The sequence below is a fragment of the Salarias fasciatus genome, chromosome 20 (genome assembly GCF_902148845.1).
Source record: "Salarias fasciatus chromosome 20, fSalaFa1.1, whole genome shotgun sequence".
NCBI classification, from domain to species: domain Eukaryota; kingdom Metazoa; phylum Chordata; class Actinopteri; order Blenniiformes; family Blenniidae; genus Salarias; species Salarias fasciatus.
Window position 1 is genome coordinate 25,538,409 of NC_043764.1, and position 140,425 is coordinate 25,678,833.

General features: G+C 43.6%; 2 protein-coding genes across 2 annotated transcripts; one reads left to right on the forward strand and one right to left on the reverse strand.

The window, feature by feature from the left end:
- The first annotated feature begins 10,180 nt into the window (after window positions 1-10,180).
- Window positions 10,181-88,055, forward strand: cpne5a (copine Va). Its single transcript, XM_030118134.1, has 21 exons — window positions 10,181-10,453; window positions 21,675-21,715; window positions 22,519-22,565; window positions 29,617-29,720; window positions 30,891-30,930; window positions 31,890-31,904; window positions 32,064-32,140; window positions 46,174-46,237; window positions 50,750-50,853; window positions 51,087-51,191; window positions 53,255-53,296; window positions 53,491-53,566; window positions 55,794-55,847; window positions 56,397-56,458; window positions 72,296-72,342; window positions 73,138-73,319; window positions 75,518-75,645; window positions 77,923-78,025; window positions 85,208-85,265; window positions 85,478-85,551; window positions 87,867-88,055. The coding sequence occupies exons 1-21, from the start codon at window positions 10,344-10,346 to the stop codon at window positions 88,053-88,055; spliced, it is 1,722 nt and encodes a 573-aa protein (XP_029973994.1). The 5' UTR covers window positions 10,181-10,343.
- A 21,228-nt stretch (window positions 88,056-109,283) lies between these two features.
- dclre1b (DNA cross-link repair 1B) lies at window positions 109,284-114,509 on the reverse strand. The gene is made up of 4 exons (XM_030118642.1): window positions 114,171-114,509; window positions 113,472-113,637; window positions 113,195-113,377; window positions 109,284-111,796 (listed from the first exon to the last, which is right to left on the reverse strand). Exons 1-4 carry the CDS (start codon window positions 114,363-114,365, stop codon window positions 110,658-110,660), a joined length of 1,683 nt encoding a protein of 560 aa, XP_029974502.1. The 5' UTR covers window positions 114,366-114,509; the 3' UTR covers window positions 109,284-110,657.
- Window positions 114,510-140,425: the final 25,916 nt, after the last annotated feature.

Consider the following 140,425-nt stretch of genomic DNA (forward strand, 5'->3'; position numbering starts at 1 on the left):
TGCTGGTGGAGTCAATTGCTTTTGTGTTGAGGGTCTATCAAAATAAAAAAAAGTGTTCAAGGCTTTTCTCTAATGTCTGTTGTGTATATTTAACAAACAACCACAGAAACATTTGCCACATTTTGGTTGATCTCACATCATGTGAGAGACTGAGCTGTGTTTGACAGGACTATTTACCTATATTTTTTGGATGATTATAACTGTTGTGATGTAGGTTTTTCAGTTTTCTCCCAGTGATTCAAAGAAGTGACCATAAGTGTTGAACCACTTCAGAAGGGTTTGAGCTGGTTTTCTAATAAACTATTTTCATCAGGACCTGTGTCAGTTTTAATACTGTTTGTAGTAACTTGAAGATGAAGGTAACTGGTATGAAGCTTCAGATCTCCACACTTTACAAAAAGGTGCTGCACAGAACATCTCACTGCACATACCGACTGGCTTCAACTTCCTGCAGCCTGCTCTAACTCCAGGACCCCACTGGAATATATGTGTGCTGCCCCCTGACATGCCTGGCTAAAACATGACATCCACATTGCAATGCCAGTCATGTTCTGAAAGCTGTAATAGCTGTAACATAACTTTTTTATTTATTTTATTTAACCTTTATTTAACCAGGAAGGTCCCGATGAGATTGAAAACCTCTTTTTCAAGGGAGTCCTGAGGGTTACAAAGTTTAACATCCAAAGTTTAAAATTCTAAATGCTGTGATGTGAAAATGTAGCTTCTGTAAGACTTCATCTGTGTTTAAAATTATAGAAATTGTATTGACATTACTCAAATTTAATATAATTAAGTTCACTTCTTCTCCACAGATCTTCAATAATTCACTCGGCATTTGGGGTTAAAAATGACAGATTGTGTTGAATTAACAGGAGGATTATGAAGAGTCCTTGAGAATGTTCTCTCGTGTAAGAGATTCCTGGGTCCAGAACTTTGAGAATCCTGGTCTGTAATGTTAAAGCCACGTTTTATTTGTCAGACAAGCAGCATTTGGTTTGATTATGTGGGACTTTCTGCTGGCACTAATAACTTAGTGCCTTCAATGATACACATGTGCCGGACCATCCCACCCGCTGCTTCAGAGAAAACGCCCATCAAACGCCAGGAGCGAGCCTGAGCCCATGCTGCTTACCTGCGCGTGCATGTGGCCGCTTACAGCACTCAGCATCGCTCAAGCTTTCTGTCGCAGACCGGCACAACTCTGAATGGTTGAAATGCGCAGCCAGCTGAGCCAGCCAGGTGCGAGCAGCTGAAGGTCTTTACTTAAGCGCCTTCACCAGATTGATTGATGTGATGTGAGCCAATAGTTGAGATGATCTACCCAGAAAGCCACAGAAAGAAGAATCGTCCATACCACCTTTAAAATCCCACTCCAGCTCCCTTTGAGTACCACCATTGTATTTTTGTTTGTTGATGTGATTTTGATTTGTTTATATTTTATCATGTTACTCAAAAAAAAAAAAAAAAAAAAAACGTTCTCAGGAATGTTTAAATTGTGATTATTGAGTTTGTAACCAAAATCACTAACCCTGTGCCATTTTAAAGTCCTCTGTATTTGCAGAGTTCCAGAGCTCATTAGCAATTTGCCTCAGGGCAATAGGTGGAGTCAGCACCTCCCCCTCCTCGTCATCGTCATCCTTTTGGCATTTGCATGTTCTCCCTGTGCTTCAATGTTATCAAGTGAGGATTTAAGATGGATGAAAAAAAAACACGACATATTTCAGTTGCTCTCCAGTAGATTTAGAATATTTGAAATTTTTATGGTTTGGATTAAATTCCTGAAAACAATCTTTTCCACGATATTCTGATGTTCTGAGGAACTCTTGCAGTCGACTCATTTTCAATCAGAATCCTGCTTTACAAAATGGACACGACTTAAAAGATGTTTACTTGGGTTTGTCAGAAAAGACACCATTAAGATGCATGATGGGATACGAAGGATCAAGCATTGTTTGGAGCCTGATCCATAGTGTGAATTAAAGCCACCGCTTCTTTGTCTTGGTTAAATCTGTTGTGCTTTGAATCCATCTGTTTTCTCTCCGGAAAGTCGAACAACTTTAGAAAAAAAAAAAACATTAACGGCAGGGTAATGCAACCGAGAGCGTGTTCCCGCAGTAATTGTGTTTTCTTCCATGGTAATTTTGTTTGTTGCGGAGTTGCGTTTACAGCGAGATCATGATCTGTTAATAGGCTTTCAGGACCGACACAAACTGCGGCTGCAAATTTTTTATGCAGGCTCTGAGGCAATCCACCGCATCTGCTGGATTATATTTATGAGTTTCCAATATGAACCTTATTATAATTGCAAGTGACACAACCATCACTCACGTTGATCTATCTTTACACAATGTGCAGGTTTCTGAGCTGAGAGGCGTTGCAAAGCGCTCTTTAAAGAAAGTAATATTCATTGCTCTTATGCCTCTGAGCTTTGACAACATTCAGCCGGTCTGTCGGCTTGACGAACACGCTATAAAGAGTCTGTTTCCACCATGTTTCGTGGGCTCACTTTACCAAACGTAATGGAAGAGGGATGAGTGTCGCAGCATCTCGCCATCACCTCTATTGAACAAGTGACCACAGACATGACAGCTGACAGAGAGCCTGGAACCAGCAGGGAAACCACAGCAACAGGAGACAATGGGAGAACGTGCGACGGGGAAGGCGAACGCAGCCCAATGAGCTGCCATCCAGCGAGAGCAACTAATTAGAGAGTTTTCTCTTCCACTCAAGGGGCTGTCTCCTGATTAAGAGAGCTCAATGAATATGTATATGATTTGAGAACAGGGATGGCTGGATCTAGGTCATGCTGCTGGTGGAGGATGATTTGCCTGTGAAGTGAAGCAAGGAGGCGTGCGGCAACATCACGCTTTTCAGAGAAAGCCTCGAGAGGCGCTCAGATGTGAGGAACCTTAACTTTTCCAGATTATGACTCTAACAAGTTTATGGGCTCTTGGCATTCAGAGGGAGGCAGCGCATTCAGCTGAGCAGCCCTAAATGACTTCTCCGGGGATCATTTCTGACGGTTACAGCTTGGCATTTAAATACAGCAACTGGATGCATCGATTGGACCATCCACTCATTCTGCAGACGGCATGAGAACGACGCAGCGCTGCAAAGACGAGGAAGGGATGTTACTTGCTGCCGGTTGCAAAAAATAGTTGCCAATTAGATGTGGTTTGTAAAGAAAGACAAATTCATGGGAAAAAAAAAATGGATCAAAATGACCTGTATCTCATATTCTGTGGTGTTCCTGTGACTGATCGCTGAAATCCAGAATGATTACAGAATGATTCTTTTTGAGCTTTTTTTTTTTTTTTTTTACAAAAAAATGCCCCCAAAAAGGAACTCTGATGTGTTTTCCCTTGAAATGTCAACGGGGCCATCCTCTAAAAACGAACTCGCGTGGCTGAACCTGCTTGAACCGAGAGGTGAGGGATCTCTGGGTGTGAAGTGGAGGAGGAAAGTCCTGTTTGCCACAGCCGAGCCCTCCCGGCTGTCACAGTCGCCTCACCCACAGATCTGTCAGAGGATATGAGAAATGCCCCCAGTATTATTTCCTTTTATTAGAAATGTGCATTTTTTTTCTCTCTACCACTTGCAAATCACGCTTGGAAATTATGAAAGGCTTTATGACTTCTGCATGCATGACAGTCCTCAATAAACCTGCTGATTTCCTTCTCTTCTGTCTTTATTTTTTTTTTTTGGGGGGTGGGGGGTTTGAACAAATTGCCCCGTGCTATTCCTGTTGCATTTCTAAGCCACCGAACGACAAACCTGTGATCCCGAGCTTTGGAAATCACGCTTACATAACCGTGATTGTACCTGTGACTGCTATTCTCAAGCTATTATCACGGAAGAATTTCTGAGAATCACGCCGAAAAGGAGGATTTCTGACGTGAATTGTGCTTCGGGACTGAGGCAGAAGGAGGCAGTTCAGGTGAGATCAATTGACTTCACTCTATAATAAGGAATGCCTCGACTTTTATGGGGTTGTGCGTTTCTGTCTGGCTGTAACGAAGTCCCTGACAGGGACGTGGCAGAGCATCGCTGCAGTAAAACAAGGCAGCTTCCCGTAGCTGCCACTGAGAGAAAACCCACGCCCCGGCGGTGGTGGGGGGGGGGGGGGGGGCTGCAGCCGCCGTCACACACTTCACGGTGCTCAATCAATGTAATGGATGAATCTGTGCTGTGGAGATGCACAGGCATGCACACGTCACCCGTGTCTTACAGAGTGAAGACGCTGGCCTGTAAAGGCCTCTGTAGGTGGTCACATCTCACCTTCTCCCTGTCATGTGGAAGACAAACGACACACACACTCGCTCTCCCGCCGTGCGTGCTGAGTAAAGCCACATCAGTGCAGCTCAATTGAACAGTGCAGTGGAGCAGCGATCAAAAAAACATCTTTTCTCAGCTGAATTGCACGGTTATTATCCTGCTCTTATTTATGGCTCCGTATTCAGCACGGAGCTCTAATTGCGGCGGCATCTATCAGAGAGATCTGACGCTCGTTCTCTGAGACGAGGTGATCGGATCGTCTGTGACTGAGAACGACGGACGAGTTTCCAGCTCCGCACAGACGTGACGTGACGTGATGCACGCAGCCGAGGAACCACAAAGAAACCCTGTTAGTGCTGCAGTGAAAGGTTCAGTGAAAACGTGCTGAAGATTTCTTCTGGGTTGTCACGTATTTTAAGAAACTTCCAATTTGGAACTTTCTCTGCAGCTATATATGATCTTCAGTTCTCACATGATGTTATGGTCTATATTATTTATTATGTAGTATCTGCTGGCTTGAAGTTAGAAAAATCAGCCAAACTCATAAGAATACTTAAATAGCTTTCAACTTATTGTTTAAAATAATCAGCTGAAGATACACTTTTCAACAAAAACTGTGTAAAAAGAAGTATTTATTTTTGGATACTTAATTGCAATATTTTTCCTACAGAGAACACAACATGCCTCAAGTCATCACTTGTACATTCATAACTTTTTTTTGTTCATTCAAGTAATTCTAATCATAGTTAAGTACAATTTAAATGTATTCAATTAAATCATAAGTTGCTACTGAGTATGATCAACGCAAATATTATGAACTTTTGATCTTCCAACACATTTATTCCTTCAAAAGAGAAAATGAGGAAAGTTGCTGCTTTACATTTGTTCAGCATTGTGTCATTTTATCGTCTCCCTGTGCTTTGACTGTCGTTGTCTCATACATATAAATTGCACTGAACGCCTTCCATCGACAACACAATCAATAAGGAAGTCCTGCCGCCGTGGCACTATTCTCCCAGTCACCGTCGCATACGGGCAAAATCATCTGATGTTTTATTTTATCAGCACTAACCTCCAGTGAGCTTTCTGCCTTCACATCCACAGCCAGTCATCATCTGCTCCATTTGCTTCAGCATTGATTATGTGTTATTATTCCAGAACCTCAGACCCAGAATCCACCTCCTCCCCAGAAAGAAGGGCTGGTTATTCCATCCTACAGACATTCTCTATTCCAGTCCACCACCAGCCTGTCTGCCTCATTATTCCTCTGAGCCATCTCCACCATCCCGCCACCACAGTCACAAGTCAATAAATGTTGTTTTTTTTTTTGAGGGGGAGAAACAAATAAACGAGAAACTATCAAACCAACAATGAGAGAATATGTCTTCTCGACGCACTGGAGGGAATTTGGTTGGAAGAATTGCGGACGCTTCTTTGTCATCCCAAAAAATGAAAAGCTATTGAGCTGCAGTGAATCATCATGCTGGAGAGGGAAACCAGCACATGTTCTCTGGAGTCGGAAATATTTTGAAAAAAGTGCTGGAAGATACTACTGATGCTTCAATCACTTCTTTTATGTGACAAACAGATGGAATGAGAGAAAATGACACCTCCGGGAAATATTATCAATGGCAGAAATTAATTGTAAATAGCTACAAGCAAACAGTTCTTCAGATGAAATCGCCAGTGAGATGATGAACCGTCATCGTAATTTGGAGAAAATGGAAAAAATATGTTAGAATAAGAAAGTGGATCCTTCTGACCTGTATTCCTTTATCTGCTGCTGGATATAACTTTGTTTTCTTATGTATTTATTTGCTGCAACCCGGTGTGACTGTAACACACCCACTGATTCTATTTGGGGAATGACAGAAGTTTCAGCTTTAACTTTAGTGATATGAGGATTGTGAATCTCTAAACTGATCAAATGCATCTTTTTTTTTTGTTTTTCTTTAGCTCAAACTATCCAATGCAAATATAATGTGGTGAAAAGCAGCTGTACAGTCAGTATTTTTTGGGTGATCTCGGTCTGATGTGTATCTTCAGTTGCTGAAACTCGCCTCTGTCTTACTTGCAGATGGAAAGAAAAAAAAGAACTGATATTAAATTAATTCATTCAGTCGTGAAAAGAGTTTGTGTTCGTAATGTGACAGAGAAACTTTCTCCACAGATGGTCGACTCGTCCTTGACAAGCTTTTTCAGCTGAGACGTTTTAACATGACAATAAAAACGAGCAGAAACTCCAGGTTTAGCGGCGGTCGCCCTGGGAAATGCTGCCGATATGTCTTCCATGCTACATTTACAGTATGTCGACTTCGCAGATGTTCATTTTCATAGCATGGAATATTTTCCGCACGCACATCAACAACAATAACAACAACGAAAGTACGGGGATGTCGTTATTCCCTCTGAAGTCCTCATTCCAAACACTTTCACTGAAACATCCGGCAGCAGAAAAGTTTTTTCCTCTCTCCAGGTAAACACAGGACCACCTCACCGGAGAGGGGCTCGATAGCGAGGAGAAGCCAATGCATTTACAATCATGCTTGAAGCTGCATTCATTATCATTTTAATTAATCAAATGACTTTGTGCCACGTGGAGAGGGTCTCTTAATGATAAATCTATACAGGAGTATCTTCTAGCTGCAGCTGCATGGAGTCTCTAGTCTCTCTCCGCTCGCTGTTTTGGTTTATTCACCACAAGGGTGAGAGTCACTGAGGTTCAGCTGTGGAGAAAACCCACTGGACACATTTAGCTTTAGAAGCTGCTGGGAACCAGACTGAATATTGGACTTTCATTTGCGTTGTAGCCAGAAGCTAAAAAAACCCTGAGTGAATGTTAAAGTGTCTGTGAAAGCGTGCTTCACCGACAGCAGCTTCACCAGCAGACTGAACACGTCTCTCGCTTCTGCAGACATTTTGGATACTGATCAGCGGTTTGGTGGTTTAAAATGCCAGTCAAAAGTTTTCATTCTGTCAGTTTGATTATGAGGCTAGTTTGATAGCAGCAAGGCAGCTGTGATGGCAGCATCGCCCATATCTCAGACTATGTCTGCCTTTTATTATCTGCTACTCTTAAAAAACGAACAAAACAACAACAACAAAAATATCTTCTTTGAAATTTTTCCATTTGTTTGGTGGTTTGGCCAGATTGACTCCTCATACAGGCCAGTTTTTGCCCACGAGCCTTATGTTTGACAAACCTGTTCTAACTCAGTTTTACAAATCTTATGAAATAACAGATTCTACCTGAAGGGGGCAGCAGCACAGCTGCAAAAGCTTAAAAAAGAGTTTATTAGCTTATTAGTTGTAACTTGTTGGTAGATCAAAATATTCCATATCAACAAAGAAGAGTTATTTGATATTGTATTTATCACCTCTCCAGTAATTTTTATGGTTTACTGTATGCCATACTTTTACAATCTTTTCCAAATTAGTTTTAAAAATGTTGTAGAAAAGACCAGTTGCTTATTTTTTTTAATATAACTTTATTATTGTTTTTAGTTCTTTTGCTTGTATTTACAGTGCATGCATTTCCTTCTGGGTGTGTGCTTCTATGTCTCTGATTTTTTTTATATATATTGACATGTTTAGAACAAATTAATAATGAGAATCAATATGTTTAAAGTGCATTTCAACATATATATGCATTTATTGTTTAGTTCTAGTTGTAAATACACCTATTTTGAATTATATTTGTGATTTTCACTGTTACAAGAAGGGCTATCTATCTATCTATCTATCTATCTATCTATCTATCTATCTAATTTTCCGGTCAAGTGTCATCATGTATGGTGAATATCTTTCTGCTCTGAATGTGTCCCATCACTGATGTTCACTTTCAGTCACATGGCTCCAGGTTCTCCTTCTTCACGTTCAAAAAGCTCTTTTCTCTGAGTGCAACACTCCCTCTTATGTCCATACTTGTACTTCTGGTCAGGTCTCTTAGGTCAGTTTCATCTTTTCGCTGTGATCCATCATGCATGAAATGCACTGATGGATACTCTCAAGGATCCTCCTTTCCGTCTCCATCCCATCTATTTAGCCTGGATAGTGACATGAAATGTATGCTGTGCAAGTTGACAAATATTTGTATGTTACTCTGCAGCTTTCTGGGATGAATCTAATTGTTCACCAAATGTCAGCTGGGTTATAGATTAAAAATAGACTGTATACTGTATTCTTTACTGTTTCTGGCCACAGTCAGATACTACAGCCAATAAAACATTTGAAATTATGCTGAAACTTCAAGTTTATTGTCATCGGAAACATGTTTCTCTGTACAATGAAATTCTTTCTCTGCTGTCGACACAACAGTAAAACAGCATATAGAAAAGAAGCAGTGTAATTTCTAAATTAAAAAAAATGGCATTACTGGAACATAATTCTTGAGTAATTGCACAATTAGCCTTTGTTATTGTGTCTGCAGGCTCAAACAGTGATGGTGAACTTTGTCCTTATATTTCTGTAGTATGTTGATGTGGAGCCGGTGTGGGTGGTAACACACACACACACACACCCCTGCTGAGAGGGTTTGAAGGTCCTTGCCGCCATAATTACACTCATCCATATAGGAAGCGCTTCAGCTGAGGGTGTGAACAGAAGAAAAACCTCTCAGCGGGAGGAGAAAACACTGAAAGGGATCAAAATCAGCCAGCCAAAGGGCCAGAGCAGGGCCTAATTACAGAGTAACTAACCACAAATCTGAGCTCTGGTGGCGCTATGTGTTCAGAATGTGCAGCACTTGCCCTCCAATCAGTCCATGTCTGACTCTCAGGTGTGTGAGAGCAGCTCTGTGCTTTGCATAAGACGTCCCTCATAACTGACAGAGTGATGGACTGCCTGCAGCATGGAGCACACACCGATCATATGAGCGGTGTATGATTTTAGAAAGTGTGTGTTTCAGGAGTTAGTGACGACTGATTGATGCTGTTTTTTTTTTTTTTTCTTCCAAAGGACAATGCAGTGATTCTCTCCAGCTGGCCAGTGATGAGTTATCTCTCTTTCTTTCTTCCTGTCTCACATATGCAGGTGCTCACACACCCCATCCGAAGCGGTTTATACCTTTTCTCTTCTGACAGGTTGAATTCCTTCACAGTTACCCGAGAGTTGTTGAATCGGGGAAATGATGAAACGGAAATGGAGCTCCCCTGGGAGGAGTGCAGCCTCTCATGCAGACTCCAAAAGATGAATATACAGTAGGTGTGTGGGGGAGGAAAGAAGAAAAAAAAAAAAAGAAAGACGAAGAAACCCTTGCTTTTTATTTCATTGGCAAGGTAAATGAGAAGAGAGGCTGTGACTGAAGCTGCAGGAGTTTGAGGAGCTGTCCAGGTGCTGAAAGAGCACCCAGCAGCCTCAGTGAATAACAAGAGCTGGTGGCTCAGGAGGAACTGATGTAATTTTAGAACTAGGTGGAAAATAAACTATTAATCCGCTTCCTGAGAGAAGGGCTCTTTTTGAACATTAAACTCAGTCAGACTGTCTTTTTTTTTTATATTCCAAAAGGCATCCCCTGCAATTTTTTTTCAGGCAAAACAAGAAAATGAATTTGCTCTTTTTATTCACGGCACTCACATTTGTTAGACGAAGGGAAACGGAGAGACGAGACAACCCAAACATATTTATCTTCTGTTAGAGCTTCTTACGGCCAATTTGGAGCAGAATAACGATCCGTCTGCTGAGGATCAATACCGAGGATCTGCAACGGGTGTCAGTCGCAGCCCCGCATGTAGGAGAATGCAGACGGAGACAGGAGGGGTGGAGTTCACAGCTTTGACTTTTCAAAGCTCCTCTGGCACAACAGCTCCGTCTTTGCTTGGGAAAACAGCGGAGTTGGCGCTCGCGCGTCCTGGCGTGTGATCCCCCCCCCCCTCCCCACCCTCAGTCAGATAAAGCCAGCCTCCAGATTGAACTTTCCATGCTGGTGCCCCCCTGTCGGACGGCACTCGGGGGGTTTGTGTGGACCGTGCTCGCCCCTGCTCGCTCGCCCGCTGCGCTCCGGCTCTCCGCGCTCCGCTCCCCGGGTCCCGCGCGTCCAGACGGGGAGCTGGCCCCGGTCCCTCGCGCCCATGGAGGGAGACGTAATGGACAAGGTGGAGGCCACGGCCACGGTCCGTGACTTGGACCCGATCAGCGGGAGCATCCCGGCCACCAAAGTGGAGATCACCGTGTCCTGCAGGTGAGTCCCCCCCCCACCTCCCCCGGTTCCGCGGTGCCGGTGCCGTGGACTGCGTCAGGAGCGCGCGTCCCGGGGAGCGCACACTTCATCCGCGAGTTGTGAGAATTTGAATTTTTGGGGGATTTTTTTTCCAACACCTAAACAGCGCTCTTGCCACTCTATGTGAAAAGACGAGCTTTGAATAATGTGAAATAAACTTTGGGAAAGGTTTTTCGATGCGATCCGCCCGCTGCCTCAGAGACGTCAAGAGACGTCACCGGAAAATTTGGGCGGATAACAGAGTCTCCCTCTGAATTTCTGCATAAAACAATGTCAGACACACTCCGATTAGTCTTAAAGCGATGTTCGAAACTCTTGATTATCACGAGCGAGTCAGTCTCTTGTAATTTAATCCGCCCGTCAGTTAATTTGCGCTCGCGCGTTGTTGTGATTTCTGTCCAGATGAACTAAAATCTCCATCCGTCTGCGGCTCTGCAGAGCTCAGTTAACGTTAGGAAATCGACAGAGGTGGAGTTTATTGGTGTGCCCAGCAGGTTTCCCCAGAGCCGTGTGTGTGTGTGTGCGTGTGCGCGCGCGCGCGCGTGTGCGTGCTCAGTTTGTCAGGGAAAGGTGAAGACTGACAGTGAACATTTGTTTCCATTCAGCCTTGTGAGAGGGGAGGACTGAAGCGATGCGGGCTGTGTTGCAGGGTGGGGCAGCCGGCTGCAGGTATCACTGTGTACAGTACAGCCGGAGCAGCGCGGCCGTGTGGCTGCATGATGATGCAGTTTTAATGAGTGTTCATGTCATATCGGTTGGTTTGCATGACTCTTCCAGCCGCGCATCGTTTTGCTCTGATCCGCACTGTGTTCAGCTCTTTGTACCTCCTGCTTACATGCGGTGTTGCACGCATGTAAATGAAGTAAGCAAAGCCACAAGGGAGAGATTTATCAAACAAACTCTCTGCTGCCGTGACTTTATTCTCTCATCTGCATTATTCAACCGGTCGATGAACAATGCCATGAAGTAACCGTGACAGATTTAATATTTTAATCATATAATTTACACTGAAGTCAATAAAACAAGCGCCCCCACCCTCGGGAGGGGTGCAGGTGAGAGGCCGATGCAGCAGTGAGGTGGAACTCTTGTCTGGGGAGGATGAACAGCGTCACCTTGTGTAGTAAATACATTCAGATGTGTGAAAAAACTTGGAGTGAGACTTGTGGGAGCTTGAGTGTATTGCTCACATGTCGAGCTCTCAGTGTGTGTGTGTATACACGAGTGTGTTTTTTGTCCACTGTGGGCCATTTGTTATGAGCAGCAGCAGCTGGATCTGTGCTGCTTCCCTCCTGATACACACTGTTGTTCTCTTTATTCTCAGACCTTCACGCTTTAAAGCCGAGATCTGTGCCGATGCCCCCGGGCTGTGTTGATCCGCCGCTCCCCTGTCTGTCATTAATTTCTCCCCAAACAAAGACTTGCTTCAGGACTCAGTTTGATAGAGGAGAAAAATTAATTCCTGCTTTCTCAGGGCCTTGAAAAGCCATCTGCTTTCCATGCAGGGACCTGGCTGCTCTTCTTTATGATTCGGAGAGATTGGCTCGGTAGCCTGACCCCTGACGACCGCTTCAAAGCTCTCGAGTCGTCCGTCTCCAAAGTGATATATATTCGAAGGATCCAGCCATGCATGCTGCTATTCCTTCCACTTATCAGGCGGTGTCTATTTGGTCTTCATGATAGAAGCAAACAGAAACAATTGGTGTTGTATGGGGAGAGGAGAAGGCTCCACAACTCTGTGTAATTGATTTAGTAAGCCTGAGAGCTCTGAGATTGCAGCACATGTGGAATTGAGCGACACCGCAGCCCTACGGGCGTTCTCATAACCCTCCGCCAATATTGTAGCGAGCCCCCTGCCAAACTCGGGAGACTGGAGCAGACAGCCGCTTATCAAAACAAGTGCATATCGCCGCGATGGCACATTGTTCCTCCTCCACGGCGCTGATTGGTTTTGCTCACAGGTCAGCCAGTCAGCCGCACCCGGAGCATCTGCTCCTGTAGCAGCGAGGGCTACCCTCCAGCTCGGTGATAAGATGGCTCTTCAGACTCAAGTGGCCCCTTTTCCTGCCTCTGCTTCGCCACATACAGTGAATCCAGTCAAGGATGAGGCGGCCCCCCCCGGTGTTCTCACAGGTTTAACCCCACCACCTCTTCTGTGGCTTTAATGAATGTGATCATACTATTAATTTTTCAGCAGCTGCGTTGCATGTTTCATCGGTTGTCTGTGCGGTTTGCTGCATCATGCCTTAATTATGAGCAAAGTAGTAAATGTGGATCGTGGTGGATTGTAAAATTGTGCCCTTTCTATATCTCGGCTTTCCAGGCCGTCTCAGAGTTCCCATGTACAATGACTTTAGGGAGGCTGGGGCTTTTTGCTCTGCCGTTCCACTGTGAAGAACACTTTTAGTAATGAATGTTGGAGAAAATGTGCACACAGACAAAACCACAGAGCCCCTCAAGGCTTGACATACAGAGCTTCATTTATGGAAGATAGTTACTCTTTTTTTTTTCTCTGCTGCTGTTCGCCTCTGTTTAAATCCATGCACACTGTGTTAGTAATGATTTGTAAATGTGGTTTGTGCTGTTATGTGCCTCTGATAAGCTTGACGGCTCTGACAGAGGTTCACAACCCTTATCAGGGGCGAAGGGGACAAAGAAAGAAGAAAAAAACCCATGTCCCTGAAAGAAAAATAACAGAATTATTTGATAAAAAGCCGAGGGACATATCATCGTCCTGAGTACATGATATGTGCTTCGGTGCGATAAGCGCGTCGAGCACACCGCGTACAATGCATTTTTATTTCCCTTCCACTGAACAATAGAGTGCATGCGATAAAAATTGATTGGCCTTCGTTGTCATGTCCGCACAGAGCACAGGTACGCTGTTAAAAGTCAGACTGGCTGACAGAGCCGTCCTCCCTCCCGCCCGACACCCTGAACACTGAGCTTTATGAGCCTCTGGAGATGCTACATCTTCTCCATCCTCTCCCGCTCCGGAGCCCCCCAGGAACCATCCATTGGCCGTGATAGATTGGTTAAAGTTGCATTGCATCCAATCAATGTATTCCATTGCCGGCGGTGGTGGTGGTGGTGGTGGTGGTGGGGGTGGGGGGGTGGGGGGGGGGGTTAACTCAACCAGGCCACTCCGCTCCCCAGGGATTCATTACCTGGTGAAACTCACCAGGTCACGTGGCAGGACTTCCCCGGCGCACAAGGCCGCTGATTGCAGGTCGCTGTGAAAACTTGTGGCGTGCTTCTGGATGGAGTCTCTTCCTGCCTGAGGCAATCATGGTGAGGGGAGGGGAGGAGGGGGAGGGGGGAGGGCTGGTTAATGAAATCATCAGGACGATTAGGATGTGTGGCGTCGCCGCTCAATCCGACAGAAACGATTGCCTGAGCAGAGCAGTCGGGATTCAAGCTGTGCAACCAACCTATTGTTTCTGTGAATGCCTTGTTGTGGCTTGTAACTCCGCTGTTGTCGTGTTAATAGCTGCTGGAGCCGCTGCTCTCATTCCGTCTCGGTTGTCTGTGCAGTCAATTCCTCTGACCTGCTTTTCCTCTGGTTTGAACAACCTTTTGTTTTACCCAGGCGGGCCGCGAGTTCGAATTGAACTAGTTTGTGTTGTGTAAGAACATAAATTATTAATAAAAGATCTCTGGGAGTGAGAGAGGAATTTCAATTTACAGCGTTTTACTGCGCTGCTCTTTTGATATTGTGTTCTGGGTTAAGACTAACCCGAGGCGAGCTCGCAGCTTTTATCTTACAGATTGGCTTGTGTTTGCGATGGTGTGTCGCATCTGTTTTGGGGATCTCGATCGTTGCTGAGAGACATGGAGGCGCTGAAAGAAGGCGTGCTTGTTTTTTTTCCCCCTTAATTTTGGGGTTTTCAGCAAGCGAGCCTCGCAGGTCAACGGAGCGGATAATTATGCATGAACCCCTGACACAGTGAAAATGAGTTTGGATCCCAGACACCCGGCTTTGGCGGTGTCAGTGTTATTAATATATTCTCATCTGGGATGTTTGACAGCAGAGGGGGGATCCCAACGAAGCACGGTCGTGGCGCGGAGCCAGAGGTTCCTAACAGTGTGTGTAAAGCCCGCGTCATGTGAAAGTGTTGATTGGAGTGACAGGAAAAGTCACAAGTGTGGCGTCGCAACGAGAGATCGGAGGAGTCCCTGGCGGCTCGGGTGGAAGAAGCTGCTTCTGTCGCTATTTTCAGAGAAGAAACTCAGGGGTCAGCGCAGCGTGCTGGCGGAGCTGCGCTGGGGGGCGTTGGACCTGACGTCGCGGCTCGTGGTGGATTTCTACAGAGAGTGACAGGTTGCTCAGTGAAGATTTCACCACACGATGTTGCATATGTTGACGATCGTTCACTTGTTGACAGTCTATAGCTGAAGGGCTAAACAAACGACTCCTTAAGCTGTCACTCCTGTAGACGTGTCTGCGTCAGGACCTCCGCTCTTAAAGGCTCATCGACTGGCATATTTTTGTAATCTGAAACAGGGATTATGGGAATTGATTCCTTTTTTTTTTTTTTTTAAATATATGTAACTTTCAAAATCAGATAAACTACAAGCTTCTATTCCGAAAAATTGATAAAACGTTCTGAGGGGAAGCTGTAGACTCGACTTTCGTTCATTCCTCCATCTGTTTCCTGGAACTTGATGCCAGCTGACTGTGGGCGGAGGCGGGAAACACCTGCACAGGTCAGCCGCTCCTCGCAGCTCAAACAGAGAGTTGATCTCACATCCTCACAACTGAAAACTTTAGAGCTGAAGTTCATGAAGCACTGTGAGAAACCCACACAGGCACAGGGAGAACATGCAAATCCTGGATTCAAACTGTGAGTATTTTCACTGTGAGGACAGACTGCTAACCACTACAACACAGTGCAGGAGGTTCTTTTTATTTAACCTGAACACATTTAAATTTACAGGCTTATTTTGAAAATCTCACAGACATTGTTCGAGTTGAGGGAAACAGTGCACGTTGCAGCACGTCAGTAAGATGCATGGAATCATAAAGCAGCTCTACAAGCCTTCTTAAACTGTCACCACATCTGAATGATGTGAAAGTTTCCATTTACAGTCTTGAACACCTTGAAAAATGAGTTTTATTCAGCCACTCAGGTCTTTGGTTTTGTTAAGCAATTCAAATAAACAGTGTTTATTGACTTCTTCGGTTAGAAAAGCAGCTTAATCAGAGCTAATAGTGCTCCAGGCCAGCCTCAGTTTGAATCCAATCAGTTGTTTTTCATTGAATTTTAGAACTTATTTTTTTCTGTTTTCATAATATTCACCACTTGGCGGGAATGAGCTCTTTCCAGGTACTCTGGCTTCCTTCCACAGTCCGAGCGTTGAGCTAAACGGTGAAACCACCTCATACGAGTGTCTCCTGCCTTCATCCATTACAAACTGGCATCGCCGTCAGTCCTCATAACCAGACGACGGGCTCAGAGTGTGTGGAAGATGGGTGAATGGATAGAAATTTACAATGGCTGTAAACGTAGTTTAATGTGTGTTCGTCTCGATGACAAGACGCCCGCCGGCTCCGCAGCGTCATTTAGCTGCTCATGAGAAAACACACATCATTTTTGTTGCAGCATAAATCATTAAAATGTAAATTTAGGCAGACATCGAAACAAAGACCGTTTGAAAACGCAGACTTTGGGATGAAGGAGCTGGAAGGTGCTGACATAAACTTAAATCTGTCTCCCGTTATCAAAATCTGCGTATTATTTCAGAAGAAGACACTGAAATTTAATTCAAGCACGGATTACATATGTTATCAAGTGTTTTCAAATCACCTGCTCGCTCTATTTTCAGGACGATGGGATTGTTGTTGTTCAACTGAATGACAGAGACATCATCGAGATGAGGAATGAGGGTGTTAATTAACTTCATAGCCAGCTGGCGTGGAGCATGATAGCGAAGATATCTTCCTTCGAAGCGTCTCGCAAACCGAGTGTCGGAAAAAATAAGCATCGAATGTGGATTAGCTGGAAATAGCCGCACAAATTGTTTTAATTGACTCAAAGTAAATTGCTCCTTGTAATCACTTTTCTCGTGTTTCTTTTGTAAAATCAAATAAAACGGATTTAGTTTAAGCCTCAACTATTTGCTGAGGAGCTAAACGGGATGTCTATCCGTGTGTGTGTGTGTGTGTGTGGTGACGTGGTCCCACCGCTGAACACGTGCACAGCTAGTTAGTGTTTGTCAGTTCATGCTCATTATGGTTTAACACCACTTACCTGTTGAGTGCTGCTCTCACCTGCCGAGGCTCAACATGAGTCCGGCACCAATTAGAAACAGCTCTGTTCCTTTATTTCTGCGCCATAAGCTGCACTCACAGCTACCTCAACCTTCACTAACATCAATTAACGCGACAATATCTTCGTGTCCTTTGTTATTTCCGTCTCCGTCGAGCTTGACCCGGCCGCTCGGCTTCACACTTCACTGAATCCATCTAGAGTTATTTCTCGCTCTCTTTTTAATGACCGGCTTCCATCATTTTCACAACCAAAATATGTATGAGCTTAGGAATGCGTTACTGTGCCTGATTTGGCTCCTAGTGTACAATATCAAGCCTTTTATGTTTCCAGCCTGTGAAGCACATGGGAAACGGCTTCCTGCGAAGATATTTGGCGCTCGGGTTTTCTCAGTTGGAACAGAGAGATGAAGGGAAATTGATGTGAATTCACAGCAGAATAAGTGCAAAGTGTCCTGCCAGGGGTTATACCAGCCATATAATATCAGTGTGGGCATTTCCCCAGCTCCTCACAGAAGAACAGCCTTTTGTCTGCACAAACCTCTGGATGTCACAGCGTGCAATTAGCAGTGGTATTATTCCCAAGACGGACATGAGTTCCACACCAGAGCCGGTCCGAAACAGGGAGCCAGAGCACGTGTGCGCTTCCATTTATTCTCCCATGCAGCAGAAGAGCCGGACTGACATTGCATCGGTGCCCGGGGAGCGCTCCCACTGCAGGTATCACGGCCCTGCACAGATCCCAGGTTGAAACTGAATAATTAAGCAGATGGACGAGAGAAAGACACCTGGCGCCGTCGCTGTGAGAGTCAGCAGATGGGTCTGTCACTAATAACGGGACCAGATTGTCCATTCAATATCACGTATGGGTGAGTATTCGCAGATCTCCACAAAAGAAACACTGCTACACATTGTTATTTATCCCCATCCAGGGAATCAGTTATGCAATGCTGGCAGATTTTTTTTTTTCTCCCCCAGTGATTATTTCCAGTAAAGAAACGACATTTCTTTATAGCATACTGGAGATGACTCCCTAAGGAGAGGGCTGATTATTAGTGGGATGGCTAACCTCTGCAGCAACGTCGACCTTCCCTGTTTGGGTCCTTGAATATTTAACCCCCGAGGGCTGCTTAAGGGGGCATTAGACAGAAAGCAGACCCAGTGACCCCGTAATGCAGGAGAGGAAATCAACGTCTGCCCTCAGTCAAAGGAGAGCGGGGCCATAGGGCAGCCGAGAAAGTGAAGCGACAGAGTGGACCTGAAAATGCAAACCATATTTCACTTTCCCCTCCGAGCCATCTCCATTGTCTCTGATGTAATATGGAGACGCTTCCCCTCCGATCCAGACGGCGAGCTGACTTTCATCTTCGCATTTGTCGTTTCCTTTTAAGAGGCAATGGAGCTGCAGCTCATCGGCCGGCCCGATCCAGCACTGTTTAAAAGCACTTTCCACTGAATTAGATGCGATTTCTCCAAGGTGCCAATTATGATTTCAACAATGCTAAGAAAGTGAAGGAGAATTAAGGAACTGCACACAATAGCGCGCTGTGGGTGCAGGAATTAATTCCTACATTTCTTAGTTTAATGATCAGACACGTTGACCTTGAGGTGCTAAAATATCTCCGGGGATCCGGCTGAGAGAGGAAGAATGACTCCTATGTATTCTTTTAAATTGGACGTCAGCAGCCAGACAAGCTTTAGAGGTCAAACCTCCGTCACGGTTTCAATTATAAGGCTAAGGAATTTAGTTTTTTTGGAAGAATTATACAGCCGGTGTGGGTTTCCTGTTGAGATCTCTCATAATTTCATGGTATTACTCTATTGTATTTATTAATTCAAGTGTGAAGAATCAATAAGTGGGAGCTTAATTCACAACTGAATGAATCGTTCTTGGTTGAGGCTGATTAAACTCTATTAAATTTACTTTTTGGCAAGTGAGATTAAATTAAATTTTCAGTAGTTTTGTTCGTTAACCATCTAATAATGCACTTCAGATTAATGTCTCACTCGCAGTACAATGTTGAATGTTCCTCTGAAAGCTGCCCTCAGACTTTTAATGAAGGTGGCGAGATCAAGAGGAATACGTGACGTTCTCCATTTTCATTAACGTATATCAAATGAGACCATCGTGGAAATGCTGTGGTCTGAAACAGGGCTGATTCATGAAAAAAATGAAAAAAAGTGGCGCTGTATCTAATTACTTTTGTCCTACTTTCAATGAACTTCATCAACAAACTTTTCCTACATCAGCTTTGGGTTTAATGATCCTCTCTTATCCCACTGAGATTTGTAGTTAGAAGGAGTTAACTTGTGGAACAGGCAGCGTTAGTTCAGTGAAGGCATCCGGATTATCCCAGACGTTAATACCCATCCTGCCGTAGCCGTGTGTGTGTGTGTGTGTACGCTCGCCATGTGCACACTGAGATGTGGTGGATTAATTTGTATTGGTGTATAAGTCTGTACACTAATCATTTCTACTCCTGCTTTAACAAATTGAGGCTCAGCGATTTAAATGGGAACTGGCTCTGGACGGCAACGTGAAACAGGACGTGGTGTTTGACTGCTTTCTTGTTATTCTCCATTTGACACGCTCTCCGCCGCGCTGCGAGATGGGATCAGGTGATGGACAAGCTAATTGTCGCGGGGTAATGGATGCCAGACAGAAACAGGTGGATACAAAGAGGCAGTTAGTCATGGAGGGCTTTGTTATCTCCAGTGATAATTACACTGACAATTTTGCAACTGTAGCCGGGTCGGCCCCGAGGCTAGCGCCAAATGAAGCCGCATCTGTCGTCTACCCTCCGATCGGGGGGGCGCGTGTGCAGGAATGTAGAGTTACGCGCACGCCAGCGACGTCCCGCTTTCCCGGACCCGGGCTGGAAGTCTCATCTATATTCATTGGAAGGCGGCCGTCCCCCAGAGGGACGGGGATTACACTGAAATGTTATTGACGATGCTCACGATCAAGATCCGGAAACAGGTCGTATTTACAGGGCTGTGCGACACACCGATATGTTAATGAGTTCACTGCAGCCATCAAGGAAATGTCTCTCATCTCAAATGTTGGATAAAGTGATCTCTGATAGCGCTGTGATAGATATTGGAAATGGAAGGTCTGCTTCATTAGATCGGGTGCAGTGACGGGATTGGCTCCAGCCGCTGGGGGAATTTTCCCTCTCCCTAAAAATAAAGGTGGCGTGAATAATTTTAATGCTGATTGCACCCGTTTCCTTGAACGAGCCGGCGGGCCAATCAGAGAATCAGACTGCTGCGAAGGATCTGTACAGTAATCAACGTCAAAGGTGCTGAGTGGTGTTTTCACAGTGAGAGAGGAAGAGCGAGTTCCGGATGAGCTGCGCTGCTACTGATCAATGAGTGACTGCAAACACACACCATTCAGATGTAAAGGAGATATCTGACCTGCCGTGGATCTGTGAGGTGCTAAATGAGATTTTGCTCAAGGAGTGGGTCATCTTTAAATCAGAAGGTTGCAGGTTCGATTCCCTATCTGGGAATCATTGGGAACTGTTCAAAGCCATGGAAAAGAATTTTATATTCAGATATACGGTGTACTCAAAAGCACGACTCTGAACCCAATGTACTTCATCCAAAAGTCTGTTGTTTGGCACAGTGTTCAAAAACAAAAAGTGCTGACAAGGAGGGTCAAGAGTGGAACGTTTCGGTGCAATCTTTGACAGAACAGGACGAACTGGCAGGAAGACAAAGGGAGACGAGGACTTTTTCTACACGAGGGAGGGGAGAACAGGTGAAACTAATCAGGGGTGGAAGCCGGAATGAACTGAGCTAACTTCATTTTCACAATTGTTGAAGCTTCTTCTCTGTTTTCCAGCTGGATTAGGAAAAAAAAACTGATGTTCTGTTTAGATCTGACTTTCTGTTTCGGTAATATTTGATCAGTTCTACCTGAAAATCATCATAATTCTTCATTCATCAGCTAATTATCCGCTGACTCAGTCGTTTAACTGTATCGTCCAAGTCCCAGGCTACATTTTGATTATCATTTTGGGCAAAGCAAAGCAGAAAAACACAGAACATTTGCTGTATTTCTTTGTCCAAATCCATGATAATCAGTTTATTTTTCTTCATAATTAGTTTTTTGGAGCTCTAATTTGGGTCCTTTGGGTGAGGTGACTGATTATTATGACAGAAATTGTGTTCCTCGCCAGCTCTGCCTACTTGGAAAATTTGGTTTGTGTGTAATGGCTCGAATTAAAGAGAGCTTTCTCAATCTTCATCACGCTCTTACTTTTTATCCTCGTGGCTTTTTCAGTGACTCTATAAGAACATGTATTTAAGCCCTATGACCTGCAGTTTTTCTGTGACCGTTACTCCAGCACAGCCTGGATCTCATCTTGTTTGGTTTTATAAAGACGCAGATGAACTGGCTTCAGCAACCGCGAGCAGACCTCACTTGACTCATTTTTCTTTTTTTTTGACACTCCATTTTCAGATTTTTGCCTTCTCTGTTCTGACCTGCTTCACTTATATGAATTAAATCAAGCCGGCTCGCGGTTTTTAATCTTTTTAAATGAAAACTGTGAAAACGGTGAATGGTTTGCCCTTGGTAAAGGTACTGGCTGTCTGAATGCTTTGTAGTGTCAAACATCTTTTGTGAGTTGTTTCCACTGGCCCGCTCTGCTTCTGCGTCCTCTTCGTCCTTTTACTGGGCTTTAATGCTGTTATTGTTCTTCTCACTTGAAAATGAAATTATTTGAAGGGCAGTGTGAAGCTGAGTGTGTTTGTGAATAACCATGGAAGTGTTTCCCGTCTCTTTCCACATTAAAACGGAGACGATGGGAAGCACTTTACGCTGCTATGACCTGAGACGGACATTTATCTGATGAAAATGAAAACCTGCCGACCTGATGAGGCTTTCTTGTGTTGCTTCTCTTGCAGAAACCTCTTGGACCGGGACACTTTCTCCAAATCTGACCCATGTAAGTTCGGCCGCTCGGTGTTTCCTGCAGCGCGCCCCACTGGCTCCTCTGCTTTTACAAAGCTTTCTTTTCTTGCTTTTGCTGAGCTCAACTTTGATTCAGTTTACTCTGCCATTTCAAAGTGTTCCCTCAATAACTGCATATCATTTGCACAGTAATGTGACAACCTTTCCTCCCTGAGAGCTAAAGTACCTTAATGCATGCAGCGTGCAAACACCAGCCTCTGAATACAAATGGCCGTCTTTTGGTGAGACACATGGGGAAATGCCATGAAGACATTTTCTTTGATACTCCCAGTGGGCAAAAAAATGGAGGAGACATTTACCATGATATGGAGAGGGTTCAAGCCCTTTGTGTAAAAGCGCCACTGGGAAAATATCACATTCAGCCTGTTTTGTATTCACACGGAGATGAACCCCGGGATATATGACGGGGCGCGATGTGTTTGCACGCCTCGGCTTCGTTTGAGGTTGAAGAATCAAATAGAAATCAGGAGAAACCCACGGATACTGTGATATTGTGTTCCGATCGCTTAAATTGCATTCCAGAAGCTTTCCATCTTTATCCCCCCCCCCCCCGCCACCCCATATCTGAGCTTTCCTCTTCACGCGTGGACGTCATCCCCGCAATCATCACGCCTGCCACTTCATTACGCCGTCAAGGATTCTGAGGATAATTAATGGTGAACGGCGGTTAAAGAGGGAGAAAAACAAACATCGTCTGAAGAAGCGTTTGCCGCTGAATGAGATTGTTTAATGACGGCGTTTGCTCTCCTTTTCTTCTCCACCCTCTGCCTGTTTCAGTGGTGGTGCTGTACACCCAGGGCGTCGAGTGTAAACAGTGGAGAGAGGTAAGAGATCACAGTCCGTCAACATGTCTCAATCGGCTTGTTTCCTCTCTGCAGACAAACCCCCCCACCCACACACACACACACACCTCCTATTTCTCAAGGTAAATGCAGTGAGTGCCAATCATTTGCTATTGATTGGCCCTGTGAGCGCCGGGCTGCTGGTCAGCACTGTGTTAGCTGTGACTGATTGACTGATTAAGGTGGCAGTTACAGGTATCGATACAGGCCTGTCCCCTCTGGACGCCGGCCACCGGGCCGTGATCAGACCAGAGAGGCAGATAAAGCGGGGAGAAGCTGCGGCCAGGCAAAAGGCCGTTCTGGGATTATTATGTGTCTCCGTAACTTTATTGGTTGGAATATTATATATTCTTCCATAATTTCCCCATCGTGGATGCGACGCTGCACAGTGGCTCATATTGAGCAACTGTTGGCTGTGAGTTGTTTTAGGATCAGCATCGGTCGTCACAGTAGAGACAGTTATTCTTCATGTGGTCCAGAAAAGTCATGCATCCACGACTCAATACTCAGAGATCACACAGAATATGCAAAATCGTTTAAAACACACTTTCATAACAAGGTTCCAGTACAGAGAGAATCACAACCAGAGCGATAACAAAAAACAAACAAACCCGTAGCTTAAAACAAAATAGATGCAGCATAATTGCAAATTATTTTTGACAACTGCACTCCCACTTTCCAATATTATTATTGTTAGACTATTCCAGTGTGCAACAGCTCTTTAGAGAACTGCTTTTTTTTAATCAGTTTGCAACAGCGGTAGGCTAAAACTACAGCTTGAAGCGTGACTGGGATCATAATCACGTGTTGCTCTTGTGGCTCTATTGGGAAAACAGGAAGTTCAATACTATAAACCAAAGATGTGTGTGTGTTTTAACCTGTGATGGACCGTCAGGGTGTGTGCTAGACCTGTCTGGATGGATCAGTATAGAGGATTTATGGATGGATGGATGCATGGATGGATGGATGGAAGGCAGCATCTCTGCAAACAGCTGGATGATTAATAAAACATGAAGATGTGAGATATTGCAAATCTGCTAATCAGAAAGGCTGCGATTAAAGTTGCCATTAATCATCGATGTAAAAGTCTCATCTTTGATTGATGAGGCATTTTGATCAATGGAGCGAGCCGAGGCTCTCTCTGTGCTGCAAACCGACAACAAACAAGCTGATGAAGATCGGTACAATTCATAACCACCAGAAAGTGGATTTCATCAGGTTTGCTGTGTAATGTTTTCAGACCTCTGTGTTCCTTTAATTTATGGAATATTTAATGCAGCTTTTGAGTGTTGTTTATTTGCTAAATGTGACTTAATTCAAATTCTGAGTGCTTACTTGAAGGTGAAGCCTTTTACCGCTTCTCCCTCGATTGACTTCTTGGCACTGATATTTGCAGAGAATGTTATGAAGGAATTTGTATCTTTTCAGGTCTTATTTTTTACTTAGTGAGATTATCTTAGCAACAATAATATTATGATTTAGTGGAAAAAAGGGACTACGTATTTTATGTCTTCCCATAAAGAAAAACACACTGAAATGCTTTTTAACTGTATTTTGACTCCACAGTGTGTGACACCTTCATCATCATCTGTGTTTGGGGTAAAGTGCATTTTAACAAGATTTGGGCATTTATATAAAAAGTATTAACTCCACAGCAGCAGTTTATATCATGGATTTTAACATTGAGTGGCTCCAAATTGTGTTTAAACCATTCAAAGTGCGGTTTATCCCGATAATTTACCACCATTTGTAGTAATCAGTAACTTCTGATTGCTAACAATAAAAACAGAGAACATTTCTAAACTAGAATTTGGCACTCAGAGAGCGCAGACCTCCGCCACAGCTCAAATCAGTCACCAACAACAATACTCTACCTCTTCCGGGGCAGGGTTATAGATTTCATACAGACGTACATGACCTTGGAAATGTGTAACTGAAAGAAACTACAGAAAACTGGATGTGAAATGAGCTCAGAGAAAAGGTCAAACCTGGTGCCTTTGCTTCTGTATTCAAGGGGTCAGAAAAAGGCAGCCATTCAAACTCCACAGTTTTACAGTGTTATGGAAAGTAAAGTAGTTTTGGCTGAAGACAGAGGAAGCACAGCGGCAAGTTACACAGAGTGGACGACACACTGTGAACACAATCAGGAAAATAGCAGCAAAAATCACAGCTGAGATCGACGGGAATCCCAGATACAGCAGAGTTCAGAAACCAGTGGAAGCAGAGGGGGAGAGGCCATTCATAAACCCAGATAACAATCCGAGGTACCAGCTGCCTGTCAGGTGCAAGACCGAAAATCCACCGAGCACCTCTGGGTGTTACGGAGAAAAATCATCACTGGTAACGGCGCTGTGCTTTTGATAAAGTGAAAACTTTTCTGGTGCAAATGTGGAGAAAACTTTCATCACAGCTGTTGAGAAGAGATTTCCAAACAGCTCTGCAAAGCTAACGGACGACAGACTCCAAACATTTTCCTGACAAGTGTGCTTCCACTGACATTTTTAAATGCCGAGTAATGGCTTCTCAGAAGTTGTGGAAATAAAGTGATTTGCTTTGCTGGAGTGACGAGCCGGTCGTCACAGCAGGCGAAGGAACGGGGAATTGTTCCAGAGGCTCCAGGTACGAGCTGGAACGCTTTGAAGTGAATGTCAATAGAAAAGATCACAATGAAAACGGTGCTCTGAAAACTTTTTAAAAACAGCTTCTAAGATGGAACTTTTCAAACACTGATTTCCTCTGTCTGTGTGACTTGATTACAAAAACAGCCAACAGCTCCCACTTGTGGCCCCTTTCTAGACTACATCGTTCACAGCGTTAAGTCCATTGCTGTTAAAACGTGCAACTTTTCTGAAACGAACACTTGAAGAGTTGTCGTGTAAACGCGGTGTAAATATTTGATGTGATTTCTTCTGAGAACCCGATCGATGATTTATTTTTAATTTTGTTGAGACTATAATTTACAACAACAAAACCCTTCCATCTATGGGAAAACAGAAGCCTGTTTCGACGAAAAGCAATTACACACCACCTTATTACAACTCAAAACAGCCATGCTGAAGAGCTGTGGGACGGAATCTCTAATCATGGTTTTAAATTTGCTGCTAAGTCGTCATTTGCATGCAGACCTTCAGCCAATCTTCTGAAGAAATCAAACAAGGGGCCGGTTATATATGTGATCACAGGTTTCCTTGAAGCAATAGTAATAAAATGGGAACGGCCGAACATAAAGCGGTGTGTGTCTCATCATCCTGGCCGGTTGTGATCCAGCCTCTTCATTCAACCTACAACAAAGACTGCAAAAGCTGTCACATGTAATAAATCTGAGGACAGAGTGATAAACGGAAACTAGACAGATAAGAGTGCGGGCAGAGGCGTGTCCATACATAACATCGCTATAATCCAGAACAGACAAGAAGAAAGCCTCAATTATCCGTTCCCTGCTGAGCATAGAAAATTAGCTTTGTCTCCGTATAAATATCACTTTTTTTTTTTTTGGTTTTAAGCTTTCTGATATGTCTTTCAGCATAAAATTTAAAAGTAGCATTTGGATTCAGCCAAATACGAAGATATTCGTTCTCCAACATCAGCTACAGAGTTGATATGCAAACAATTATTGAGAAACTCCCATGTTCAGTCCCACTTTAATTCCTGTTTGAGTGCAACTTAAGTGTGGAAATAAGTTATGTAACCATGACAAGAGAAACATTAATCCCCCCACCCCCCCCCCCCCACCCCACACACACACACTGCTGTCTTTGTTGTGTCTCTTCATTGATCTCCCAAATTGCCCCATTCATTGTGTTTTGGGTGTCTGTTTACACAACAACAGAGAGCAAAAGAAAACGCAGCTTCCAAGGTGCAACTTTTCTGAAACACTGCTACTGAGCATGCACACCACGGCCCTAGCAAATAGTTCTTCTGCACATATGTGATAAAAACAACCTTTTACCTTCAGAGCGTCGTGACTCCCAGTTGACTTGGTGGTTTTAGAGTTGAGGGTCACCTGAATTAGAAATCCATCCAGCTTGTCTGTTCATATGAATGTCCCTGCACTCACATTGTTAATGTTTATAGCATAATGTTCTCTGCATGTGTGGTTTCATCACTAAAACAAACTACAGCACCCACTAGTGGCCCAGCATGCTCACTACATTGTTTTCAATGATTCTGCCATTTTTGTGGGGTTTTCACTAATGGGGCCTCAAGCTTAATGCAGATGAAAACATGCTCAAAAAAGATATTGTTTAGAAGCTGATCTACAACAGTACACACAGAGGATCGCATTTGAATAAGGTGCAATGTAAACACTTTTTATTTAAGTAATGTCTTGAATATATAATGTTGAGATTATCTCCCAAATGTACCAAGTCATGCACAGTGCGACTTATCATCTCTGAAGTGGTTTGTATTCTTTAAGATTGAATCTGTTTTAGCAGCATTTGATCCTTGGTTTCAAATCTGCTTATCCTCCAGCAGAGACACTGCAGTGTCTGTGGTCAGAAACATTTCCTCAGCCGGCCCTCCTCGACTTCTGTCAGCAGACTTTATGATAAGAAATTTGACCTTGCAATGGATCATCTCCTGGATTCTTATTTGTCTTATTTTTTCAAATGTATTTCCTGTAATGCTTCAGTACGTTTGATAAATCAGTCATTCCATGGTAAGAAACACAAACAAATGAACATAGAATTAATTCAATTTTCAGCAGATTGTCCTCATGTAGCAGTTTCTGATGCATGCATGAAGCCCTCATTTGAATACTCCTGCACGTGATCTGAATTATAAAGCTATTCTGAGCAAAGGTTTGCATGAGCGTGCACTTTAGTACTCTCTATGTTGAATCTTCGAACACCAGGCCCGTAGTCAGTCATACCTCTTACTCTAGCATTAACCCTGTTTGTTTTATAACTATATCCCTACAGGTCCTGGGTCATTTCTTCTTTCGTCAGCTTTTCTGTAAGCCAAAAATCGAATGTAAATACTTTTTTTTTAAGAAGACAGTCTTTCCTTCAACTATGACAGTTGAAAGAATTAAAAATGTACTTGAGCCAATAATTTTTCTCTCACATCTTGCGAGGATCTTCGGCTGGCCTCCGCTCCCAGAAAAGCGAGCCTTGATACAGATAGCATCCTCAGAGGAGTTATTAACATGCAAATGTAGATGTGCATCAAGTGCAGTGTTGAGGCGAGAAGAGCCTCCCACACCTGTCACCTCTGGTTATAGCGTCTCACCTCCAGCTTACAAACTGTGGGTGCTTCCTGAAAGAGATACGGCCCCGTGTCTCAGCGCCAGTGGCAGCTGGCTTTGTAAGCAGCACAGTCAAGCTGTGCAGTATTGATAAAGCTAAAGCGCTCTTTTGCCCTTCTGTCAAGTAACGTGTTCTTGTTCTTCGGGGAGAAGATATGGTCTGTAGGAGCAAGTTTCACTGTGCCACCGACCGGCTGTAATCCAATTACTCTTCCGTGGCACAGAAGTCCCCCATCAACTGTTCCTCATCAGCACTAGACTTTAGAGACAAATGTTAGGGGTTCGTTGTGTCTTGATGGCAGTCGAGTGTATTCATCAGGTCTCTCTGACTTTGGTCAGTGTATAAAATTGCAGCTTCAGCCTATCACTCTGTCAGCACATGTCTTTACAGTCTTAATCTCCGGCTCCCTTGTCTGTAATTACTCCTGGTGCATGACAGGTTTCCCCCCCTGTCTCTCCTCACTCAGCTGAGTAGTTGGCACAATATAACCTTCCTAAATTCAAGCAAAGCCTGGCCTTTCCGCTTCCAATCAAACTCCCCGGCGTTAATCTCTCCACCAGGATGAATTTTCTCATGTTCTGGCACACAATATTTTCTCTTTATGGTTTAAAAAAGAGGACGGGCAAACTGCTAGCGCCCAGATATCTCTGTTGGGAGGTCCTTTTACTTTACGCTGACAGTTAATTGTCATGCTTTGAACCCTGGGCTGTGCGGACTGACCGTGTACCTGCCAGGGTAGAGATAATGTGTTGAGTGGGAGATCCTCGGGTGGCTGTACACTGATCCAGAGCTGATTCTTCCTCCGTTGTTAAGCTTGGCCCCAGACCATATGCTATTTCCCCTTCTGCCGCTACATTCAGCTCCTGTCAGCTCAAACAGACTCTCGAAGCTCGTGAAGTTTCCACCTTTTTAACATCTCTTCAAACCGAACCCTCACACTTTTTACGAGGAGAAACACGGGGGAAGGCACTGATACTTTCATAGGCTTAGACGCACTTTCATGCCGGATGGCAGGTAACACTTTGGCAAACCCTCGCTCCTCTCAGACTGTCATGCGCTGCACACAATCCCGCTCAGCTGTCTTTCAATTAGCATCGACATCGATCCCTCTTAAGTATTCTGTCACCGCAGTGATATACGTCTGCTCCCACATCAGGTCCCACTTTAGGTTGTACCCCTGCTGGATGTAATCACAGTGGTGTGAGCCTGTAATCCTGCTGTTTCATCTTCTAATTAAACCCCAACACTGCTATTATTAATTCACTGTGTCAGTTTATGGCAACACTTTTTACGGAGGATGTTTTATTTATGCAGCTCAACATCAGCTCTCTGACTTTGAATTATTCATTCTGGATACAATTAGAGTGTGTGTGTGTGTGTGTGTGTCTGCTGATTTGTTTGCGGCACAGCAGGTTTTTCCTCTGTAACATCTGTGCTTTGCTCTCTGTATTAACGAATGGAATTTGCCGTATTTTATCAGGTGTGTTTGCTCCAGGTGTGTTTTTCTCTACCCTTGTCTCTCCATTTGCAAATCCTCCGCCCCTTTGGTTTGAGCGACAGTGTTGTGAGTGTGGTATCAATCATGCGTGCCTGGTGGAGGCGGAGAAGTCGAGTTGATGCTGTGCGATCATTGACTTCTAATCAGATTGGATCACATCTGAAGTCACGTGTTCGCACAGCGGTCGGGCAGCAGATGTAATTTCTGCATGGTGCATCGTTTCAATGCTGTTTGCTCACTGCCTTTAACTTTTTCCCCACTTTTTCTCTGTTTGTTTTTGATCTAGTTTGGGAGAACGGAGGTGATAGACAACACGTTAAACCCAGACTTTGTCAGGAAGTACATCCTGGACTACTTCTTTGAGGAGAAACAGAACCTGCGCTTTGACGTGTGAGTTATTCTGTTGGATTTCGTTTCTCTGAGGACACAAACCCCGGTGTTTGTGTTTCACATGAGCCGGCCTCTTTTAACCCAGTCCTGCAGTTCCTCCCTCTTCTCTCCACCGCAGGCTTAACATCTTCTCTACTCTAGTCATCAATCTCCATCTTCTCCCATCCATCTCTCTCTCTCTCTCTCTTTCTCCTGTCTCTCATCTCCTCTCTCTGACTCACTCTCTTCCTTCCTCCTCCTCCTCTTCCTCGTCACAGCTCGGCTCTCTCCTGAGGAATTATTCATTGGTGCGGTCTCTCAGTAGTCATTCGTTGAGGGAGGATTGGTATAAGGGTGATAAATATTTCATATAAAGTTTTATCCTTAATCTTCCTGCTGCTAAGCAAAGCAAATGTCTGAAACCAAGTTCCATAAAACTCGCAGGGACCTCTGTCCTCTCTCTCTCTTCCAGCTCTTCCCTGTAGAAAAGGCCAGACGAGTGAGTGGGTCAGGAAGGTGCTGCTTCATTTTCAGGCCACCCGCAACAGACTCTGATCAATTCCTTCATTCCTTCTTTCCTCCCCATTTTCATTTCTCAAGAAAAGGAGATGTGCTTCCAAAAATCCACCATCCTCTTCATGTGTGAAATCCCCTGCGGTCCTCCAGGACGTACCTGGGACCGAGCTGGGGCTCCCCGAGGATTTTCACACGCTTAATGAATTCATCTGGTGTGTTATCATGATACAACAGTAGTACAGGAAAGAAGGGAGAACGTCCCCTCACAATTAGTGTTGCTCATTTACATCTCTCTTTTATCACAGAGGTGGGAACAGGGGCACTCTCAGGTTTAATTACTTCCACATTAAGTTTGACTGGCAGATGCTCCAAACTTTCCCTGCATCGGTAGATTGTTTCGGTATCTCCCCCCTGGTACGAGGCAGAAATTACATTCATAAACTGTGAAATGACTCCCTTAATTAACTGTCACTTTATTGCTTACGTGTTTTTTTTTCTTCCCGGCCAGTGCTGTGTTACTCTCGCCCCCGACCCGGGCGTGTGATTGACAGGCAGTAAATATCCACACTGCAGCAGCCAGAATCTGTTAATCAGAGTCACTGGTAATTTGTCAGGTCTTCTGTTGTGTGAGCAACACCCAAACCTCTGTGATTTGTGGTTCCCTTGTCATTTCAGGTATGATATTGACTCTAAAAGTCCAGATCTGGCAAAGCATGTAAGTGAAGAGCCTTATTCATGGCTTATTGACCCGACTTTGCATCTCAGTGCATGTGTGATATTTTGGTACTATGCAAACCAAAGTTTATAGCATCTAAATGCTCAAATATATTTTGAAATAATGAGTGCTTCCTCTGCCAGATTGTTTTTTTTTATGATTGTCTTTACCTCCCATCTGCTTCCAAAATGATTTATTTTATTCCTCTAGAGCAATGATCACCAAAGTTTCATTTGCAACTGGCATAACCTCATTACCCGTCTTTTTAAAACGAGAAGTGAAGCATTGCACATCATTATCAAAGCTATTCAAAGCATTTCCCTGTGTGCTCCGTGGTGCTTTTTTGTGATTTAGCATTTTAAGGCATCTCAGAGTTTTTGCAGGACAGATTACACCCATTTAAAAACAGCAGCGATGCTTAATTGGAGAACATACATTCACAGGAACAGCTCATTAACTTGAATGTATGTTGCCGTCATTTTTTAATGCTGAAAGCTTTGATGAATCAGCTCCTGTAATGCAGACAGCAAACAATATATTTGCAGCGCTGGGTGGTTTGCATACTGCTGAAATAGTCATCCTCAGATATGCTTCTGTCATGTGGTGCTCTCAGTGTTTTTGTGTTGTGTGCCATTCTCTGCAGACAAATCGTTCCCTGTGTGAAGCTCCTTCTGCTCCCACCGCTGTCCTTTTCTCTCTCTCCCGCCTTCTTTTTCCTCTTCCTCTCTGACTCCTCGCCCTCTGTCACTCGCTCTCTGCCTCTCTGCTCTTTCACATACTCTCGCTCTTCTTTCTTTGCACTTGGTTGATGACAGTCTGGTATTTGAGTCGTGTGCCTTCTGTTCCATGATATGCTCTGTTGTGTCACTGCTGCTGCCTGGTGTCTCTCTCTTCCTCCTCCTCCTCCTCCTCCCTCTCCTCCTCCTCCTCCTACTCCTCCTTCTTCTTCACCCCGGAAGCCAACCGACTTTAACGTACGTGTCTGCCTCAGATGTCCTAATTTTTACCTGTACAATCCTTACAAACATGCTAAACTCCTCACCGAATCTCCCTGTTGCCCCCGTGATCCACTTGAATGCCCCCCCGTCCTGTGTCTGTCTCCATCCCACTTTATGCCCTCCTCCCTATGGCAGGACTTCCTCGGACAGGTGCACTGCACGCTGGGAGAGATTGTGGGTTCACCTGCCAGCCGCTTGGAGAAACCTCTGGGGTGAGTGAGCATGTTACGTCCTGTTTTTGCGTGACGACAATGCAACAGCACCCACCAGCGGGTCACGAAAACCACATCGTTTTCAAGACATTGCCATGTAAACACAAAACCTTTCTGAAACAAAAAAATTTCACTTAAAGCGTTGTCATGTAAACTGGGCCTCAGCGCCGCCCTCAGCCCAGCTCCCCTCTCAGACAGGGCCGGATTTCACATGTTCCGGCAAAGATGAGGAAAGATGAGGTGCCGATAAATATGTCATCCTTCCAGAGCCGTCAGTGTAGTACATTATAGAGCAAGATTAAACCTGTGTGCTTGGATGGAAATGGGTAATTGAACATGACCGGGGGCTTTCTTGATACAATTATTGTCATTAGGGAGGTGATCTTGCACAAAAAAAAAAAAAAAAAGCGGATTGAAGTTGGTGCGAGACGCATGGTGCTGTCATCTGTTCTTCAGTGTGAATTAGGATTTATGAAGCCCTGAAGCTGCTGCAAGCCACAGACCTTGGTGTGTGTGTGTGTGTGTGTGTGTGTGTGTGGTGACAGTGAGGAGGAGGCTTTGACACACTGTGAAGTTTGTGATTTTGTATAACATCATTAAGGCCTCCTTGAGACGACAACATTTCAAGAGGAAATGCATCATTTTTGCGTTTTCATTCCAGAAAGGTTTCTCGTTTGTGTGAAAAATGAGGTGGTGCTGGCCCCAGACTGTCGGGGTGGCGGGGTGGTGTTGTGAGAAAAGAGGGGCTTCGGCGTTGACCGTGAACTCTGCCCGGGACCGGTGGTGGAGGATTACAGAGCTCGGTGCCCTTCGGCGCTGAATGAGAGTGTGAGCAGGAAGAGGAGGCTGTTGACCAGAAGGCTGTAAACCAGACTTCACGCCCCACATCACAGCCGGGCAGCAGGATCAGCGGCAACAAGAGGAATATTGATTCCTCAGGTTCAGCGGGCACCTTGATCACCGCTGAGAGGAAGATGATGATGATGATATGTTGCTCTTACAAAGAAATTAGCCCTTCTGAAAACCTTCACTGATATTTCTATCAACTTTTTCCTCTTTTAAAAAGAGGGGAGCAGTTGTTCAGAAGCCCAAGAACAGCATATGTTTCCTTTGATTTTCCCTTGATGGTGACATTTATTGAAGTGCACAGTTTTATTGGTCCCTGTCGTCTCTGTACACCCCGGGGCGGTGGAGTTTTCCTTCCCCTCTGCAGGAGGTGTTAGTCCAGGAGTTGCTTAATGGCTCTGTGCTCCATTTCCCTGTCATGCATCCTGAAGTGACAGTGCCTCTCTGGACCGTAGCTTCCAGGCTTTGAGGAGCGACTCCTGCAGGGACTGAGGGAATCTGTTAGTCATGCTTAAAGGAGCCCCCCCTCCGAGGCACGCTGCATCCAATGACCTGCTTAGGAAGCACATCAGCACCTCTCCCCCTATTTTCCACACTTCATCTTTCATTTATCCCTTTTCCTTTCATTTACCAAATTGTGCTTCTTCGTCTAGCTTGACCTCCTTTTCAATCATGTTTTTTCCCTTTTCATCTGACGAAAAACTTTCCCTCTCTTTACTCTTGCCTTCATGTCCTCGATCCGGCACGCAAAAACTGCACTGAATTACCCCAGTCGATCCAGATCGTTAGCTTTAGATTCAACTCACCTCAACCTGACCCCCGCTGCTCAAAATAATCTTCAATTCTTAACCAACAATTGTTTTTTTCACCTCAGCTGGACCGAATCTTTGACTCCGAAACACTGGTGAGTTCCCACTCGAGTCGTAACTGATTCACAATCAGCTGGAGTGAGATAGATCTGGCTCCGGTGAAATACGATTACACAATATACCAGCAAGCGATATGTGTCTCTGAGAGAGTGCATTGACAGACAGGAGACTGAAGAGAACCTTGGACGGACTTGAACTTTTATTCTCATGTTAATCATGCATTTTGATATAAATATGAAAAAAATATCTTTTAAAAGAATAACAGCTAAGGTTTCAGACTGCTTGAAGCACTCTATGGAGTTTAAAATGAGTGAAAATCAGTCATGGATTTCATTCTTCTTCACCAGACTGGATGCTGAGGCTGGTGTCAAATTACAAGCAAATTAAAAGCACTGATTGAAACAATGAGAGTTTCAGGCCTCATTCACACAACAATGTTGTCAAGTGAAAATGCAAAACTTTTTTTTTGCTTTTTTTGGGGCCCGCTCACATGATATGACTTTTTGAAAACTATTTGCACTGCTGTGCATGCACATTATTGTCACAGTAAATGAGTAGATGGACAAATGGACAATAGCAACAACCTCCAGTCCCGATTCTCCTGTAACTTTTGAGTTTCAGAGTTTACAGTCACCTGCAATAACAATCCAACGTCCTCATCCGTCGGCATGAATGTCCGAGAACCCGCGATTGTTCATGTTGTTCAAGAGTGTATTGTTCTTTGCGCTGAACTCATGGCCTGACACGCTAAAGACTTCATTTCTGTAGAAACGGACATTGTTTTCGAAGCATTTCTGAAAAGAAAATGCAAAAACGATGCATTTTCACTTGAAATATTGTCGCGTAAACGAGGTCTGAATGATGATAAAAGAAAAGTTTGAAGGGAAAGAAGGGATACTTACAGGAAGAGCGGCCTTGAATAGAAGCAAATGGAAATAAATGATGGAGGCAGAAACGCAGCTGAGCGTCCCGCCTGAGAATCAAAAGTCCAGTTTAGATTTTGTTGCTGCACATTCAAGGCTCATCGCTACACAGAGACAAGCTGATCTCACCATCAATCCTATTTCAAAAATAATAAATTGGGATTAGCAAAACCAAGAATATCTGACCCCGTTTATTATTATAATGTGGTGTGAAGGCATGGCCTCGTAGAGAGGGAGAGTTAACCTGGACTGAAATGCTCTGATACTTCAGAAGTTTGTCTTATTTGGTGACTGAGACAATTTTAATGATTCATACATTCATGATCCCAGTGTTTTTGCTGAACGTTAGTCTAGGGCTGCTCTTGAGCTCACTCTTGCTCGCAGTTTTCATCATTTCTGGGGATTCCTGTCATTCACATTGTCTCCAGAAGATGTACAAATGTAAACTGAAAAGTAACCTGCGACTCACACTTCATGCGGGAATTTCCCTTCATTTGAATTCATGAGACAAATACAACGGTGTGATATTCACTTCAAAGGAAACAACTCCGATACTGAATGGATGTGAGCGACGAGGCGCTGAACTGACAGCGGTACAAATCCTTGTGTTTATAATCCATTTTTAATGAAAGGCATGCATCACCGTTGCTGGTAAAGGAGGAAATGCACAGCTTAAAGATTGACGCAGGTGAATGGCATATCTTAGAGAAAAAAAAACATGTCGGCTGAGACGCGGCGCTCACGGCTGTGATCGTGTGTTCAGGGGATCCTAATAGTATAGCAAACATGATGATAGCGCTCATTAAACAAATGGCAGTAACCTTTTCTGTTCGTATGGTGAATCACACCACACACCGGAGTGGATGAATGATGCTGCACAACATTAGCATGTTAAACCCATTAGCCTGCTGTGACTGTTTCCTCCTGCTGCACGCTTGAAGCTGGAAATGAACCATATGCATGAAGTGGCTGGTGTGGGTGTGCTGGCTGCGCCCACGGGAGCCCGAGGAGGGAAGGGATTTGTGGAAATATATAAAATAATATATGAAGAGCATAAGATTGCATGCTGAAGCCAGAGCTGTAGCTCACATCAAAGGCTCACCTTAACGGTTTCTCACCTGTGGTGCAAAATACCCACCATCAAAAGGAATCACCTTGTCTCTCACTTGTTCCTACAACAGAGTCCGTGGAGCTCTAAATGAGGAGGAGGCTCAGAAACATGTTTACACAGTTGTTTGATCCATAAAGAACCTGCTGGTGCAGTTTGGCTCTGGCTCGGCCAGTGTCTCTCATGAAGTTACTTAATAAATAGGATGCACAGATACCACAAGTAAGAGGACAAACCTTTAGGCATTTACCGATGCCGAGTACCGATAGCATGTACATGCTTCCCATTACTGTTACATATTAATTCTACTGTTAAACTAAATCTCAAAGGTGGCTTAGATTATACCTCTAAATGTACTTTCTTGAACTAAAATGTTTATTACAAGTAAATCGCTATGCCAAAAAATATATTTGCAGCAGACTTGAAAGTGTAGTTTTAGACACAAAAAGTTGACTAGAAGTGTATTAGTCATAAACTATCAGTATCTCCTACACTGAAAGAATATCTACAGTTTACTTTTGATAAGCTAAAAATTGGCCACTTTAGTCCAAAACATCAAAATAGCATGCTTATACCGCCAGCATATTGACATTAATATACTTGTACATTACAGTATACTTGGAAATGCATTGAAGTATACTTGATAAAATGAACTTGAGGTATACTTCTTGTTGTCATGGTGATTCATGTGATTCTTGATGAGCAGTTAAAGTAACGAGCGTCGTCGGGCTAACTCTGCTGATCGACTGGCTTCTGTTGTACAAACTTGCTTGATATTTTTGCAGACCGTAGTTCACAGTCTGCCCTATTTTTGTTGCTGTCATTGATATTAAAGACTCTCCAAACCACTGACATTGCTCCTGCTCTCTTGCGAACCTGTGGACGGCCTTGCTGACGCACAGCGTCACGCAGTCCGAGCTGGGTTGTATTTTTACGAGTACGAGTCTACCCGACTCTCGATTCTGGTATTGGTGCATCTCTGTAGTAAGAAAATATCGTGTCTCCGCTCATGCAACACAAATGTAACCCCAGCAGCACGGCACCTAATGGCTCCATATACAACACGACAGCGGTGCAGTTAATGTCACACACAGCTTCTGTGCTACTTGAATGCAGAGATAATATGAAAATTTAATATAACATTGATTTTATGCCTTTGGTTGCATTCCCACTGTGAGAGTATGTGTAAAGCCTTTTCTCTAAATGTAGTTGAAAGTAGTCTGAAAGGAATCAGTCTTTCTGGCCCGATGGAGTCGGCACCGCAGCGCTAATTTGAATGCAAAACTTCAAAGTCAAAGTCCAGGCAGAGACTACATTAAATAAACCCAGGGGTGGAGCCGAGAAATAAATAATGAAATCTTAAGAGATGAAAGATGAGTTAAACTGACTGATTTTCGCTTGGATTTTTTTTTTTTTTTTTTTTTTTTTTTTACTCGTTTTTGATAAAGGAATGATTTGATTAAAATGTGCCAGATTTCCAAATGTGATAAAAATCACATGATGGTTTATTTGATAAATATCAGCATCAGTGGGGATTTATGCAAAGTTTCCTGCGCTGCAACACACCACATCAGTGTCCAGCCTGCTGTCAGACGAAAATAACTGGCTCTCGTTTAAATAATCTCCGCTGAGACACGTTTGCTTCGCAAGCTTTTTCTGGTTTTGCTGTTTACTTTAGCGTTAACAAAGAAAAACAGACACAATCCAAAGAGAAAGGCTGAAACAAAAGAAAGAAAGAACTCAAATTGCAGCTGCAGACTGAATCCGGCGTGTGGAAAAAGGCACAAACAACAATACCATCAACATGATTCGAGCAAACTTTGCTTGAACTTGCAGGAATTTAGAGAAAATAGTACAAATAAAACAAAATATATGGATAATATGATATTTGACTTGCCTCGTAGCCTCTTGGAGCCAAAAAGGAAAAATATGCACTTTTACACAGACTTCTAGTCAGTGAGAGAAAATCTGAAGTCTAGAATAATTTCAATTATTATGGGAATGTGCGAGCAAGTAAAGGCAAAAGCCGGTGTTGGTTTGCTCACCTTCTTCACCTCATTGCCGACTGTTCACTTCTCAAGAGTCTGCAACTGTGAGCATTTTGATCGTTGTGTATTTATTTTCCTCACTGATAAAGGAACGCCACATTGCTTTTCCAAAGCTAACATCACAGCAGTGCAGATCTGCTGAGCTCACTCTGCATGGTGACTCTCATGTGATGAACACGGAAACAGGAAGCCCAGCACGCCGAAGGAGACGAGCGCTGAAACGAGTCGACCTGAAGAGGGCCTGTGATGTCGGGGTGAAGATGCTGCTGTTAAGAATCATCCTTTTATGTTAATAACGGTTCATCTGGACACCAGGACCGCAACGGCTGTGGAAAAAAATGTGCATAATACGTGACCTTTATGCACATCGTAAATGATGTGCGCACGCAGCGGTGTAAATACTGAACGGCGATCACAACAGAGTCGTAACAATGACAATAAATATAAATGAACGTCTCATATAATAATTATCAAATTAGCAGCACTTAAATTTAGCAATCCATCTCTGTTTAAACTGTCACTTCTATAATTGCTTTTCAGATTAAGCATTTAATACAGCAACCCCGAGCTCAGTCTGATGCAATAGTACGTAAATGATAAACAAGTTATCTTTGAGATCTGAAGTGTTTTATTCTGTGTTGAGGCTGATTTGAAGGGGTCCAGGTGTCAGCCTTGCTCTTTTTCATGTAGCGTGCTTCAGCATGGGGATAAATCCAGAACTGGACACGCCTGCAGGAGGAGATTCTTATAACGAAAGGTCGATTTGAGCCCAGAGGCACCAACAGGGGGAAAAAAAAGCAGTTTGCACCACGAATCCTTTCACCTAACTCTGTTAATACGCATCACTCATTAAACAGAGCTACTACTAAAATTGAATCTCAAATACATGACATGCTTACAATATTTTAAACTACTGCGTCGACGAGCAGCGCGTCATAACACAACCGAAAGAAAGCGAGGCAAAGATCTGCACTCGTCTTATCTCGCCTTCAGAGACTCGCAGTTCTCTTCAAGCAGCTGGTAAATGTGGCTGTCTGACTGACTCGGGGCTACACGGCGGATCTTCCTCTGAGATGAAATAAACTGCAGATTTAAATAGCGAGTGGGAGTGAAAGGAGGTCATTTGGTGGTGAAACTGAGAATCTCTAATCCAACTGCTCTCGCCGCTATAAACGGGAAGACGGATGCAGGTACGGTCTTTCCCTAACTTTTACTCCCAGTTTCACTTAACTGGGAGGTGAAGTGTTTTAGGCGGCTTACAGTAATCAGCATCTTCTGCCTCGGGACATCACACACAATTAGAGCATTCTGCTGCCTCGCTAAATGCCAATTTGGGCTCCAAGGCTGAGCGCTAACAAGGGCCCCACTCTAATAATGTGTATTCCTGCTTAGATGTGGAAAACCCCAGCCGTGCTGAGTGCACAAGAACCCTTTTTGTCCAGTGAAATAAGGGTTTATTAGCTGCAAATTTGGCTCCGTGAGATGCAAAAAGCTCCCTCTCTCAGCAGTGCAGCACAGTTTGCTTACCTGGCCTTCCCACACATTCAGCTAAATTGCTCTGTTTACGACACTTCAAGGATTTTGGCGTTACGTGAAATATGAAGATTTGTGTTTCCTTCTGCCACGAAGAAAAGCCATTGCTTTAATTCATACCACTGTTGTCCAAGGTATTTGCTTTTGGAGTCATGACGATAATGAAACAGAAGAGTTTTCTCTCTGCACTGATGGAGGCCCCCGGTGTGAGATCAGGGACGGAGTGTTTTCTCCTGCAGATGCACAAGTGATGCGTTTCACGCTCAGAGCAGACGCCATTCATTTCCGTCATGACCACAGCTGTACCTGCCGCGGACGGGCGAGAACAGCTCCAGAGCTCCGCCTCCCCATTATAACACTCCTGTGTTCCTGATCTTGGCAGCAGCTGAAAACAATCTGTCAGCAACGCAGATTGCAATCTGTAGTCAGCAGTAAGAACCACGGAGGAGGTCAGGTCGACCCAGCACAACATGATATGAATTCCATTACGCCAGGTGAGGGGGCTAAAGGTGGCTCAGCCTCCAGACTCAGCAGGGGAGAGTCAGCTGTGATTTGATGTCCTACACCTGCACTGGGGGAAAACGGATGCAGCTTACATTACAAATAGGGATGCACTGATACCGAGACCATGACCGGGTATCAGGCACGGAGTACTCTACTCATTAGAGATCCCAGATCGCTAACAGGTAACTCCGAGCCATGCTACATGCTACATGCTGCAAGCTAAAGAGTGTCGGGGTTCACACACCTGCAGCTGTAAGGCTGATGGTTCTGCTCTTAGCACTGATGGCGGTTCATGGTATAACGTACAGCCTTCACACATCATGTGCACTTTAGTAAGGTTGGTGCTCGACCCTTTAAAAAAAGGTGGCGTCGGTGCATCCCTAATTACCAGTGAATACGGACATCTACAGTTCTGCCAGCGGGGGATGAGAAGTGAGCTTGTTAGGTTCACCAATGCTTTCTCTTGTCAGCAGCTGCAAACACAAACCTGAGCTTGAATTTTTGCAGTGTATGCTTTTAGATGCGGACGGAAAGTTTCTTTTAGATTGACAGTTTTTCCTTCACAGTCAAAACAAGCAATTTTGAGCTTGCAGGTGGTTGATGAAAGCCTAATTTATTTAAAATCAAACATTGTGATTAATTGAAGCCCGTGCTGTATTTCATGTAATCAAGACGTCAAATCAGCCTCATTACATCGGGGCGCACTTGGATGTCATATATGGCTTTCATAATTACCGACAGGATTAGTGTAATTCATCGAGTCGTGCTAATGGTCATTCCCCATCAGAGCGATCGCTGATAATGTTTTTCCTCTTTTCTTTTGTTAAAAAAAACGATGAAGGAGCGGCACACGCTGTCTCTCTTCGCGGCTGTTTTGTATATTCATCTGACATTTTTGTGCATCATATTTTTTCTCCCTATTTACTCCTTTGTGCTCGTTCTAACAAGGCTTGAAAGGGCTCGGCTCGGGTTGCCTGTAGCTACCTTCTCCAAACACAAACAGCAGCTCCTCATGCTGCAGCGGCAGGACGCCGCTCTCCTCCTCTCTGCCGGCTACAGTAGGCATTCTGGGCTGTTTTTGAATTAGCTGGTGCAGTTTTCATTCTCCCTCTCTCTCGTTCTTTTTTAAATCCTGGTGAGGTGAGGGATTATGGATGCTTATCGGTGTATGAAGATCAAGGGGATTAGTGGCATAATCCCATTCGGGCCCACATAGAGTTTTGGCAACCTTGTCTAATTCTGTTCAACTGTGATCTGCTCACTGCCCCAAACGTTTACGGTGGCACGGAGCCAGACGGCCTGTCTGCCCTCCCGTCTCGGTCGCTTCTCAACTCAACCCAAACCAGTTGGATTGGTTAATTCATCCCAGTCCCCCTGTCAGGACGAATCCACTGGATGGACGTTTTATCCATCCCAGGGTTGCGGGGAGCCGATCTCAGCTGACCGCGGATGGAGGCAGAGTGCATCATGAACAGGTCGCCTGTCAATCACAAGGAAAACACAGAGAGACACACAGTCACACAAGCTTACAATCACATTCAGAGCTACAACATTTCCTTATGTCTTCAGATGCAGAAGTAAAGTGGAAGTGAAAAAGTTTCATCTGTGGAGCAGAAGCAGTCTCTTCATCTCATTACTTGCTGTGCTTGCACATCACGGTTAAAAAAACAACCAAAACCCCCCTATATTTTTTTAATTTGCTCGTCCCCAATTATGGGTAAAATTGCAAAACAGTGCTCTTTTATTTTTTTTAAGCATGATAAGGGTGCAGCTATTTTGCTTTGGGAAGATACGTAGAGCCACCCTGCAACAACTGCAGTGAGAAAAAAAAAAATGGTTTTCTTCTTCTTGGCTCTCACTCATGTTGTTGAGAAGATAACCTTCCCCCACTCTCATATGCACGACACGTCGCAGCGTTGTTAAATATCAAGACCATTCCTCATCCTAATGACCTAATGTGAACGGCATCAACAATTGCTTCCTTCTCCTTGTTCGGACTTTAATCTCGCCAGCCTCCATCCAGCCCGACTCCACGCTGATAGGTAATGGAAGGTGCAGGCATTGTGAATCACCGTCTCATGACAGCAACTGCTTCTAGATGGGAAATTACGGGAGGCCACACATTGAGCCGGGATATCTGTAATGTAATATGTCATGCACAATAATCTTAGATGCTTGTTTTTCGGATGAATAAATGACTGTCGGGCTCTCTCCGATGGCACATCCAGGGAGCCATCTCATTGATATTCTGCTGAACGGCAGTATCAAAAACTTTGGCCAAGTAATTGTACTGATGCTGAAATATGCCGCTTGATCTCTTTCCATTCAGTTGATCAAACAGGGGATCTGTCAAGGCAGCTGTGGCCAGCGCTCGGTTTCTGTGAGAGCAAAGAGCATGGCGGCACGTTTTCCTTTCCACCTCTTTCCGTGGTGAAGGCAGCCACTGTGCTACAAGGCCCCCCCCTCTTCTCGTCTGTCTCGGCGTGTTTGTTTTCCTCCTGAAGCTTTGTTTGATCTCTGGCGTTGCCGCTGAAACAGAAACATCAGACATGATGCTAATCTGACTGTAAATATGAGGCCTGCTGAGGTTTGCAGGCAATATCAATACACATCGAGGCTGGCGCGGGATTGGTTCATGAGCATATGGCACGACGTTTGCCGAGCGTCGTGGGAAACCTGTACCTGACTGCGTGCATTAAGGAGAACGTGGCTGCTGTGGAGTGTTACAGCTACTTAGCATCTGGTTAGCGCAGTCACTACTCACCTGCATTGCTGAGATGAAGGAAGACTTCGGTCGGCCTCGTTAATCACTCACTGGAAGCGCAGAAGTTGTGGATGATAGCAAGCTGTCATCAGTCTTCTCTGACTGAGTCAAAACTTTCCTCAGCTTCCTGGTTGCTCTTGAATGCTAATTTGGATGCTGGTGCCGCAGCTGCAAAGTCACTCTGTCTGCTGTTGCTCTTTTAAATGTATAATTAAACTGGGCCATTTCCAAAGCCCTTCCCTCTGTTTGCTAAAAACTGATGATGATGATGATTCATTTCCCGATGTGATAAGGACATTGTAACATCAGAGCGACACATTATTTGACTTTTCCATTTGGGATGATGTAACTCGTCCCATCGACCTCTGGGATGCGCCGTGAAACTGTGTGACGAAACCCAATCAATCTTGATGATGTAAAGTGAAGCGCTCAAGCTGGCTCGATGTTAAATTCAGGGGCCGTTCTCCCACTTCTGCAAGGCATCACAACACGCCCTCCTGCTTTCGACTGGAGTTCGACGTCCGACAGATGTAGGACGCATTCCCATGAACAGCTGATCCTCACAGCAGTCGGCCGGGGAGCTTGTTCGTTGCGGATAGTACAGAAAGGAGGGCCACAGCGGCACATTTCACATAATTTCATCATCAAAGCGAAGAACCGTCAGTTCAGAATGAGTGCTGAGAGAATAAGGCCTCTTGATGCGGGACGCTTCGTATCGCCAGCAGTCACATTGCAGCAAAGGAACTGCTGGAGCTCCCAGAAAATAACAAGGAAGTCATGTGCCACAGATAACTGGCAGGAACTGTATTTATCCCGTCAGTGCCTGCTTGCTCTTCACTATAACTCGTCATTGTTGAAGGAAATGTCGCACTCAATAATGCATGCCTAATTTAAAAGGACCATTGGCCTTTTTGCTCCCTGCTCTTTTCTCAGCTGCAGAGATTAGAGTACTGTGCCGCATCTTGACGTGCCCGGAGCTGATTCTTTATCAATCACCGGATCTCATTTCCTAGTTTGAGAGAGCATCAGCCATTATGATGACCTCAGGGAGATAATTTGACCCGTGGAGTGTGCGAGGTTTACCGGCCTCGTCGGCGAGGGCTTTACTAGCTCTTTGAGCCGTCATCAAACTGCAGGGTGGCGACTTGGAGTAAAGCATCAATAATTCAAGGACAGTTAATTCACCTTGAGACTGGCCTTCGCGGGTCTTGAAGATAGAGCTCGGGAATGAAGTGCGGCTGCCCTTTGAGAGTGCAATGACTTCATTTACCTCATTAAAGACTACAGCGGCAGGATACTCTGGTCAGTCCGGTTGTATTGAGCTATCGATCAAACTTGGTCCACGATGGGCTACAGTAGCTGTGATGGATCGTTGTCCGGTATGTGTAATGGGTTCGGGAAACCTGAGAGAGGTTAATGGAAACACCTTGTACCATATGTCTTAAGAATACAATACAAACACTTCCTGCACAGGCAGATAAGAAAGAGGAAACCTCTGACTCTCTTTGAATAGCCCCTTTGGCATAATCTGCCAGCTCAGTCACTGCAGGTTCGTTCTCTACATTGTCTTTATGAATAATGTGAGCCGCTGCAGCGAAAGAAAGCCTCTCATTTGGCCGTATGCAGTCTGATATTACCGACAGTCAGATCAGCTGTCGCAGCTTGAGGAGGATCTCCAGCGAGTTTGACCTTCTAATGATCGGCCTCCGGCGGAGGCCACAGCAGGACGCTCGTGTAATAACTTCCTGCATATATTGGAAAGATTACAGGAGTGTCGGCAGCCGGCGTGCCTCTGAATGATCGGAAAGAAAACGGACCTCAGCTCTGTGCTGCGTGGAAATTAATCTTTGCTCTTACAGCTTCAGTGGATGTGGGACGTTGCTGCTATAGGTTGAAGACAAAGAAATGAGCCCAAATGACATGGACTGGTATTTTACGGCCCATTCACGCGGCAACGTTTTCATGTTGAAGTGCAGAAACTCCTGTTACATTTTGGGTCACCGTTTAAATCTGACTTTTGGAAAATGAAACTTTTTGAAAAAGCTCAGGATTTGTCTCCGCCTCTATGGAAACGAGGGAGAACGCTACCTTTTTGTTAGTATTTGTAGCGTATTGTTCTTTGCACTCAATGGAAGCTACATCATTTTCAGTATTTCTGTCAGCAAGCATCATGTAAGCAAACTTCATTTTTAGAACGTTGTCCTTGTAAACGCGAAACTTTTCTCAAAAGGAAATGCGAAAACGATGCATTTCCACTTGAAACGTTGATGTAAAGAAGCAGAAACACGTCGGACATCTCTTGTGCTCGTTACGTCTTGATCGTGTGCCGCTGTGGGAATCAGTGGTAAACAGCTGCAGACCTGCAGAGCTTCAAAGTCTCACTGTGGAGCTGGAGAGGAGGACTTCTGTATCACAGCAGTTTTATTCCCCATTGTACTCCAGCTCGCCGTATTTATAGCTTGCGTTTGATTCACCTGAGGTGTTCTGGAACAACGTTGTGCTCATTAGAGCTGTCAAACTGTCACTCTCCGGTACCTTTATAATCACGCATGTCCTTACTGGATGAAAGGTATATTTCCGTGTGAAAAATACTCGTGTCTCCGGTGCATGTGATGAAATGTTAAACGCCTCTCAGAGTTCTGTCTGGTATACAGTACTCTCCGATGAAGATGTTTCTCGGCTGTGTCAATAAACTGTGCTGAATGAAAACAAGATGCTTCTCAGCTGCAGTTAGACACTTTAACGCTCTGTTCGTGGAAAATGTGCTTTCTATTATTATTATTATTATTGTTGCAGGACATTTTTTTAAATATCCATCCATCCATTCTAGCTGTTTTTGCAATTCTGAGAAGGAGAAAGCACGAAATCACCAAACACAACGTTTTCAAGTGAAAACACCAAACTTTTTTGTGGCGCTAACTTTTTGAAAATGGCTCTCAAGGTGGAACTTTTAGAGTCAGCTCGGAATTCCGTCAGTGGAAACGCAACTTTCTGAGAAGTTCGTGAAAAACACACATTGTTCTCAAAATGTCGTTGTGTAAATGCAAAACTTTTCTGAAATGAAAACACAAAAGATGTGTTTTCACTTGAGACGTTGTGCTGATAATGGAGTTTGAGTTTGAGATGTGTTTTAATGTTTGTGTAGTTTTGTCTTTTCACCGTTTTTTGATTGCTTTTATTCTCTGCACTTGTGTGAAGCACTTTGTCACGGCTATGCCGCTCGTAAATGTGCTATATAAATAAACTTTGACTTGACTTGAATGGAGCCTAAATATGCTGTGAGATGATACCCGACAACATCCACATTTTCTAAGGTAGAACATGTAGACTCCACACAAAAATAAATCCACTGTCTGATGTTATGATCACCAGTGACCAAGTGAATTGTTTATAAGTGTTTATTTTTTATAAAAAAATATCATTTGTTTTCTTCCACAGCGGCATCCCTGGAAAGAAATGTGGAACCATCATCTTATCTGCCGAGGAGCTGGGAAACTGCAGGGTACGTACAAACGCTTTTAACCAGTCATTTGTCTCACTTATCTGCATTGAACTGGACCCTTTTAAAAGAATTTTAATTGAAGATATAGGAAGATTCCAGTTGTCAGTGTGTGACGGCGTGTGTGTGTGGTGGGGAGCCGGTGCGTAATGCCTGTTTAACAGCGTTCACGAGCGTGCTGGAGTGAAGTGGGATGTTTTATGGCTCCGACTTCACTGAGATATATTGTATCATAAACGTCGTCATTAAGCGAGCAGGACACGCCGCGTTACTATGCAATTGCGTTTTTCATGGGGAATTTGTGTACATAGTGAGTCGGCTTTGAGTTTGAATGGCTCCTTAATGAGAGCGCCTTCTTCCAATCACTAAAACAGGCATTTGCTGCTATGTGTGGTGTGTTAATCCATGAGTCTGCGTTAATAGCCTCTGTCCACTGATGCCCATTGGCTTTCTCTCCACACTGCTAAATGAAGATTGTAAATAATCGCATTATTGCCGGTGGAGCGGGAGAAAGTAGCAAGACTTATTGGGCAGAACAACTGGCCGCCCTCGGAGACTGTACAGTAAGCCACTGGGCTTCAGGGCGCTTGTTTTATGATGTCCTAATGAATGCAAGCATCTAATGATTCAGCCCTTTGTAACTTTCTGTCAGGTTTGCTTTATAGTGGCGTTCAGTATCCAGAATTGTTGAACTCTGCCGTCATTATCTGGTGAAACTTCGAAAGTCATAATTTCAGGGTCTGTTACTGTTAAAGGTTACAGACGAAGCAGCTGTGTGAGCGGAGTTTATCTGAATGTGGCTAATGATGACCGTCCAGCAGAGGTCCATGAGTGGGTGGTCAAAGTTACACCAATGGGTGATTGCTGTGATTCACTATAATAGTTTTGAGCCAAAGGATTGGAACGACATTGAGATGAAGTGTTTTGCACAAAGTTCCATTCGGGCTTTGAGCTTTCCTAGTTATTTAATCCACTAAACTCATCTGAAAAATACGATTTTCGCGCCACTCGTGGTGCCTAATGGAGCTAACACGCCTCTCCCTGGCATTTGTTTCCTTCTTCCTTCTCAGATAAGGTCACATTTTCCCAGTTTTACTTGAGGCATCGCTGTGCATCTCAAAGAGAGGCAGATAATCATAAAACCAGGATGACAACCGTTACTGATTGGGTCCTGCTGAATGTACATAAGTGCCGGTGCTTACAGTCATTGAAAGGTTGATGTGAGTCATCAGGTGCTTTGAATCTGCGACGATGGGAGTTAGCGCCGTCGCTGCGAAGCACCACTTCAAGAAGCGATTGAGTAATATAAATGCAAATGATTGTTACTGGTACAAATGGTCATTTCTTTTCTTGGAGACTCACTTAGAGTGTGAGAGAGATGCAGGCCCGGAGTGTCACTCTGGACCTGCCCTGTTTACTCAGAACTTAACCTTGAACAGAAGTGCTGCGGGTTTTGAGCCGAGAACAGTAAAATGTGAGAAACGACAGCTTATAAATGATGACTCTGAAGACACTGCTGTCAGCACAAGTCCCACACCTATGAATTATAGCGGTTTGGTATTGCTTCCATCCATCTGGACTGTGTTTATTCTATAATCCACCTGTGACCAATAAAAAGAGGCAGCCAAGCTTCTGTTTCGCCTGAGGTAAACACCACAACTCTTGCTTGGGAGAAACCGAGACCTGCAGAGTGGGAATAAAGCGGGGAAGTTCTGTGGGGACGGTTAACTCAGACGCAGGCTGGCACTCACCTTGGCGGTGGATTTGCCGGGTGTCATTAGACAGAGCAACAGCCTCTCCATGGATCAAAGGCTTCCTCTTGGCTGTCGTTATCCGCGGCGCCGCCGAGCAGCGGCTGGCTCGCTTTCAGATCGTCTTCATGGTCCAGCTGTATCTCTGGCTGATTTGAATCCCGCTAAAGGACAGCACGTTTTACATGTGACAGCTGTAAACCACCGGCTCCTGCCTGCCCGGGGACGGAGGAGCAAACATTGTTTTGTGATGCAACCTGAACACCGTCGAGTCAAATGAAGGCAGTTTTATTTAAATAGGCCAAAACCACAAATCTGCCACAGACGCCTCTACACTCGGGCTATAAAACACTAATTACTGTTGATGTTCGGGACAAAATGTTTTTTTTCTCAAGTAAAGTACTACTAAATGACTGTTATAGTCAGGAAACAGACTTTAATTTTATTGTTTTTTTAATCAGTATTTTTACTATAGAATTAATAGACCTCTCTTTTTGTATTTAAACGTTTCTCCAAACCTTTACTGTAAGTTCGACCGCAAAGTCACCTCAGGAGGTTTTCACCACAGAGAAATGACAGACAGACTAGAGGAACAGTTACGAAGGTCAAACAAGAAGAGACATTAGAGAACATTTTAAAATACACCTCCTATAACCATTAACTCCAGCTATATTACATATGAGTGTTTTATTTCAGTTCTCTTTCTTGTTCTGTGCAGTTATCTGACTAATCGTCACATTGAGAAAAATCCTTCACCTTGCACCGACAGTCACAATGAGCAGACGCCCGCATGAATAAAGCGATGCAGTAAAGGCTCTGTGTTAATTTCGGGTTTCTACGAGCCTCCGGTTCATGATTCATGTGGTGATTCACTGCAGCCTGCAGTACTCCAGGATGTCAGCAGCTCCAGCAACATAAATTCAAGCATTGTCTGCATTGCTTTGTATTCCTTTGACAGGCCGGCTTCACTGTCTGGAGGTGACAGGATGTGTTATTTTTCCACTCGCCGCATGCAGCGGGGTATGGATGGAGCAGCGGAAGAGAAAAAAGGAGGCTCGCTGCGCTTTCTATTCCCCTGCTGCTCCTAAACCTGGGTGGTTGAAATGAATGTTCTGTCTTTACCCCACTTAATGAGAGAACAGCGCTTTCCACCGAAGTGGGGATGTGTCATGTGAGCCTAATGAAGGCTGAAGGCACGGCGTTGCCGTTGGAGTGTAATTGCACGGGGTGTGTCAGGGTTAAGGAGGACACTCTCCAGTGTCACGGCTGTGGTTTTTAGGGGGCGGAGCCAGCTGATCTGAAAAAAAAAAAAGGCTCTTCTCATATGATTTGTTTTTGTTGTGTTTTGTTTTTGGGGGAATTTGTGAAATTAGATTCTCTCATGAAAAGCCACCTGGAGAGAGATTGACACACCGCAGGAGTAATTTACACAGTGGATGGCTCCATAAGTTGGCTGATTCATATCCAACTACACAAATTGGAAAAAGACAATTTTCCCGTAATGTCCTCTTTGCTGATATCACGGACTGGGTAGAAACCCTGAAAACGACAGCGGGAAATGAAAATAGACATACAGGCGGTCGTTTAGCTGCCACCTCCGACTGTTTTAATCAGACCTTTGCTTTTGGTGGGTTTCAACATTGCGGCGGGGTCGGCGGGAAACGAGTCATGAAGAAACAGTGATAATTAAATTAGCTCGTTTTCGAGGGAATACTGTAAACGATCGAATCAGCGTTACGGCGTCCGTCTCTCGCTCGGCAGTTGGCTCTCGTGCCAGAGCGGGGTGTGTCTGCGATGCGTCTGGTGTCCGAGGCTTGAAGCGGCGTGATGAGGGTTGGGTCAGCCTGGAGCACGCCACACTGATGTGGGTCACGGAAATCGATGGGGGCCCTGCCCGGCGCCGGCCTGATTCAGATCTAATAGTGGCACTTTCAACCCCGGGAGCCCCGGGAGACCAGAAAACGACTCTTCTTCTTCTTCTGCTCAAGACTGCGAGTGTCTGCTGGTCACACTGACTCAGTTCACTCGACAGCTGACGTACATCTGCCGTCCATTTCAGGTTGTCCTTCAAGGAAGCCTCACACAGCGTGGCGATCGACAACATTATGCAGAGTTTATTCTGACGCAGGCCAACCAGCCCACCATGCAGCCTCATTACTCCATCATGCAGAGTAATACCTTGACCACCGGGAGACTGTTTGGAATCCAGAGCATTATGGGCATGCTCATTGTCCTCGATATAGCCGTCCGCATTGAAATGCTGCCGAAATGAGTATAATTATGATAATACCAGCCTTTCTAATGTATCATTAGCTGCACTCATACCCTCCGCATCCTCTTTGTACACAGCTCCCCTTGTTCATGTGCAGAGGTTTAGAGTCCATTTCTCTGTCTTCGCATGCTGCCTCGTGCTGCGACTATATGCACAATAAGATATTTTCAATTCCACATCCCTTATCTTACCCACATTGCGAGCGTAAGAGTTGCATAATAACGGGCCGGTAATGAATGTGTGTTCGGTTTTTGGAAACGAGAGGCCACTGGTTGTTTTCGCTCTTCCTCTTTTCAGGATTCAGTTAGTGTCCAGCTTTTATGCGGTGCTTCGCTGCTTTTATATTTTGGCACCCAGCATGTATAAACAAACAGCAGGAGGTAAACAGCAGAGCGTGGATTTACTATGTCCTCTACTTCTCTGTCTTCCCATTTGTCTGACCCTGGACTCTGGTGCTTGTTTTATTTTGTTTTTTTTTTCCTTTGACTGCAGGATTATGCCACCATGCAATTCTGTGCCAACAAACTGGATAAAAAGGACTTCTTTGGAAAGTCAGACCCCTTCATGGTTTTCTACAGGAGCAATGAGGATGGCACGTAAGTTTGTTTCTCGCTTCTGCTTCTCAGTGGGCTTTCAGCTCCTGTATATCAAAGCCGGGTTGGAGGGTGTGAAGATCAGGGAGGAAAGGGAACCAAGGTCGAGAGAATTAGACTGAGACCCGGAAACTCGGCTGCATACAGATCAGGTTGTGAAAGTATTCTGTTTGGAGGAGATGCCATCTTTGGGGTTTTTTGAGGGGTTTTGAATCTCCTTTGTTCTCTATCTCCAGGTTCACTATCTGTCACAAAACCGAGGTGGTGAAGAGCACGCTGAACCCCGTCTGGCAGCCGTTCTCCATCCCCGTCAGAGCGCTCTGCAACGGAGACTATGAGAGGCAGGTTTAAGGATGACTTGTAACTAATTACACACACACACACAGTGATTTTCCACAGAGGAATAGACTCAAAGTTTAAATACCAGGTTTCTTTTCCCCTCAAATGACGGCCAATCAGATTTGGAAGCCTTTGATTTTTTTTTTCAGTGTCGTTACATCAGATATGTGATCATTACAGGCCTGTCCCTGACGACTCGCCGCGTCGGCCCCGCTGTTCATTGATTTGCCCTCCACCAGCGAGAGAGCTTTTCAGAGCATTTCCAGTTTGTGATTGGCCGTTGCCGCGGCGTCTCCTATCTTATCTGAATCTCCTCAGAGCAAAGGGCTTTGCAGGACACCTGAGCAGCAGGAACAGTTTTGGCAGGAAGAAGAAATAAGAAGGGAAAAGAAAGTGGGGTGAGAGGCTGACGGGGGCCTGGAACAACAAAGGAGTGTTGGTGTGTGTGTGTGTGTGTGTGTGTGTGCACATGAACATTAAAGTGTGTAGCCTGTAGAAAACGTACAAGTCGTCAAGCGGCATGTCAAAGCGCGACCTCCCCGCCGCACTCGGTGTCAACAGAGATTCCTTGCTTCCGTTCGTCTGCGCTCACCTGCTCACAGAAGCTAATTGGGTCAGAGTGATGGAGAAGGAGCATGAAAGACACTCGAATCCCTTTGAGGATTATGATGGCAGGAGAAATCTACAGCAATTTAGGGTCGCTTGACTTTTTTTTTTATTGTAGGATGTCAAGAGTTTGCTGTGCTGTTATTTTCGACATGCCCTATTTTAGAGATCTATGCAGCAGAGCCGCATTAATTTTGACTCTTTTGATTCATCATTTTTCAATCAAACGGATTCCAAGTTCTGTGTAAAACATAATAGCTTTATGTTAATTACAACTGGCCTCATTTTGCAAGTGAATCAGAAGCAGTAAAAACGTGAGAAAAATTTAACGGTAGTGTTTTCACTGCGTCTGCAGTCTTTCGCTTCATCTGAACCTGATAAATCTCTCGAAATTACCGGGATTTAATACTAATCAGAAAGTGAAGTCTCTCATTTTCAGAGATGCAGTGGATGTCAGAGCCAAAATGAAACTGATCTGCAGGGTAAAGACGTGCCATCGTACCAAACCGACCCCGATCATCATTTTGATGTCGGCTTGTCACTGGAGATTCACCCGCCGCCAGAGTGTCAAAACACATCAGGGCTTTTGTTCTGTCAGTCATGACCGGAGGGGAAGATTTCATCGTACTCAGACTGCGAATATCTGCTTGTGTTTCCTGTTGTTTCAGTGCTCCAAGCGAGACGTCGGCTCATTTTAGCACCGGCGCACAAAATAATTATAGTGTTTTTTGCACCTTTGTTGTGGGGCAAGCGGTGCAGACAGAATGAGTTCAGGTCAGGGGAACGGGGCAGCCCTCCATCACCGCGCCCTCTAATGGAGGCGCTGACACCAGATTGACAGCCGCTGATGAGAGAATTGGGAGAGAAGAAAAAAAAAAAAAAACCTGCTTGTTTTCCATCAGATTCAGAAGAGAAAAAAAAAAAAGAGGAAGCACTTGTCTGGTTTTTAGTGAATTCTCTCAGGCTTGCACATTTGTTTTTCCACCTTCCAACATACTTTAGGAACTCGCACCAAAAGGGTTTTCTTTTCTCTCAGGTGGATTAAAAAAAAGAACAGTTTGCAAAAACTTTGGGAAATTCAGTGCTAAACAATTACAGCAGATATCGTTGTGCTATCATACGACAACGTGCTGCGTTGGATCTTGACTGCATTTATTTGGTTAATCAACTGTTGCCCAAAAACTGACCAGCCCCGGTGTGCAGCTTTGAAAAGGTTAAAAAGAAAAGTCGTTAAATCTTCAGAGAGATGTTTGGATCTTTAGCATGCAAAACACAGACCCAGCTCCCCTCCATTGATTTAATTTAGCCTACACTAACAATTAATGAGCTTTAATAGCTTGTTTTGTGCTGAGTCATTTTAAAACTGCTCTTTGTGAAGTTTGTGCTCAAGGGCAAAGCAGGAGCAGTTCATATACCGAATTAATTTGAGCCCACAGTCACATTTTCTTGTGTTCCACAGGACGATTAAGGTGGAGATATACGATTGGGACAGAGATGGAAGGTAAAGTGTTGCACATATGCAAAATGATTTTCATGAAAATGTTGTCATGTCTTTCTCATGAAGAGTCACACTTTTTTTTAAACTGTTTTGCATTTGTTCAAAGATCACATTCACATGTTTTAGTAATATTTTCAAACACTATCTGTGTACATTTCCAAAGTAAATACTTACAGTTTTCTGTCTGTTTCCTTCAGCCACGATTTCATCGGTGAATTCACCACAAGCTATAAAGAACTATGTCGGGGTCAGAGCCAATTAAACGTGTACGAGGTAAGTGGCGATAAAGAGCGTCGATAGCGTTATTGGCCTGTTTGTCTCCGTCGGAGAGGTGGTCCCGTACGGAGAGGAGGCGAACCTTGCTGCACGTTTCGATTTCATTGTTGTGCATTTCACGGCTATTCCTTTGCTCTAAGGCCCCATTTACGCCACAGCGGTTCAAGTTATCGTCCATCTAGTTGAGCAAGTGCAGAAAAACTGTTTACTACACACAGTGGCAGCGGCTCGGCCGTCTCCCGGGAGACGGAGCCCGACTGTTGTCAGAAAGCTGACTTTTCACTCGTTTACATGGAGATGGAGGGTTTTCAACAAATTCCTCCTTGGGATCTGTTTTTCTAAAGTTGCTTTTCCAGTGGCTTTGAGTGCCGCTGCCACGTAAAAAGACCCACAAAATTCAATGAAAGATTTGCTTTTTCACTTGAAAAACATTGTCGGGTCAACGGGGGCTTAAAAGAACAATCCAGATGACAAAGTGAATCTAGACTGTATTTATATCCACTTCAGATCGTTTATCTACTCTGGATACTAAATGTGTCTCAAATGAAACGAGACACTTTAAACACACAGACTGTTAATGAACAACTGTGGAAGCGCCTCTGTCAAGAGTTACTCTGCTGGACACAAAAGAGACCCGAGCTCTATTTCTGGGCGCCGCTGTGAGGAACCCACTTCAATTTAGGAGCAAATCAGCGTGGCCTTCGGCTTCAGCGGGGTCTTCTCTAATGGCTGGAGACTCTTCGGGTCCTGCTCGTTTGAGGCCGGCTGTGCCTGCTTCAAATTAATAGCTCTTCTCGTCAGTCTGTCCGGGGCCCAACTCGGAGAGGTTAAGTGCTGCGGCGGACCCGCTGAGAAATGCTGCGTCTGCGGTCCGAATACAAATTAATGTGGAAAACAGAATAATGCAGTTTTTGTTTTGTTTTTTTTTTCTCCTGGATTGGGTATTATTGTTAGGCACTGACTCATTAAAACACTTGCCATATTACATTAGCTTCTGAATTCATCATGGTGGTAGGAAAAGAAGCGGACCAAGAGGGAGAGGCAGTACAGGAGAGGTTAGCAGAGTCTGGGTGAAAAATTTCAGTGGCTTCAACCAGCACTGTTGTTTAAACAGACACCTAAAACGCAACGGAAGTTTTGCACTTTCACTTGACAAGGTGGTGCAAACGGGACCTTGGAGTCAGAGTGGAGGGGCGAGGGCCATGCAGATCCGGCCTTTCACACTGCTGACACGGCAGATGGAAGTGCAGCCATTACCCTTCACCCAAACTTTCCGTGTTTTAATTAGAAAGTGCAGCTCGGCAGTTTCTCCGTGCCCTCCTGGCCAGGTCTTGACCTCGGTTCAAGAGTCAGGATGTGGCCAAAAAAATGACAAGACTCCATCTTTTCTGTTCAGGTCACCGACCGCAGTGTTTGGCTCTGTGCTGAGTCAACCTGACACACACACAGCTCAGACATCAACCCTGTGCGCTAACACCAGGCTAATGCTCGTCGAAAGTGCTGTCTTTGTGACGTGACGTGAACCCGGCGGTGGCGGGACAGTTTCCTCGGTGCTGTGAGGCACCGTCTCTGTTGGACGAGTTGAGAAGTAGCTTTAGAAACCGTGGAAGCAGAACGGAGAAGTATGGAGGAGGGAAGAAAAGCGGAGAGTGGGACAGCTTTTAGTTTATTATACAGCGCGGCTTCCCCCGGGCCGCGGCTCTCTGTTTGTGTGTGGACCGCCGGAATGAGCGGCAGGGAGATGTTTGACCTCGCTTCCCGTTGCATTCATGTTCAGGGCCGCATACCTTTAAACGCACAGGGGAATGTTGTAGTTGCTCATTGCAAACTATTACCTCCCCAATTTGTGTGTAATTTCTCTGTCTACATTACACATTATTGTGCACCTGTGAATTTGCACACCGTGTGGCTCGCCCTGTATGTGGTTATCATTTTGTTTATAATATAGGTGAGACATGGTACATATGTTTCTCTCTCCCTGGGGCTGGGTAGGTGCTTATAAAAGTCCCTCTGTATAATTTGTGATTTGCTGCAAGGTATGATCAATGATATCTCATTCTCGCCTACTGCAGTTATTGGATTCACTCCCATGCTCCATTACCCTCACAGACATGGAGTAGGAGGACAAAGATGTTTTTATTACTTGCCCAAGGGTGGATGAAAGGAATTGTGCAGCAAGTTTACATTATCATTATCCTTCCTTTCTATTCTGCCTTCCTTCCAGGTGGTGAACGCCAAGAAGAAAATAAAGAAGAAGAGATACATCAACTCTGGGACGGTGAGTCTGAGATGAGAGATAGGGGCAGATCTCCCACTGCACTCACACTCCTCCCCTCCATGCTTGTATATTCACTGAGAAGGTTCCTCTAAATGGATCGCACGGGGCAGTTCAGCTCCAGTGTTCCTGCACCGTTTCCCAGTCTCTGAGCTGACGATCCGGACAGTGACGCTAAGTAGATGGGAAAACATTCCGGTGACAGGATATCCAAATGCATGAAGGATGCACTCACATTTGTCCTTTCAGAGAAGAGTTGTGACGGCTATGAATGAGCCGGAGCTCTGTTAGCTCCCGCTGCTGCTGCTGCTGCTGCTGCGCGACATGAATAGATAATTAAAATGTGTGACCGGGTATCCATCATGCAGATCATCGGTCAGTCCGGAGCCTCGATGATGTTCACTGATTGTAACACTAATATGCTGCTTAGGCGGCGGAGTCGGTCTGCATGGATCAGCCATGATGTGGGTGGTTAGCTCAGGGGTCAGAGTTCATGTCTGGATTGCTTAACAGTTGTCGGGACCTTTGTTGTTTTTTTGTGGTCTTCCTCAGGTGTCCTTGCTGTCATTCAATGTGGAGTCAGAGCACACCTTCCTGGATTACATCAAAGGAGGGTGAGTCCAGCAGTTTCTTTATTCAGCCTTCGTGTGAACAGTGTTTTAACTCCCTGTCAGGCTCATCTTCCATCTAAACACCTTCTGCATGAAAAGTGCTATAAAATTAGAATTCATTGATGATTGAGGAGACTGCGGACGAAGGCAGGTTCGCCTCGGACACGCTCATGAAAGACGTCTTGTGCCTTTTAATAAATGAACCCCTGATCGATGTCAAATTGTAATTAATTAGAGTGCAGATGGTTAATCAAAGAAGAAGTGAATGCATAGAAAACTTTTACTTAGAAGAAAAACATATCAGTCATATATTTTCGCTCTGAGCAGCGGATTTCCTCCTAAAACTGCCTGATCGAGATCTTTAATAGCTCATTTAGGATCCATTTGTCAGCTGCATAAACAGCCAGCTGCGACTTTGTGTGCGTGAACGGTTTGAAAATGTGATAAAAATTGGTCATAAGAAACGATGCAGAAGCAGTAACCTGTTGTTCATTGTGAGGCATAAAAATTTAGTGACACTCGGGTACAGTGAACAACGTGCATCTAGTTTCTGCAACGTCTTCAAGTGAAAATGTAAACTTTTCCTGTGTTTTGGTCGTCCGTTCACATGACTATGGTTGTCAAAGTCACTGAAAATGCAACTTTTTCAAAACGGCTCAGAGGGTGGAACTTTTTGATGAAGCTCCCACTCCGTCGTCACGGAAACGTGTCTTTGTCTCTTGGAAAATTAATTCCACCTCTGAGCTGACGGTGACGTTAATGTCAACATACCAGCTGGAACGGAGACGGGGAAACTCTGACATATTCGTCCTGGCATTCATCATGGAGGCTACCTGATAAAGGCTGCAAAAGAGCGTCATTACCTGCGATAAAGCCTCACTTTTATGGATGTGGTGTTTAATGCGTTGAATTGTAATAGTTATCCTCCGCGAACGTTTGCCTAATGTATATTATTCCTTCTTATCTACAGTATGAGAGGGTAACGAATCCTCACCGTCAGCATAAAGTCTGCTCGACAACAGCCATCCAGGAAAAAAAAAAAAAAAAAAAGTCACATTTCTGTCTGTCTGACAAACCCAGCAGGAGCTCCGCCTGCAACCCTTTAGCAGCTATGTAATAACTATAGTAGCCGCGAGCCCTCTTTTCCCTGTTGGCGCTGGCTGTTTATCTTTAAAAAGGTTTCAAGCTCCCTGTTGTCACGAACACGCAGCAGCCATTCATCAGCACTGCTGTCTGCAGTAAAATTCAAGAAAAACAGCCGACTTAAAAACTCATTGCCATGTATTTTATGGCCTGCTGACTGGAGAATAGCCATCTTTGGGGCTTCTTGCTTGTTTTGGCTTTATTTGCTGCCAGTGGCTTTATGCTGGCAGGTTTCTGTGATGATAGTCAGGCAGAGCGAGGAGTCGTGGCCTCAAACAAACACCGACTACAGCACAGAGTCTGCTCTGCATTTTGGACATGTCACGTTACAGCAGGGGTTTTCAAACATAAGACCGTAACCTTTCAGCTGTAGGACATTTCTTGGACATTTCAATGCGTTTTGCACCACGAGGTTTCATTAAAATTGGCTTTATGTCGAGATTTTAGTCATTTTTGATTGTAATTGTTTGGCTTTGTGAAAATACAGACAGTGTCAGCGTGTATATTCTGCACCACAATAAAGAAACATTTTAAAGTCTGAATTTAGAGGTAATTCTGGCAGCACTTTACAGATCCGACCCACTCAAGATGAAATTGGTGTGTGTGTGTGGCTGCTACTAAAATTACTTTTACAGTCTTCCTGCATTCCGCCATCACAGGAAATATATATATAAATACATAAAAAAGGTGTTTCTCAAACAGGGCTGCTCATATCCCTGGGGATCTGGACCACTGCAGGGGGTAAATAGGTAAAATAACATAATGTTCCTGAAATGCATTCTGGGATTGCATTTTGAAAGGTGTTATATCAGGTTTGACCTGCAGTCAGATTCATCTGTTAATAATGACGATTCATCTGTTAGAATATGTTTCTCTATTTCTATATTTTTGGTTTGTCAGTATTTTTTTAAGATACTTTGCTGTGCTAAAGGATAAAAAAAAAAGGCTTTGAATATTTTGTTTTCAAGTGCAGCTTGACCCTGGTTTCTTCATGGAGAAGAGCAGGAGAAGTGCAAGACTGACACATCAGCAAGGGCATGCAAAACACACAGCCTTGGCCTTGTGAGTGGTCCTATCAATGAATATAACAAACCATTTTATTTTTAGAGAGCAGCTGGCCTTCACAGTGTCTGCGGGTGTGGTGGGTTGGAGTAATAACAGAAAATATCGTCATATTGTGAGGAGAAAAAAGCTGCTGTGTCTCTTAGTACGACTGTGCACCTGTTGGAGGTACTTTATATTTCCAAAAGTTTGTTCGGCTCTCCAAATCGTCGGATTCAGGTGTTTCAATCAATTCCTCGGCCACAGATGTGCAACAACAAGCACCTCTGCATGCAGGCTATTTCTACAGAGATGAGTGGGCGAATGGGTCTCTCTCAGGACCTCGGTGAATTCCAGCGTGGCGCGGCGATCAGACGCCACCTGTGCGAAAATTTCTCACAATCAACTGTCAGAAGTGCAAAAACAAAGTGGAAGCGATCGGGAACGACGGCAGTTCAGCCAGTGATGGCCACGAAAACTCCCAGAGCGGGGTCAGCAGATGCTGACCTCCAAGCTTCATGTGGTCATCAGATGAGCTCCAGGACAGAGCGTAGGGAGCGTCATGGAGGGGTTCCATGGCCAAGCAGCTGGGTACGAGCCTCACGTCATCGGATGGCTCCACATCCTCGGCCCACATCAGTGTCTGAACTCACAAACGCTCTTCTGGAATAATGGCCAAAGATTTCCATAAACACACTCCGAAACCGACTTCATGTTAAATCCTCTGCTTTAGGAATGAGATATTCCTCAAGTTCATATTGGTGTGAAGGCAGGCGAGCAAATACTTTTGGCAATCCAGTGTTTATTGCTTTAAAAATAAACTCCTATTCAGAGTGCTGTATTTCAGGGAGACGGCTGAGTTGAACAAACTCCCCACCAGCAGCGTTGGTATTGAGCGTTTTCTTAAAGTCGTGGTTTTAGCATATCAGCCAATAGTGGGAGTTAAAGCCTTTTGCAGCGACGCACAGAATCCTGTCTGAGTGTCGTGGGGATTGTCGACATGTGGCGGCTGTGACTAATACCTGGAAATGTGGTAGAAAATCAGTTCTATGAGATTAAATGCAAAAGTTTTAAATGCATTACTTGTGCTGCCTTCACTCGACTCCAGCTCCCGTCCACATTTTCCTCGCTGCTCTCGGCTGCGGTCACTCAGTGGCCCCCAATTTTCCAATTTTCCATATATATATAGATATGTATGTGCAAAAAGCGGTCTCGAAAAAGACAGGTCGTGTCAGCGGCCACAACTACACTGTGAAGGAATATGACTGATTATGATAAAATATGGAGAGGATCTGAGAGCTTAATTAAGGACAGACAACCTGCCACACATGGAAATATGTCTCTGTGGATCAGTGGCTGCCCTGGTTTCAGCTCCTGATGGCTGAGCGTCCCAGATCTGTCCAGCAGGACACTCCTACACACACACACACACACACACACACACTCACACTCACACTCACACACACACACACACACACACACACACACACACACACACACACACACACACACACACACACACACACAATCAACCGTCATATCGGAATCGGCCAATTTGAGTCATTTAAAGAAAAACAACATTGTTATCTGTCTGATAAAGAAAAATGTGCGCCACGCTTGTGTGTGCGCTCTCGGCTTGACGCACGCAGTATGCAGAAGGCAATGGAAGAGTGCGGTGGATGGATGACACATGAATATTGTCAAGAAATAGCTAACTTTACATATAGTTGTATCAAAAACGTGTTTTGCACGGAAAAAAATGGAGAAAGATGAAATCCACTACTTCTATCTTATCTATGATCACTAAGCAGAATGCTTTTAAATGGATCATACATATCAATATCGGTCATTGGTAAGGGCCAAATTTTACTCCAAAAAAAAAGCATTCATCCTTAAGGTTAAACACAACCTTCTTCACCTTTGGTCTAATTCATTTTTGAGCGACTGGAAAGTATGGAGAAGCTGTGGAAAACGACCTCCACCCTCCGCTAAGACTCAGACACGTTTGTCCCCACCTGGACATCGCTCTGCACTCCACTCGTCCTTAACTTACTTTTAAAGTTTAAAAGTTTAATTCCCCCATCAGACCCGGTCTATATGTCAAAGTGTCCTTGAGCAAGACACTGAACCTCAAACTGGCCCCAGTGGATGGAAAAGCAGCGGAGAAGTACTAGATAAGTGAAACCCAGCATCCAGATGGTGCATGTAAAAATTTCTTCACAGAAGAGGTTTCAGGTCAGGTTGAGTATTTTAACGTCATCACAATGTTTCCTCATAGAACCTCCTCACAGATTCAACGCTGCCACCCGGTACGACCCTGTGACTGCATGGACTCACAAGAATCCCAAATTGAGCCGTTAAAACCCCCGTTAGCACACCGAGGAGAGGAAACTGACACCAGCGCACGCCGTTCTTCACTTCCACTCCACCGCTGCTCTCACTGACTCCCTGGGTAGGAATTAACAACATCCTCTGGCGAGAAAACGATGATACAGCATCGCTCATTCCCACAAACCAGCACCGTCACTGCTTTTCAACGCCACTGTGTATTACAAGTGATTTATCAGCTCATGTTTGCTTTCTCCAACTACTTATTCACTTTTTTGTGCAGGGGTGTCAAACATAAGGGAAGTGGGACAAAACCATATACACTATAATATCACTAAAACGGGCTTTATGTTGAGGTTGGACTGATATACAATACGAATTGTGAAACATTTTGAGAGGAAAATACACTTTTTTTGAAATTAATTCAAAAGGCAAAACAGTTTCTGTTAGTAGATTTTTTTCTTTTCTTTAGATGTTTTTATGTTGCTGCAACTGGATATCCACAGAAACCCAGATAAACAATTATCCAAAGCTTGCAGTAACCTCAATAGGACTGCTGGGATTTGTTGATTCTGGGGCATCTTCACATCAGGTCCCACAACTGCTGCTGCTTTTAATCAGCGCACAAAAGAAGTTTGTAATTCATGGAAGATAAATACACTCAAGTTTCAGGAGCAAGGATAAAGTGTGTTATAAGACACACTAGATAAAATAATTCAAAAACCTACTATTTTCTTAGTTTCTAGTCCAAACATGAAGTTACTTCTCATGAAAGACATTGATGAAGGAAAGTCTTAGAGAGACAAAAAATAGACTTGTTTTCTGACTTTTTAGGTTTTATGTTTTACATATATATATTTCATTCCTGTCTTACTTTGAGACTTTCACTGTATCTAGTACAAGCAGACTGAAAAATTCCATGACCAGAAGTTATTTTAGCAGAAAAAAAAGTAGCAGTCAGCTAACAGAGAGTGTTTCTTTAAATATTGACATGCTTAAAGCAGAACGGCTCTTTCTGGCTTCTGTTTCCCCCCCGAGGCTCTATCAGGAGCAGGAGGTGTGCCCTCTTTTCATAAATAAACCTCATGTTTTTATTGATGGTTTTCTTGTGAAAGACTCATAATACTTAACCCAAATAGTTGAGGAACATGAATTATGATCCATTAGAGTTTATTATGTATTCGTGCTTTAAGATGAATTAGATCGAGGAGTTATATTATTTTCACTTTCATTAGTAAGAGGCTGAAAAAAGATGTAGTTTTTCACTTACAATGGGAAAAAAAATTCATGTTTTTATAAAAGAAAAGAAAAGGAAAAAGGAACAATATGTTGATTTTACTTCGTGGGTTGTGACCATCTTATGTCTAATCTGTGTAGAGGTTAAAATAAGATGTAAAGTGAAAACTTGTAAAGATTTTTACACAGATGTTAACCATCACACTACTTTTACTTACTGTTCAGTAAACCTGCTGGTGGAGGGTTAATCAAAGTTATTTTCCAGTATTATCTCTCATCTTACTGAGCTTCTATTATAGCTATCAGCTCGAAATAAAAAAAAAACAACCTTTTTCCTTCACTTTATCCATCATGTTAAGTGAAGAGTAATAATCTTCACTTGAAAGGTTCTCACAGTGGAACCAGACAGACGATCCCATTAATGAATGCGACCCGGTGAGAGGAGCGAAGCATTGTGGAAGGCGCTGTTTCATCTCCGAGTTACAGACGTTTAGAGATGTTAAACGCTCATCACTTCTTTTGTGGGCTTCCTGAGAAAGGCTGGTGGGAAAGACTTACTTTAAAAGCATGCGGCAGTCTTAAATTATATGAATCTTTGTGAAAAACTCTCTTCCTGGAACAGTGGACTGTTTTTTTTTCTTCCTCTGGAGGTATTTTACATCCTCCTGAAAGCCTCTCTGTTGTCATTGTCTCCCTCATGTTTTCTTCGAGAGGTGCTCTCAACAATGAAAGTCTGCGTGTATTAAAATCTTCCCAAAGAGATCAAACCTGTCAGGGGGATACCGTCAAGAGAGGTTCAGTATTTCTGAGCGCAGGACTGCCTCTCACCCTTGCTGTTGGAGCCGTTTCTCCGTGGCCTCCTGTTCCGTCTCTCTGGGGGCAGAAAACACAAACCAACACGAGCGATTCTCCAGAAGAATGAGCCGTCAAAATTAATTTGATTAATTTCCCCACAAACCCGACTCTCCACTCTAAAAGAACCAAGAGAAGTTTACGTCATTTCAAGAGAAGTGATCACAACAATCACAAGAGGAAACCTGAAAGAACTGACATGAGACATGGAATACAAACAGTAGAAATAACAAAACTCGACCAAGGACTTAAACAACAAAGGACAAGAAAAGAGAAAAATAACAGGATAAGACATGTTGACAGGACATGAGGCTAAACAAGGGAATCAGAAGCTGAGGAAACATTGGAAAAGATGCAAAATAAGTGCCAAAAAAAAAAAAACAGTCACTCTGTTGTTTTTGGTTTTTATAACAATTATCGCCGACATTTAAATTTGAGGTGTCAACACACTAAAATGTGGTGAATTCCTCAGAAGAAAGGTGGTGGGAGTGTTTCAGGGCCACTGCAGTGTGAAATTAATCACCACGATGAAAAGCAATGATCACATCAAATTATATAGATTTGGCCCAAAAAAAAAGACTTTGTTGACTAAAAACACAAGAGCCAGGCTGCAGCTTGCCAGTGAACAGGCTTCTGGATTATTGTGGTCCGGGCAGACAAATCAAAGATGGAGTTGTTTGGCCACAGTAACATTTGGAAAGGCTTGATGCGGACCATGAACAGCTTGTGAGGAGAGAAACTCATACTGTCTCTGAACCACGGCGGATGAAATGTTCTCCTGCAGAAACTTGGCTGATCGCGGTCGTTATATCAGCCGTGAACTCAGCATTATATCAAACCGTGTTTGAAGATGATAGCGCGGGCGTCGTCGATCTGAGACGTGGCGTTCGGACGGATGCTGCTCGTCGGCACACTCACAAACACACCGGGCTGGAACGAGGGAGTGGAGGGAGTGGTGGACGTCCCCTTTGAAATATCTGACTTTTGGGAGGAAATTCATGTAAAACAAGCCTCAATTTAAGGATATTTTCACAAGAAGTCATCAAGCTGATGGACAGGAGGGATGCTTCTGTCTGTTACTGCGAGGGCTGCTGTAGTAAATACTTCTTCTGCACATTAACAGTTGGACAAAAACAACGTCCCAGTCCTTAACTCTGGTTTTATTGTCCATATTGGTAGTTTCATAGTTGCCTCTGTCAGCATCCAGAAACCATCGTTTCATTAAAATTGTGAAATCAGCTTTGATATGTATTTCTAACAGTTTCAGCCTGTAGAAACACTTTGAAGATATTTCAAATGTCCTATCTGTAGGCATCCGTTCAACCACAATCAAGTATTTACAGCTCCACAATCTTTCAGAAATACCAAAAGTTACCGTGGGATGTTTTACTGATCCACCCTGTGAAATCAGTACTCTCATTAAATAGCCAAATCCATCAAATAAAGCAAAATTTGTCATATTAAATTTAATAGATTGTCAGTTTGAGGCAGGTTGTGAGTCAGACTGATGAAGAAAATAAACACGATTACCAGCGCTGGCAGAGGGAGGATGAAACAGAGAGCGTGCGGCTTATCCCTGATAGAATAGATTAACTGTATCCCTGAGAAATGACACACTAGACTCACGGTGTTTGTAAGGAGACTTGAGGAAAATTAGCGTCTGATTTAGCCAATTAAAGCAGGAAACCTTGAGGCAAGCAACAAAGTCTTATCGCTTTAAAGTTTCTCCACTTAGCATTCATCAAGCTGGCTTCGGGTTTAATAACTCTCACTCTGTCAGCAGGCTTCGCCCATACAGTAGAGAGCCCGCAGTTTTATTCATGACTTCACTCCAAACAGGAAAACAGTGACAGTGGAAAATAATAAGAGTTGGGGCAGTATAAACAAAAAAATGCCAATCACTGGAGCCAAAAAATATTCAATTACAAGCTATTTTGATTTACTGTGCACATCTAAGTGAAAAAAGCAACACGTCCAAGTTACAGAAAACACTTTTTAGAGTCCAGCAAGGCTTGGGACGGCGTTCTCCAGGACAGCCTGGTAGATTCCAGATGCAAATCCAATCCCCTCTCAGCTGGTGAATGAGTGAGTGAGTGAGTGAGTGAGTGAGTGAGTGAGTGAAACAGAAAACAGTCTTTTCTATGTGAGCGAACAGCAACACCGACGCTTTACCTGCCAAGATATCATTGCCTGTCTTCATCTCATTTGACGGTTTCATCCCACTGACAGATGTTTCTGCTCAGAAAGCATAGTTTTTGAAGCACATCCAGGTTTAAATCTGCTTATTTTATTTTTATTTTTTTTCAATGCAGGCATTTTGTTTTTCTTCTGAAACAAACGAGGCGGTTTATGTGCCGCGGTGCAGAATGCAGCCAGCGTTTGTCCCGTGGATGGCTGCGTTTTCATCTGGCATCTGTACTCGCTGGGTGGAAGAGAACACTTTTCTTTTACTCATGCACACGTAAAAAATAGCAGCTTAAATAAAAAAAAGAAACTCCAGATGCCTGCCGATGCTGTCATTCAGACAGACGATGAGAAAAATGAGTGGGAGTCTGAGCAGCAGGCTTTATAAAACTGATGTAAAACCCAAAATATGATATTTTAGATCCCTGCTATTGATTTTTTCTGCTTTCATGTTGGGTTAGCTTCACTGCTGCCTCTTTAGCAGGTGATAACTATTGCGATGCATTTCAGATGATTTCTAAAGCACAGGGAGAAAAGCAATTTCTCCTCCAGACCCACAATTGCATCCTGGCTGGTTGCTCAGTGAATCCATTTTTTTTTTTTTTAATTAATTTCCATTAACCTTCAGTGGAACCAGAGATATAGTCAAATAGAGGTAATTAAAGTCCAAAAAGCCACACACTGGTCTCATTCAGAAAGGGTAATGAAAGATTTATATTCTTTTCATCAAATGTTAAAATGTTTCTTTTTTTAAATTAAATCTGCTGTGAGATCAGTCGTGTAATAGATTGTGTGGGGCCCCTATTGTGCAAAGATCTTATTAAGCTTTAATATTTTCATCCCCAAAAATGCTGTTGTCCTGAAATGGGATGGCGTGATGTATTCATATATTTTTAGCTTGACTCACCGGTCGGTCAGCTTTGTGGTCAGACTGCAGAATGGCAGAGGAAGCGATCCCTTTCCTTTCTTTGTCTTATTCAGCCATCTTTTGATTATTACTGAGTATTGAATGTGAGGATCTGCTTCTCAGCTACAGTCATGGTTGCATTCTGCATGATGTTAGATTCAGCATGTTTGGTAGCACTGAGGTCGCTAACTTTCATGGCAGCATCATGGCCTTATGTTTGACACCACTTACATAAAGACTGAAATAAAAGCATCCATGATCGTTAGTCATGCAACAGAGACATTAATGTTTTTAAAAACGATCACTTTGTCTGCCTGGTTTTGGCGTTTCCTCCCTCCGTCGCTCCGCCGCCGCTCCTGCTCAGGGAAGCAGAGCTCGCCGCTTCGCCTTCCTCTGTGACGCCGTTTGAGGAGGGAACAGCTGCAGCTGCTTGTAGAAGCTGTCAGGACAGTTTACTGCACTGCGACTCTTGGCTTGTGCCACCTCTTCGTCTCCGTGCGTTCATAGGTGGCACTTTGGAGGATGACGTCTTATCGCTATTGCTTACACTTCTGCCACGTCGCTTTTCTCCGTGTCTGGTTTTTCAACCACTGGGATTAAGAATGGATCTGAGTTTCTCAGAGTGTTGACATTTTCTGTGCCTTAGGACTTACAAGTCCCACATCCGGAGTTTTTCTGGGTGGAAGTGTTTTGCCATCATTCCACCTCACTGTTCAGGACAAAAGGTCACTGTCGTTCTGCCCTGAAGCTGGCAGGAAAGGTGGTAACAGAGCTGAGTGGCGTCTCCTGAAACACTTGTCATCCATTCACTTTTGGAAAGCCTTCATATGATCTAACATCCAACCATTACTGGGCTCAGTGTGAAGCAGAGAAGCTTGTTTTTTTGTCTTTCAACACACCTTCAGGGTAACATTTCATTAGTGAAAGTCGTTGCGGCTGTATACAGCTTTAACAGTTTGTGCAGCCAATAAAGCATTTTAATCGGTATTGTTATTGGCAATAAAGCATGAATCTGACTGCCTCCGTATCGCCAAGTGAGTTTTCTTTTTTAACTTCATGATCATTGGAAGGGTGTAGTTTGTGTAAATCTCAGTCATACTGCACTGATTTTACTGAGGCAGACTAATAAAGCAGCAGAGAATATAATGTCTTCACTCCTGCAGGTAAACCTGCAGCACTGCTTGCATTTCATCACACAGGAGAGAGACATCATGTAAATCAGTGAGCTGCACCATGTTGGCCACTTTCCAACATATGCTGATGAGATTGCTAATACATCGTATGTGCATTCTCACTGTTTTACATTACACACAATATCCCATTCAGCCCAGATTGCCAAGCCTGCAGGCACTTCACATTACAGAGACTCCTGCCATATGGTGTTTGTCTGACTGGAAAGGGGAAAGTCAACACGACTCTGCTACAGTCGTACCTATTTTAAACTAATGCAGTAACTCAAGGTGATGTGCAAACTGGTTGGTGGGCTGTCAGTGCAGCTGACAACAAGACCGAAGGAAGAGGGGAAGCAGAGCCGCTGCGTGAGAGGACGCCGTAAAGCCCAGGGGAAACTGCTGCTGTGCCACTTCTGAAGGATTTGTCCTGAATCACATTGGATGAGACTGGAGTCAGATTTATTAAATGTGAGAAATGACGGGCGTTGCTGTATATTAATTTGTCCGCTGAGTAATGTGTCACTCAGAGAAGAGTTTGAGAAATTAAAAATAACTGGAGAAAGAAATAACTACCTGCTGTCAAGGACTGTAGTTTGGAGGATAACGATGGTAGAGGGAGAGCCTGGAGCAGCTGTTTGCAGCATCAGTCAGCATTAATCCATATTGATTAGTTCAGCTTTTTATCATACTCATGCTGTGCATTACAATTGAAAACATGCAAAAGTCCCCAAAAAGTTTCAGGAACTTCTTCTTCCAATATTTGCTTCCTTATTCGTGTAAGACTTTGATGGATTGGTAATTTATGCAGAGCAAACAAGCGGCTCCCGTCCCCTGTCAGACTAATCTGAGTATATAAAATAGATCAATTAATTCATCACACAGAGCCACGGAGAGCTGAGTATCATCAGAACTGGAAATGCATACAGAAAGACAGACTGATAATTGCTACATCTCATGTCCACATTATGCAGATGACACACTGCTCTATAGATCAGCGTCAGTGAACGACCACAGTGTCTCATACCTGCTGGGTGAGTGCAGAAATGAAATGAATGAGTGGATGTGTCAGAACATTTTATGACTTGACCCAGGAAACACACAGGTAATTGTTTTTGGTGTTTAAAGGTCATCTCGACTCCGTGTCACTGAAGACAACAAATCAAATTTCTATATAGCTAAAGTTACCTTACAGCACTGGCAAAAAAAATGCTGCCTTGACTACAATAAAACTGTAGTTTACAAGCAGCAGATGTTTTATATTGAGGCTCATTGACTGAGTGACATCAAGAGCAAATTTAGTGGGAGCAATCAATCAAACTTTATTTGTTTAACACCTTACAGACAGGTGAGCATAGTTCATCTGCTTCACAAGAAACAAGAAATGAGAACAAGAAAACACTTGAATGGAACAAATTTTAATGTGAATATATGAAAGTTTCTCCAAAATATTGTGAAACTTTCACAGAAGTTCACATTTGAGTCACAGGCTTCTGCACAGGTTTTAAAAAAGGCAAAAATATTTGCATGATTGTCACTGATGTCTCAAATTTCCCTTGAAAATGGAAAACGATCCATCAGCATGTTAGACTAGATCACAGGAAATATTTAAATGTTTCTAATTAACAAAAATCCCATTTCTATTAAATGAATTGGTTCATGCCAATGTTTTTGAAAGTTTTCTCACTTTACTTTCAGAGCCTAAAGCGTTTTCTTTTTTTTTTTGCCCAGTAGGTTGTGTGTGTTGTGATATGTAAAGCAGTAAGCCACTGCAGCAAATCCAGATCCCCGGAGAGCCGTGTGTGTCCATGCTCTGCTGGTTTGTTTGTTTCAATTCTTTTCCTCTAATAGAAAGTGGCATCAGTGAGGATGCTCTGACTTTTCTTTCTGTTCAGTCAGTGAACCCTCATGGAAAAACGCTGTGCACGGTGAGACGGAGGGAGAGAGCGTAAATAGCTCTGAACCTTGAGCAAATGTAAATCCCAAACCCAAATCCCACTGAGTGATGAAAGGTTGAACAGTCACTGACTTACTGAGGTTTGATGTTTTTTTCTTTATCGAGGGCTTACCGCACAGGTCTATATATAAAAAGTAATTATGTGTAATCATGCAGTGCAAAACTCTGACAGAAAGGTGAATTTGCCACTGACACATTTCTGAGAATTAATAAGCCCCAGATATTCTCAGTGATAATGTTTTGTATTATTCTGCACATACAGCGGCAGTGTGTTTAATAGAAAGAAGAGGTGTTACTCTAGGATTAATTTGATCATGGGATTAGAGGCAGCATGGTGTGATGGCGCTTCCTCACATCAAGAATATCTATGATCTGAGTCTGGTTCAGGGTCTTTCTGTGTGGGTTTTCAGTGGTGATTTCATTCCACAGTTCAAAAACATGTGTTTCAGACATTGTTTGCCCATCATTTCCAGTGAAGACACGTTACTTGATTCAGAACAATTTTGCGACATTTTGAAAACAAAGCAGATTTTCATGTTGCTGAAAATCATTTCCTCACCTGACTCTCCACAGCTTTCACACACACGCACACACGCTCACACATACACACACACACACACACACACACACACACACACACACACACACACACAAAATGCACATCCAGCTCCGTTTTGAGCTTGTTTGGGGATTCAAAACTTCATTTAATCACTCCAAGCTGAACAGAAGCAGTAATGCACTCAAAACCCTCTTTTATGTGCTCCTGTACTATTCTTAGTTTATCACCCTCAAAATGCAGGCAAACTTGAAGAATCGTGTGTCCAGGAGCTGTGAACCAGGATAGATTATCTACTGCTGTTAAAAGAAACTTTTCAAATATGTGGAGTAGCACATGCTGTCAGTTTTATGCTTTTAGGAACAGAATAGTTGTTGAGCTTATCAAAACCGTTTTGGGGACTTTATCATGTAATCATAAATATTTGCCATGTCAGCCATTACACTCCTACATTTGGGCAATTGATTGCTCATGTGCGAACACTTAATAGATCAGAATCGCAATGAAATCCCAGTAAAATCCAGCCAGTGTCTAATAGCCGGTTTCCACCCCCGCTGGTATTCGGTTGTACGGTGAACTGCGCACGATTACAGACAGAAAAGCAGTTTTCCAGAAAACAATTTACTAAAGAACACAGAATACATTTCCCTGCAGTTATAGAGTCATTAGTCTAGATTTTCCAGGTCATCAGCTGCTTATAAATCTTCATTTTATGGATTGTCATTGGTATATTTAATGGTGGAAAAATCAACAAATGTTTGAAAACTTAATTTTGACCAATTTCACCTTGTTGTCATGGAATAACGGTCATGATTTATGATTCTGCACGGAGCCATTTGTATGCGTTGCCACAGTTTGGATGGAAATTAAAGGCTGTAGAGGCTGAACTGGGTCATGCAGCACATCTATCTCTGATATTGGGAAAGCAGATTTTGAGCCTTGTTGCAGGCTTGAGAGCGGGATGTTTTCTCGCTCTTTTCAGCTGAATGTTTCAGATCCTATTTGCCATCTCTACGACCCTGTGGAGTGTTTCCAAATGCTACAAAGCAGGCTTCACCCCTGAATTTGTGGCGGGAATCCTGCAGTACATGGAGACAATTTGGATGAGCACAGAGGGAAAATGCAAACAGGCAGAAATGCTGAATTTGAACCCAAGTCTTCATCTTATAAAACAAGGATACTTTCGTGTAAAACTACATCTTCGATCTTCTAGTAGATAAGGCATCAAATGATAATAATGTGACTCAGTAAACAGGTAAACCATTCAGGTACAAGTCCAGCTGAATCATGTGAAAGGTTAAACCGGCAGCAGGAATCTGTTTGAAGGTAAACCATTGGCTAATCATCTAATTAGCAGTGTGATTGATAACGCCCGTGTGTCCGCTCTGCCTAACTCTGACTCTACACCTTGCTCCACTGGCCAAATGATCTAAACTAACCACAGAAATCAGCAGAGACTTTCAAATTGAGGCAGCATGCCACTGTAACAACTCCCCATTGTGTGGCGAGCGGTCCGGCTCAATGCTGATTAATGAGCTGAGGTCAGAGTCTCCCCGGGAGGAGGCCGCCATTATCTGCCATACTGCGCTTGTGGGAATTTTCTGAATGGAGGTAAAGTCAGGAAGAGGCAATCAGTGTTAATCACAATGAAAGAGCACACACTTTGATCCTCGCTCTGCATCCCTTCACTTTCCATTTGCCCCCCGCGGGAAACAGGCGAATTCAGCAGAGACTAGTTAGCCCGTGTTTAGCTCCCTTTTCAAGGTTTTGGCCATCATTACAGGCTCATGAATAAAATAAATGCATCCTGTGTTTCGGGAAATTTTGTGACGCTTCTTTTCCAGCCTTGATGCAGTGATTGGAGGACATCAAATTTACCACTGATCGTAGATCAATTAGAATTAAAGGACTGATGGGAGACGGCGCATGACACGATGGCCACTGTAGGCACATCATAAAAACAAGATGATAAAGAGTGAAACCAACCCTGGTCCTAACACTGGAGCCACACTCTTCTCCTTCCTCAGTGTGATGTTAATCATTAAGCCAGCTGCAGCATCTCATTTTATGTTTGTGGAAGCCGTTTGGGAAATTACTGTGCCTTTATTGGAGCTGCTCGATTCTTCTGTTTGTGCTGTTGCCACTGTTCTGTTAAATCTTTAAGTAGGAGACCAAAAGCAGAGCACTGAATGCCGCGCGACCAGGAATGGTGTATGTACCGTCCTCCACGTCTCTGTTTTATAAATTGGATAATGAAAGCCTGGTTAGCAGCCCGGTTGGATAAGTGAGGAAGCATCTGGGAGCGGAGACAGTCAAGGTGTGTTCGGGGTTCGGTTTTGTGGCGCCTGTTCTCGGATCAGAGCAGCCAGCGTACTGAGACTCGGTGAGAGCTTCATTAAGCTGCAGCTCTGAGTTTTCCTGCCTCTCGCTTGTTAACAGCATCCCATCTCCTTTTCATCTCTTTCAGGACTCAGATTCACTTCACAGTGGCCATTGATTTCACTGCATCAAATGGTGAGTATTCTGAATACCGTCACCCTGCTCTGCTTCCAGATGTCACGTGACGCATAACTGAGACATTTTTTATGAATCAGAGAGGGATTGGAGTTTTCTCCTGGCTTCTGAGCTCCTTTCTTCAATTGTTTATATGTTTTTTTTTTCTTTAAATCTTAGCGTATCAGTTAGTATTATGTGATTTAGAGCAGACAGAGGACACAGTACATATGCTGAAAAGCACAAAAAGTACAATTTTGAAAATACAGCACAAGCAACACGATAACTGTATGCAGATGACACTGTGTTTAAATGTTAATAAAATATAAAGTAGTTCTTCAGACCCTATTTACATGACAATGTTTTAACATGAAAACACAAAACTATGTCTTGTTTTGAGTGTCCGTTTACAAGACAACAGTGCCTGGAGCCTTAGAAAATGTAACTTCTTGTTTTCTTTGTCCATCAAAATCTGCTCAGCCTTGTTACATACGATCTGTTTTATCAGAAATCACTGACTCTGATCATTTTGAAGTGTAAAAACAGTTCAAAACATCACTAGAGCTTGAAAACATAAAATAATCACTCTCTCTCTCTCTCGTGCAGCATCGATTATAACATTTGCTGTGTGCAGAGTTGTTAACAAGGCTCTTGATTAGTGTGAGCCGATGGCCTTTTCTCGATTCAAAACATCCAATTTGGTTTTGGTTCCCTTGTTTCCTTTTTGTTTTTTTTTTCCCCCCCCTGTTGCAGCTGTCACGTCGCTTTCAGTCTGTCGCTTTGCTTCACTGACTCTGACTTCTTTTGTCTTGAAAGGAAATCCATCACAGTCCACTTCACTGCACTACATGAACCCATACCAGATGAATGCGTACGCCATGGCCCTCAAGGCCGTTGGAGAGATCATCCAGGACTATGACAGCGATAAGATGTTCCCAGCTCTGGGGTTTGGTGCTAAGCTACCCCCTGATGGGAGAGTCTCCCATGAGTTCCCACTGGTGAGTAAACCGTGTCACTAAATTAGACAGCGAGGTTGTAATTCATCATCAGGATGGTTCATAAAATTAATGTGAATCCACATGAGAAGACGACTCGGGCCCTCCCAGCGGAGCGAGGACCCATTTGTGTATTTATATCCTCTCTTCATGTATGGGCGAGCATATTTTCCACGTACAGTATGGATGTGTGTTTTCTGCGATAAATGCAGCTACACCTTTGACATACATAATTCAGAAGGAATTTCATTTACCTTTTATAGTGCAAATTAGGTTCTCTAAGGCTGAGGGATTCTTAAATCAATTTAGCTTCTCTGAGCCAGCTAATGTGCTGCGGCTGCTGCGTAGTGCAGCCTAATGAGGAGTGTGTCTACAGGGGGACGTCTGCATCACTCTATGTTTCCATTAAAATTTGCAAATTAAGATTCATCTCACCATATAATTGAAGTCTCATTCTTTCATGCTGTAGCCATGTAAGTAGGTTCAAAAGTAAAGTTAGTCTTGAGTGACACATTTGCTACACTGTGTGTTTGGTTAGAAACTTGTAGCCGAGAAATATAACCTTTGAAGAGTGGTTTGACAAGCACATCTCCAGGGGGTAAAAAGAGTTATTTTATTTTTTATTTTTTTTCTTCAAAATGTCACTCTGCCCTGAAATCCACACTGTATTTTTCTAAGGGGGGGGAGACGTCTGTGAACACACTGTGAACACGTCTGCAGCAAACTGCTGGTGTGAGAGAAGCCACTCCTCATCTCTACTTGGACTCTCAGAAAACAGGCTGGTGTGATGGGTTCATTGATGTGGTGTGGTACGAGCATACCAGCTACAAATATCTGTTATATGAAAACAATCGCTAGTTTTACCCTCCATTATTACTGGTGTTTGTAGAAGCTGTGTGTGTGTGTGTGTGTGTGTGTGTGTGTGTGTGTGTGTGTGTGTGTGTGCGCGTGTGCGCATACTTATTCACATTATTATTCTTCAATTTCAAATGTAATAATGCTGTTTATTTTACGATTACTATTTGAATCAATCTGAATTCCAGCTATTTTTTCCAACCTTGTTGCACCTCGCTAGTTTTCATTCCTCCCCTAGAAAAAAAGGCTTTTTGAATCAGACCCCGTATTTGCAATGTTTCAAGTGAAAGTGCATTTTTTTGCATTTTCGCTTCAGAAAACTTTCACATTTACAAAACAAAGTTTTGAAAAAGATGTAAGTTTACACGGAGGGGGATTCATCTTGGGAGCCGTTTTGAAAAAGTTGCATTTTCAGTATGTCTGAGCACCGTTGTTGAATGAACAAACTCCCAACATGCAACACAATTTTTTGCCTTTTCACGTGAGAATGCTGTTGTATAGTTTGGATTCCAAACCTCGACCAGCTGCAATATTAACAACAACACTCTGTATATCTATTTCAAAACACAGAGTCCAAGGAGAAAAGCGCCAAGCCGTACCCAACAACTTTCTCAACAACTTACATAAAATTATGATTTCAAAGCTAACATATTTCCTGGACTAGAAGTCAATTTTAGTTTTTATTGTTTTGGAGGCCATGAGACTTAAATAAGGAAGTGACTTTCATAACCAGTCAACTAATACTTACCATCTCTGACCACTAGGTGTCCCTTTATGACAACAGAATGCTGCTACAATACCGCTAAAAATTCTTTGTTGTTTGTGTTCTTAAATGTTGCTGAAGAAGGATTATCCACTGTGCTGTTAGGAAAAAGATGTGTATTATATACCAGTGAGATTCATAAGGTTTTATTTTCTTCATTTGTGATCAGTGTGACTTATAGTCTGGAAAATGCAGTACATATTTATTTCATGTCTGCTCTTGCCAGAGTTCTCTGTTAAGTAGGGGGCAAAAAAAAAAAAAAAACAGCAGCGGAAGTGAAATCATCAAAAACTTTTATTTCAGAATATTACATAAAATAACATTAGTTTTTCCGAGTATCTTCAACCATAATTATTACAATGAAAATTTTGAGGAATACTGGATAATTTATGGTTTTTTATGGTATGACTGTATGAATAACACAAACAATATTTCAATGTTTTTTTCAATTTTGCATATTTTTAATTGAAGAAAGTCGAGTGACGGTCTATACTGACGAGCTGAATGGAAAATTTGTCTCAGTGAAGGTTTTTTTGTAGATCTGCCACCACTCATCTCTTGGTTTTGTCCCTGTTTCTCTCAGAACGGCAACGTTGACAACCCGTACTGTAACGGCATGGAGGGCATCCTTGAAGCTTACCACCAAAGCCTTAAGACGGTTCAGCTCTATGGACCCACCAACTTCGCTCCCGTTGTTAATCATGTGGCAAGGTACCAAGACAAACCTCCCAGCATGCATCACAGCGCAGCCAACCTTTCTCTGAAAGTCACTTTGTAAGTAATCTGCTTCTGGCCGACGCGCCGTCAGAGATATTAAAACAGTGAATGATGGTTTCCCCATGAATCCAGCACAATTAATTGAGGAAAAATAAATAATCGGCTGCCGAGATGAAGAGGAATGGTAATTTGGAATATCTGAGGTTGGTTATTTCGGCGTGGAGTCGCGGCGTCATTTCTCCAGACGTGTAATGAGAGCGGGGAGGTGTGAGTGGCAGCCGCAGAGAAAATGGATTCGTGTCATTCTGCCTTTCCTGACGCGAGTTGATGAGTCACATTATTCATTAAATGAGGTTGAGTATAAATGCTTCAGTTCGCCGTTACAAACGTCCTGTCACTGCAAATGGAGTGAGTGCACAAAGTGAAAATAAAGGTCAGCTTTATAAATTGAACCGTAGCACATTAAACACACAGCAGACATGATTTGCTCGTCTCATATTGAACCAGCCATTAAATTATTGTGTTCGAGCACAAGGGCCACAGTTTGAGCTCTGCTGCTTCAATAATAACTTTTTTTTTTTTTTTTTTTAAAGGAAATATATAATAGTGGCATTAAGACAATAATGGAACACATATTTTAAACCAGTATAGCAAACTTTAATATTAAAATTGGATTTGTGTGAATTTTGCTGGTGGATTTTCTTTCTCAGGATCCATTTGTCAAAAACTTCAGCGACTTTAACTTGAACCAAAGCTTCGTTTCAGGCGTCTGGGTTGGAAAGTTTGACCAAACAACATCTGACGGACTATAACGACCGACGGGGAATGAGGAAAAATGTGGCGGCCGGCCGGGTCAAAACACAGAGCTGCTGCAACTTGTTTTCCATCCAAGGAGGCTGAATGGCTTCTGTTTGTGTTTAGATTACTCTCTTTATGTGCTCCTTTAACAAGCAGCTCAAGCCGAAGATGAAGTCTTTAAACACCGTCTGCATTTTAATTCTACTCTGTTGAAAATTTACAGGAAGTATCCCCCGCAGACCTTTAGACATGATTTCAAGCGATAAAAATAATTCATTAAAGTCTCTGAAGGATTTTAGGTCTAATAAAAGTGCAGCACTACGCCGGTTTGAAGCAATTGGAGATGCATTTATAAAATGGGACTTTTTACAGCTTCTTCATGCCTGAAGGGTGCAGTGTAACTATGGGTGCGGTAAAGTTATTCATAAAGAAGTTAGAGACCTTGAAAGACACCCCATTGTTGAGAACAAATGAAGTGCTCCACGAAGAAAACAGTGGAGAGAAGATTAAAAAAAAACTGAAACGTTCAGAGGCTTCTCTTTTAAGTGATTGGGTTCTGAAATTTATATTCTTGGCAATTAATTAAAAATAATGAAATAGTCACAACGCATTGTAGCAGATTACTTTTAGCTTTTCCAGAATGTCGTTATGTTTACTAAAACGTTAAGATTCTCTTTATGTACTCGCTGCCTTTGTGTGTTATTGAGCCATAATTCTACTGAGCTCAAACTTGGCCGTGTCCCCTCGGCTGGAATGGGTTTGATTTCCCCGGTTTGCAGTTAGCAGCTTGGCTAACGCGCCCGCCGCTCGGCGAGGCTGCGGCTCACGTTGCTGAACGGCAGGGGGAGGAAGACAAACGTGCGTTTAATCTCCTAAACGGCCGTCGTCTTGTCTCGCTGTTGTCTGTGACCGGGCCGCGCTCTTTTGATTAAAATGTCAATCGCCTCGCAGCCACATCGACCAAAGCGAAGGCGAGGGAGGCGTTTCACCTCCGAACCGTCACCTTGGGTCCGACACATTTCCTCCTCTTCTCGCTCATCGGCTCTGGTCAGACGAGTGCGGCGCGATCGATGATGTTCTGAGAGAATAAGACTGCTGCAGTTGCATAAACAGTTTAGTGAATAATTCATGTTGCAGGCAGCGACGGGTGATTGAAACTAGGCCACACTCGCCGTGGCGTCTCTCTTGGCTTTCATAATAGCGTCTGGAAGGACCTGTGAGACGTCAAGAGCTTTACAACATATTTCACATCTTTACATGTCTATATTAAGTTTTTGTGTCACACACTGGGAGCGGGTGTGTGTGTGTGTGTGTGTTTCTGCACGGCATGTTTTTTTAATGTGTCTTTTTAATCTCTGTCACTGTGGCTTTCTCTCTGGCTCTTCAAGTTGGATGTAGAACTCATGCAGCCTCCATCTTTCTGCACATTCTGCTGTACTTAAAGCACTCGGTGCTGATGATGCTTTCACCCAGGTACGCGGCGGCGGTGCAGGACGGATCTCAGTACTTTGTCCTGCTCATCATCACCGACGGAGTGATATCAGACATGGCTCAGACGAAGGAGGCCATCGTGAATGTGAGTGCCGCTCCGTCGCTGCTCGGAGGCTGTTAACCTCTCTCTCCCCCCCGTTCCCCCCCGGCTCGGCACAGCGTCGGCTCTGCAGGTGCTTTTAGCTCACTGTGCTACAGCTCTCAGGCTTTCTGTTACTTTGAAGGTTTCTCAGCCTGCAGCAGTAGATTTGAGGATTTCTGGGAAGTTTTCTGCTCCACTTGTCTCTGTGTTTGTTCAGCCTTTCTCCTTCAGTCTTTGACCCTCAGAGACCCAGAGTTCACTCTCAGGACACCAGGTTCACCTCAATACAGGCAAAAGCCCTTCACTAGCATATTAGTTAAGTGTTCTGACCTTTTTCTTTTTGAGACGGTATTGATTTCCTGTAAACCCGTCACTGCCTGTTTTTTATTTACCGGATCCGAAGCTGATCTTCAGATGATCAGAACCCCTCATCCGCCAGGTGGACCCTCACAAAGCCACGCCGCCGTGCTCTGACCCCCAGCAGACTGGGTTTAAAGGGAATTTGCGACTGTTAATCAAACCATTCGAACAGCCACACCTTCCTTTTAAGATCTTGTCTGCTGCTCTGCGCTCTGCTCGTCCCGGCCCGCCTCTGTCCTCCTCCTCCCGCCGCCGCTTCCTCTCCCTGCAGAGCAAACGCTGGACGACCTCCGGCCTTTTACCTGAAGAACTCCCATCTCTGCAGTTTTTCTCTCCTCAAGTGCGATCAACATTAGTTTTAAAGATCGCAGTGGAATGTTTGTAGGGTCGCTGCTAATGAGCAAACTGGACTACTTTGTTTATTCTGCGGTGTTTGTCCCACACAAGCCGGCACTGTTCGCCCTCCAGGGGATATTATGTCCACATAAATAACAGAGCAGCCTCTGGGGTAAATAAATGCTACTGCACTTCGCTTTGATGTTTTCCTTCAAACTCCATATTTCATTTTGGGACTATCAGTTATGAAAGAAAAGTCTCCTTCTGACCCGACTCAGAAGGAGACGTCAACGAGGCGGCCTCATCAGAAGTCCCTTTATTCACAGGTATTAGATGAAAACTCTCTTGTCATATAGTTATTTGAATGGAAGTCATTATTTTTAATGGTGTCTAGGCCATTCATTGTGAATTAGAAAAGAAAAGAAGCTCTCACCAGTTTTATGTGATTCTCTGTAAGGAAAAAATTAATAGTGCAATTAAGCTGGAAGACTCAAACTGAGTTTACACAGCGACAACTTTCGTTGTGTTTACATGACAATGATGCTGGAAGCCGCTGAAAACGGCTCAGAGGGTGGAACTTTTTGAAAATGCTCCAGCTCTGTCGTGGTGTAAATGATGGAAATGCTGCTATTGTTAAAGCACATGACGGCTGGAGTAAATGGTTGTTCTGCACGCGCTCAGTAGATTCACAATAACAGCGCTCTCCTGTATCAACCGTTTGCTCCCATTGTTAACATTTATAGCTTATTTTTCTCTGCTCACGTGTCGTTTCACGACATAAAAACACCCAAACAGCACCCAGCAGTGTCCCAACATGAAAACTACATTGTTTTCAGTGTTTCTGATGTTTTCTGTGCAGATGAATGTGGTTTTCAAAATGTTGCCATGTAAATGTAGCAGTGATGCAGTTTTATTTGAAACATCATCACCAAAGCGGGGCCTCAGGTGTGTTTTCAGAATGTGATCACTCAAAATTTCATTTTTTTCACTAATTCAAGTATCTCCGCTGCAATATTTCTGAAACTCAAACAACCAACAATTCCCAAAGTGATAAACATTTCCGACTACACTCAGGAGAAAAGAGCTTAAAACGACCCACAGGACGGCTAAAACAAGGGATTTGGGCACTTAATGAAAACATTTGAATAATCTTTTAATTAATGACATTATCATTTTGTCAAGCTCAAGTATTATTAAACTTTTAGAATTTGTCAGTGTCATTACCCACAATGCAAGTTTACCTCAGACAGATTGATGAGAGGTTTCATGGTGACAGTAAAAGGTGAGTTTCCGTTAACAGCCTGATGGAAGATGAAAGGCAGCTGCGGTAAAGAATTTTAAAAAGCAGCGTTGCTCCAATACAAGCATCTGCCTTGTTAAAGGATATTTAATTCCACTGAAAGAAATACTGACATGTTCGGTGGAAAAGTGAGACATTAGTTTCCTTACGCGCCTCATTGGTCACCGGGTCAAATCAAACGGTTGTTGAAGCTGACATGAAATATTAAATGAGGTGTTTATTGCGAGAGTAGGTCACTGCTGAGCGTCGGCGTTTGTGCCGTGAGAAGAGCGGGTTCAGACAGTGACAGGGTGAGATCCCCCGAGTGTTTTCACATTACAGGAGAAGAAAGCAGCCGTGTCGGCTGAATTATTCACATCTGGATACAGAATCTGATCTGGCATTTATGGATGTGTGCTTGTGGGGTCTGGTATCCTGGAAAAGCTGGCAAACAGAGTATGTACTTTCTGTGTGAGAGCAAGAGGTCACGGAGAATGAGAGGCGAGTGGAGGGAGAAAGGGGGAAGCAGCGGAGGGAGAGAAGTGATGGAGACCATGAAGGAGGTGGTCCTCCCCAGCCTATTTACTCGTATCTGTGACAGGCGTCTCCCCCAGGGAGGTTTTTTCCAGGAAAGCTGACCCACTTTTACCCCAGCAAATGCATTTCTACCACAAGCATATATCATTCATTCATGCCGGAGCTTTCTGCACATCAGGGCTGTGGTCTGGATTCCTGCAGCACAGCAACATCTGCACCGCAAACTGCTTCAAACCCTGAACATGAAGGCTTCAGAGGCTGTTTGGGCTGGTGTTTAATGTGCAGGACATGGAGCTCGTCTGCTCTGATGTCGATTTCTGTTCTGTTTCTCTACGCACACGTCCTCAATAAATAATGTTTGACTGAATTATGTAAGTAACACTGATGTAGCGCATTGTCAAAGAACATAAAGAGGATTGAAACTGTGTTAAACTCATCAGAAAAACGAAGGAAAACATCAAATCGTAGTTTGAAGCTTCCTGATATGTCAAGATGGAAAAAAAAAATCAGGTGGATTTCCATAAGAATAGTGAACTGATATTGATATTTACATCAATCCGATTAATGAGAATATTTCCAGGATAAAGTGGAGTCTATGTCGAGGTAGCAAACATAAGATCTGTGGGTCAAAAATGGACTTCAAGAGGCTCCAATCTGGCCAAACTACCAAGTAAATTGTAGAAATTTCTGACAAAAAAGGTATTTTTTTTAAACACATTTCATAAGAATATCAGACACAATACAACCCTGAAACCTGGTGATGCTGCAATGAAGGCTAAGCTACCTCACTGCTCAAAGCCATGCTGTCCTTCTGAGTTCGTAAAGAACATTTTTTTTAGGACATTTTGCACCAGAAGGTTGTATTAACATTGACTTTATGTTGAGACTGTTGTTTTTTTTTGTCATAATTTTTTGATTTTGTGAAAATATAGTCATTTTCAATGCATATACTGTACGCCACAACCACATTGTTTTTCGAAGTTTAAAATTAATGGGCTTCATTAATTTGGGCTGTGTAAAACACAAAACATGTTTTATTCACACCCAATGATTCACAAGTAAAACTCTGTGTGGTTTGCAAATACAAAACATCATTCACAATGTAATGCATTTTGATTAGCAAGTAAGAAACAAACCTATAAAATAAATATAACATGTGACAGAAACAAAAACAATGTTTTACACATACTAAGAAATGTGTTTCTTCCCATCACAAAAAAAAATAGTCAAGTACAAAGCAATTCGGCTTTCAGCATGCTATTACCACTGTCACATGACTTTTGGCACTATTATTCCACCTTGCAGATTTGCAAACAAATGCAATGAGATCCATAAACTAACACACTCACATCCACACGCAGGCCATCAATCTTCGCAAATATAATGTAAAGCAGAATTTTACACCAGCAGGTGTCTCTGTTGATTTCGTATCAGGCCGCCATATTCGCTGCTCATTGTGTTAGATTTAGTCCTACAAACTAGCGTTTCTCCTTCTGAGGAGATATTTGTGATTTTGAGTCAAAGGCAGTAGCTCCTGTTGATGCGTTGAATTAAGATTTTTTTGGAAAACAAACTGTCCTGGTGGCCTGAAATTTACTCAACATCGCCCCCTGCTGCTGTGGAGTTTGAAATACAGGACATTTTTTCAAACGTTTACTGGCATGTGTGTGGATTTTTGCATTTGTTTGCGAATTTGTAAGAAGGAATTTGCAAGAATTACTATTGCAGCAACACATCATCAGTAGGGTAAAACTAACCTGTCTCATGACGGTCTAATCCCAGAGCAAGTTCCCCAACAGCTGGGTAAACAATCCAACATTTGGTGACTCCTGCTTCACAATGACAGGAAGAGTGACAATGAAGAGGGTGTAAAATAGTCACATAGTTGTAGTTTTTTTTTTTGTTTTTTTTTTTTTGGATTTGAAAAACATTTTTTGTACTAGAAAGATTTCAGTTTGCACTTAAAGCTCTTGTCCGGAGTTTTGAAAGAATGAGAGTTTTTTTCAATTCAACGTCTCGAGGTTCTGCCCTCCCTCTGCTTTAGTGAGCGACCAAGCCACGCCCCTTTAATTGTGCACGCTCATTACCCGTGGAGTGAAAGTGAGTGCCACCGAGTCCACAAGCATCCTGCATGTTTAGCTGTTTACAGTGGATGTTCAGCAGACAGTGGATATGCAACATCAGAAGTAATGTTACTCAACAAAAGTGTATTTTCACATGCGACCTGTTTCCTTTTGCACCATGCTTCAATCTCAGCAGCATCCATTTTGAAAGTCACACAGAATTACACCAAATGCTGACTTAGTTTGCCACAACAAGTTTCACACATCCACAGAAAAATAAAACAATCCTGGACGAACCCCCAAAAATGTAACCCTCTCACCACCGGCTCTACATAAAAAACTGTATAATGAACAAATGAAATAAGGGTCTCTTTAGATTAATAAAAGTAAGGTGAGAGAGACATTCCAATGTAAAAAAAACAGTCTAGGGTAATGTATGATTCTCACTTCACTTAGTCCAAATACACAAAAGAAATAACACAACCACAATGATTGCACGTGAACTCTGTATTGAACTCTTTCAAAACCACATCAGATTAACACCTTGAATGGACAATGAATCAATCAGTATAAACACAATCACCCGGGATTTAAATGAAAAAAAAACTATACTCTGTGAACCTGAGTGCACTCTTGTATTTAGATTGAGTTTATAGTTCGTTGGCGTGCTTTATGTTGGAGCTCATAAATATCGTTCCCCCAGTTTCAAAGGTGACGGTATTCCTACCACATGTGTAGATCCCCTGCCGGCAGACTGGCCTCCCTCTGGGTGAAGAACCAGCGGCCAACTGCAGGGCTCGGTCCTTCCTGCTGACCCAGGACTCCAGCGAGCTAAGCTAACCTCGTTAGCTCTAGCTGCACGGCAATTAAAGGTGCTGTAGGCAGGATTCTGCATCTCCGCCATTTGACCCATCTAAGATGGCGATTTGAAACCCAGCACAGCCAATCCTGTCCTGTTTTCTCTGACATCACGCCCTTACACAAGTTAAGCCCCTCCCACAAGAACGTGCGACGAACGCCCCTTGACCAATCACGGTTAGAGCTTCAGGGGCTCTTCTGATTGGTCAAAGATACCTGGAGCTCTCCAGATTCCTTTTCAGCTCAGAACAGAGACAGATGGAAACGCTGCGCCCTCACAGTAGTGCAATTATGCTACACTCCTAAAGGATTATCAATGGATACTCTGACATTTAATCCAAAGAAAACACAGAAAAATTAGCATTGACTAGCAAAATCCTGCCTACAGCACCTTTAAGCACGGGGCACCGTTAACAAAACCTGCTCCACCCGACAGGATGAGCGAGGGCCGCCCAAGAAAAGTCCGTCTGGCTGGGATGTGATCCAGATTTAGCTCTCCAATACGGTGTCCAAGTCCCGTTTTTTCCCACACGTCTCTCGTTCTCCCATTCACCATGCGCGCGCCCCGTGAACCTCCGCGCCGACGCAAACTAGTCCCTCCTGCTGTGTTGTCACACACGTAAAAAAAAACTTTCTTCGAATACAAAAAATATCAATTATTTTTTAATGCAGTTCACAACCTCACAATGACATAAAAAAATATTAAAACAACCATTTATGAATTTGATTCGGAACATTACATAACCATCAGATAATTCAAAAACAACAGAGAAACACATAACTGATATTTATCAGGTTATTACAGATATATCCGAGGTAAGCGGGGCGGCTGCTGCGTAGCTAACTCACCTCTGTCTGGGCGAGTGCACGTGCTCTCTGGCTGTGTGCACACTTTGATTGACAGCATGACAAGGCGGAAGCTCGAAATCTATTGGCTGAAGCTGACCGGTGCTTTTTCGGATAACATGGGGGTCTATGAGACGAAGGCGGAGCTCATAAATAAATTTTTATATTGCTTTATGCTAATATTACATTATAGTATGGAACCAGACTGACACATTTAAGCTCTGTTAAAAACATGATACATACATTGGAAACGAACGGAAACTCCGGACACAAGCTTTAAAGGATATTTATTTGTAATTGAAGAAATGTGTTTCTTTGTGTGTGTCAAACATGTATTTGTTTCTGACACATGATGTATTGATTTTATAGGTTTGTTTCTTAATTGCTGATAAAAATGCATTTGTTTGTGAACGATGTTTTGTATTTGCAAACCACGCAGGGTTTGATTGTGAATCATTGAGTGTGAGTAAAACATGTTTTGTGTGTTTGTAATGATGTTAGCTCCATATGAAAGTGACTCCTGAACTACGTCGGTAAAACAGTTCCTGTAAAGTACTCTGTGTCAATGAGTCACATTTAAATGGAATGTATATAAAATAGGGCGTCACGTTCTCTCTGTTGAATGTTTCTGTGCATTCTGAACAACATCAATGATACCATAAGGAAGAGTGAATCCATGAATAATTGATGCTTCTCTCAGTGTAATTCCTTCATTATTGTGTTTATCTGCAGACTCTAGGGAATCATGCATGCAGGCTGTTACTGACTTTACACCGTGACTCTGGCATTGTGGGAAAGTGAACATAAGTGGAAATGTAACCCTGATGAGACCTCCGCATGCTGCAGTGTTTTTATCCTGTTTGTGCTTGAGGAAGACCTGACTGTTTACTCTTCTTATTCACGCAGGCAGCTAAACTCCCCATGTCTATCATCATTGTTGGAGTTGGCCAGGCTGAGTTCGACGGTGAGAATATTAACCGAAGCTCTCTGGAAAGGAAACCTGTGGAAAATACCAAGTTATTTTTAAGTATCAGGGACAATTTATTCTGTTCAGCTGAAACAAAGGAGTACCCACTATTGTTGTAGCTCTAAAGAAACTCATTAACTCACTGTGTGACAATAAAAACCTTTAATTCTGCCAGCTTTTTAATTTAATTAAACACTCTACTTCTGCAGCCATGGTGGAGCTGGATGGTGACGACATCCGAATCTCTTCGCGTGGGAAGCTGGCGGAGAGAGACATTGTACAGGTGAGACGTTTCCAATGTTGTTTTTCACACTCGGTTTGTCTTCGGAAGGAAATGACTCATTTCCCAAAAGCAAAATAGGTGAGAAGTATCATTTTTGCTCTCATCAGTGGCTTCTCTTCTACAGCAGATGGCAATCTTTGGTTCCTCTTTTATTTTAATGCAAAATATTTCCCCCGACACGAGGCAGAGAAAACCATTTTCTATCATTTTGTCGATCCCCTGATCTTTCATCTGCTGCCGCCATTTACTGGTACACATGTAATATTGAAACTCGGCGAGCATAATACCGTGACATTTACCAAACAGATTTATTAAACATGAATGAATAAATGAATAAACTTTGCACAAGTTATCAGAAACCGCGCGCTACGTTCCATTAAAATCTTCTGTGGCTGTTCTGGGCCTGTTTGATGAAGACTTGTCTTGTAAACTCTTTCTAACATGCACGGAAGAAGGAAAAAAAAAAAGACACATTCCTGTTGAAGATGTGCTTCTGTGATACTTTGGTTAAAGCCAAAGCATTTTTAACCGCTTTGACGAGTTAAGAAATATGTTTTTATGCTTTCTTGACAAAATATCTTGTGACTTGAGTCGAGCCACAGTCACTTCAACAGGATTCAGTCGGATGACTGCAAGTGCTGGAATGTTTTTTATAGAAGTAGTCAGCTGGTTTTATTATTGTCTAATAAATGCTTCAAATAAACCCAAAGGTTTATCATGACTAAGAATGTGTGCTGTAGAAATATTTTCGATATTCATCACACTGACGGGATGTTTCTGCATGCTGTGTGCACAGATCATGGCTTCTACAGATATTCCGTGTGTCCAAGGTCAATAAGAATCACACCAGGCCTTTAAAATAAGCTGCTTTTCAGCAATGAGACTCCAGTGAGGGGATTCGCACAGAAAGTGATGAGTCCATGACTTTCCCTGTTCTCTGGAAGACTTAAAAAAAAAACCCAACAAGCTGGACGCTATAAGAATATACAGATATGAGGTGTTTGCTCAGTAAGCGCTTTGCCGGTGCTGTAATTGAATGTTTGTAACCGTCAGAGGAATTTACTGGCAGCCTGTGCACCACCTGCAGTTGATGGAGGTCAGAATTTACAATTAGTGGATTCCACCTGAGAGTTTTTCTCTCGAGCTTCCTGTGAATCACACAGCTGGGTTCGAACACGCAGCCTGAAGATTCCCCCGTTCCGACACGCCGCTCGGCCATAACATTATGACCTGCTGTAGATATGGAGACGCTCTGACCCCGTCGGCCGTGGATGATCAGCACTGAAGCAATAAGAGGTTCATGCATCAGAGAGCCAGCTGTGTAAAATGTTTTCCGCTGTGCAGAACTTTGTAAATAGAGGATCTGTGTTTCCTGAAAATCACCTGAATCCTCCAACTTTTTTCATTTCGAAGACCAGTCTCAGCCTCTGTCAGTCGCTTTGTGTGATTCTCTCAGTTATTTGACATCTCGCCACACTTTGATGATGTGACAAGAAAGCCGCACAGTGGTCACACAAACAAGCTAATCGAAGAAAGCGGGGGAGCACCAGCGGCTCCCGGGCCCCTCCGGGGTCGCTGCGGCTTTGATCAGTGAAGTCCGAGGATCTCGAGGCAACAGAGGGCAACGCGACGGCTTCTCTGCCACGTTTCAAAGCTGAAGCCGTGACGGCTGTTCCGGCCCGAAGCCAGATTCAACAGTCTAGAACAGAGGTGTCAAACATCAGGACAGGGGGCCGAAACCGGACCCCAAGAGCCTAAAATCCAGCCCAACTAACTAAATAGACACATTTAATCACCTTTGCTCTTCACCACAGCAAAGAAAAACTTAAGTTTAAATTTGAAGGTTAGTATGGCTTCATTTGACCTCCGGGCTAAAATGTGTTTGACATCCCTGTTCTGACCAAACAAAAATCATCATTTAAACTCAAACTTCAAATAATCCAACCTCTCAGACTTTTCACTTTAATATTTTGAATGTAAAAACACAATGAGGTTTTAATAATACTATGAAAAATAATGCACTAAAATATTAATATTCTCATCTTGATTCCATTAATCACAGAAAACTCTTTGACTAGTTGTTGATTTTAATTGTTTTCATACTGTTTGTGATCCAACCATGTTCATGTATTTGATCATTTTGATCATAGAAATGATTCTACTGATCCAGATATCCAACCTTAAGATCGTACCTCATGAGATCCATGTTTGCGTTTTCCCATTGGACTTGACGTGAACTGACGAGCTTCCTCTTCAAATGTGTGGGTTTCAGGAGAGCAGGTTTGGTCATGTTTGCCTCTGCTTTGTGCCGACAGTTTGTCCCGTTCAGAGACTACATGGACCGCACGGGGAACCACGTGCTGAGCATGGCGCGGCTGGCCAAGGACGTCCTGGCCGAGATCCCCGACCAGCTCATATCCTACATGAAGAGCAGAGCCATCAAACCCAACCCGGTCCCCCCGGCTTACTCGCCCTGCGAGTCCCCGCAAACCAACCCCGTCTGAGCCCCCGCCCGCCCCCCCACCCACCCCCTGGCTCCCCCCGCCCGCCACACCCGCCACGCCCACAGCACAGGTTCTGGGTCAAGACTGATGGGAACCGACCTCCAGGAGAGGAAGAGCTTTCACGGCCCTTTGGTAAATATTAATCGAGGTGAACATGACAGGACTCCGCCGTCGGCCGGGAGCCGAGTGACTCCTGCTGGAGTCTTTTCTCCGAGGCGCCGAGACGAGAGCCGCTGGAGAAGGAGGTTTTCATTGTTCTCTGTCAAACCTGTGGAAGTGGTGATGTTATGGATAGCGAGTGAACCCGTAGAGAGGGCCTGTTGGAAGGCGTACATATATTAGGACGTGCCAGTGCGTATCATGTTTGTGATACCTTTTGGAATCGATGTGTGTGATGCTAGGAAATCATGTGTATACTGATTTATCTATTTATTTATTTATTTATTTATCGGAGAAATTATTTATCCCTTTGAAGGTGTGGGGATTGAAACTCATATATGCCCCCTGTAGTTTTCCATCCTATATTTTGTGACCTGTGTATTTAAAATGATCCCCATTTCTACTTTGATATGGACTGTAACATAGACGCATGCGATGAAACCTACTCAGCAGTTTATCAATCATTTCCACCGATGGATCACTTCTGACTGCACCCTGTACAAGCCTGTGAGCCGATGCCATACTGATTTTTTTTTTTTTTCAGCACCACGTCTTATACAAATTTCTTATATTTCTAAGAATAGAATGCACTAATTACTGTCCAAATAAAAAGCACAAAGGTGATAATGCTAATAAGTTATCTTGGAATAACCGACCACAATGAAACTAATGGAAGGGACTTGGCGCAGTGTTCAATGTTTGTATGTCTTCCAGCATTATTTTAAAGCGGATGACAACAGAGAGGAATGTCACAGCGATGTGATGACTTTAACTTTGAATTGTCACAGAAACATGGTATGTTTACAGAAGAGTCGAGGAGGGAAATGGAAGCACACGAGTTTGTATTCACCGTCCGTAATGCTGCCACGTCTCTTTCCTTCTCCTGTTTCTGTTTCTTTCCGTTATATTTGTTGTGGTTTATTATCAGAGCTTCTTTTGAAGAAACTTTCAAAATGTACTTTGAAAAGCTTGATGTCAACTATCATCGCCTTTTCTTCCTCCTCAAAGTGATTTTTTTTTTTTTTTTTTCCTGTAATCAACTCTGAACAATCACAAATGTTGCAACACAGCGCAAGATTATTATTTTTCTAGGGTGATATAATTGACAAGACGTCTCCATCTTTGTTCCTGTTGTTCAGCCTGGACGTTGTGTCTGATGTTTACCGTCTTTCACTTTGATCACGTCTGCATTTAATTTGTTTCACACCAATGCACAGCAGCCAGTTTTAAAAGTCGTTGGGAGACTGTTGAAGTACCTAAGTTACAAGTGGATAACATTTCTTTTGAGACCTAATTCAAGCCACTTGTTGATACACACATACACACACACACACACACGCACACATTTGTCCTCCTTTTAGTGATGGTGTTTTTTAAAGCGTTACATCTATTGTGACCCAGTTGAGTACATCCTAAGTTCTCGATCTATCTGTATAAAGGCCATTGTTTTCACTAGTATCTCTCAGTCACAAAATATCTCGATCCGAATGTGCCTACTATATGGAAACATATCCAAATTCAGTTACCCAGGTGTTGCTCTGCCAGCAGTCTTTAAGATGTACGCGCAGAAAATGTCGGAGATGATCAAACTGTCGCCACAGTGGCTGACGGCCGCCGTCTCCGCCTCGCTTCTGTCCTTTTTATACTTACAGCTTCCTCTCTGACATCTCTGAAGTAGTGAAAGCTAACAGCGTCGCCGAGCCTTCCTGTACTATATTCAAAGTCAAGACTTGTTTACAATTCAACCGTGGCTAATCACATTGCCTCAAGGAACAAAAAAAAAGAAAAAAGAAAGGGTAAACATTGGCGGGTGTCATTAGGAACTGACTTTATGGGTTTATTGTTGATCCCTTATTGTTTGTGCATAATTCAGTCCTGTTCTGCACTTCAAGAGTTTCACTGAAAGACGCCGGAGAAGCGACGGAGGTTTGTCCGGTCGCTCTTGGAGAATGTGAACCCCCTGTTGTATTTGATTTTGTGTTCGGAGCACACGCTTTTACATAATTCATGTTGCTTTACGATCTTTGTTCGTCGCTCAGCTGTTGGTTGACTCCCGATGATGGTGCAGAAAGCTCAGTCCAGAGGCATTTCGGTCCCTCTGTCACAGACCCAGATCCATATTCGGCCTTTTTTTTTTTCTCTCCCTTTCTTTTTAAATTTTTCATTAGTGGTGACATTTCTCCCTCAGAAGACAAAGCAGAGTTTAATCTGCTGCCAAATTCACTTATTCATCACGAGTGGAATGAGGCCATTAGGTTTATTTGCATAACACTCATGAATACTGGTATACCTCTGCAGCAAGCCATTCAGTCCAAAAGGAAATAAATAATATACTTTAACTGCTTTTACAATAAAAGATATATTTTTAACTGTCATCAGTTATTTAGGTATTCTGCATGAGCAACTGAGATATAATGAAATTATAAATATCTGATATTTTATGTTTCAAGTAACCTTTTTAAATGATAATTTTCAAATGGAGTCAGATGCCTTTAATTGGTCATAAAAAATGGATGTGAGGACGTGCATGCGGCGAACGTGATGCTGGTTAAAGCAGCGTCGGCTGGTGCAATGTGACTGGACTGCAGATTCCTGTGAGTGAGAGATGTGTGAGCAGTTTTCAAGCATACTTTATGAAGACTTCGTCTCCATAAAGTTGAGTTCGAATTGGGTTAAATGTTTGTTTTTTTTTTTGCTCGTTCTTCCACATGTCCCCCCCTTGAGACTGGTAACCAGAGTGATAGCCCCTCATAGAAATCAAAATAACTCAAATACACACAGCGACGATACTTATGCAATTAAGAAGCACATTCATTTTCATGTTTTCAGCAAAAGCCGGTTTGTTTTTCTCATGTTTGTCCCATCGTTTTGGATCGTCTTTGAGGCTGAACCCGAATTATGTACATAAAAGCCCCGTATAGAGTATATTCCAGTGCCAACGTGTGTTCGCCTGTCGAACTTGGCCTCTTTAGACAACGTGCATGTTTGTGCCAAAGTGGCAGAGAGTTTGACGGTCTGCCTTCATTTCACCCGGTTAGTGCATCTGCCACGTGCTGCGTTTGTTTCTTTAGGACGTTGTGTGGAGAAAACAGCCACCTCCAGCATGTTGCATCTCTGGTTTCGTTCCATTCTGGTTCTACGAGACACATACTGTATGGGTTCTTCTTGCCACTGCTCCTGTTTTATCCCAGGTTGTTTACATACCTCTCTTGGTCTCTGACTTGCATGCTGAATAATTTCCAAACCAGGTGTTGGACATGATATTGTCGTCATACTGTGGTTTGTGAAATGCTTTGTAATGGATTGCCTTAATTGAAGATTAATAAAATGTTGACAACTTTGGCAGAATTCTGTCTTTTTTTGTGAGTGTTTCGAACGGAGTTTCTGAAGAAGCTACGTCAAAAACAAAGATCTAGAATCTGCATCTCACCTGTGAAGTTTTTAATAAGCATTAAAATAACACATTTCTTTTTTTTTATTTCTGACAAATATGGATAAGATGTATGGCAGCGACATAAAATCAAATTTATATGAACTGAACCAAAGAAGTATTTTTCAGAATTAGTGGAGCTGTTTCAAATAATGCAATTAATATGCACATTTCATAACAATGGCATTAATGGCCAACCTGCCCAGGGTGTGGATATCAGTGTCACCTCATATGCAGATTATTTAAGAGGACTAATCAGATTTGGAGTCAGAAAAGAAAAATAAACTAACCCAATTATGTTTTCATGTATTCTGCAACGTGTGTGAAACATGAGGGAATCTTGCATTCAACTCTAAATTGGCATGAGACAAAGAACACAGCATTAGATCTGACCTGAGGCCAAACAACAACAACTACTGTCACTCTTATAAAGTGAGAGGAAAGGGAAACGCTGTGACAGCTACACGCATTTGCTGACACCATAGGCTCTAAGATTTGCAATGTTTTTGCTTTATATTGGGTATTTCCAAAAGTAATATATATGTGCTGTAATTATATTCAAACACACACCTGATGGAGAGTGAAAATAAATTTAGTTTACATTATTTACTCATTCATTCATGAAAGACGTTTCAGGAAATGTTGGACATTTTCCATGTTTCTGTGTTGATAACTGGTGAGAAAATAGAGATCAGGGATGCTTAATGAGGTTTCTTCAAGTGTGTGTGTGTGTGTGTGTGTGTGTGTGTACTGGAAACAAAACAGTCTGTTGTGTGGGCGATGTGACATGTACAAACATAAGCGTATAAAACTAAAAAAAACAAACCTTAATATCGGGAATTTTCTATGTTTCTGTGTTGAAAGCTGATTAGAAAATAGACACACAGTTAACTCAATATAATCCGAGTGTGTGTGCCAGTGTGTGTGTGGGTAGCAGGACAGTCTGTTGTGTGGGCGATGTGACATGTAAAAACATAACCGTATAAAACTAAGAACACTCAACAATAACTTCCAATTTCCATCAAAAATAACTCTCGTCTTTTTTCAGTTTGTGAATGAAACATCTTCCCTGTAATGATAGTATTTAGAGCCTGCAGGTTTCAGGTGGAACGTTCTTTCTCCAGTCCGGCTGTCGAGCTGTAGTTTTCTCGCCGTGTTCAAAGTGAGCAGATCAGAGCCGAGCCACCCTGCCAGCTCTTCCTCCTCGCCGGCGGCGGACTTAGCCCCGAGCCCGCGTCCTCCCTCACGGCTGCTCGCTAATGCTCCTCCGTGGTGACTCACAAACCGAAGACGCTTTAAAATGAAGCCGAGCAAACAGGACTAAAACCTCAGTCATCCCGGGTAAGCCGTTTTCATCCTGTGCTGCCGGTGCGTTTATTTCTGTGCTGCTTCCAGAGGACGGACCTTCTGCAGCTGTTTCTCTGACCCTCAGCCAGTGGATGTGCGTCTGCAGGTGCCTGGGAATATTTAGACACGGTATTACCATGAAGTCCATCAGGTGATTTCTGTTTTGTTTTTGTTCAAACAGGTGCCTCTGCTTGTGATTTAACAAGTTCCCTGACATGCTTTTGTATTTTTCGTCTGAAGTGCTCTGCCTCTTGGTGGTGGGCCCACCTGATTTTCTCTGTGCCCACTCGCAAAGTGATTTCTGGCTGTGCCGGTGGATTATAGCGTGGGTTTTTTTTTTTGTTTTTTTTTTTTTTTTTCTTAAGCTTGGCCGAAAACAGAAACCTCCTGTGGGTGAAAACAAAGCAGCGAGAGCAAGGTGAGTAAATCAAAACGATGAGGCAGGGACAGCTGAGAATTAGATGAGACTCACTGTAAAGCTGCAGAAAGCCCAGCAAAGCTGCAGATGCTGCTGATAATTCTCTAAAGGTTCAATGCCGCCCTGACCCCAATTTTTATGTTGATTATTGCTGCTTTGACTCTGAATTCTCTCTTTAGCACCCTCCATATTGATCTATCTATCTATCTATCTATCTATCTATCTATCTATCTATCTATCTATCTCTTGCACCTCTCAGTCCTAAATACAGTAAAATGTCCTTCATGGCTCCTTCTTTCTCTTCACTTTTTGTTGCACCCAAACACGCAACGCTGAAGTCATACCTGCTGCAGAGTTTCTCTTCAGACTGATGTGTTTCTCGGGGCCAGGGTTGCCCCTGGCCAAATGGAGGCCCTGAAGGGGTGGGAGGAAATTATGAGCTCCCCTTGAGCAACAGCTCCTGAACCGTTATCCCTCCTCCACCAACAGCACCGAGGCCCCGATTAAATCTAAACTTTGGAGTTTTTCTTTGTTGTGGCGCAGAGAATACGTGATGAAAATGTCTACGGGCCCATTTGCTTCAGCAACGCTTTCAAGTGAAAACACACATGTTTCAAAGCGCTTTGCGTGTCTGTATACGCAGTCACCAGTAAGAACAATGCAACTCTATCGTCTGGTCACACAACGTCTGTGTATTCCCGCCGTTCGTGTTCATAGCATATTGTTCTCTGTGCATGTGTGTGCAGAAAGTACGGCACCTACTAGTGGCCCAACACGGTAACTACATTGTTTTCAACAATAGTTTTTTAGTTTGCCAGCTAAGAGTGAAACTTTCGTAAAACAATGCATTTTCACTTGAAAGGTTGTGTAAACTGGGTCTTACACACTGTGACAGTTATTATTAAATAAATTTAAATAACAGTGGAGTTACATGATAACATATTGGCAACACAAAAACAGTGTAAATACTAACCTGCTAAGGTACTTTTTTCAGTATTCTCCTTCAGGGCATCCCGCATTAATAATGTGAGCATGACTTTATTATTGTAATGTTGCATTGACTGATCTTACCAAAGAGTGTGATACCAAGAGAGTGAATTCTAAACAGCACTTAGTTTTATTGTCCTTTTTCCACCATGCCAGGTACAGATAGTACCGGTCGTATTTCATCTTTCCTGCTCAATGAAAGGCCAGGACTCTCAGCTCACCTGGAAAATATCATTTGAAGGTCAACTTTCCAAAGTTTTTCCTCTTGGACATATAAAACTGTCAGCCTGGGATCATATTTTAGACAAAAACTGCCAACATGACAATTTTATCGAAGGGATTTATTTGTTTAAGCTACATGTTTGATTTGTATCTACCCATCTATCCTCCTGGGAAGCTGGTGTCCAATCGGAGGCGAGCGCTGTCCCCTCACAGAATGCATCTCCCTTAAAAATGTGTTCTTCTCCCCCTAATTAGATGCACACTGCTGAGGAATTAAGATGTCCACCTGGGGAGAGGGAGACAGCAGCTGGAGCCATAAATTACCAGCCTAAGATAGAGCCAACACCTCCCCATGCCCACCCACTTACTGCCTGAACAATAACCGCCGACTGGCAGCCAGGAAGAAAATCAACAGCTAATGACATAGAATTAGGCCTTACTTACACCACATATAACTTTTCACATGTATAATATGCAAAAATCATTCCCGGGAGAACTGACTCAGATCCTATTATAAAAATTGCTCTGCAGTTCCGGGCAGGCTTCATGAGCCGAAATGAGTACATATTTGAAAACATGTCAGGGCTGCAATATCCAGTGGAAGGAGCTGCTCGGCATGCTGGGGAACACACAGTCAGGACAAGAGTCAGAGGAGAAGACTGCATATCGTCTCTTAAATGTGAAGCAGATGGCTTGATCAGCCTGGGAACAAATATTACCATCAGTACCGCGAGGCTTCGCAAGGCCATCCGTCCATCTGTCCATCCATCCATCCATCTATCCATCCATCCATCCTTATGATAAGACAGGCTTCTCTGGCTTCGAAATGACTGAACAAACATGGTAGCTCCACTGGCTCGATGCACCGCAGACAGCACCATCGGTGAAGAGGTCTTTGATTCTGCCCGAGTCTTTCTTTGGGGAGTTGGCATGCTTCCCCGGGTTGCTTTATACAGGTATTCAGATGTCCTCCTACAGTAGAAACACATGCAGATTAACTGCTTCCTCCGAATTGGTCGCAGGTTTCGAATATGTGGGCGGGTGATTGTCTTCCCTAATCCCATGATGGACTGGCAACCTGGCCCGACGCCTCTCAACCAAAATGAGCTGAGATTAGCTCCACGACCCTCCCTGGGATGAAGTGGATTAAAAAATAAAGGATGGCTGGACATGGCAGCAGCATTCAGTCACTGCAGGAAACGTGTTGTACTTTGCAGGAGGTTGAGCTCTTTATTTATTACTCAAATCCACAATTAAATCAGACACGTTTACACATCCAGATATGCTACAGCGCACTATCCTGAGGGTCGTGCTCATAATGCAAAGCAAACAGAACTCTGTCCTAACTGTTCGGTGTGGTAAAAAAAGAAAAATGTTCAAGCAGAACACTATTTTAAAGGTCATCAAGCTCAGCAAACAGTGAGGCACAAAAATCAAGACTGGGAAAAATAACTGAGCATCGGTTAAGTGAAACCACTGGACAGAAAAAGACTACTGCCATCAGCTACAAGAGAATCACAGTCAGTGACTTGTTTGTGCGAAAGACTTAAAACCCGTTTACACAATTATTCACAATTACAGCTTTTCGAAAGCAATGCACATTTACTGTACATGGTGATGAAGAAACAGTGAAGATGATGCATTTTGCATCCTGGGCCACTAATGGGTACTGCTGTTTATTTTTGTAATGAAACCACACACATCACAGCAAAAAGTTTTGCTTTTGTAACTTGAAATTGTTGATGTTTATATGGGGATTTAGTGAGAGGACCTGCGTGTGATAAGTAATATATCAACTTTCAATAGACCAGCTTACAGTGAAAAAAATGAAATGCCTACATGTCACATTATAATGTATATATACAATTATGAATTTTAAAAAATCAATCTATCCTATTTCCTAACACTTATTAATACAACTTAATTACACTGGAGCTGATTCCAGCTAAGGCAGGTACATCCTGAACACCACACCACCATCCCAGTTAATCTAAACAAACTGCAAGAAATACACAAATCTATTAACCTCAACCTTGCAATATTTACAGTACTTTTCTTCACCTTTTTGTATGGATGAATTAAATGTCAAACACTAAAATGAGTGTGTTGTTGATTTTGTTGTTGTTTTTTTTTATTGAAAAACATCTGTGTTTTTCTTCTGTCTGCTTTTCATAATGTGTGTTTTTTAAATTTTGTAATTGTCATAAATCTCTGAGTAAAATGTTTTAAATTGCCGGTCAGTACCTTTATTATGAGCCATGGCAACGGTTTCTCATAAGGTTGTTCTCTCCCCTCCTCTTTTGAAAGACGTCTACCCCAGAATACGGCAACTGGTTCTCACTATCATCAACAGCAGTTTGTCCTCTGGAGTCGTCCCTCTAGATTTTTATAGGCAGTGGTGCAACCAACCCTTTCTCAAGATACTTAGTTTCAAGTAAATCTCCAGACAGCATCTTTTTTTCTAAAATCATGGAGAACGTTGTCTATTCATCGCTAAAGCTCTGTCTGGATGAAAACAATATCCTGGAGGTTTTTCAGTCCTGTTTTAAAACTCAGCACAACACAAAGTCAACATTGCTCAGGGTTTTTCACGACATCTTTCCGGCCAATAGTTCTAGTGACTACATGGTTCTTGTTCTGCTGCATTCAACACAATAGATCCTGACAGTCTGGAATCCCTGGTGGGTATCAGCCGTCATCCCTTAGGTCCTGCCTGGCAGACAGAACCATGTGTGTTAGCTTTGCTGGTTCAGAATCGTCCTCGACTCCTCTTTCATACGGGATCCCACAGGGATCAGTCTTAGAGCCACTGAGTTTTTTCTCTTCACTGACCCTGGGGTCCATCCTTTGAATACTGCTTTTCCTTTCACTGTTATGCAGATGATACCCTGATATATGTCCGGTTAAAGGAGAAAGAGGCCTTCCCATTGGCACCTCTGTTGATATGCCTCGATAATATTCAAGTCTGGATAGCAATGAGCTTTTTAAGTTTTAACAAAGAAAAAAATCAGAGGTGATCGTGTTTGGCCCCATGACTCCTGGGGAGCAGAGGGAACACATAACTCCTGTTCTGGTTTCCCTCCTTTGTGCATTTTAGATTTCATTTTGAGATTGTTTTATTTGTTTTTAAATCTTTGAATGGTCTCTTCCCACTGCTGCTTCATCTCTACTTGATCAGCTGATCAGCAGCTCCTGGAGGTACCGAGGTCCAGACAGAAGCTCAGAGGGGACAGAGCTTTTTCTGTCGTCGCCCATTAGTTGTGGAGTGAGGTACCCCAGTGTATCAAGGACAAGCTCCTTCCTTCTATTTCGAAAACTAATCTGAAGACCCATTTTTAGTCCTTCGCTTCTAACCCAGCTTGAGACTCTGCGCCTCTTTAGTGTCACCATTTTATTGTGTTTATTCTATTTTTATTATCTTATTTCTCCCACTTTGTGCTTCTGGGTTTTAATGTTTATCTACATGTGTGCATCATTTTGTCACAGCAGTTGTCAGGGTTGATGTTTTGTCTTGTGTGTCATGTGTTATTCTAACTCTGTCTCTCGTTTCAGGCTCCTCGGTTTCCCCTCCTCATGTGTGATTGCTGTTCCCTCCTCTAATGTCCTTCACCTGTGCCTCAGTGTGTGACTGTCGTCTCCTGGCACCTTGGCTTCATAAGGAGCTGTCTTTATGTGTTCTGGTCTTTGGTCCGTCTCTGTTCCTGCCTCAGTGTTTCTGTGTTTTCTGCCTCAGCTTGTCTGCATCTTATGTTTTTTAGGTTCTTATCTCCTGTATACTGCAGCTTCTCAGTGCCCTTTGTGGACTTTGCCCTTTCTGAGCTGTAGACTTTTTTGGGGGGATTTTTGGTTTCTCATAGACAATAAAATTAGTTTTGCTACAAACAGCGGTGCCTGGCATTTCAGGTCCTCCTCCCCTAACCGTCACATAACAGCAGTGGTTGTTTTTAAAATGCTCTATAAATACACCTGAGAGCAGGTTGCATGAGTAGGATCAGTAATCAGGATGGTCAGGAGCTTAAAAAGATTGCAGTGCTCTGAAGTGCTTTTAACCTGCTCAGCGGGGTGAGGAAGGGAGGCGCGCAGAGGCTGTTGCCTCTCTAATCAGAGATCATGGTGGACTGCAGCTTGGTGTTGACCTGGAAAGTAACCAGGAGCAGATGTCTTCATGGTATGTCACATCACTGCCAGCACAGCCCAATTAAACCAGCTTCAGCTTCAGCTTCCAGCAAGGTGAGCTGCCTCGAGATGACTGGAGGAGGGAGGAACAGCAGCTATCAATTTGTGCAGCCGAAGACAGATAGCTATTTGTTCTCGGATGTGGGTTTGGGCTTAGTGGGAAGAATCATTGCAGCTCCTACTCCTCACTTCTCTCTTTAAGTATATGGTATATGGCTCCTTCGGAGAGCTTTCTGCTCTGCGGTTTGAAATGAACTCCTCTCACCTCTGGGCTACAACACAGGTCTCGCTCATGAGCACAAACCTACTCTCCACTCCAATTCAATAACTACCATTGTATTGCCTATAAATCATAATTTAGCCACGGATAAGGAATGATATTAAAGGTATGAGTGAGTTTTCAGAGAGCGGTAATGGAGCCCGAGCGGAGCAGTGGGTGGTTTCTTATTACCTCCCACATGAGATAATGTGCCGGCGATGTGTCAGCTGAAATAGCCATTCAGTCTCAAAGAAATGGTGAGAGAATATTTTAATCATTGGTTCAAATTCAGTAAACGACACACAAACACACAGACTTTCATCCACATGTTCGTTTTCCATTTAAACAAAAGGTCACAGTGGAGATTTGCAGCTTAAAGGAACCTTGAAATTAAGTTTCTGCCTTCAAGGAAGAAATTAAAAATAACAACAGCAAATAGAAGATGAGTTAATGTGCTGACCACATATTTTAATAACACCAGCAAATGTGAAGTGGCGAAGAGCTGAGTACCCTGACGCTGAGAGTGCTGGCTTCTCAGAGGGGAGTCCGAGCCACTGAATATCATTACAACCCGGCTGAGGGAGTCTTATTTACTGTTTGCTGCATGCTGGAACAGCCTGCTCCCCATAAAAATGCATTTCCATTACAGACAAAAACAACACGAAATTGAAACTGTCTGGGTTACTTTGGTGATTTTATTTGATTCTTTATGCCGGCACAGACCAGAATGAGGAGGTAAATAATCCAGTCTGAAAGGACGAGACTGAAGGCCAGCACAATTTTAATTGCCTGTATTCTAAACAGACCACCGCCTGAACAGTTTCAGAAGATAATAAGAGATGAAACTAGTTGGTTTCACGCTGCAAAAATAATTGCCAGCAATTGTTATGATCCAATAACGATACAGGCTTTCTCACAGAAATTTAAATGCAGTTCTTGGTGTTTCCGTCTGACCTTGAATTATTTAAAAATAGCAACTTAGTTCATCACAAACACTCGCTGTTCAGTTCCAGATGCCTGTGAAGGAAATGTTTTGTGCCTTTCGAGATCCACTGTGATGTGAAAGTCACAGTGCAAATATGTAAATGATGAATAACACTGAGTATTGTTGAAATTCTTAAGAAATGTCACACTGTTCATATGTTTGGGAAAACAGTTGTTCAATAAACACTTATTTTGGAACATTTTCAGAACGCACTTCTTCTTATTCACACTAAAACAAAAGAAAATAGCTGAAATTGCCATTAACTATAAGTTATTGTGCCATGATTGTACTTGAGATCAGACTGAGGTGGCACGCATGAGCTAGAGGAACGCCATGCATGCAAAGGAAGAACATGCAAACTTCACACAACCAGGTCTCAAACCAGGGACTTTCTCTCTTTCAGGTTGGACGGCTAACCCACTACCATGCGATCTTCACATAGCACATTCTACAGATAAAATAAATCACATTAAATCTGCTCTGCTGAAAACCTCTGCGTTGTTCTCTGGGGCCAGAATAAACAACCTTTACATCAAATTGCCTCTTAATGGAAAATGAACTTGCAGAAATGATCAGATTCAAGCTTTGTTATTGCACAGATAAAACACCTTCCCCTGGTATTCGCTCGGCTCACTGGGTGTGTATATGGTAAATCTCACAGGGTGAAGGTTGAATTTAAGAGCATCAGATGCAAATAAAATGGGTGTTAAGTCTGCAGGTGCTGCCAGGAGCCATAAAGCATCTCAGCGGTGAGAACTGTTCTCTGGTTGACGTCTGCCATTTAGCATCCAGCTGAAAAGTGAACACAATGCTCAGTTTGACTAACCTGTCAAAAAAGCTCGGCGGATTTAGAATAAATGAATGTAGTTGCTGGTGTCACTTGCTCTCATAATAATTCCTACAGTGACAAATGCTCTATTTGCTGCTGCCGTGCACTCGGCAGGCATTTTTCTTTACACCTTAGACTACCTCGACGAAAGACCTGCAGTCTAATCTCAGTGGCGGTAAGAGAGGAGGAAAGAATACATGTGAGAAGGAGGAGATGACCAGGAGGCAAGAGGCTTGTGGCGACCTTAAAAAGACGAGAAAGAAGAGAAGTGAAAGGGAAGGGAAGCTGGCAGGTGGGAGAAAGTGGAGGGAGCGGTGGCTGCAGTGGGGAGTAAAGAAGATTAGAGAGCACAGAGGTGGGAGAAGGAGCCGAGCGAGGAGGAGAGACAGCGGGAGGGGGGGGGGGGGGGGACGGAGCCCCCAGCCGGGAAGCACTCTCCTGAGTCACGCGTGAGCATCTGGATGTGGGCCTTTGTAATCCTGACACTCCGCACCATGGCCTGATGGGATGCCGACAAAGAGACAGTGATGACTGACTGCTCCTCAGATAGAGGGAATAAAAGAGGAAAGTGTTTCTCATTGTGCAGTCTCTCTGTCCCCGATTGAGGCGCTTCGCGAGTGAGACAATGCAGTGGATGAATGAGATCAAAGGCTGCTCTGCTCTATTTTCTTGAGACGCTCAAAAGCTTCATAAATGCTGAAAATCCTCAAAAATATTTAACAACATGCATCAGCACAATGAGCTGATCTTGATGTGTTTCCAGCGCTTTGATGAATGTGGAAAACTACCAGCTTTAATGATGAAAAAGACTCGTTGAGTCACAAAACAGCAGCTCCAGTTTCTGGAAATAATTGTTTTTTTTCCGTCATTTGGATTTGGCAGCTTTTCTACCCTCTCTCCAGTCAACACAGATGTTTTTTTGAGGAATGTGCTCAGACTTATCCCTCTTACTCCTGCTCATACTGTATTTATCCACTCAGAAGACGCACAAACACTTGCACAGTCACGTAGATGTGTATGTGCATGTGTGTGCATGTGTGCAAACTGAAATAGCTGTAGACTGCGAGCAGAAAAGATAACAGCCTCTGCTGCTGTGTGGGTGTGACACAGCTCAGCTTCATCTTCGCTTCCTCTCTGCGACAGTCTGGGAGAAAGGGACTGAGAGAAATCTCCACAAAGTGCAGAAGCCGGTGGCTCCTCTTGTTGTGTGTCCCTCCCCGCCGAAAGTCCTGCTCTGTGCCTCTGATGTCTCCGAGCCGCTGATTGTCTCCCACACAGCTCCGTCAGAGAAGTATTGTCTTTGAGGAGCTGCGAAAAGCAGGCGCACTCAGCGTTTCTGCACATCAAAGTGGGAATGAAATAAGGAAAAATGGGTTTTCTCTGAGCTGCGAGGTGAAAGAAAAAAAAGCCTCATCAGTTTTGCCTACAGGAAAGTCCTGCGTCGAGTCGAACTCTCTATCGAGTTGACAAGCTTGGTTTAATTTTTCTCTCCTCTGCTTGCGGACCAGTGCGCTCGCCCAAAATGTGACGCTTCACTGCGGCTGTGAGGACTCCTCCTGCATCATGGATGAGTGTTCCTCTGAAACCCCTGAAACCTGTCCCGAAGTGGAAATATATTCACCCCGGTCCAAACCCTCTGTTCCTCTCAAACAAGACAACTTCAACAACAGCAGTTTGCAATAATTTCAGGGTCAGATCGGTGCTGGTGGAGTTCAGCGGGAGCTGTCCCTGGTGCTGAAAGGCCACAGACGTAATAAGCTTGGTTATTGCAGTGATGTGGGGGGACAGCTGAACCTCAGGGGCAACTCTGCAGCTAACATAAATACATCCGCACACTGTTAAACTTGAACTTTACATGCTGTGTTTTTATCAAACATGTATTTGAGGTTGATGGTGAGATACTTGGTCTCATGCCAAATTAAACCAAAGATTAAAATCTTTGACTTAATGTTGGATTTTCTAAAGATTTCATAGAGGATAAAAAAGCACGACTGTTTGTTGGTCTTGGTAAAAGGTTAACAGGTTGCTGCCTAGAAGATGTTCATGAACTCAAAATAAGCTCAGCCAGGTTTGTGGTACATCTACGCTGTCAAACTCGTTTCCGTGCACGGTCCATATGCAGTCTCATTTCATCTCGGGTAGAAACGCACCAGGCGAATAACCTTTGAATGTGATCTTTAAACTTTTTCTTTGTTTTGGGGCAGATTGTATGTGATGAAAATGTCTTTTGGCCAATTTACACGGCTGTATATTCAAGTGAAAACACAAAAGTTTTGTTGTATTTTGGGTGTCTGTTTTAAAAGACTAAAGTGCTAAAGTGTTCAAAGCCACTGAAAACACAAGTGCTCGAAAAAACGCTCCAAATCCATCATGGCGTAAAGGTGCAAAACTACTCCCAGTCCATTTTCTCCTTGACTTTGTAGTTTTAGAGTTGACAGTCACTGTAATAGCAATTCAGCTTGGTTGTCTGTCCATATGAATATTATCTTTATTTAATGTATTGTTTTACACACACGTGTGTGGTTTTATTGATCTTGACACTGGTTAGTCACTAATTTATAATTTAGTGTGTGATTTTCTTGAAGTGTTTCTTTTCTGATTAATCTTTTAATCACAAAGGAGGAAAGCGTTAATCGATCCTATATTGTGACTAAAACTACTTCACTAGCAGACCTAAAAAAAAAAAACAAAAACTGCAAGTAAAGATTATGCTGACAGAACACACAAAAACAAAAAAAAGGAATACAATTTTTAAAAAGTATTGCTCTTTAGTGATATTCACTCCAGGTTTTATAAGCTCTTACTCTGTCATATTTCCATGCCGAATCCAGAAGTATTACCTCTTGGGTGCACTGAAGTTCACCTCCACAAATGCACTTATGATCACAATACGCAGTAGCACTGGCTTTAAGGCACAGGGACGCAGCTGTAAACCAAAAGCTGTCGCAGTCTTCACTTCATGCTCAAAAACAGCTTGTGCTGCTGAGAGTGGTGACAGCTCGATGATTCCATCTGAATATGCAGGGAAAAAAGGAATAAAGTGAGAATAAAGTTTTAAAAGGTTTAGGCAGATGCTCAGTCTCAGACATGTCAGTCTCCTGTTCTGAAAGGGGAACGGTGATGAACAATCCATCCATAGGGAGCAGTTTAGAGTTCAGTGAACAGACATGGAGGGGAAGGGTGTTCCAAAGTCTGGGGCCAACCACAGAGAAAGCCCTGCCCCCCCTGGTTTTAAGTCTGGCCCCAGGCACCAGGAGCTGGAGCCGGACCTTGGATCTCAATTCGCACGCCGGTGTATAGATTTCTGTACTGTGGATCCAGCTCAATCACAGATTTTAAAAACAAACAATAAAATCTTAAAGTCAATACAAATATTAACAGGGAGTCAGTGCAAAGATGCGAAGATAGGAGGAATGTGTTCGTGCTTATTGGCCCCAGTTAAAAGTCGTGCCACAGAGTTCTGGACTAGCTGCAGATGAGGAAGGGCTTTGTGGCTGACTTGAATGGAAATAAAAGTGTGCACGATCTGCTCAAGATGAAAAAATTAGTCCACTTTTGATGAAAGACAAAGATGATAAAAACACCATTTTAAAACGCTGTTGATTTGTTTATCAAATCTGAGAATGCAGGCAATAGTGATTCCAATGCTGGTGACTTCAGGACGCTCAAACTCTGTGAGGGGTCTCAGGTCAATGAGGACCCTGTCAGACACCAGAACCTCAGATTTTTCCCTGTTGAGTTTCAAAACCTTCTGGGAGAACCAAGCCTTTACATAGGCAGTTGAATAAGGCCGTCAGGGGGGCAGTGGCTGTGTCCGCTGCGAGATATTTCATGATTTTGTTTAACAGATTAACTCATAGACTGGTGATGATTCTTCCACATTACATCCGCCTCCTCGCTGTTTTTATTACCTGCATTGACCGTTGTCAAAAAGGCTAAAGGTAAGGGCAAGACCTCTCCAATTCAGTGCCGAAACCTCCTAAAACTGACAGCATTTTCAAATGATAATCAATCAATCAATCAAGCTTTTATTGTCATTTTGGCTGTCAGCAAAAATGAGAAAACGTTTGTCCAGGAGAATACAATGATAACACATTCATAAGATTTTGCCCCAGTTGGAAAATGTGAAACTGAGGCATCGAGAAAAAACAAACTTGACAGCAGTAACTCATTTGTTGTTTCTGTTTGATGACTAAAGCTCAGGCTTACTACATCTACACATGTCTTTTTTCTTTCAGTTGTAGTTTCTGACTCTTGAAATCTTGAGGAAAATGTGAATTTAATACAAAATGTATTGCATAACTGTTCCTTTAGCGGAGTCACGCGCTACCAGAATTTGTTCTTTCATAATTCATGGTTTCTGAGAGCCTTTTCTAAACCATCAGGGGTGAAACTGCATCCTGAACTTTGACAGGATAACCACAAACAATAGAATTGCTGCATAGGACTGCAATTATCAGCCATCCCAGCTCCCCAGTGTCGGATGATGAAGGCTCCGGATTGGGAAAATGCTGCAGATGAGGAGAGGCATGCTGTATGAAATAAATGTAATCACTGGACAGGATTAGATGGGGAAAGTGAGAACAAAACATGAAACAATGCAGCCATTGTTACACTCAGTCCTGCAGCGAAAACAAGTTACAAGTCATTTTGTCCTCTTCAAAGACAAAGACGGTGCAGTATTGAGTCTGCAGGCCGCAATCTGGGACTCGCCGTGATTTACTGCTTTGATACCTAAAAAAGAAGTTTGGTGTGCTCGCCTGTCATGTGCATTAACTTTGTTTTATTTGTGGCTCTTGAGGGGAACTGATTCTCAGTCCCTGCTAACACTTGAAAAATGAAGGAGGAGCACTTTCTGTTGCAGAGCAATAAATTACCCAGCTGCATCTTTTTCTTCTTTTTGTGCAACACTTGAGCAAAAAGAAGGAAAAGATGCATTGATTCTGAGTGAACGCAGTTAGTATGCACCTGGCTCAGCAACTATTTCAGTCAGAACAACTGTAATCTATCAGATGAATCGAGGAACAACTGGAGACTTTTTCTTTTTAATCATATCATCTCTCTTAATGGAAACACTGGCTTGAATTGAGACTTGAGTATACTTCAGAATCCGTGTCGTTCTTTAGGCAGTTTTACTCCGGGTAAGAGGGCTCGTCCTCGCAGGTGGCACTGTCCTCATGATTCCCACTTTGAAGTAATGGCGTGTGTGAGGAATCCATTACTTTAGCCCTAATACCCTGCTGTGATGTTTGTGGGGGTACGTGACACTCCATTTCCTTTCATTTCCTGGCTTCACTGCCGGGCTGTCATCGTCTCTGTTTGTGATGGGACACACACACACACACACACACACACACACACACACACACACACACACCCCAGCCCCCTGCATGCACTTGCACACAACAAAATGTATTATATTTTAGGCACAAACATGTTTTCCATTTTTACAAGAACTCAGTTCAAAAATAGGATTCGGCGCTGCGGGAAAAAAAAAAGGCAAGTTTGTCTTAAATATGCAGAAGTTTTGATGCAAATTCAGTCTCGGGCGTTGTCTCGTCCTGATTACGATTCAGCGAGTCTCTGGAGGACGACAGTACGTCCCCCCCCTCCCTGCCAAGACGGATTACAAATGGCTATAATCTAAACCGTCATCTGAGTGCAGTGAAACAATCCATCCGCAGCCTTTCCTCCGTCCTGAAATTTGATTTCTCGGTTCCCCCGCCGGAGTCCCAGAGCCATGAGCAGGACGGAGGCGCAGCTCGCTTTGACCTCTGTCCAAGCGTCCAAGTTTCCCTGAGTCCAAAGTCAATGGTGTGTGAGTGTGTGCACGAATGGGTGAATGTGACTGATGCGGACGTTGGCTGAGCAGCAGAGTTGAGAATGTTTTAACTTTTGACAGACAAACTTCATTCATTTTTCATTCTTAAATCTTTAAGCCTTTGGTGCTTCATCTCAATCTCAAAATATTCTTTTATGTCTGCGCATTTCTGCAACATTACTCAGCAAACAATTGAATAATTTGGGGATAATAAGGAGATTACACCATAACAATAATTAGTTGCTACACTTCTCTATTAATTACTTCAGAAAAGCTCCACCTCAAGCAGCTACAACGGTAAAATTTGCTCCCCACACATGATTACAGCAGTAATTATAATCCAATGATGCAACGCATCACACCAGATAAAAAATTCAATAGTTTCTGTTGTTCCTTCTCCGCGGCTCCAAGCGCTTAATTTCAAATGAGCTAATGAAAGTTGCATTCATGTGCAGAGTCTCGGGTTAAATGTTAAATTTCCTGACTCATTCTTCCAGCAGAAGATAATACAGCCTTATGACACAAAACTAAATTAATGGTTTTCAACAGAAATATGCCACACATAGAGTGTCCAGTCAAAGTCTCCTCCCTGGATCACTTTGAGTATGAATGTATTAAGTATCCCAATATCTTGCTGGAAAGTAAACTCAGTAAACTGCTCACAAAGGTCAAATCCAGTGTTGCTTTTATTCACTGTAACAAAACCTGCTTTACACATTCAGCTTCTGGTTAAAAATGTAATTTCTCCCAATCGAAGACTATGGAAATGTAATCTACAAGATCGGCATCACAGCACTCTCCTGTACGAGCGGGAGGTTATTTACCGGACTGCTATCTGCTTCGTGACTGCAGCTCCATTCAGCTCTCAGCACTTCCGCCTGTTTTCCCCGATAAACTGGACGGACGGACAAACGCACCGGTTCCATGTTATTTCAGAGGACCGAACACAGAAGCATGGCTGCTATATCCTGTTACCTTAAACTGCAAAACAAGAGTGAATAGGTAGCCTGCCATACACAAAGAGAAAGTGAAAGTAATGCTTGATTTACATATAAATTAGTGAAAGGCCAAACAGAGAGGTGTGGTTCCAGTATGAGTTTCTGCAGAGCCCTAAGTTATGCGAAAAAAAAGAGAGGAAAGCCTGACACGGGGAAGGACGAGCAACAAAAAAATAAACCAGTTTTAGTATTTCCATTAAAAGTGTATCATCTATCTAATCATATATTTAAAAAAAATAATACAAATTAAGAGCGTCTGAAATGCCGGAGCGCCAGAAGAGAAAGATGAATCGGTCACAAAGAAAGAAGCTGTGTAGCAAGAGAGCTACGTCAAACATGGCTGCACTGAAGAAATGAACGAAAACAGAGCTGAAAGCATCTTTTGTGGTTAATAACAAAACAAAAAAAAAAACTGGCAAATGAGAGTTTGAAACTGCAAGCTGAAGCGGCACCGGTCCAACAAACACTTCGAGACGGAGCATAAACACAAAGACTTCATCCTGAGAGAAAAGAAACTGGATTTCACATTTGGCGTGTTCAGAAGTTCCGTTAACTGGTTGTGGTTATTGAGCAGGCTGTGGTGGTTTTGGTGGCGGTGATGGGGTTGAACATTTAAGTTTGACATCTTCACAGTCACAGTAGTATTTTTACTCCGTGGTGAAGGCTGAGTGCCTCCTGTGCCATCAGCATCAGCCTGCATCCTCCTCCTCCTCCAGCCGGCCGCCGATCACTCATCCTGTACGACTCCTGGCGGCGGCCTCACGGCCCTCCGACGGCGGCTTTACGGCGTCACAGCACGATGCCTCTGATTTCTGATCTCCACGCTGAGACCACTTCTCAAACGCCCCACATAAAGCTCAAGGCTAATGGGCCGTGCGATGAGGGCACGTCCAGAGAAACCGCTCATACAGCTGGACCGATTCTGCTGCCTTCATATGACTCACTTTGCAGCTGTGCTTGAACCTGCTCCGTGTCACATTGTTATTTCGCCGTTCCTTGTCCATCTTCCATTACCGCGGTGCCAGTCTGGTGCACCCTGCTCCGCTGGGGTGCAGGGTTTTGGTCCCTGAGGTCTCAGGTGATGCTTCATTAGCGGATGGAGGGTGTTGGAGCGGCAGGCGTCACGCAGTGCTGCAGGCTACCGGAAAGGGCAGACAGCAGGCCCCGCTCTGCAGTCCGGCTGTGCGGCACGTCTCAGGGCTGGATTCCTCCCATAACCTGCCCCAATACTGAGACTGCTCTAAAAATGGCTTTACACCCCCAAAAATATATTATTTCTACACTCAGTCACAGTGTCCAGAGTGTAGATTATATGACCATATATTTTAGCTTAACTGTGAACAGGAAAACGCAATATCCGTCAAATAGTTCATCTAATTATCAAGAGGACAAAACCAAAATTATCTGAATTTGAAACAAGTACCGGCATCTGTTTTGTTGTTGTTGTTTTTTTTTTAACTACTGCCACCTGAGGGAAGAGAAACAGCGCTGCACCAGAAAACACCTCTGAATATAAAACCTCAGCCTGTTGAGCAGATTTCAGATGTGCGAATTTTTGAGGCACAACAAAGAAACACTGAAGAAAAAGTGCGATTTATTGAGGAAACGAGTCACTCACAATCTTGTTTTAGCATCGATGGGATACTTACATGGTGCACATGAGAAAGGTTCACATCAGAAAAGGAGACAGATCCAAACACCACAGCTCAGCCGTCACATCAGATCAAAACGTCACGTGACGTTAAAACGTCGCAGACAGGCAAATAACAATGAGCTGTAAACCCGGTTTGTGTGTAGCTGGTGAAGTTAGGAGAAGTTAGAAAAAGGTCACTTTGTTGTTTGAGCCGCTGATCTCTTGGGGACAAACTGAATGTTTTACATGGTGCTCTGGAAAAAGATGAAGGACGGTGACTCAAACACTGCAGGTGATCAGTGAGGACGGAAAAGAAGGTTTTTAAATAAAGGAAGAAAAGAAATGATTCATATCCAAGTATATTCACCAGCTGCCTCCAATATCAATATTCTTTTACAGACACACACACGATTAAAGTTTGAACAGGTTTTGGTAGAAATGTATTCTTCCTCTGTGAGCTTCAGTGATTATTTAAGTTTAAATGTGGAGAAAAAAAAAAACACTATTTAAGCAGTAGTGCAATTTGAAACAGAAACAGTACTATAGTGCCACCTGGAGGACGAGCAATATATTATTGTTACACCTCCTGTGCTCTTGATCAATACTGAATAGATCAGATCTGTAACGTGTTTGACTTTAGTGTCATTGATCTGTCTGGAACTGCAGACTGAACAAAACAACACCACTACGTGAGTTTCACAACGAACTGGAGACAACGACACGTCCGGCTTAGTGCATAACCAAAACCTTCAAAAACCTGCTGAACAATCACGTCAGAGCTCCAAATCTGAAAAAAAAAATCCAATCAAAACAACCACTGATTGCTGGAATTAGTCAATGAAACTTCACAAATGTAACGGCGAAGGACAGAACTCTGAATGATAGAGGCCATTCAGGCAGCAGCAAAACAAACTTGGCTGAATTATTATGAGAGAAAACATTAAGAGGACTGTCGGTCCAGACAATCCAGGCAAACAGTGATGAGCCAAGCTGTTCCTCCATCATCCATCAAGTAAAACGCCGCTGAAAGAACTGAAACATAAGGCCATCGTCTTAACGTAACGACTGAGACACGAGCAAAACCAACGGCAGATTGAGAAAAAAAACAAAGTGACTCTGAGACGTCTTCTGATTCTCCAGCTCAGGCGGACTCCACAGACTGCAGCAAACACAAATACCACTTTGGTTCAATTTGGCAAATACTCAAGCAAATGTGGGGAAAAAAAAACAACTAAATATCAGTTCCTTTTTAAATAGGATGAAATTACTTCACGCCGATCGAGACCCAACAGAGTGTAGACAGACAGTCTCTCGGCACAGAGGGACACGAACGGGTTTCTAAGAGAAGACGATGACAGAGGTCGTCTTGCTCTGAGGGGTGAGAGGATGCCGCAGTACGAAGCTCCTGGGCAGGAGGCCTCGGGGATTCATGTCCTCCTTCGAGAAAGGCAGGTTCTTCAAAAGGCCGATTTCCAGCTGCTCTAAACGACTGCGGCGCCGCTCAGAGGAAGAGCTGCTCTCCTCTTCGGGGTCATTCTGACCAACCCCGCGGTGCTGGCTCACGTTATCCCCGTCTGACGGGGAGCTGTGGCTCCGCGGCGGTCGGTGTCCATTCTGGCGAACGGCTTTCATCTGGGCTTCACTTTCAAAAGGCCGTTTTGTGGTTGTGCTATTTTTCATCTCAACACAGGAAGAGCTGCTGTGGCTGAGCTGACCAAACTCTGATACCGTTTCATCGGACGCCGTGCGGATGATATCAAGCCTCCACGGGTCTCCGGCGGCTTTCCTGCTTCTGTCTGGAGAGATGTTTTTGCTGAAGTCCACCAGGATGCAGTCGGAGTCGTCCTCGCTGCTGTCGGTGTTCATCTCCTCTTCCAGCAGCTGCAGACAGTCGGACCGCACGGCGTCCGGACTGCACGCCTGACCAGGGGAGTCAAAGATCACTCCTCTGGGGGGGAGCTGCTGGACGTGCCTGCGATGGAGGCGAGCGCACGCCGAGGAGTCGAGCCTCCGCTGCTCAGGCTGCCCCAGCATGTAGTTCCTGACCGACTCGGGCACCAGGACTTCGTGGCGCTTCCTGCTGGGGAGCAACGCAGCGAGGCCGCCGGGCAGATGGCTCGCCAGCAGCGGCACCACGGAGGCGGGTCTGAGCGCGGCGACGAAATCCTCCAGCTCCTGGTAGGACGAGTGGTCCGAAAAGGGCACGACGTAGACGTCGGGGTGGAAGGAGACCAGGGGCCTGCTGGTGGGGAGGATGGCCAAGGTGGGCTGCTCCCTGTTCCACTCCCGCAGAGCGGCGGAGCAGATCTCCCACTGCTTGACGGCGCGGATGCGGCCGGCGCCGGGCTCGGTGGTGAAGACGTCAGGCAGCTCCAGAGCTCTGAGGGTCTCCATCCTCTCCACGCTCACCTCCACCCAGGTCTTAAACTCCAGCGCCAGCTCCAGCAGCAGCGACTCCTTACCCAGCGCGTACAGACCTGCAGGACGGAAACAACCTGTGTCATCCAGCAGCAACCCTTTGTTCTTCTGAAGCTCAGCTGTTATTCCTCACCTCCATCTCTCACGGCAAATTCAAATTGATTCCTATAGCAACAAATTCAACACGGTCGTCTCAAGGCAGAGAAAAAAAAATCAACTATTCCAGACGAGCAACCAGGGAGACGAAGGGAGGCATGAAGTCCCTAAACAGGAAGAATCCTGCAGAACCAGACCCAGAGGTGGAAACTGTCACCTGGACGGGGTAGGAGTGGGGATTGTTGGGAGAAATTCTGGTCTTTGTGTTTGACGTGCACATTCTCGTGCACTGGCTGTTTGGTAACTATGTGTCTGCTACTTGGTGCACTAACAGCTTGAGTACTTTTGGTTTATAGACCAATAGTGAAAAAAGCTGAAAATAACGGCATGACAGCAATAGATTTCATCCTACAGAGATGAGCTATGCAGAAATCAGAAAAAATGAGCTATGTTTGTTCATATATATATATATATATATATATATATATATATATATGTACATACTCCAGCAAACATCAAATCTTCCCCTCCTAGATTACCTAATATGGCAGACTCAACATTTCACACTTATCAGGTTTGGTCTGGTTGAAATATTTTATTTAATAATTATATTAATATTAAACGATTCTCACAACAGCCAATAACTGCAGTTAAAATGTCATAAAGTTTTTACATTCCACCATGCAAAAACCACAAAAAAGTATTTCTCTCAGTGCTGAAATTAAATCAAACTAAAATAAATCATCGGAGCAGCAGGAGCGCTTCGAATGTTAAAGTGTCCAGTACAACAGTCTCATAACTCAGTAATAGAGATTAAAGCTTGTGGACACAGCGGCTCCTCAGTCAGCTGCTTTTTGTTTTTATTGTTACATAGCTCATTCCTGACAGCAAAGTTGTAGAAATAAAAGTTTCACATAAAGTGCAGTCACTTTTTTTTTCTTTTCAATACTGTCGGAGTCGATTCAGTCTAATCTTCAGAGCTCTGTGCATCAAGAGTTTCTACATTAATGTGGCCGTTTGTGGACGTATTAATGCTGCCATCTCAATTTCAGTCGACAATTTTTATGATGGCGACTTGTGAATGTGTAAATCAGGACTGACAAAGACATTCTACTGTTCAAATATTAACCACAGGTCGTCTGGAAGGAAACGGACACGGACTGTGTGTGTCTGTGAAGATGATGCATCCTGCAAAGAAAATAGCGCTTACAGTGTGAGAATTATGCAGCAGGATGTGATCAGAAGAGGCGTCCAGCAGAAGATTAGCTCACATCTGTTGGTCAGGTGTTAAAAAAGGCCATGTGTGAGCAACAAAGCAAAATAGAAGAATGTGTCTCAAAATAAATGCTTTAGAAGCTCACCGATGACAACAGCGTGGTGGGGATGGCTGCGAATGATCTCTTTGATCTGTTGTGTGGCTCGCTGTCTGGTGGGCAACGTGCGGTTGGGGTCACAGTTGGTGTCATCCAGGTACAGGACATCGATGGCGGTGTTGGTCTGAAAGCACGGCTCCCGCAGCATTGAAGGGGTGTATCTGAAGTCACCTGAGGCGAGGAAGGCAACAGAAAAACATCCAATATTTATTATTTCCACATGAATAATATCAGATGTAGTTTGAGTGAAGAAAACAAAACTGACCAGTATACAGGATAGTGCCAAAGTAGCCTTCGAACAGGAACATGACCGCTCCTGGACAGTGGTTAGCGTCTATGAGTGTGACCGTGAGTGTCTCCTTTCCAATGTCATCCAGCGGGAGCAGGTGTGGCTCACCCAGCTCCAGGGGATGGATCCACTTTTCTTTCACCTATGTCAGAATTAAAATCACATCACATCCACTTCAGCTCACAACAAACCCCCAATGAAGTGCTGGTGCCTTGCAAAGAACGGCTAAACAGTGTGACAGCCACGTGAAGATGCACGTTAGTGTGACGAGTGGAGCAGTTTAGTGTTAAATCCTTCAGGTGATGCATCTGCGAAAATATTTCTCTTGAAACACTCTATAATATTGGCTTTTAACTTGATAGAGCTGGAGTAAGCATGCTTTATTTTTATCTATGTTAAAATGAATCTGTGCAGGATTGTAGGTGTTTTGGATGAAGTGGCTTCCCTGCTAATTGATGATCAACGTCTTCCATGCTCCAGCAAACGTTAAAAATCTGACAGAAATCAGTAGTTGACCTGTCGAATTCCATTGTATGCAATAAATGTTCAGAATGTTGTATCTTTTGTGGGTCCTATTTTTAACATCTGCTACTTGTCAGCAGCAACAACGGACGGTAAAGGGAGAGGGTCATCAGCCAACAGGGAAACCAGGCAATCCGAAACAGCGGTCCTCACCTGCAGCTTCAGCCGGAGCAGAGAGGCGGTGATCGGGGAGCAGTAGATGGGCCTGTCGCTCCAGGTGGAGCTCAGCCCCGCCGTGTGGTCGCTGTGCATGTGGGAGAGGAAGAAGAGCCGAGCCCCCGTACATTTGCGGACCTGCCAGAAGTCCACAGCCAGCGGGGTGTGCGGGATCACCTTCCCGCAGGACATGGTGCCCGGCTGAGCTCAGCAGCTGCTCATCGGAACGTTTACAAATGGGCGTATAACGCGTCGGAGCAGCCTCCGGGATCCTTATGAGTCGTCCAGTCCTAATATTTTAAGTGTTTGTACATAAACAGAGGCAGTGACGTTCCTGTCACTGCCCGCCATTTCTGTTTTTAATATAGCGCTTCTTCTTGGTTTTCTTTTGTCCGCCGTCTGTGCACAGAGACGCGCCACACTGCCCCCTGGAGGACAACCTGCAGGACACTATCATAGCAGGTGAGCAACCAATTTCCCCCAAAGGTCACATGAAAAATTAGCAATTAACTTGAATTTTGCTCAATAAGAACAATCTGTTGATAAAACGCAGTTTAAAACATTATTTTAGGATCTACCGTTGCTTTGTCAGCATCACCTGTTTTATTTGAAAACCACAATTACGTTTTTTCCACAATTTCAAGTTCAGAAAATCTAAACTTTTTTTAATCAACTTATCTTTTCCCCATTTAGCGAAGCCAATAATAGTGGTAAATTTCATTTAATTCATGGTTTAACACTGACACCAAAAAAGGCTGCCAAGTAAAACTAAAATGTTTCAGTTCCAGCTTCCAGAGTCTATTCAAAATGTTTAGAGTTCACATTTGCCTATTTAAGAGCATTCTTACCACATGTGTGAGTTTTTCAGGCCCACAGGTTTCAGTATTCCTCTCATTTGAACTGATGAATGTCAGTTGAATTGAACAGAGAATCTCTACACCCTACCTCCCAATTATCTCCCTCTGCCCTATTATTTTGTCTTATTATTCAGTCCCAACCAGAACAGCAGAAAGTCTCCACCTCTGAGCCTGGTTGTGCATGTTTCCTAAATGAAACTTAAATGAAGTAAACTGTCTTGCTGTGAATAATTTCAATATAGAAATTAGATTAGAAAACAACTAAAGTTATCATATATCTGGAAATGTTTCTGTTTTGTGCTCCGTGGATGTATGGCGTAGTACAGGGATCTCTGACCCTGCACCTGGAGAATCCTTGTCCCTGTTCTGGATGTTTAAGCTCTCTCCCTGCTGTGGCACATCTGGAAGACACCTCAAACTTGCAGGACTGGAGCTCTCCAGGCTCCATGGTCAGGGTTGGAGATCATTAGTGATCAGCATGTCCTCTGAGCTTGAAATTGTTCATGCATGTGGGAAAGTTGCAGGGTTTGTCTGCTTCTTTTCCTGCCGTCACCCACGGTCAGCTGGTGTTGGCTCCAGCTCCCAGAACTCTGGGTTGACTAAAGATACAGACAATGAATGGATGGATGTATCTGATGCAATCCGTCCTCTCAGCAACCGATCTGTCTTGCATGTGCTTTCAGATATATTGCTGCAACTTTCACACTGTGAAAGATCTCTGACTGAATAAAGCTTTGTGTGTTGACTCTACATAGATTTTTTTTAAACGGTGGCTTTGGTGGTGACACATTTAAGGAGTTAGAAACTCTCAACACCTTCATTGCAAAGTGAGGGTTTTGACTATCACCTTTTTTTGTGCTTGTTTGAAAGTGAATGAAAAGAAGTCTGTTTGTACCCATCAGGTAATAATGATCATCACCTGGCGGGGATATGCTTCTTATGAAGCCTAAAATGAGTTAAAGAACATCCAAATCTGTCCTACAAAGGTTGGAAACAGATTGTTGGAGACAGATTTGGGTCACATATTACACAATATGGCAAGATTCAGCATTGCAACAAAACAAATCAGCAATTTTTCCTCCAGGTAAAGATTTAAAGACAGATTGAGCTTTCAAGATGAGCCATTTAAGCTGTTTATTTTAAAAAATTATAAAAGCAATGAAACAGGTGAAAGCGCCTCGATCCATAAAGAAATGGTTATGAATATTAGTGCAGCAGATGAACAGCATGTCTCTTCTCTCTCTCTCTTTTTCTTTGCTGCAGGAAATCATGATCAACATTTGTGAGGAACAATTGTTTGCTCAAAGATTAACTTCACAATAAGAATCAGCTTTATTGCCATTTTACAGAGTATAATGAGACTACACAAAACTCTCATCTAATAACAATAATAATAATAATAATAATAATGATAATAATAATAATAGTAAAGTTACAGATTATTGTATTTAGCGAGGTAACTGATTAAAGGAATGTGTATGTTTTGCATATTCATTGGTCTTGTAATTTGTTTACAGAATCAAGCATTAGAGAAAAAATACACCCTGATTTACAACAAACTGAAACTCCCTTTCAGTAGAACTTTACAAAAAAGTAAATAATATTGCAGTAAATACTGGAATTGAACACAAAGCCCACACAGTACCGAGAATCATTCATGTTCAGCCAGACATTCATCTGAGGAAAGTCTCTCCTGGAGTGAAGTGAAGGTGAATCCACCCTCTGCAGGACTCTGCTGGACAGATTTAGACAACTAGTGCAATGTTTTATTATTGAATGACTTAATGAATGAAATGAGAACTTTTTGGCTTTATAGAGAATTGATTATTCAGCATTGACAAGTATAGTGTCGTTTAACAGTAACTGATGCATGTCCAAAAACATTTGAAATTTGATAAACTGCAATTACGATGTGCACAAATCACCGGATGTTGTGGGGTTAAACTCACTGTTGTGCCATTATTAATCGTGATGTGAGGAATGAGAAAAACAGTGCTACCACTGGATAAGAGCCACTAGATGGAGCCAATAGAGAACAAACGGCTGTGCCACAGAGATTATGACCTGGAAAAACTGTAAAGTGAAAATATTATGCCAGACTCTGAAACAGCAGATTATTTTCCCCTCGTGTGTTTTCTTCACATACTTATTTTCTCCAGCATGAACCAAAGAGCGGAGTGTATCCAGTACTGTTCACCTCACACACCTCACACTGGATGATTTATTGTTCCTCCTCTTCAACCTCCGCCATTGACTCATTTGTCAAATCTCGTCCCAGTTATTAGAGTATCTGTGTGTTTGTAATGTTTGTTTTGTGTTATTTGGCTCCAGCATACTGTGGAGAGCAGGTAGGACTAAATGGGGGCGTTGCCATGGTGACGACAGTCCCCCACTGTAGCTCCCCACCCCCATCCCTGCGCGCCACCCATTTTTCTGGATTATACCTGGGATTGCAGCACACACTCCTCACTTATCACACAGCACGTGCGCGCTCCCCGTACCCGGAAGCACATTAATCACTGCCTGCTTTACAGTCAATTATCTCCCCTCCGACGTGCACGTTCAACCCGGCTGCTGGGAGTCAGATACGGCCTTGTTACCGCTCGCATCTATATGCTCTGTGAAGAGCAATTCAGCGGGGAGCCCCTCAGATCATTGCTCCCAGTGTGAGATGACTTCAGGTAATTCAGAAAAGATGCAGCGCAATTAATTGCGACGTTGCTCCCTGTTCACTGGAGATCGGGTTATTTACAGAGGAATGATGAATAACTTCGCAGAATAAAAGATGTTTCCACAAAGGTGCAGTAAAACATCAATTGCGTCTCATATTGTCATGAAACTATAGCCGGATAAAGATTAAATAAAGGCACATTCTCACAATCCTTTTTATATTATTGCATATAGAGAACAAATGACCACAATATGGGCACAGTGACAGGAATAACAAAAAAAAGCAGAGGCCCTGTTTTTTTTTCATGAGGTCAAAGGTCGCTGAGGTCAAGAGAATGGCTTGTCTCTCCTGTCATGTTGCTCTGCAGAAAAAAAACAACTGCTGTCAGACAGCAACAGTGATGCTACAAAAGCAGATGGCCCCACAGTCTGTGATCTGACACCGCCATTGTTGAAAGTGAGGCGTTAATTCCTCCATATACTCTTTTACTGACCTTGCTGTGCCAACGTGGCCGTTGTACTTTCCCATATGCTGCTGACTAAATTGACTTTTAAGTGGTTCAAATTGTTTGGTCCACAGCAAAAAGGAAGAAAATCAGTAATCGTGACATTTTTTTATTTTCAAATCCAAAAATAGTCTCAACCAAGGCTGTTCAGTTTTTCTTTGTTTTTTCTTTCTTTGCCATCATTATCAGCTACACGAGAATAAAGAGCAGTGGGAGTCTGTCTCTCTTGGCTTCATTCATCTGAGTCAACACATTTGTACAGTCAGAGGTGATGGCGGCTCGTGTCTTACATCCCCCCGGGGTTCATGCAGAGGTGCCGCACACACACTCCTGCAGGAGATATTTATGGACGTGTGTGAGAAGCCGAAAACAGTCCTTCGGAGGGTGAGAGCCAGTCCCTGGCTAAAGCAAGCTGGTGAGAACACATGTCTTCATTTTGGCAGCAGCTCTCGCTTATTCCATCTGCCTCTCTTGCTTTATCTCTCTGTCACTTTCTTGTTTTCCCCCACACTCTCTGTCTCTCCTCAATGATGAGTCTTTGTTGCATTTTCTTGACGTTATCCTCTCCCACTGTGTCATCCCCAGTAGGGTTTCCACCATCTCTTACTTTGTGCTCTTGCAGCCCGTCACTTCTGACACTCGCGCAATACCTCTGCTCTGCAGCGTGACTGCCGTCGAACCCTCTTTTACAGTCTTTTGCAGCCACCTCGTTGTGCGTTCTGTTCCAGCTGCATGTGTCAGAGGTGGAGAAGCTGCGAGGACTCTCCAGCCGTCGAGCCACAAAGTGTTGCTGATTGCCCACTCCGCTCATCCGATTTGATTACCCTGTTCATCAGAGTGTCAGTGGGGATCGGAGCCACGTGTGAGGCTCACAGTTTGGCGAAGACTGGCGGAGGGCACAGTTTTAGGGTCTGCATTATGTATAGCAATGTTCTTGTGGCCTGCTGTCACGGCAACACTGCATGCCGAGAGAAAGATGGCTCTAATTGTCTTCCTGGAGGGCTCCCAGCGTTGTCCGGTCTCTCTCGGTAAGATGCAATTGTGGGGAGTATCAGAGTGGCTGAGAGCTTTCATAGAGGTTGCAATCCTAATAAGCATCACAGGAGCCAGAGGGCTGGAGACAGTCATTAATTCTCACCATATAAGTGTTCAAGCAAGGCCCCAGTCAATTTGTCAAACGTATAGTCTTTAATTAAAACCGATAGAACCTGTGTCCCTGAAGAGGAAGCTAAACAAACTCTTCAACTCAGAAGAGGAAATAACACCACTGAACAGGCCTTTGATGTGTGTTACTGTGACTCATGGTGTCAGGAAATAATTTATTGGTATCAATTTGTTTTGTGCAGCCTTCACGTGTGCAGAGGTAAACAGCTCAGGCAGCTTCGACCATGCCGACACTGTAAATGAGTTTTGTGTGCTGTATTGAGTTTGTGTAATGTTGTGTGTAATAGTCTATTTGTTTCTGGCACAGACATGTCTACTGTCCATGCCCTCAGCAATAAGGAAACACTCTCAGTTAAAAAAAAAAGAGAGAGAGGAGATGTATTGACGTCTCAGGATTTGTGGAACTTTAGCTGCCGCAGACAGGTTTGTTTGCCTCTTGTTGTCCCCCACACGACTCGTCCTGTCAGCTCGCTGACAACTCCTCATAAATGCGCTGTCAACAAGAAAACCAAGCTGAACGTCATTTTGTTTTTCCAGATGAGCGAGGAGGAGGAACGTGAGCATCCGTCGCTCACGTTCATTCATGTAGCTTCAGTCTGTAACATGCTTTGCTTGACTGGTTTGCGGTTGCGATGGCAGATATTCGCTTTGCGTGCCAGGTCTGTTGACTCGCTTCTGTCAGCCTTCTCGGGGCAATATTTCACAGAAGCAGTTTGAATGCGGAGTGTAGCACTAAATCGTATCTAGAAGAGTGATAAAAGAGCTAAAAGAGATTCTTTCTCGCTGTGAAAACTGTTATTGAAGACAAATGACTGGAATGATTAAAGAAGGGCAGCTTTCTTCACACAAAAAAAATCCTCCTATACAACCAGGAAAAATAGGTTTTCAAGACGCCTGCTGGCAACTGATTCAAAGTGAAAGTACAAAATTGATCATGATCCGGGCACCACTCGGTGTGTGCTGTTTAAAAACCAATCATTGTGTGATAGAAGTTGAAAGAGCTCCAGACAGACCTTATTATTTTACGTGATGGCAGTAATTTTGTTTCTTAACAGATGTGCCACTTCTATAGAAATGCTCATTTCGTGCCAGTGGTGCGCCGAACGCTAAACCATAATAAAAGAGCTGATGAATAATTGATCAAAAAGGCCCCAAAGAAACGGGACTCACAGGACCTGCAATATGCTTTAGTGTATCAATGTGCATGACAAATTATGCTCTTGCTCATGATTTAGCAAAGTGCTCCCCACGTGCATAATGCATGTGTGGAACTACATCGCAAAGGGATGCATTTACTGCACAGACGCTGCGGACACTTCCATTATCAGTTCAATTCTAAAGGTGTGTTTACTCATACAAACCAGTAAAAACCCAAAGCCTGTGTTTTGTGTTTTGGGGGTCTGATTCCACCCCCAGAGCCGCTGAAAACACAAGTTTTTGAAAACGGCTCCCAAAGTGAAACTTTTCGACTCCAAACCTCCAAATCTGTTGTTGTGTGGATGAGTGAAAACTGTTCTGGCTAGAAGATGGAAGCACCGTAATGCACGTCATGGTCTCATTAATTGTTCTTCTACAAATGCAAATGTCATGACTCTCAGTCCATTTTCTCCTGGAACCGGGGAGTTTTAGAGTTGAGAGTCACCGAATTTGCACGGCGTCTGTCCGATTGTACTTACGATTGTTAATGTGTAGGGTATTGTTCTATGCCTGCATGTGTGTGTGTGTGTGTGTGTGTGTGTGTGTGTGTGTGTGTGTGTGATTTCAATGCAAAAACAACCACAGCACCCACTAGTGGCCCAACATGAAATCAGCATCATTTTCAGTGTTGTCAATACATCGCAGTGTAAACACAAAACTTTTCTGAAATGAAAAATCCAAAAAATTAATTTTTTTTTGTTTTGTCAGTGACTCCTAACACAGCCCAACAGCAGTCCAGAGGACAAAGGCTGCTGTGTTTGTGAGTGACTGTGGACGTGTTGTGTGTCTCATTGCTTCGCTGCTTCGTTGCTTCGAGCGACCCGAAAGGGACGGGCGCTAAGCAGCTGAAGAGAAATGAGGCTAACCTTGTTGGTGTCCGCCTAGTAAAGCCAACCAACACTGTGGCAATATTTTACACTGCTGCTAATGAGGCACACACACACACACACACACGTATATGGTCAGTCAAGCCTGTCAAGCGGATGTGGTATCTGTGTGAAAGAGGCTGACACTACAGTTCATTAAAAAAGGAAAAAAAAGAGTTGGTGAAACTCCAGGTACCAGGGAATCAATTCCAGGCTGTGGGGAACAAATGTTTATTACCAGCATCATTATATTCAGGATGGGGATGTCTACCCCGATGTGCTTGCAACTACAGATTGATTTGCAGGGAATTAAATGGTAACTGTATTCCCATGGGACTGCCAGACGATCAATACGCTGTCTCAGTAGTATCAATTTACTGTATAAAAGCAGGTACAGGATCATTTTTATTTCATAGAATCAATGAACACAGGTTTTACCACCAACAAAAAGCTCTAAAGTTGTGGGATGTTTAATTTTTTACGAGGCGTTTCAGGCGCTGGAGATTCCCAGGCTTTTATTCCCAGCGTCCTGCTGCAGTGCTGATGAGCGTGACCTTCGTCCGCCAGGTTCGCAATCACTTAAAAGCAGAGCCAGTAAATATCAAATATGAGATCAGTTCCACTCACTTTGATAGCACTCGAAGTCTTATCTTTGGCTGCAGGATTAGGGAGCTGGTAATATTTCCAATGAAAGATGGAGTGAGAGCGAGTCCGGTATGGATTATGCGACGGCCGGTCTCATGCGCCACACTTCTGTTTAACAAAATGCTTGAAACTGGGAGGTGAATGTTTGTGCTGCAGTTTTCTGTCTGTCTGCGGACGCTCTGGGCAGATCTGCCATGGTGGACGGGAAGCTCAAATGAGCTTCAGCACACAAAACCCAGAACCCTCCGGGTTCCCTCTTAGCTGGCGTCCGGGCTAACCCACTTCTCCTATCATTTACAAAACTGTGGATTCACGCGGCGGAGTAGAAAATGGCTGAAATTATTTATGTAGCTCCAGTTGAGCTGACATAAAAGAAACTTTCATGGCATCTCTCCCGGTCGTTATCCCCAGGATGCTTCTATTTCTGCTCGCTCCCATTTTTTTTCCCACATGCTTGTGTTGTCTTTTTTAACTGCAACCTTTTTTCATCTGGCTTCAGACGCTTTTTGATAGTGAAGGCAATCATTGAGGAGATAAAAATACAAGCACAGAATTTTAATCTGTCTTGTTAAGAATAGGCTGGCTCAAAGGGTCGCTTTCCTTTTTCTTCTTCCTTTTGCACAGAGTTAAATACCGTGTGATTGTGTGAGGAACTCGCAATGCATACAAATGCTGAGTGTAAATACAGTGTTTCAAAGGTGAAGCAGAATAAATCATGATGGTCACAGTCTCCTCAGTGCAGAAACTGCTGCTTTTAACTTAATTTGTTGTTCAAATGTTGTGCGACTTTTGTCAATATGCGCTCAATGAGCACAGGCTTCTTGTTTGCTTCAATGATCCTTCAGATGAGTCTTCAACCTGATAAAAGGATCTGCAAAGCAGGAAAGAGACTTCAGGCATGAAGTCCAGGGACTCTTTAAGGATCTGCACAATACAGCTGTGATGAGGCATTGATCGGAAAAGGTTACGGACCCAGAACTCCCACAGCGTTGGGGGCTTCCAGGAGACTCAAAAACTGTCAGATTAAAAAAAAAAAAAAATCACCAATTTTTTTTTTTTTTTTTTAAGTTCACCGTCTGGCCAAAACATCTTTACAATTTATAGAGCAAAGACGTCAAGTAGATCCAACAGGCAAACTGAAGCTCTGCTCAAGGACGGCAGGCAGCGCCGCAGGAAGCCGTCATGCTAGAGCAGCTAGATGGAAGCCATTCCACAGTAAAAGTCACAAAACAGCCCTCGTGAGCTCTGCCAAGCAGCGTTTAAAAGGCTTTGTGAGCCCCAGAAAAAAAGATCCTCTGATCTGATGAGTCAACAACTGAATCAGCGGGCAGAGCTCCAAGCACAGTTTCTCACAAACGCCAGACAGCAGCCATCATCCACGGTTTTCACTGCGCCAAAGGGAAGTTTGTTTTTACAAGTCTGTACACACCACACGCAGATAAGTGCACCGCAACATACAACAAATAACTCTCACACAAGCACATGAATACAAATGACACCGAGGCTTTCCAGGCGGGAGGCGAACGACTGGCAGAACCAGCTCTGTCTCCGTTTGAATTCCTTTATCTGAGCTCAGACAGCGGCAGCGTGACGGGTCGATTGGAAAGTGATCAGTGTCTTTCGGTATTATCTGCATAGGAGGTGCGGCGGCTGAGCAGATCTGTTGTGAGGAAGCTGCAGATTCAGTGAAGCGGTGGACGCTCAGCGCAGAGAAGGTTGAGCCACATGATTTCATTCAAACGCATCATTCAGTTCATGTTTGGCTCTGCAGGAAGACGCTTTATTATTGGTATAAATGCAACTGCTCTGAAGTGTCGGCGTCCCGGAGAAAAGGGGGAGACCTTGGGTTGTCGTGTCGCTGAAAATGTTTACCAGAGTGGAGTCTGATCGGTTTGATTACCAGAAGATGACGTAAACAGTGGAGGAGCGCTCTGAACGCAGAGCTGGAGGACCCGTGCTGCGCCGCCATCTGGACCCGGCGTGTTTATTCATGCACAGCTGCCACTGACATCCACCGGGCTGAAGCCATCTCTTCACAGCGCAGCACGGCGGTGGTATCATCGTGCAACAGGAAGCCTCTCAGTGTCACCGGGCAGGGTGAGGGGTCATGTCTAAAGAGGCAATTAAAAAGTAGAGAAGCAGCGTGTCCTTGAATGGCTCAGTCGAAAAGAAAACAGCTGGAGAGTGAAGAAGACTGAAGGTCACAAATGACGGCACTCAGAGCGTCTGTGAAAGAGCCAAGCTGCACAAAGCTTGCAAAAAAACACACAACAAAACTCAAGGCTGCAATTGCTAAAAAAAAACGTTTTTTGAATACGATCTAAAAGTAAAAGTGCAGAAACTGAGACTGATTGTTTTCTAAACCTTCTGTGTCTGAAGATCACATTCTGACGTGTGTTTAATTTTTGCTCATTTGAAACTGATTTCCCCTGCAGCACGTCTCTGGATCAAGCTGGCATAGAAGATGAGCTTTTAAATCTTCAGAAAACGGCCGTGGCTGAAGTCGGATTGAACTTCCTGTAGTTTACAGGAAGGTGCATACATTTTTCAACGAGCCAGATGTGCACTCGTACAAAAAAGAAAGCAGCTCAGGTACCCATCCCAGAGTGCTCTCACCACAGAGAGCGGAGTGAATGAAAAATGCTCTTTTATCTCTCCCACACCACCCCACCCCACCTCCGTCCGTGCACCATCCAGATGCCAATATTTAATGCTTGTGGATGGCCTGCTCAGCATCAATTACAGCCGGTATAAACTGAAGTGAATCACTGCGCATGTTATGGATAGGAATGACTGGGGGAGCTGATACAACAGTTTTAAAGGTCAGGGGCTGAAGTCTTCCTCTGACACAGGCTGGGGCAGAGGGAGTCGGTGCAGGGGAGTAACATACACAGCAGAAATGCACACTTTAGCCCCTATTTTACACGACAACATTTCAAATAAAAACGCATCGCTTTTGCACATTGTTATTATTGTCCATCTACTCGCACGTGTGCAGAAAGACTATTTACCACAGGATGCAAGGGAGGAGTGTTTCTAATGTTTCCTCATGAGTCAGCCCAGGAGTTTCCAGAAAGTGTTGTTTTTATCCATCTACACAGACATTTTCAGTGGCCCCGTTGCTGTTGAACAACTTGAAATCCAATGACAGTTTTGCGTTTTACGCACGACAGCAGTCACTCTTTTCACCCGGACCCGCAGAAACTGAGCAGCCAGTTTATGCCTGCGTTTTATGGCCCGTCTTCATCGACCGTGCAGTGACGTGATGATCCTCTGCGCTCATTTTAGAGCTGCTCGTTAATGCTGCTGTTGTGCCGGACTCGGCTGCGTTGGACATTGTTTCCAATTAAATGACCATTTATTGGCATTGACCAGCATACCACAGCGTTTATATCCCGAGCCGGGTTTCCAACGCCCGTCTAGTGCTCTGTCCCCCTCATCATCCATCCACATATAACCGTGCTGCTCAAACCATTAACAGTGCCTCTAAATATAATAGAATCGAGTAAACAACCCGACAACTGCAGTGATAAATCATCTGCTTTCATATAGTATTTTTTGGGGGTTATTATTACATAACTATTGCAAGATATTGCAAAAGACTCTACATCCAATTAGCTTTGAAGTCTGCCTGTCATTCAGGCGAACAAAGATTACCAATATGACTGGACTATTGAGTGAAGTTCTGCATGAGGAGGGCGACTGCAGACGTTCCCTCTGAACTCAAAACGCCGCGAGCAGCACATTCATACAGGAGACTGATTTCCAGTAACGAGGCTTAACTGCAAGCCTTCATTTGTCTTCATTAAGGCTGGTCTCCTTTAACCGACTTCAAAGACCGGAGCGAAGTTTTAATAAAAAAAAGGAGACGGTCTGAGGCACTGCAGAAATCATTGGTTTGATAGCACGACGGTGGACTGTGTCGGTGAAAAGCACACAGACTTCAGCGTAGCTTTTAATTGTTATGACAAGACCATGTCAGGGTTTAAAACAGATGAATCCAAAGTCGCATTATGTTCCATTAAAGCTGTAAATCCGACAGGATAGAAAAGTTGCTCCTGAACAAACAGAAGCTGTAGACACAAGATGATCCAGAGATCAAATCAGCTCAGAGGGCAGGTTTGTCTTCTTGATCCTCTTTTTAAAAGCCTTAAAGTCATGACAAAAACCCTCAGAAAGATCCTCCAATTTACTATCAAAAATTCACCGTGAAAAAAAAAGTGGGAACTATCAAAGAACATAAGAAGAGACAAAAGAAGACTGAAGAACTCTCATAGCTAAAATATTAAAAAAAAAAAAAAAAAACCAACACAAATATTAAGTGAAAACACATTGATTTGTTTTTTCATTTCAGAAAAGGTTTGTGTTTTCGCCACAAAAGTTTTGAAAATGATGTTCGTTTCCATGGAAACAGCAGAAACACTGAGAACAATGTAGCTGCATCAGAGTTCACCTGAAGATGTCACCCTGCAAACGGGGGCTGAGCAAGGCGAATTACAAACCATCCTGCTGATCAGACAGCTGAGCTGCTTAAAAAAGACAGACGTTTGATTGCATTTGCAAACTAAGAAAATATCAGAAATCTGTCATGAATGCACCAAATAACATTTCATTTTTCCTTTCTTACAAGACCATTGGTCTTGATGCATAGTGCAACAAGGACTACACAAACACATACACACACACACATGCACACACCCTCTCGAGAATGTAATTGCATAGAGAATCTTCCCACTTATATATGAGAGCTGTGTTTACCTTGTAATTATCCTTATCTCACACTGTGTACGATACGCGACGATACGTCTCTCTATTGGCCAGATTACTCCTAAACAGAAAAGAGTTCATTGTTCTCTATTTTTCCTGCACTGTGACTCTTGAGGAAAACATCTTTTTTTATTGCGTCTTTACAGCAGAAAAGTTGGGGACTGAATGAGCCTGCATGGTGTGTGACTGTCTCCCTGAGGCTTTCAATACAAGAGATCAATACGCACATTCTCCCATGATTCATTATTGATGCAGATTTTGAAATGATTGATCACAGCCGCTCCACTTAACCGGCCACAGAAGGCAGATCTGCTCCCTGGGTGGATGTGTGTGTTAAGTGTTTGTTAAATTCAGTTCTCGACCTGCAGCCTCGCCTCTTGTTCACGCAGCACGACTCTCTTAAATCTTTGCGTCCTGCTGTTCCAGTCGGTTTTCCCCACCGTCCTCTTTTGCATGTCGGAGCAGGTTGGAGTCCACATTCATCTCTCTGTATCTGTTGTGTCAGCTGACCCTCTGGAAATACGGCCCCCTGTCAGCTTGATGGTCTTTTACGGTTCATCTTATGTACAGGCAGTGAAATATTAAAGTCTTCAGAGGTCCCCAGAGAGTCCAGGTCCTACACAGGACCGCAAGTGTTAACAAAACATGTTTGCTACTCACTGGGGACTGCAGCAGAGAGCAGCCAGTTTACAGAAATAGCAGCAGGAACTCTTCGGAGCTCATATCAGGAGCGGCAGAGAAACACCGCAAAAAGGCTGAAGCTACACAAGTATTCACACTCATTACTTAAGAAGTGAGACTGGTTGTGTAACAAACAGGCAAACGTACTCATTCCACAATTTTCCTCATTTCAAAGTAAAGAAATTACAAAATGTATCTGAAGTATAAACACTAAATGTCAGTGTGAACACAGCAGTTTAATCATGACCATAATTCAACTTGTATCATAGTTTTGAGATGGAAATTAAAGCGTTTACATGCTAACATATTCAAGAGAAAACGTCCAGAACAATAATTAATTGTTTCAGTAGAAGTTAAAACAAGTAAAGCAGAGTCAGATATTTGTGCTCAGATATCAGCAGTCAAAGCAAAAGTAAAGACTGAAATGCAGGACAGACACCTGAAAAATGTACTCATAAACAGCAATGAAGCGAAAATCCTTACTTGGCAGCTCAGCAACACACTTCATGATGAATGAATTCAGCGCTTTGATTTCGCAGCCGTCAAATATGAACTATTTTCAGAAGTAATGATGACAGAAGTGGATAAATTTTGCAGAGCGTCGTGTGGCGTCGGTGAGGGAAACCTGCTCTGAGTAAATGTTTTTTTTTTTTTTGAATCGTAGACAGTGAGACAAAGTCAAGCCATCATAAATATGTTTTCAAAGCTGTGATATAAGCAGCCAATCTGGATGTGTTGCCAGTGCATCTGTGTTAGCTGAGTCTATTTCATTGTCAGCAGACAGCAGCGTTCTCATTATCATTTTATGAGGCCCAGTTGGCAGAGAGTCTTTGGCAGAGTGCTGTGTGCCTGAGAACTCTGGTGGACTGAATTAATTTCAAACAGGATTGGCCCGGGTTATTTTTAGTATCTTCTCAGGATGAAGTTGCTGGGACCAAACGTCCGGAGCTCAGAGAGCAAAAGGCCAAATCGGTGCCGGGACACCTCCTGCAAAGCTGATGACTGCTTAGGATCGAGGAGTCTGTCCATCCACCACTGCAGATCAAGTTTTAAATTCAACAAAAAACTGAAACTACTAATTCATTGCATCAGTTTAGTTAAGCGAAACTATGGCAAATACACGGACATTCAGATGGACTAACATTGTTGTGTAAATGAACACCAAACATGCAACAAAAATTTTCCATTTCCATTTGAAAACATTGTGTAAATGAGGCCAAAGTGTCTTCGGCAAGAACTGAATTCTTGGAACCAACAATCGTTTTTATCAGGATGACTAACAGGTGTTGGCCCGCTGCAGCACTCTGGGCTGTTATTATCTTGTTTTGCATTGAACTGAAGGTGAGATCCTTTCTTTGTTATCAGGTTGTTTACCGGGACACGTTTCCCGCTCCACAGAGTCTACTCATGCCTCTGACACTCTTTACAAATCAGCAGCAGCTTTCATGGTATCATTCACCAAGAGATGAGCTTGTTCATCTTGCTTTAAAAGATAAACCCTCTGAACAGAGAGTGGGAATTGGGGGGGAGCAGAGCTGGGAAACTCAGCACCTCAGCACTTTTAAATGGCTGCTCACCTTATCGCTGTGCCCATGAACGCTGCTGGATTGTTTGACATTCACTGGTGGGGCTGTTCTGCAGGCGCATGGCGAACGAGAGCCTCGTGAAAAACATGAATGGCAGAAAACAAGCTTTTTAGGAGGAAGAACATTTTCAGATTTGATCTGATGAAGTTTTGTCCAGGATGTTTAGCAGAAATTTCCCGCTGTTAGCCCATTTGCACAAAAGATGGACTGATTGCTCCTTGCTGCAGTATATGCAGTAGCAGCGTTTCTGCCGTCACCATGAACATCGAGACATTTCCATAAAGTTCATTTTCAGTGGCTCAGAGCACCTTTGTCGAGCAAACGGACGCCCAGAATGCAATGAAAGCTTTCTCTTGTAAACATCATGTAAACAGGGCCTTAATGTGCTAGATGCACAGGTGTGTTTTGTCAATCAGTGTTTCTCAAAGCGCCGCGTGAAGCATCAATTTATTACGCTAAATAGGAGGCGTGCACAAAACCTCCGACGGATTGAAACAGTCTGATGCTCCATTTTCACGAGCTCTGATCGAATCATGAAAACGGTTACACCATTTCCTCTGATCTAATCAGACAGAAGTGTTTACAAGAGCTTAATCAGATTCCTGGCGTTTCCGTTACTCACGGAGTGTCAGTAACAGTTAAAACTGCCGGACGGAGCGAGCGGCGAGCGCCTTCAAAAGGATATCAAATTCCAAACTTTCCAGGCCAGATTCTCGCCCCGCCATGTCACTTGTTAAAGAGCATTTGCACAATTTCGAACATAAAAAGGAGGACTGCAGCCTCCCTTCATCAGGAATCTGGGTTTACTTTAGACTTTCCCTTCAGGCTACATTTTCTCATTGTGAAGACGAAGCTGCAGTGGATCAGGGACAGAGTTTCTTATTCCCTCTGTTCCTTTTTATCCTCAATAAGAATACTTGTGTTTTTCTAGTGAGCTGATCTTTATAGAGTCATTTTATCTCTCAGTTTGTCAAAGGTGAAAGATGCGCTTCTGCTTAACCTTGAATTATTTGATGTGTCATGATTCTCAGCGCGAACCAGTGACGACCAGCCAGATATCGATTGCAGGAAAGAGAGATGCAATCCAATATTCAATATCCGCCCACCGTCATGCCAGGCTTCCATGTTGACAGGAGACTATTTGCAGATCAGCATGAGCCGACATTCATTATTCATGCGGCCAAGAAGACTCTGTATGTATGCGCTTGATGGATTCTGCTGCTGGATGCGCAGCATGTTTTGGGCTTTGTGACAGTTATTGTTGTTCAAGGAAGAGGAACCAAACCTGAAATAATGAAGAATTATTCAATTTCACAGTCCATTTTGTCCTGGGACTCGGTACTTTCAGAGTTTAGAGTCACCTCAAGTAGCAGTCCAACTTGTTGGTCTGTCTATATGAATCCACACATTTACAGGGGACTTTTTATTCCTCTATAAACCGAATAAAGCCTGATTCTGCTCCAAAATGACCGTGTAAACGCCAAATGTGCGCCTAAATGTCACAAAAATGTGGCATCTATTTACATGTGCAGGAACTTTTCAGCTCGCCTCACTGCTGCCGGTTCCGTCCTGCAGCATGAAACCGTTTCCCAGGCGAAACGAGCAGCGGGGTGAAGTGATGACACATGCCATCAGTCCAGAGAAGTTTCCCTCTTCGGGGAGCGACGAGCACTTTGTAGCAGACGTTTCCCGACTACCGAAGAAACAAGGCCTGCTTGAGAGAACGCCAGGTGACTGGAAGAGCTGTTAGCGAGAGCGGAAAGACAGAAAACACTCGGAGGAATACCGTGCTTCTCGTTACACCTGCCATGGCGTCGGGGGCTGAAGATATTAGCTTGCCACTCAATGTCTATTATCAACATGACTTAATGGGAGGATGCTGGTGGGAAAAAAAAGGTCAAATGCATACATACATCATTTCATAGCACATAAAATAACACAGTTTTAAAGCCCTGGAAGATGTGGGAGGCTGATTCCACCAAGCGCCATTAAATTAGCATTTGTGTAATGGCGTGACAGGGATTAGCTGTCAGAGCCGGCGTCGAATTAGCCGTCATCTTTGATTGTATTTTGATGGAAGGGATGCTTAGCCTCCTGCTGAGAGCCCCCTAGAGGTTTGCATCACAGCTCAGCTCTAATTGACAGGTCTCCGGTGCCGGTGCGAATGTAAAGATCACTTTGTGCGGCAGCAGCCGGTGAAACATAAAACATTACAAGAAAAGCAGAGACGCGGGAACGTGGGTGGCCTCTGTGAGAGGCAGGGCGTCGTGCGGAGCGTGAGAAAAACAAGACGAGCAGCAAAAAGGAAAAGAAGAAGGGCCAGCGATGCGTGTTTGGGAGAATCATGTAGCCGGAACGGGGAAAGAGAGAAGTTATGCAGTGCATGTAAGAGAGACAGCGGGCTAATAGGACGAGAGAGAACTAAAGAGGAAGTGAATCGCAAGAAGAATTCCTCCATATTCAATCTTCACCTCTACCGGCTTCCTGTCAGCACCGGACTGACTGTCACGACTAGGAAGCAGGTCTGACCTGTGATTGGTCTCATTGGGAGCGAGTGGCTGAGATTGAGGCTGTGGCCAAGGCCGGCGAATCGCCTGAGCAAAAAGAGACAGTGTGTTCACTCAGAGAAACAGAGAGTGATGGAGGATGAGAGCGAGGGGGAGTGGATGAAATATTCATTTAAAAACCACCTCTTTCCACTGAGACACCCCGCTTCGATTTCAAAAGGAGCATTCTTCGACCCTCTCTCTCCATCTATTAGAGTTGCTTAATTTTTTTTTTCCAGCACGAGAAGCAGCACTTTTAGTTGTCTCAGTTATCTATAATTCACCAGGTTTGTTGAGTGAAGTTGGCTGTTTTAGAGCATTTGTGTTCCTTCTGTGCTCTGTCTGTGTTACATCCAGGAGAGGACCTGATTAGTGCTGCTGATTCTGATTTACATTTGATTTTCCTCAAGTGCACGAGGATCAGGGTCTAATTGTTTCAGTTTGACCTCTGGGAACCAAAGTCGAGTGCTAAGCTGAGTTTTTCATGAGGACAATGTTTTGTTTTGCTTTTGACAAAGGAGCAGTCGGAACTCTCCAACTGACATGAATCTGCATCAGTAAACAGGTATTTAAGCTTTTCCACATTGAAACAATAAGCAAGTCCATTAATGGGGATTTGAACATTTGAGTGACTGTCATTTATGACTGTTTTCAGACTTTTCAGACTAGTTAATCAATTAAATGATTTGGCTGATTGCTTTAGAAGGGACCTCACGTCAAATCAAACTCTCACTCATAACAATACTTCTCCACCCAGCCGTGTCCTGAGCCGAGGCTTCCTCTTCACTCCGTGATAGATGCATCTCTTTCAGCTCGTTCATCACAGTCCTTGTCCGCTTGGTTTTTTAGCCTGCGTCTTTTCCTCCTCCCAGAATCCTGTGACTGATACGACCAAGCCATCACAGCCTGCGATTGTTCATTCATGCTGCGCCTCTTCTTACACAGCCCCTCCTTTGTCATCTTGCTGGACCAGTAGATATTGTCATGAAAGACATCAACCCTTCTCAAGTTTCCTTTCGTTACTGTCCAGCAGTCGGAGCCATACTGAAGGACAGCCTGAACACTGCCTGATCACAAGACAACATTTATTAAGATAGAACGCAAAACTTTTGTTGTGTTTTGGGTGTCTGTTGACAAGACAGTGGTGCCAGGAGTGACGGAAAAATTATACTTTTTGAAAATGCTCTGACCCTGTCATCGTATAAAAGCAACTACTGCATATATGCATGAGTGTGTGGTTTCATTACAAAAACTGCAAAGCACTGAATACCGACCCAACATGTTAACTACATCGTTTTCGGTGTTTCTGCCATTTCCATGTAAACGTAATCTGGCAAAAGCCATATTCACATGTGCAGCAACGAATTGCTTCACATGTCAATCTGGGATTTCACTCGGCAAATCCGTTCGGGGAAGGAGGGACTTGCTGCAGAACTCTTTGCGTTCATTGGATGGAAGGACACAGTGCACCCGCCTAACCTTGTTTAGTTTCAGCCAATCACTGCAAAGAAAAAACCTCTTGCTGATCGTTTTTTAAAGACGCAATAGGGGATTCATCCAAAACAGATTTAATCGCTGTTGGGACATCCATTGTTTTCGCTAGCCATGCTAATATTATTAGCAGTCCGTCACTTCCTGCTTCCGTCAAAGCTTGATGTCCCGCCCTAAACAACGCGTGATTGGTCTGACCGAAAAAAATCCGAGCGTGATTGGTCCGGCCGAAAAAAGTCTGATCCCGAACGCTACAAGATGGATTCTCGTGGTGTGTGAGAACAAATACCGCGAGAATTCAGCTTGCCGGCAAGGTTATGTAAACGGACATTACAATAGAATTACTATTGCAACAACACATCATCAGTAGGGTCAAACTAACCTGTCTCACTACGGTCTACACCCAGCTCAACTGGTGGTCAGTCATCCATCCTGTTTTATCGGTCACACACAATTACAATGACTAAATTTCCACTTTTGTCAGACTCGTCTGCTTTTTTTGTCCTATCAGTGATGCCAGAGACTTTGCAAACTTATGAAAATGTCCAGTTTTCGTAGTTTTTGAAGGTACCCTGAGGCATTAATTTAATTTGACTTTTGCTTTGCACATTTCATTGTGTAGTCAAGGCTGCTTAATGTTTTCTGCTGGATAATTTTCTGTTTGAAGCAGCTGAGCTTGTTTGAATACTATTGCAGTGTCTTGACTTTGTTCTTCAGGACTTCTTCAATTTGGCTTCTGACAATTAGCAGCCCCGTCTTCTCTTAGCGTTGAACTACATCAAAAACATAAAGCCGTCTTTATTTTCCCCCTTCTGTCTCTGCTCTAACTGGTGGTTCTGTAATTTCCAGCTCCTGAGAAACAGCTGAATTCATTTCATGAGCAACAGTTTTCTTCAAATTTTCCCAAACTTGCATCAGATGTCACTGGGTCACCAAAATTGTAGGTCTCATGCTGACTCACATATTTTGGCAACACATGATGCTGATTTAGAGAAAATGTTTGGAAACGTGACAGCGCCGTGGTCGTCTTGCTGTGAGGTATGATGCTCAGAGGAGTCACTCCATTCCAGCACATAGGAGGATGTGGCTGACCGCAAAACTGACCGGGACAGGCAGAGGACGACAGCGCTCATACACGAGAGCAGAGATAGCAAACTAACAGGAGTAGTGACTGGGAAAAGGTCCTGAATGAAGGAAACTTATCTAGTGTGTGCATCACTGCACAGCGCAGTTCATCCTTGGAAGCTGTCTTTAAAAGTTGTGTTTTCAGTGGCTCCGAGCACTTTTGTGCAAACAGACACCTGAAACACAATGAAGGTTTTGGTGTTTTCACATGAAATTGTCATCAGCGTCATAGTGACGCTTCAAACTCAAATAAAACCTTGACATTTAGGATTTAAAATGAAGATGCTGATTCATTTCAAGCACTTCTCTTCACACGGTGTGCTAAAGGACGCGCCTTCGTCGGCTCACTTCATCACTTACGTGGCTCGGCTGTCGCTGTGTCGTGAATAAAAATCGTGTCCTACCTTCACTGATCCTCATCATTGTCTATTGTTCCGCTAAAAGCAACACACCAACCTCAGAGACAGTAATATGGTAAACAGACTCTCTGTAATCAAGGCGCCGTACAGAAATCCCACTTTCACAAAGGCATGTTCAACTTAATATGCAGGTATGTACTGCATATCGACTCCAGAATTACCATGTCACATCTCCAAACCAGGCAATATGTAGTTTCTTGACTTGACTATGGTTGGAATGAAACACTCCTTTTTCAGAACAAACTCATTTCAAAGCGTCAGACCTGCAGGTCGCACCTTTGTTCCCTTGGGAGGTCAGCAGCATCGAAATCTCCTTGAAACAATTTCCTGTAGCCTGCAGCAGTCATGTCATGCTTAGTGTTTTAATGCGGGCGTTTGTTTTTATTCCCTAATCTTGAAACTTATTCCTGCATGTCATGACGCGAGCAAACACCTGACGCCGATCACACCTGTGTTCATCATGTCACCCAGTTTGTTTGTGAAACGTGTGCATGGCCTGGACGTAATCAGTATGCACTGAAGGCAAGATCCCGATGTCCTGCCCTTGGCTAAGGACCTGAACACTTGAGCAAATCCTTTAAATAAAACTGATAGGAGACCTTGACCTTGGCATGTATTATTCATGTGCTTTTACAGTGAAGCAATAGAGGACACTTCTAACCCCAAATGCCGCTGTAACTGGTGTGAAATGTGAACAAAGATTAAAAAAGAAGCTCTTTAAAAAGGTCTTTGGTTAATGCCGAGCCTGTACAGACTTGACCCGTTCAGGCAGTCTTGGCAGATACCTTAACAACACTGGGATTATCTGAATCCCGGCATCATGACAGCTGTGTGTGAGCTGTGTGTGGGTGAGCGATGTGTGTGTTTAATCTGTGCCCTCATTTGTCAGTAAACCCGTACAACATGTATCCAGCTGAGAGAAGCTCACTCCTCCCCGCAGAGTGCTACTACGCCACCCAGGATTTTATGAATGATAATAACAAACTATATGAAGGCAATATATAACGCAGAGCGAGCCTGTTTGGACGATTCCCCTGGGATGAATGGGCATCTATTAAACAGACAGTGTCTTTCTTTTATTTCTGTTTGACAATTATTACCCTAAAATGCCAAAGAAATAGAAGTAAAGGATAAAGATGACTGACTGTATCATGACCTTGAGCCAAAAAACAAACAGGCACAGAAGCATAAAGCCCAAATTATTAGTATTTATAGGACAGAGGTAGTCGATGTACTGAGTGTAGAGGGATAAACTGTCATTGTTTCTTGCTGTTAGCTGTTTCTGGTACTTTTTGAACCTATTGAAAAACATTGTTGGTTTCAGTGTACCGCTGTGTAAACATGACCGGAGCCGTCCCTGGATGGGTGAGACAACGTGCGTGACGTGAATGAAATATCCGCGCTGTCTTGTAATTCTTCAGCCGGTCCTATGTAATCTTACAGGAGGATGATGAACGTGTTAATGTCTCCCTCCTATGGAGGAAATTAATGCTTCAAACATGTAAATTAATCCGTCACACAATTCAAACGTCCGAAACTAATTTCTGATGGTATAATACAAGTCAGGAAGCAGAGCGGAGCCGAGGTGGGGGAACGGGAAACCTGAATGCAGCCCGAGTCATGAATATTTATGTAACCGCACATACTTTGCAGCGCACATGTGCACTTTTTTTTTTTTTTATCGGAAAACAGTCTTCTTCCTTCATTTGTCTGTCAGTTCCACAACTCAAAACCATCCCACATGAATGTTAATGTATGAGTGTGATAGTTCTCCTCTCAGATGGTTTCTTCCAGGTAATCTTGGAAGCGCGGGATATCACACACTTTTGCCGTACAATGGTTCTTCGACAGTATGTGGAGATGAAACTGTACCGTGAAAAAAAAAAAAAAAAAGTCATCTCAACATATAATTAGTGCCTCATATCCCAGAATCCATGTCTTACCAGGACTTGCAGTGAGAGAACTTTGAAGTGCCTTGATACATCAGTTGATCTGCAAATTGCTCCTCGAGCTGCTGGGTCCTCACGGAAACCAGTGACCTTCTTATTCTGACAGCAGCTATAAATCTCCGCGAGATGTGACAAAAGTTTTAATGCATGAGATAATATATCATCCTTTAGTGTTACTTCATCTCTGCTCCGTATGTTTCAGAGGTCAGCGTGCGACTTAATTCAGACTGAAAGGTTATTGTCAAGCTCGTTCGTTCAACAAACAAGGAGGCCTGAGAAACTGAATCCACAGTCACACACACTCACGCTTACAGGATGGTTTTAGAGCGTCCAGTTAACCTTAAAAGCATGTCTGAGGCCTGTGGGAGGAAATGAGAGAAACGCCACACGTACAGAACCTCCGACAAGCCCAGACTTAAACCAGCGACGTGCCTGCTGTGAGACCACAGAGCGAACCACTGCTCCACAGGGTGTTTTATCAGAAGGATTCAGTGAATGCATGTATGAGGAAATACACAGTTGAAGCGTTGTATCGTGCAGAAAAATAAATTAAACACCAACCCACTCTGCTGAGAAGCCCTTATCAAGGTGATAACACCGTGTTACCGGCAGCCTATGTATAGCTGCAAGGCAAACACAGCATCATCAGACAAAACAGGCAATTCCATATCTCTTCTCTTTGGCTTTAAGTACAAAAGCGGCAAGATCGTAAGTTTAATACTGGAATAAATGAAAAACGACGATCTCCCGGACGTCAGACATAATTAATGTGCATCAGCCACGCTCGTCAGTGACTGAGGGTTCAGTTTAAGCAGGAGAGTCTTTAGTCTGATGAAATTACTCTGGCAGCTGATTTTGCAGGTGAATTAATGCACAGAAGATATAACTGTAATCACCACCCAAGAAATAACTGGTGTGTGCTTAATCTTTCATTCACAGTCGTATAACCTCATTTTTGTACGAGACGTTGCAGCGTTCAAGATTTGTTCAAGCTGTGTTTCAGGATTTCTGTGGCCAACGCTTCTCTCTGTTTGATATTTAATTTATAGAGCAGCGCACGACCTCAGCCGTCATATAGAAGGCAGCACAAAGCCCGAGGTCAAGCTGCAGCTTGTGTGCGTTCACTTGTGTCGTTCAGAATCCATTGTCGCACAGGAATATGCTAATGGAGGAGGGGAGATGCCCGTGGCGCCTTCACAGGCTTGTAACACCTCGGCTTTAGCGGCAGTGAGTCAGTCAGCAGTTTGTGCGCTGCCAGCGTTGACAGCGATTCGTCTGAGGCCAGGAGGGTCCCTGATGCGCTCCAGCCGATCATTGTGGTGACTGATAAACTCTCTCTCTCTCTCTCTCTCTCGACTACTCCTGTGTAATGAAGCATGGCTGCTTTCACTGCCACTGGAAAAAAAAAACAACTTTAAAACTGAAGGAAAACTTCTAATCCTTCTTGAAGCAAAATCCTGAGATGGAAAAAAAAACCACACACACACGCGCACACACGCTCAGTCTCGTATTTCTATCCTTGTGGGGACCTTCCATTGACTCCCATTCATGTCTAGCCCCTAACCCTGACCCTTACCCTAACCCTAACCCACACCACAACAAAGCCTAACCCTAAAGAAATGTTTTTGCACTTTTACTTTTTTCAGTAACAACAACATGGTCAAGAAAACGCTGTTTCTCCTACTTAGGACCAGAAAAAGGTCCCCACAAGGCACGTCGTTCCACGTTTTGCTATCCTTGTGGGGACATTTGGCCCCAACAAGGATAGAAATACGAGAACGCACACACACACACACACACACACACACACACACACACACACACACACACACACACACACACACACACACACACACACACACACTTTCCCTTCCTGCATCATTTCACATTAAGTGACTGAGTTCAGCATATTTTCTGGCCGGCAAACCAGCAGTCCTCCTGTGACCCCTCTGACCTGGATCCATGCTCCATCTGGTTTTTAATGGGCTCACACACTCACTCACACACACACACACACACACACACACACACACACACACACACACACACACACACACCTGCAGATCCACGCTCCTGATCACAGAGTGCCACCTCTTCACTTCGCCACAGTCTTTAGACTCTCCAGCGTTGTGTAAATTGAGGCGGGTTGCTCAGGCGTGCGGCGTTCAAGTTGTTTGCAGCCACGGTCCACAAGCAGGGGTTAAAAGGATCCGAGGCAAATGAGGGGAAAATGCTCACTGGGTGGTTTTGCAAAAGGAGCCTCATCTGTTTTTCTAGTTGTTTACCTCCCTGCCTGGTCACAAGGAGAAATAAAAAATTCAGTTTGACTTTTTTTTTTTAAGTGCTTTCTCTGTGTTTTGTGATGCTGTAAGATGATTTACATCACCTTGTTTCAGAGGGAACCGTATTCTCCCCCTCTGAGACATTGTTCTTGTATTTTTCTCTCCTGAATCACTACATTGCTGGAGTTTGACTTAACATTCATTCAAAGGTCAAGATGTGGTTTTTAATAGTAAAGGTTGCAATTGGGTGTAGGTGAGGGTTTGTTCATAAGCACCTGCAACAGTTAAGAAAATCCTGTCAGGGCAGGCTTGTAAAAACTCCCATGATGCAACAGTTTTTTTTTTTTTTTAACATTTCCCTGTATTTTGCACCAGAACATATAAAAATTGGCTTTAAAAACTCCAGGGTTTTCACTCAACTGAAGAGTACAAAATGCATTAGTTCCCGGGCTGCTATCTGTTGCCATAGGAACAAACACGAATTCCCAGATGGAGGGAGGGCGATGGAGTTTGCATACATCAGCCGGGAAGTAATGCATTTTGCTCCGAACAAAACACTTAATCGAGAGCTTTTCCACGGCTGCCAGATGCACTGTGAGGGTCACCGGGTCAAGAAGAAATCAGAGAGACTTCCCCATAAACATGCAAAGCCATGAAACAATCTTTATATAGAATTATGACACACGGCGCACAAGCTGTCACCGAGCGGGGAGCTCTGTCATGTCAGTTATACCGCTGTCATTCAAACCGGTGAGAAGTCATGGTTACGAGCGGCTCGGGATCAAAGTGATACGCGGCACAGACGCCAAAAATAAAGTGTCATTGCGAGATAATCAACTGAAATGAAAGTCAATCAAGACTATTCAGAGACAGAGAGGCTGAAATAGATGCGGAGGCAGAAGATGAACAGAAGGTAGGAATGAATTAATTCGAAGTAGTCATCTGGCTAATGGGTGGGAGCAAAGACAGGGAAGTGTCTGTTTTTGACGGCGAAAGGATGGATCGAGAAAAACTGATGAATAAATGGATGACTGCGACGATGAAGTGTCAACAAGTGCAATCAACGAACAATAAATCGATGCTACGATGTGTTTAAAAGGAGGGATGATAATTCATTATCAACATAATAAACTACAAATTGATGTGAAACAAAATATGATGCTGTAAAGCAAAGTGATGTTGTGGTTTTCCCCAATTAAACCCTCAAGCATCAGTGTTATGTTGGTACAAAAAGAGCCTTAATTCATACATCTTTTCATTATTTATTGACACTAATTCTAACGGTCTTCCACAAGCAGCACCAGTTTCAATGTATAACGCATTCCCATGTCTTCTGTAATTCTAATGAACTCATTATTGTTCGAAAGATTCATGAGTAAATGAGGATGTTACTCAATGTGGAGACATTCACTCGGGGTTTGTGTCATATGACATGATAAATCAGTGTGGAAATTTCTACTTGCGCCAGTCAAATTGCATCATGAATACATTACTTCTCAAA

Coding starts and splice junctions, on each gene's coding strand:
- cpne5a (XM_030118134.1), top strand. CDS start 10,344: ATGGAGGGAGACGTAATGGACAAGGTGGAGGCCACGGCCACGGTCCGT. Junction 75,646..77,922: donor GTTGTTAATCATGTGGCAAG/GTACCAAGACAA, acceptor GCTTTCACCCAG/GTACGCGGCGGCGGTGCAGG. Junction 78,026..85,207: donor CGAAGGAGGCCATCGTGAAT/GTGAGTGCCGCT, acceptor TTATTCACGCAG/GCAGCTAAACTCCCCATGTC.
- dclre1b (XM_030118642.1), bottom strand. CDS start 114,365: ATGTCCTGCGGGAAGGTGATCCCGCACACCCCGCTGGCTGTGGACTTC. Junction 113,378..113,471: donor TGGCACTATCCTGTATACTG/GTCAGTTTTGTT, acceptor TCCTCGCCTCAG/GTGACTTCAGATACACCCCT. Junction 111,797..113,194: donor CCACCACGCTGTTGTCATCG/GTGAGCTTCTAA, acceptor TCCGTCCTGCAG/GTCTGTACGCGCTGGGTAAG.